This window comes from Populus nigra, chromosome 1, assembly GCF_951802175.1.
Source record: "Populus nigra chromosome 1, ddPopNigr1.1, whole genome shotgun sequence".
Classification (NCBI taxonomy): Eukaryota; Viridiplantae; Streptophyta; class Magnoliopsida; order Malpighiales; family Salicaceae; genus Populus; species Populus nigra.
Window position 1 is genome coordinate 47,668,958 of NC_084852.1, and position 116,243 is coordinate 47,785,200.

Below are 116,243 nucleotides of genomic sequence, written 5' to 3' on the forward strand. Positions count from 1 at the left end.
CATCATTCTGATGTTTTTTTTCCAACCCAAACACGCTTGTGTATAAATAAATACCTGTGCTGTGCTCCCAGGCACCTAGATAAAAATCCAAGTGAACCTATCCTTTCTATCCTATTGAAATGACATTGTCCAATAGAATTTTGGCCTACTGACCAGTGGCTATCATTATGATTGCACAGCCAAGGCTTTCAACCCAGCCAGGCAATGACCCTATAAAACTCCACCAGGTAAATTCTAAAAACTAGTATTGCTCTTCTAATTTTTAATACAGATGTTCTTGTGCTCCCGAAACAGTGTCTGTAACTAAAATTCTGTAAAATAAGGCAGGATCTTAAAATAAGCACGTGATAAATTTCTCTAAACATGAAGCAGATTCAACTAAAAATCAATACACAAAAATAATTTCCATCTAATGGCTCTCTGAAAATGCTAAATGAAACCTGTGCGGCATGATGGGCAAAAGCCAGACGGTCAAAACCAGGGAAAAAAATTGCTCTCGTCACATGCAGCTTCACTGCTTCTTATCTAGGGAGAGAAAGAATGGGATCTTAAAGGGATAAGATTAAGACATCCTCAAGCACATCTGCAATTGTTTTTCAACCTCAAAGCCACACCCAACAACAAACTAAGCCGTACTTTTCTTGTTTCTAAAGTTCTCCTTCAGCAAAGCCAATTTTTTCCTGCACTGGTTTGCAGTTTTCCCAGGAACAGCAGCAGCAACCCGCTCCCAACGTTGAGAGATTTCTTTTGGGAAGGTTTTTAGAGCCTGAACCAAGGCTCTTTCTTGCACCGCAGACCACACATCTTGGTCTGCACTCGAAGACACCCCATTTGCAGTAACCATGTCATCAGTTTTCTGCTTGTCTGTGTCTCTTGAAGACTCTTCTTCAGCAATCTTTGCAACACTACTTTCAGGTGCCTGCATCGCTGATGCCCCTTGTATTTCGTCTCTAGTTGTAAGCGGAGATGCAATGGATTGTGCAGGTTTCCTCTTTTCGAGAAAAGAATCAAAAGCTTTAGCTGTATCAGGCTTCTGAAGGAGGACAGTTTTAGTTGCTTTCAGAATTTCTTCAACAGATCTTCCTGTACCAATGTACTCTGAAATAACCTCCCACCTCCGAGATGTTCCTTTAGGATATTTCTGAATTCCTTTCCTTAGAAGCTCAATTTCTTCTCGGCTCCAAGGTTTCTCCTTCTTTCCAGAGCTGCTTGATGGGGCTCTTCCATTGGACTTCAAAGAGCCATTCTGCTGTGAAATCTTTTTCTCACCCAGTTTACTGCTACTGGAATCAAGATCACATCCACATGCATCTCTCAGCACTTTTGCTTGCTCTACCACTTCTTTACCTTCCATTCTGTCACATAAACTCCTAAGCTGCTCAATATCCAGTGACATACAAAGATTTTCCACATCATCCTCACCAAGATTGAGCAAACACTGAGGCAGAACAGGTGCTGAAAGAGTGCGAAGGCGACTCCGCTCTTTACGCAGAAGCTTCTTCTCTTTCTCCTTTAACTTCTTCTGCTGTAAAGCAGCTTCAGCAGCACGTTTTCCCTCCTCTTCTTTCTGGCGTCTCTCCTCTTCAGCAGCCCTTGCAGCTTCTTCTTCTTGCAACCTTTTTGCCAAAAACTTAGCTTCCTTCCTTCTTTGCTTCTCAGCTTTCCCCTCCTCCTTTCTCCTCAATATTCTTGGGTCTCTTTTATAAGCACTGTCAACAAGAGTGCGTATCCGTGCATAGTCTTCCTTTCTAGCCTTTTCTGAAAGCTTTGCATTTTGCCTTTCCATCCATCTCTTATGGTCACGAGACTCAGCTTGCTCAAGATCAAATTCATCCGCATGAGGGAACTCTCTCCAGCTTTTAAAGCTGTACCAAAAATTATAAAAGCTATCTACTTCTTTTAAAGAAGTGTTCTCATCACCTAAAGATGGGATTGGTTGGTTAACTGACCACCGCCCATTCCTCATAAAAGCAGGACCAAAAACCTTGAAGAAGTCTTGAGGGGCACAGTCAGTTGGAATTTCATCATCAAACTCATCTGTGGAGTCGTATATTCTTCTCTTCACAGGATCAATCAAAGCTTCATATGCTTCTTGGATAGCTTTAAAGTGGCTCTCTATTTCATTCTTTTTTGCTTGTTTTGCTGCCTCAGTTTCCTCAGCAAGAAGAATAGCAGCCTGTTTGTCTGGGTGATACTTCAAAGCAACCTCACGATAACTTTTCCGTATCTGTTCTTCTGTGGCAAGGTATCTCAAATGGCCTAAACCCAGCATGGCATAGTGATCCTGTTGCTTATCTCCAGATCCAGTTTTCTTTTTACCTTTGGTGCTATAGGATTCAGATGAAGGCATATACGATTGTTCTTTGTCTTTGGACACTTTCTGATCTTCACTCTTTGTGCCTTCCTCCTCCCAACCAAGGAGTTTTAAAGCAGCAGAGTGATAAGCATGCCCAGCTGGTTCATATTTTAAAGCTTTGATTGGAAGGCAGTTTGAAGAAACATGTACTGGCTGTCCGTCTACGAGCTCTTGTGAGTAAGAAATAAGCTGCAAACTAGTTTGGATGGCCATGGCTTTATAAAGGCTGCAGAAATAAAAACACGTACACTAATACTGATCTCCAAGATTCACCTCAGTTCAGTACCCTGTTCAGCAATTGTAACTATCTTCAAGCTGCACTGGAAAAAAGCTTCAGTTAGTAAAATTCATGCAGAAGAAAGTACATGTGCATTGGTCAGCAAGTAGTAGATTACAGGGACATTTAACACACAACATGCCAGTTGACAGGTATATGGAGTAGCATAAGTCCATATAAAACAATAAAAAATACACTGTTGAAAGCCACTTTGCACACCCGAAAATGCTTTTTATCTGATGGAACAAAATTTGATAGCTCCAACACACATAAGATGCCCATAGAAAAATCGCAATTTCTGATGCCCAGCCACAAACGTTAAGATAATTTGGGCACAGAGAGAGGTAGAATGAATCACGTTAGCAGTAAATAATCTAGCAATCACATCTCCAATAAACCAGAGGCCCAAGAACTAGCTCAGTCTATCCTTAATTTTAGATTTTACAGAACAATCTATGCACCCATACACTTTCCTATTGCACAACCATGTCACAGAGCAAACAGGCAAACTTTAATTTTCTATTGAAAATTGAAAATTTTGTAGAAATTAATAAGAATCATTGAAACACTAAAAAAAAATAAGGGCAAGAATCAACAACATGCAAAGATACCAAACTTGTGCAATGCAAGTTGGTACAACTTCTGAAGAACAATTACAGCCCTCATCAAACTCCTCCTCAAAAAAAATCATCACCCAACGACACTCATGGATTCTTGGATTTATTCCAGGAAGCTCTCATAAGCTTTATATCCTTGTAAATAGCCTTCAATGAGTTCATCTTAAGATCAAAACACACAGCCCTACCGTTTACAAATCATTTCAGCCTACATTGAATTAAATAAAATTGATGACTAAATCAACCCCTTCTCAGAATCACTACCAACCTTAAACACAAAATCTAAGTTAATTAGTTAATCAAAATTAAGTTAACATCAGGGTAATCTGTAACTTCTCTAACGTTATTCAACACAAACAATCTTTTCTTTTAAGTCTCAATATTAACTAGGTTTACGAATACAAATCATCAGGAAAAAAAAACCCAAATTTTGTAATCAGTTCCCCTTTCAAAACCAAAAGAAAAAAACAGCTAAAATCAAACAAATATATATATATATATAAAGAATGAGACTTTACATGAAATCAGACCAAATAAAAACGATCAATCAGATATAACCACAAAAATACTTCAATAACAAACAAGAAACATGAAAAGTGAGCAATTATAGTCAAAATATTAACCAAAAAATATATATTAACCAAAATATTAACCTGAGATTGAGGTGTTCGTTTATTTATTATAGAGAGAGCTCGAAAAAGAAGCCTCTTTTTTCGAGAGGGAGATGTTGTCGAGGAGACCGGTTTTCTTGTGATATTGTGAAAATGGAGAGGAATTAGGGTTTTCGAGAGAGCCCCGAAGCAGTGGCGATGGCGAAGACAGAGATGAAAGAAGGGACCAAATAGAGGAGCCCCTGTTGTTGGCTGCCGCTTTCTCTTATAAAAACTTCCATCCCATACTTATAGATTTATTGATACTCACTTCTATCCTTAATAGTTCTCATTTTACAATATTGCTCTCCTAACTTTAAAAAAGTTTCAATTTAACCCTTGATTGTTAAATCACATGCTTTTTAAATTTGGTTATTGAGTTTTTTTTTTAGGTTTATAATTTTTTTAATAACATATATGTGGACTTGAGAGGAAAAATGTTGAAAAAGGTAAGAAATGAATAGAATAAGATGTGAATTGTTAGTTAGTCAATAGCAGAGGGTAAGGTTGGATTTTTTAAAAAAAATATAGAATTAATTTATAATTTTTTCAAATTATAATAATAAAAGTGAAACATTGAAATTACACCCTTAATTAAATCTTGGTGTATTTATTTATTTGTAATAATTACTTTCCTTGGGAGCCATATTTATAACTAGTCTTTGATATTTATGAAATTAGTTGACTCACATGTGGGAACTTTTTTTTTTTTTAAGTTTTGAATAACTTTGACAAGGACACAAGTTTAATTTAATTTTTTAATATATAATTTACTTTTTATAAAAATTTCAATCATATAAATTCAACTAAAAGGTGTGTAAAAGCGCGCCTGGCATTGCTGCTAACCATAATTTTATGAAAACTTAATTTATTTTATTTTATTTTAAATTTATTTTTTATATTTTAATATCATTTTAATATACTAATATAAATTTTCAAATTAAAAGCATTTTGAATCGCACGACAACTACTTCTTCCGAGAAAGCCATAAATTTGTTTTTAGTATGATGTTACCATCACTGGCTCATGCTGGACAATTCAATGTCGTTTTACGAGGGAGTGCTTTCAAGGAAGCCTCCTCGGTCAGCATTCTTCTTCTAGGTATAATCAGAGGCTTGAAAGTTGGGAAATCCATGATGTAGCAAATTTTGCCACATCCTTTGGGAGTTAGAAATCCTCTGAAAGAATGAAATCTGTTGATAAATCATTGAGAAATGGTGAAGAACATAACTAAAACTTGTTTTTCTTGAGAAGACACGCAGATATGCTTTGATGTATTCAATTATCATTTTTCTTAATTAATTGACGTTTGTAATGGTCTTGAATACACTCCTTTTAGAAGTTGCTACATGCAATCATCCTTTTATTGAAGAACTTGCAGCAAATACAATTTACAACAGGTTAAATGCAGAATGTAGACACGGTCTATGCAAAGCTAAATCCCCACAAGGAATAGATATCTGACGAAGAAAAAAAAGGATTGCACCGTCAAGTCAGCTCTCGAACTGTTCCAAACCCGTGAAGTTGTAGCTTTGAAACCCTTCCTTGGGACAACAGAAAGTCGTTTGCTTGGTAGGTAGCAACTTATTTCCCATATCATCTGCACAGGTCTCCAGGCCACAAGCATTGCACAATACCTCCAAATCTGATTCCTAAAAGGACGATGCAGCATTTGTGTTTCAAAAAACGTTAATCATCCAAATAATAATGCAGTTTATTCCATGCAGTGGAAATTGTACCTTCATCTTCAAGAGCTTAGATAGGTGTACCAGAGGATATGGATGAAGCTTGTAGCCGGCATTATTTATACATGACAGGGACAATGCTCGAACCTTCACGGTATGGGGAAAAAAGATTGTGATAAGAACCAGAGATGATAAAAGGCAACTTTTTAATTCTACCAGAAATATAATGAATTTGCGAAGGAAGCAGAGAAATTGAAAACTTCAACAAAGGGAATGAACAGAAGGGAAAAAAAGGAAAGGAAAGCTACACGAAGAATGCAAGAAAACGAGAGCAGTAGATTTTCAGAAATTTGGGGAGTGGGGGGCAGGGGGTGGGGTGGCAAATTAGGCCAACACTAATGTAGTTGTCGAATCCATTTAAGATCCAAAATACCAGAATGCTTTTTTTTTTGTGATAAAATAAGAAAAACCAGAAGGCAATGCTAATAAAAAACTGATAGATATCATTACCTTGTTGATGTAAGGTTCAAGAATACAGTACTGCAGATAAGATGCCTCGGCAGATATGGTAGAAAAGAAACGCATATAGTTGCCCATCTGATAAAACCTGTTAGAAACATAAGAATGAAATTGTCCAAAACAACTTGAAGGAAAAAAGGAAGAAGAGAAAGACAGCATTCCACATGCTGAACAGTAACCAAATGGTGCAAAAATTTGATTATACCTTAGAACATTCCGGGCAAAACACATTTCTTTTGACCGGATAATTGGATGAAGCACAAAACGAAACCACAAAGAAAGTGACTCCCCCTTTTGATGAAAAATAGTTACAATTCACATATTTAGTACCCAGTTGAAGCTGCCTTTAAGAATGCAGAAAAAAATTAACCACACTGATGAAGTAGAGATCAACCATGGGTTGGGTGTTAGAATCAAGATGAAGCAGCACGTAAAGCGAACGAAACTCAGCCTCATTTCCGTAAACAGTACCAGAATCTCGATTTGCATCATACAGATTATATAGAGATGTCAGAGCCTTTGTAAGCTGCTCCATGTTGAGGTAATGCACTGAAGAAATATTTGAACTGCTACGACATCGTTGAAGCTTGAGGTGAGATATAACATGAAATTTAACCTGTATAACAAAATTGTGTCCAAATATCACCTGCATGCCTTAAATTCCAAAGTTTCAAATATTTAGAGTTAATGAAATATATTACTATCCAGTCTCTTCAAAGATAATCCCAGCAGTATCCAGTAGACACAGTCCATTTGCTTATTTTGGTTGGCCATCTAGATGAACTCAGTGACACATCCACACAATTATCATCTAGGAACACGAAAAAAATTGCTACCTTTCTTCTCCTATAATGTCCCAAAATGATTATACAAGAGCAAATAATAGAAAAAGAAATAGCCTTTATCATTTACAGCTGCTATCGCTTTATCAACAAACAGCATAACAAGCTATACTATTTTCTCACAAATGCCAAATGCTAGTAACAATTTCTCGATTCTTATGAGAAAAGTGATTCTAGTAACCCAATTCATTATACATATATTGAACTTCATGAAAGAACAAGTCAATCACCCTATTGCACTGGCAGAAAAACTTACTGAGGAGATGGAGATTTAGAAGGGGGAGGTAATTGAAGGTTTTTGCCAAGGAACCATACCATTTTCTCATACATGTAGATTGATTTATCATCAACAATATTCTGCATGCTAAGATCTTGTCTTATAGACCTTGTCCTATCAAAAATGAAGTCATGAACCACTTCAAAAGGATGGTCTGTTGAATCCAGCAAATTTAAGAGATAGGCCAAAGTGTCTTCTAATACTGGAAGCGGCCGCACATCGGATGCTTGCATGTGCTTGGCGGATATAGTTCTGCAAAACTAGTGAGGGAATTCCAAAGTGATGAATTTTGAATCTTATAAATGTTTAATGCACTATGAAACACCTAATAACAACATGCAGGGGACTCAAAAACACCTAATAACAAAAATGAAGCATCCTAACATTACAGAGAAAATAAATGCATCTAACATTGCCCAAAGATGAAAAGAAAAGTGAGGTGTAACACATAAATTAGAAAGTTAAATGATTATGAAAGAAAAGAAAAGGAAAAGTGGATAACATACCAAAGAACCGTTAACAGTACAAAAAACATTCTATGAGTATCACGTGAAAGCTTCCAGTTACATAAATGAATCGAAAAGATACATAACAAAAAAATTGGATGGAGATCATTACTAAGGCACTTATGATAATGATGATAACTGATCCAGTGACTTCATAATAGCAAACAATTGCAATGTAGAAGATGTCACGCAAAGTAGAAAATTCCTCTGTTTTTTTATATGTCAAATTTGTTACAAAAGTTAATGCATAATAATTTAGAATAACTTCATCTGTGCATAAAAAAATAATAATAAATCAAGGCCGCCTAAGAAATTAAAGTCTTTGTAAAATGTCCTAAAATATGATAGAGCTCACTCCCAATACATCACCCAATTTCAATTAGCAGGATTTCTGAAACCTATATAATTGATACCCTTATCAGACGAGCAATTCCGAAGTGGATTTAGATAACAGTTGCAAATGGAATTGCTAGTCTGGCAGAAGACTAATCTCTACAACTAATACACAATCGAGAGAGTGAGATTTCTGGCACAACTGATATGTGCCGAGTGTAATTGCTACTATTGTGTATAGCTTATGGTGTATTTAGAAAATGTAACACCTTCTTAAAGAAATGCCAAAAAGAAAGTACAGGAAAAAACTTGCACTGCCAGAGGAGGTTGTGATTCAGTTGGTTTCAGTTAAAAGAAAAGTGGATGGAGACAATGGTAGAAAGGCATTCTGGAAGCACATAATGGTGCACGCAGGGATGGGATGAAAATGTTCCCGACAAGCTTGAACCTAATGCTCTTTGAAACAGCCAAAATGCAGGAACTTGGAGCAGTGCACTATGATCAATATATATTAGAGGAAAAAATGATAATGAGGTCAGCAGACATAATAGGTAACTTACCTTTTTGACTGCCAGGGCTGGAGATGTTTTCCTGGGATTTCCATGGAGCCTCTCAAACACAGCTAAATCCTGCAGTCGCTCTCGTTGGGACCTTTCACTCTCTATCATCACAGAGATGAATATACAAGTTAACAGATACATCAAGCAACAAATATGTTGTCTTTGGAAAATAAAAATAAAACCCATAAACACTTCTGACACTAAAAACTGTCCCACCAAATAAATCAAAATAGCACGTCTGCCGCTGCTTCATTAAAAAATCTCGTTTCTTTTTTGAAACTAAAGAGAAACTTCCAAAGCACTTGATCAAATGTATAGCTGAGTGGAGCAAACATTGAGTAAGGAAAATCCAAGACAGAAGGAATCATAACTAGATGCTTCCAAAAAACTCAACCTCAACGTGACTCAATTCATTCGTTCCAACACTAAACCAGATATCTAACTAAATAAAGCAAATCTGACAGGAGATATCTACTCAAGAAGATAAAATTAGATGTCCTCGGACAACAGAAAAGAATAGCACACTGATCACTCCCCATCAAGCATGATTTCTCGGTCTCCCACGTAGCTAGCTTCCTCTCGTGTCTTTATAATAGCTTCTCGTCAAGATATAAAGGTTAAAAGGGAGAGCAAAAATGGATCAATTTGGCAACTCACTTGCCACAAAGACCTAATGTCACAAGTTCACCTGCAATGCAAGACTATCTCAATCTAACAAATAGTCCTTTATACATTGCTGCCATTAATCAAAACAAAGAATAGAAACAAGTGCAAGACATACAAAGAGACCCGACTCCTCCATTTATGACTAATAAAAGAGAAATCCAGCACATGAGAAATTTCCCTGTTAAATTCTAACATACACCCATTTCGACACCGAATCTGTACGGATTCCCTCCTCTCAAACATTCACCAATACACATAACAGCAGCTAGGACTGAATCAAAATTTTGCCTCCACGATATAAAGAGTGAACACTAAGCATCCAAAACCAGTCTGGAAAAATAACAAACACTAAAATTTGACTCAAAGACTTAACCATGTAAAGTTGTGTTTTTTTTTCTTTTACCTGGGCACATAAAAGGGCAAGTTCCAATTAGTCTTGGAAAATCTGAAGAATCCGCTTCCTTATCTTCTTCTGTTTTGATTTTTTCTTTCTGGTTATTGCTGCTACTCGTGTTTCCTCTTCTGGGTTTCCACTGGGGATCATCATGGGCATTACTTCTATTGTTAGTAGCATAATTAGTGGCGCTGCTGGATTCATTAAAGTTTGAAACTTTGGTGTTTCTGATCCTTGTTGATTGAGAAGAGGAAGAGAAAGAGGAATGGTTGCCACGTCCCTTACGATTTTGATGGCTTCTCTCCATGGTTCGTTCCCTAACTTCCCTTGATCTTCTTTCTGACTCCATAGACAGAGACAGCCAATAATGCTGCTAATTTGGTTACTTGTGGTATGGTAGATTGTATGAAAGAAAGAGGACTTAATTAGAACTAAGTGAAACTCTCAAGGGCTACAACTGCTTTTTTTTTAAGAAGATTGAAAGGTGCCCGGTGCTAAACTATCGAATCCAGCCCATTTGCTTCATCTTGTGACCGACTCCACAGACAGAGACAGCCAAACCCACTTGGACAGAACAATACCCTTGTTGGTCAGCTCTTCTCCTCGTCCTTCCAGGTGTCTCTCTCTCCATTTCTCACTAGCTTTTGTCCAATCTCAAACGCCAATTGCTTTTTCAAGAAGCTTCTTTTTTGCTTCCATAATGGCCACTATTATACCAATGAGAAACTTGCTTTCTGTGCTTGAAAAACGTTTCTTGGTAGCATCTTCTGTTACTCTTTCTCCTCCTACCTCTCCACTACCCACCAGTATATCTTCGCCATCATTTACAGTTCAATTTCTCGTCAATTCATGTGGGCTTCCCTTAAAATCATCTCTTTCGGTTTCTAAGAAGTTCCAAATGGATGAAAAGAAACTCCAAATTTGTACTTGAGTTCTTGAAAGCTCACAACTTCAGCGACACCCTGATCACCCAACTGATCCAGAATCATCCCCCAATCCTCCAAAGCAGAGTAGAAAGCAATATCAAGCCGAAGTTCGACTTCTTCGTTAAACATGGGTTAACGGGCCAACTTCTGCCTGAGCTTATTGTGTCAAAACCATTTATTTTGATAAAACCTTTAGATTCTCAAATTAAGCCATGTTTTGGGTTCTTGAAGTCATTTCTTGGTTGTACTGGGAAAATTGTCGTGGCTCTTAGCGTTCTCCATGGCTGTTGACGTATAATGTGAAAGGTATTATGCAACCAAATATTGATTTGTTGATAAAAGAGGGGGTAACTTTTGATAGGGTAGCAAAGCTGATTATCTCACAACCAGGAGCCATACAGCAAAAGCATTCTAGGATGGTCTATACTGTGAATGCTCTTAAAAACTTGGGCATTGAACCAAATACTCCCATGTTTATACATGCTCTTAGAGCGATGTTACAAACGAGAGACCCCACTCGGAAGAAGAAAGTTGGAGTGTTGAAGAGTTTGGGTTGGACTGAGGAGGAAATTTTAAAGGATTTTAAGCATGATCCCCTTATTTTGGGATGTTCAGAGGAGAAGATCAGGGATGTTATGGATTATTTTGCGGGTACCTTGAGATTGAAACCTCAAACTATTATTACGAACTCCTGGTTCCTTCATTACTCAATTGATAGAAGGCTCCGTCCAAGGTACAATGTTTTGAAGACTTTGAAGTCAAGGAACCCGATTGATGGGGACATCAGGATTGCGTGGCTGTTAACATCATTGAGTGAGAAGAAATTCTTGGAAAACTTTGTTACTAAGTATGCAGACAATGTCCCAGGTTTATTAGATTTTCTGCAATGTGGTTAGATGATTGTTTTGCAAACTGAGAGAGAGTATTTTTGTAGGCCATGAAGAACTTATATCAGAGGATAAATTCTGCTGGAGTATGTCTATAGCTTGGAAGAAAATGCAATACTGAGGAGCATTTTACGATTCAGTTATCTTTGGGAAGAATTTGAATGATCATTTATGCCTTTGATTTTGAAACAGGGTATCATCTGTCTATATAAAGTTTTTGGCCAAGTAGTACTGTTACTTGATATATACAAAGTACTGCTAGCTGAGTTGCTGACAAAATCATGAAGGTAGCCCGAGTGAGGAAGAGGGTTGAGAAGTGAATTTCAAACTCAGTGCTTACCATGAATGAATGCATGTGCTTTGAATGGCTGTGCTGGAAACAAATTGTCAGCTACATGCTGAGAAGCTTATGATCATGCCTTTAGGTTAACTGAGGGATTTCATGTTAATATCCACATATGGATTTCGTGAGTGATGGAGAATATGATCATCTTTTTGTGTCCAGGCTGTGGGCCAGACTTGCATGCATTTTCTGTGCTTTTCCTTGTATCTCTGCTGTTTTTGGTTGGCTTATTTGCTGCTCGATGGGCAGATACTGCTCAAGTAACAGGCCCTTGATTGATTGAGTTGCATGCTGGAATTAACAAAATTAAAGGGAGTAAAAGAACCTAATGCAGGCATCTTGATTTATGAGTTTGGTTTAAAAAAAAAAGATTTAGGAGTGTGGAGCTCAGGGTCTATTTTGATGCCACAACTACTTCCTTCACTCATTTTTTTTTTTTGTTTTTTTTTTTTTATTATTGTAAGTGTTCGGACCAGCTTGCACGCACCTCAACTAATCTAACAGGCTATGAAGTTAATGATCATGTAAACCTCCAGTAGTTATCATATAAGCAATCACAGAGTTCGAACCTGAGATCTAAAAGAAAACAAACTTTTTAGTTTTAAGTTTTTATTACTGGACCACCATCTAAATGATTTTTATTCTCTTTTTATTCCAGCTTGGGTTTGGATAGTATAAAATTTAAGATTAAATGAAGAGTTATTAAAATTAATGACTCAATAAAAAATAAAAAAAGAAGAAGCTTAAGCTCTGGTGGGATGAAATTTGCAACTCTATTGAATAGTTATTAGCACGTGTGATACAAACGCCGGAATGGGGCAAGCGACTTTATCTGACCTCAAAAGACAATCATTCTTTGTATCTCTAGAATAGTTTCGACATGACCTTTCATACTAGGCGTTTAGGTGTGGCCCCTTCCTTTTCTTCCTTCTTTTTTTGTTTTCCCCTCACCTTCCCTCCGGATTCTGCCCATGAATTGTTTGTTCTTCCTTGCAGTTCAGGCTTACTGTCAATTGCAATCCCTTTATAGTAATTTTTTGCAAAGTTGAGTCCTAACCCGTGACTCTCTAGTAACTTTCATTCTATGCCCCCTCTGGTTTGGCAACATTTCCATGCCCCTTGTACTCTGTAAAAATAAAGAAGAAGAAGAAGAAGAAGAAGAAGAAACACTCCCCTCTTCCTCCCCCTCCCCCTCCCGCAAAAATATCCCTAAAGACTCAAAACCAACACCACCATTGAAGACGTTGATGATGCTCTTTCCAGAGATAACAACCGATATTCTAAGCAGACTACCGGTCAAATCTCTCAAACGTTTCAGGTGCGTGTCTAAATCATGGTGCAAAGAAATCGACAGTCCATACTTTATCAACACTCATCTCAAAAGATCATCACAAGCACACACCCATCTCAACCTCATTCTTAGAGATGCCACCAACTTATGCACTGTAGACTTGGACTCACCCGACTTCACCTCCATAGAACTGAAAAACAATCCTTTAAAAAGTGACGACTGCGCTACTGAAGTAATGGGTTCTTGTAATGGACTGCTTGCCCTGTTAAATTCTGACTTTAGTATTGCTCTATATAATCCATCAACTAGAGAAAAGAAAATGATACCCGTTTCACCTTTAGAGTTGCCAAATGACTTGGACGATTCTAAAGTGTCTAGCCTGTTCAATTTTTATGGATTTGGACATGACCCCATTAATGAAGACTATAAAGTTGTGAGATTTATACACTTTTATGGTGATAGTCCTGATGGGTTTTTTCACTGTGAGGTCAAAGTTTATAGCTTGAAGTCAAATTCTTGGCAAAGAATTGATGACTATCCTTATGACTTGAGATTTATTCTGCCACCTGATTATCACCCTCACTGTAGAAGAGGGTATGGTGTTTTTGCTAATAGTTCTGTTCATTGGAAGGCTACTGTAGTGGGAAAGGGAAAAGAAAATGGGAGTGATATGATTGTCGCTTTTGATCTTGGAGCTGAAGAGTTTAAGATAATACCACAACCCGATTATTCCAGCAATGAACATGAAATGAATGTGGGAGTTTTAGGAGGGTGTTTATGTGTGTTTTGTAATAAGAACTGTAAACATGTTGAAATATGGGTGATGAAGGAATATGGTGTGAAGGAATCTTGGACTCATTTATGTACCGTTATTGCACCGCTACAAGTGAAGGAATTTTGGTTGTATGCTAGACCTTTAGCTTATTCAAAGGGTGGAGACAAAATTCTGTTGGAATTGGATAATAGGTTTTTTGTTTGGTATGATCTGAAAAGGAGAAAGTCCAAGATTATCAGGATTCGTGGTGCTCCTCCTATTTTTATAGCTGAGATTTGTGTAGGAAGCCTTGTCACACTAAATGGAGGTGGTGAGGGTCAGACTAGTGGGAAGGACACACAAGAGAAAAGGAAGACTAGAAAGAAAAGGTTTGTTTTATTCTCTTTGGTCAAGCCTGTTCCCGTTTTATGGCTGTACTAATTTGTTCCCTTTTATACTTTCAATGATATAGTTTGACAATTGGTTAAGTTGCCATGCTTAAATACTTAAGCATACTCATCTTTGGTGCTCATCAAAATCCATGTTTTGGTATGGTTACTTATGATCCGACATGTATTAATTCCTGTGTCTGCCAGGGATCAGTTCTTATCAAAGGGGTTCAAGCTGGTTTTATGATTTAGTAGAGAAGGATGTTAAATTGGAGTGTATCAACATAGGTAAATCAATAAATTCAACCACAATATTCTAGCTAATTAGTGCTTGCTATGCTTGACCTAATTTGTTCCTTTTTCAGTGCTTTCATGTTAAATTTAACTTGTTTTCTTTTGAACTGACTATGCCATCTCTGATCTTCTTAAATTCTTACTCTCTCCCGCTTTTTTGGCTTCAAGATGAGGTAATAACTAATAAGAGATTCACTTATGCACAAGATCATTTTCTCCTCTCAAGGGTTTAAGCTCATTTTTTATTATGAATTTGTCTAATCTCATTTTGTGTCGAACTGCTGTTACAGCTTATCAGAAAGTTTTCCTGGTCATTGTAAGTGTTGCAATTAGATCTTTAAGAGTCATTGTAGTTGACTTGCCATTTCTTGATGCTGTTACAGATTTGACATGGACTTCGAACCAAATATGGCAGTGGATGTTATTTAGAGATTCATGTAATCATGTAGATTGGAGCATTTATGGAACTTATAGAAATGATCTCTTTTGCCATGTAATATATATAAAAAAAATTGGTCAATGCTGTTAATGTTGTAATGCAGACAGTATTTCATCATCAAGTTTTTTGGATGTCATATGACTGATTTTTTCTTGGCAAAAATCCCAGACTGTTATCTAATCATATTTGTTTTTCTCAGGGCTGGTAATAGATGGTTTAGGATGCAAACTTGGAAAAGTATGGACATGGAGCGCATGGTTGGGGATCTTTATTAGCTTCTCTCTGAATCTGGACTACAAGAAGTTAATGTTAGTTTCATAGGGAATATAGTTTTTCGGGCTTTATAATAGAGTAGCGTTTGGGGAACTCGGATTCTTCTACTTGTGGACAGTTTTGTGGGTTGTACCTTGTTAGAACGTATTTTAAAGCAGTTAATATGCTCTTTGAAGGATGCTAGCTGTTCATACATCAATCTAACTCCTCATCCTTCAGTTAAATTCATCCTAATTTGGAACAAGTCAGAGTTCTAGTAGAATAAATGGGTTTCCTACAAGTGTATTAACATGTAGAGATACTGATACCAGGACATGTTAATGAGGGATAGCTCAGTGAAACTTGAATTTCTTAAAAAAACTATAGAGCACAAAATTCATGCGTCAAATTTTCTGATTGACAAAGGAGCTGTCAGTTCTAATATTGATTTACTAGTTTGTGTTTGGATAATGTTTTAAAACAATAGAGACCGATATAGAAAAGATAGAAATGTTTTGAAGTGAATTTATGTATTTTTAAAATATAAATATAGGGAGATATTTCCATGTCTATACTGTATTTGTTTCTTCTATCGTGAGATAATAACCAACTTCAACACATGATTCTTCAAAAAGACAATTAAACAAAAGGTGTTCTTGCAAACACCTCATAATGATAGTATCTTCTAGCTTATGTTTTCATTCAGACTGCAACTTTCCTTGTGTAGACTCTGCCATGATGAAATCGTTGAGTTGGTCAGACAAACATGTCAGCAGACTGGAGTCCTTGCACTCCAGCCTTCAAAGGAAGTAACCTTGGCTGTTCCGCAAATTGCCTGCGTGAACCAATTGTCATGTTTGCCAATATGCCAGCTGTATCTGGAACTCAACGCACAGCAGTTCTGCCCATGTTAATAGATCGTGGCTCAAATCTGAATTGCTTGTCAGGACTTGAAACATCCCGGTTGTTAGCCCTATTGAAGTTGTTGGTGGGTATACAATCAAAGTCCTATATTGGCTAGAAGTGGGGAGGATCATGGGTATATAAGGATGGATAAATATCTCTATTGGTATAAGGCCTTTTGAGTATAGCCTAAGAGCAAATCCATGAGGGCTTAGGCTCAAAGTAGACAATATCATACCAATGTGGAGATAGATAGTGTCCATAGTCCAAAAAAAGTGGTATCAGAGCATTTGGTTGTGTAGATTGAATTCTTGTGCAGTTAAAATGGAAAAGGAAGATTCGGGTATGATAAAGCTCACTTCCTCAAATTATTTTCTGTGGAAAACAATGATGGAGGATCACTTATATTGCAATGATTTGGCTTTGTTGATTGAATGTAAAGGAATAAAGCCTGATGACATGGATGATGCAAAATGAAATGGACTAAATAGAAAGGCTACCGCTAATGTTAGAAAATGGGTATCTTCTAAGTCCATTAATCATATTTCTCAAGAACATGATTGCTATAAAGTTTGGAAGATGTTGGAAGAAACATTTGCCAAGGAGAGTGCACAAAACAAGGTTTTTGTAATTAGAGACCTTGTGAATTTGAAGTATAGAGATGGTGAAGATGCTTCAGTGCATATAAATGTATTCCAAGGGTTCTTGAATCAGCTGTCATTGATGAACCTTGAGTTAGCCGATGAAATGCAAACATTAATCCTATTGAGTTCATTGCTGGATAGTTGAGAGACTTTGGTAGTGTCACTTAGCAATTCTACTCCGAATGGAAAGCTCACTTTGAAAACAGTAAAGGATTGTATCCTCAATGAAGAGAAGAGGAGGAAAGGGACAAGCACTTCCGAGTCTCATGCACTTGTTACAGAAAGTCGAGGGAGAAGTCAAAGCAGGTTCTCTCACGGCAAGCAAGATGGAGAATCCAGCAATAGAAAAGGCAAATGGAAGCCAAGAGGAAGATCTCAGTCAAGGAAGGGTTTTAAGTGTTATTACTGTGACAAGCCTGGGCATATGCAAAAAAATTACAGAAAGTATAAAAGAGATAAAAAGGGTAGAGATGAAGACAAGAATGAAGAGAATGGTATGGCTGCAGTTGTATCTGATGGTGATGTTGCTATTGTATGTGATGATAGCTGTGTTAATCTTGTATGTCAAGATACCACCTGGGTTGCAGATTCAGCAGCTTCTTACCATGTTACACCCCGACGTGATTTTTACACATCCTACACTGCTGGTGACTTTGGTCAAGTTAGGATGAGAAATCAAGGGATGACCAGTGTTGTGGGCATTGGAGACATTTGGTTGGAAACCAATACTGGGTGCAAGTTGCTACTCAAAGATGTTAGGCATATGCCTGATATGCGCCTACATTTGATCTCTACTGGTACTTTTGATGAAGAAGGCTATCACAGTTACTTTGAAGATGGTAAATGGAAGCTCTCCAGAAATTCCCTAATTGTTGCTAAAAGGAAGAAGATGGGTTTTTACATGTCACAAGCCAAGGTGATCAAAGGGGAAGTGAATGCAATTGAAGATTGCTCTACTGATCTATGGCATAAGCGGCTTGGGCATTTGAGTGAGAAAGGCCTTGACATCCTTGCCAAGAAGAACTACTTTTCTTTAAAAGGTATGAACTTGAACACATGTACTCATTGTTTAGTTGGTAAACAACATAGAGTTGCATTTCAAAGATCACCTTCACATAGGTCACATGTTTTTGATTTAGTTTATACTGATGTTTGCTCTATGATTGATAAGTCTCTTGGAGGTGCATTGTACTTTGTTAGTTTTATTGATGATTACTCAAGGAAGATTTGGGCCATTTGTTTGAAATCCAAAGATCAGGTGCTTGATGTCTTTAAGGATTTTCATGCCAGAGTTGAAAGAGAAACTGGTAGAAAGCTGAAATGTGTTCGAGCAGACAATGGTGGTGAATACAGGGGTCCTTTTGAGAAGTACTGCAGGGAACATGGCATTAAGTTGGAGAAGACAGTTCTTAAGACTCCACAGTAGAATGGAGTGGCTGAGAGAATGAACAGAACCATTGTTGAAAGAATTCGATGTATGCTCTCTCATGCAAAGCTGCCTAAGTCCTTTTGGGGTGAGGCAATGAAGACTGCAGTTGCCATGACTATCCTTATGACTATAAACAAGTGATGCTCCCATTAATGAAGACTATAAAGTTGTGAGATTTATACACTTTTATGGTGATAGTCCTGATGGGTTTTTTCACTGTGAGGTCAAAGTTTATAGCTTGAAGTCAAATTCTTGGAAAAGAATTGATGACTATCCTTATGACTTGAGATTTATTCTGCCACCTGATTATCACCCTCACTGTAGAAGAGGGTATGATGTGTTTGCTAATAGTTCTGTTCATTGGAAGGCTACTGTAGTGGGAAAGGGAAAAGAAAATGGGAGTGATATGATTGTCGCTTTTGATCTTGGAGCTGAAGAGTTTAAGATAATACCACAACCCGATTATTCCAGCAATGAACATGAAATGAATGTGGGAGTTTTAGGAGGGTGTTTATGTGTGTTTTGTAATAAGAACTGTAAACAGGTTGAAATATGGGTGATGAAGGAATATGGTGTGAAGGAATCTTGGACTCATTTATGTACCGTTATTGCACCGCTACAAGTGAAGGAATTTTGGTTGTATGCTAGACCTTTAGCTTATTCAAAGGGTGGAGACAAAATTCTGTTGGAATTGGATAATAGGTTTTTTGTTTGGTATGATCTGAAAAGGAGAAAGTCCAAGATTATCAGGATTCGTGGTGCTCCTCCTATTTTTATAGCTGAGATTTGTGTAGGAAGCCTTGTCACACTAAATGGAGGTGGTGAGGGTCAGACTAGTGGGAAGGACACACAAGAGAAAAGGAAGACTAGAAAGAAAAGGTTTGTTTTATTCTCTTTGGTCAAGCCTGTTCCCGTTTTATGGCTGTACTAATTTGTTCCCTTTTATACTTTCAATGATATAGTTTGACAATTGGTTAAGTTGCCATGCTTAAATACTTAAGCATACTCATCTTTGGTGCTCATCAAAATCCATGTTTTGGTATGGTTACTTATGATCCGACATGTATTAATTCCTGTGTCTGCCAGGGATCAGTTCTTATCAAAGGGGTTCAAGCTGGTTTTATGATTTAGTAGAGAAGGATGTTAAATTGGAGTGTATCAACATAGGTAAATCAATAAATTCAACCACAATATTCTAGCTAATTAGTGCTTGCTATGCTTGACCTAATTTGTTCCTTTTTCAGTGCTTTCATGTTAAATTTAACTTGTTTTCTTTTGAACTGACTATGCCATCTCTGATCTTCTTAAATTCTTACTCTCTCCCGCTTTTTTGGCTTCAAGATGAGGTAATAACTAATAAGAGATTCACTTATGCACAAGATCATTTTCTCCTCTCAAGGGTTTAAGCTCATTTTTTATTATGAATTTGTCTAATCTCATTTTGTGTCGAACTGCTGTTACAGCTTATCAGAAAGTTTTCCTGGTCATTGTAAGTGTTGCAATTAGATCTTTAAGAGTCATTGTAGTTGACTTGCCATTTCTTGATGCTGTTACAGATTTGACATGGACTTCGAACCAAATATGGCAGTGGATGTTATTTAGAGATTCATGTAATCATGTAGATTGGAGCATTTATGGAACTTATAGAAATGATCTCTTTTGCCATGTAATATATATAAAAAAAATTGGTCAATGCTGTTAATGTTGTAATGCAGACAGTATTTCATCATCAAGTTTTTTGGATGTCATATGACTGATTTTTTCTTGGCAAAAATCCCAGACTGTTATCTAATCATATTTGTTTTTCTCAGGGCTGGTAATAGATGGTTTAGGATGCAAACTTGGAAAAGTATGGACATGGAGCGCATGGTTGGGGATCTTTATTAGCTTCTCTCTGAATCTGGACTACAAGAAGTTAATGTTAGTTTCATAGGGAATATAGTTTTTCGGGCTTTATAATAGAGTAGCGTTTGGGGAACTCGGATTCTTCTACTTGTGGACAGTTTTGTGGGTTGTACCTTGTTAGAACGTATTTTAAAGCAGTTAATATGCTCTTTGAAGGATGCTAGCTGTTCATACATCAATCTAACTCCTCATCCTTCAGTTAAATTCATCCTAATTTGGAACAAGTCAGAGTTCTAGTAGAATAAATGGGTTTCCTACAAGTGTATTAGCATGTAGAGATACTGATACCAGGACATGTTAATGAGGGATAGCTCAGTGAAACTTGAATTTCTTAAAAAAACTATAGAGCACAAAATTCATGCGTCAAATTTTCTGATTGACAAAGGAGCTGTCAGTTCTAATATTGATTTACTAGTTTGTGTTTGGATAATGTTTTAAAACAATAGAGACCGATATAGAAAAGATAGAAATGTTTTGAAGTGAATTTATGTATTTTTAAAATATAAATATAGGGAGATATTTCCATGTCTATACTGTATTTGTTTCTTCTATCGTGAGATAATAACCAACTTCAACACATGATTCTTCAAAAAGACAATTAAACAAAAGGTGTTCTTGCAAACACCTCATAATGATAGTATCTTCTAGCTTATGTTTTCATTCAGACTGCAACTTTCCTTGTGTAGACTCTGCCATGATGAAATCGTTGAGTTGGTCAGACAAACATGTCAGCAGACTGGAGTCCTTGCACTCCAGCCTTCAAAGGAAGTAACCTTGGCTGTTCCGCAAATTGCCTGCGTGAACCAATTGTCATGTTTGCCAATATGCCAGCTGTATCTGGAACTCAACGCACAGCAGTTCTGCCCATGTTAATAGATCGTGGCTCAAATCTGAATTGCTTGTCAGGACTTGAAACATCCCGGTTGTTAGCCCTATTGAAGTTGTTGGTGGGTATACAATCAAAGTCCTATATTGGCTAGAAGTGGGGAGGATCATGGGTATATAAGGATGGATAAATATCTCTATTGGTATAAGGCCTTTTGAGTATAGCCTAAGAGCAAATCCATGAGGGCTTAGGCTCAAAGTAGACAATATCATACCAATGTGGAGATAGATAGTGTCCATAGTCCAAAAAAAGTGGTATCAGAGCATTTGGTTGTGTAGATTGAATTCTTGTGCAGTTAAAATGGAAAAGGAAGATTCGGGTATGATAAAGCTCACTTCCTCAAATTATTTTCTGTGGAAAACAATGATGGAGGATCACTTATATTGCAATGATTTGGCTTTGTTGATTGAATGTAAAGGAATAAAGCCTGATGACATGGATGATGCAAAATGAAATGGACTAAATAGAAAGGCTACCGCTAATGTTAGAAAATGGGTATCTTCTAAGTCCATTAATCATATTTCTCAAGAACATGATTGCTATAAAGTTTGGAAGATGTTGGAAGAAACATTTGCCAAGGAGAGTGCACAAAACAAGGTTTTTGTAATTAGAGACCTTGTGAATTTGAAGTATAGAGATGGTGAAGATGCTTCAGTGCATATAAATGTATTCCAAGGGTTCTTGAATCAGCTGTCATTGATGAACCTTGAGTTAGCCGATGAAATGCAAACATTAATCCTATTGAGTTCATTGCTGGATAGTTGAGAGACTTTGGTAGTGTCACTTAGCAATTCTACTCCGAATGGAAAGCTCACTTTGAAAACAGTAAAGGATTGTATCCTCAATGAAGAGAAGAGGAGGAAAGGGACAAGCACTTCCGAGTCTCATGCACTTGTTACAGAAAGTCGAGGGAGAAGTCAAAGCAGGTTCTCTCACGGCAAGCAAGATGGAGAATCCAGCAATAGAAAAGGCAAATGGAAGCCAAGAGGAAGATCTCAGTCAAGGAAGGGTTTTAAGTGTTATTACTGTGACAAGCCTGGGCATATGCAAAAAAATTACAGAAAGTATAAAAGAGATAAAAAGGGTAGAGATGAAGACAAGAATGAAGAGAATGGTATGGCTGCAGTTGTATCTGATGGTGATGTTGCTATTGTATGTGATGATAGCTGTGTTAATCTTGTATGTCAAGATACCACCTGGGTTGCAGATTCAGCAGCTTCTTACCATGTTACACCCCGACGTGATTTTTACACATCCTACACTGCTGGTGACTTTGGTCAAGTTAGGATGAGAAATCAAGGGATGACCAGTGTTGTGGGCATTGGAGACATTTGGTTGGAAACCAATACTGGGTGCAAGTTGCTACTCAAAGATGTTAGGCATATGCCTGATATGCGCCTACATTTGATCTCTACTGGTACTTTTGATGAAGAAGGCTATCACAGTTACTTTGAAGATGGTAAATGGAAGCTCTCCAGAAATTCCCTAATTGTTGCTAAAAGGAAGAAGATGGGTTTTTACATGTCACAAGCCAAGGTGATCAAAGGGGAAGTGAATGCAATTGAAGATTGCTCTACTGATCTATGGCATAAGCGGCTTGGGCATTTGAGTGAGAAAGGCCTTGACATCCTTGCCAAGAAGAACTACTTTTCTTTAAAAGGTATGAACTTGAACACATGTACTCATTGTTTAGTTGGTAAACAACATAGAGTTGCATTTCAAAGATCACCTTCACATAGGTCACATGTTTTTGATTTAGTTTATACTGATGTTTGCTCTATGATTGATAAGTCTCTTGGAGGTGCATTGTACTTTGTTAGTTTTATTGATGATTACTCAAGGAAGATTTGGGCCATTTGTTTGAAATCCAAAGATCAGGTGCTTGATGTCTTTAAGGATTTTCATGCCAGAGTTGAAAGAGAAACTGGTAGAAAGCTGAAATGTGTTCGAGCAGACAATGGTGGTGAATACAGGGGTCCTTTTGAGAAGTACTGCAGGGAACATGGCATTAAGTTGGAGAAGACAGTTCTTAAGACTCCACAGTAGAATGGAGTGGCTGAGAGAATGAACAGAACCATTGTTGAAAGAATTCGATGTATGCTCTCTCATGCAAAGCTGCCTAAGTCCTTTTGGGGTGAGGCAATGAAGACTGCAGTTGCCATGATCAACCTTTCTCCATCAGTTCCTCTTGAGTTTGATGTTCCAGATAGAGTTTGGAAAGGAAAGGATGTTTCCTATGCACACTTAAGAGTGTTTGGATGCAGAGCATTTGTACATGTTCCAAGGGATAAAAGGTCTAAGCTTGACAGCAAGACAAAGCAGTGCATTTTCTTGGGCTCTGAAGATGATGAGTTTGGCTATAGGTTGTGGGATCAAAAGGAGAAGAAAATTGTGAGAAGCAAAGATGTTATCTTCTTTGAAGATCAAACCATTGAAGACTTTGAACTAAAGGAGAAAACAGAGTCTACCACTTTTATTCCATCTAATTCAAATCCAAGACCTACTCTACAGTTACCTTTGATGCCTGCTAATCATGGGGGAGACTTGCAAAATGATGAAAATGATGGTTTTCTTAATGAGCCATTAGTTGGTGATTCTGAATCAGCTAATGATGATATTGATGTTATTCATGAACAGGTTATGCAAGAAGCTCCAGATGAGCCACAATTGAGGAGGTTAACTAGACCTCGCCAACCTTCCACCAGATATTCTCCTCATGAGTATGTACTGGTTACTGATGGGGGAGAGCCAGAATGCTTTGATGAAGCTATGTCACATGAGAAGAAAAGTGAGTGGTTGAAAGCAATGCAAAAAGAGATGAAATCCTTGCATGAAAACCATACCTTTGAGTTAGTAAAGCTTCCTAAAGGTAAGAGAGCACTCAAGAACAAATGGGTGTTCAGGTTGAAAATTGATGAACATTGCTCATAGCCAAGGTACAAGGCAAGATTGGTTGTGAAAGGTTTCGGTAAGAAGAAGGGTATTGATTTTGAAGAAATCTTTTCACCAGTGGTTAAGATGTCTTCTATCCGAGTTGTGCTTGGCTTAGCTGCTAGTTTGAATCTTGAAGTTGAGCAACTTGATGTGAAAACTGCCTTTCTCCATGGTGATTTAGATGAAGAGATCTACATGGAACAACCTGAAGGGTTTGAAGCAAAAGGTAAAGAGCAGCTAGTTTGCAAGTTGAAAAAGAGCTTATATGGGTTAAAGCAAGCTCCAAGACAATGGTATAAAAAGTTTGATTCTTTCATGGTGGATCATGGTTATGACAGGACCACTTCTGATCATTGTGTATTTATGAAAAGGTTTCCAGATGGAAACTTTATTATTCTCTTATTGTATGTGGATGATATTGTTGGCCATGATGCTAAGAAGATTCAGATGTTGAAGGAAGAGTTAAGCAAGTCTTTTGCAATGAAAGACTTAGGAACCGGCAAAACAGATTATTGGCATGAAGATCACACGTGACAGGAAGAAGGAGAAACTTTAGCTATCACAGGAGAGATATGTCCAAAAGGTACTTGAGAGATTCAACATGAGCAACTCCAAACCGGTTTGTTCTCCACTTGCAAGCCACTTTAAATTAAGTTCTAAGCAGTGTCCTTCAAGTGATGAAGAAAGAGATGAGATGAAAAAGGTTCCTTATGCATCCGCAGTTGGTAGCTTGATGTATGCCATGGTTTGCAAAAGGCTGGATATAGCTCATGCATTTGGTGTGGCTAGTCGGTTCCTCTCCAATCCTGGTAAAGAACACTGGTCAGCAGTGAAATGGATACTCAGGTATCTTAAAGGTACTTCTAGTTTCAACTTATGTTTTGGTAATGATAAACCTGTGTTGGATGGATACACAGATGCAGATATGGCTGGTGATGTTGATTCTAGAAAGTCCACATCAGGATACTTGATGAAGTTTGCAGGGGGAGCTGTCTCATGGCAATCAAGGCTGCAAAAATGTGTTGCATTATCCACTACAGAGGCTGAATATATTGCTCTTACTGAAGGGGGCAAAGAGTTGTTATGGATGAAGAAGTTCTTACATGAACTTGGCCTAGCTCAAGAGAACTTTGTGTTGCACTGTGATAGTCAAAGTGCAATCCATCTCAGTAAGCATCCTATTTTTCACTCTCGATCAAAGCACATTGAGGTTAGATATCAATGGATTCGAGATGCTATGGAGATGAAGTCATTTGTTGTTGAGAAGATCCATACCGATGACAACGTGTCAGACATGATGACCAAACCTCTACCGAGAGAGAAGTTTGAGTTTTGCAGAAGGGAAGCAGGCTTGTCAGAGCCTCCTAAATTGAAGCTTACATGTTGATCGCCAGTATGGCGAATTCCTCATATGGTGCGTGAGGGGGAGATTTGTTGTGTGTGGTCCAGCACCATGTGATGGTGGGACCACCACATTAATTGTTAAGAGACAGCTGCTGTCTCTTGGAATTAAAATCAAATGGTCGGCTACTGTAGACAGTAGAGAGAACAGAATTAAAAAAGTAGCAAAAACAGGAGAAAAGAGAGCAGAGAAAAACGAGAGAAAAGAGAAGAAGAGGCAGCAGAGCAGCCTGTGTTCTTCCTTTGATTTCCAGCTCGTTCACCGTTGGATCGGGCTGAGATTTTGACAGAAGCTTCTAGATACGTTCCTCTTCATTCTGGACGGTTGGATCGAAGATTGGTGGTGTGGAAGCTGGTCGTTTTGACAGAAAATGGGGCTGTCAGTATTGTGAGTTTTTCTCAAATAATTCTCCTTTAATCTTGTTGTAATCCGAGAATAAGTAGTTCTTGATGATATATATATTGTAGCCCTTAGTTGAATCTGAGGAAGAACAATTGTGAACCCATTATTTGTGATAGTGGAAGTTTTTAGGTGGACTACGATCTCGTGGTTTTTCCCGCATCGGGTTTTCCACGTAAAAATCGAAGGTGGTGGGCCCCCAATCACGATGTAATCCATGGATCAGCTCTATTGGATAGGCGGTGTGCTCCCTTCATGGACGTGTCCTGGTCCCAACACGGTGAAGAGGAGTTGACCTAGAAAGAGCAAACTCTCAAGTCAGGTAGTGCTCTCCGGATGCTTCATGGACGTGTCCTGACCCCAACACGGTGAAGTAGAGAATGAAGAATCCTGGTTGGTAGAGAGTGGACGGATGAATAATCGGTTTGAGGGGAGGCTCGGTGGTCCTTTGTTCGAGGGGAGGATTGTTGGGTATAAGACCAAAGTCCCACATTGGCTAGAAGTGGGGAAGATCATGGTTATATAAGGATGGATAAATATCTCCATTGGTATGAGGCCTTTTGGGTATAGCCCAAGAGTAAATCATGAGGGCTTAGGCCCAAAGTGGATAATATTATACCAATATGGAGATAGATGGTGTTCATAGTCCTAACAGTTGCAATGTACAATAGTCCTCGAACAAGCATGTGACATGTTGGGAAAGGAAAACTGTAATCAAGACTTGAATTAGACAAAGCCCCATGATATCTCCCGTCACATTTCTGCTCTGATTCTCCACTTGTTCTAGCTGATAAAATAGCTTTATTAGCAGTGGTCCTGAAGCGAAGGAAAGGAATATAAAAGCAACTCCTGAAGAAAGGATGTTTCAAGGCCTCCTCAGCAGGGGGCCTATGCAGGGATTCCAAGGACAAAGCATTGAAAAAAGGTTGATGGCGTCCTCGTTAGCAGATGGTATCAATGCAGCTAGCTGGACGCTATCAAACTTTGGAAACTGGTTAGTCCTTGCAAGATGAATTCCATCAGCCCATGAATCCACAGTTCGAGTGCCTAGCACTCTGCATATTCTGTACATCTGCTTTGAGCGGACGAAGAACAGCCCTAGCAGCGGACTGCCACTGTGGTAAGATCAGTGGACTTGTCGAAGCCAATGTTTTAGCTATCTCCAAACAAATATTACAGAATCCAATTCCTCAAAGTCCAATCTTTAAGATTTGATACTTCTTGTTCGCGTTGATTGATTGAGCCCCAGATAGCACTGCTCCAACTTAAGTTCATTGCTAGCTTAGCTAACAACTAACAACATTCTCCACTGATGACATCCTAATTATCACTGAATTTGTTTAAAGTCTTATCCTTATTTTCTACTTTAAATTTAAATCTAAGTATACACATATGACTACAATGAAATTTCTAGTTACTATGTTCTTAAGCTTCATAATGTTAGGATGATTCAACTTCTTTAAGCACTTGTCTTCTCTCGAATTCAGACATTTTTCCCATGAGTCGTACTTTCTCTTGATCTGTTTAATGGCAACTACTTCACCGGACTCTCGATTAATCGCTTGCCGGACACTGCCAGAGGTACCCTTCCCGAGCTCTTTAATTACCTTGTACTTGCCGATTTTGCACCCAACGATCCGAGTTTTATAAGAAAATACTGATTGCCATAAATCTGACCAGCAATGAAGAAACCTAGAGGAACTGTTAATGATACAGAAACCCCAAGTTGCTGACTTCCTGGATTGATAAAACACCATTGTGGATTGTGATAGCAGTTTAAACCGAACCCAAATGCACAAAACCCTAAAAGCAAATCCCTTTTGTCTGTCTGTGCGCAAATACTAGCCCAGTGTGTTTTTCTTTAGCTTGGATCTGATAACTATAGACAGGCACTGGCTCGAGGAAATTCCAGGAGCTTACAGCTAACTTACCAAGTAAACGAACTCTTTGGCTTAGAATTGGAGATTTGCAGAATGATTAAGCTCAAACTCTTGCCCCGAATTTGTAATTTGGATACGTTTCTCGTACTGCTGTTGGATAATGTTTCAAGAACAAGTATTTTTTTTCTCCATGTGTTAACTGAATTTGTTTAAAGTCTTATCCTTATTTTCTACTTTAAATTTAAATCTAAGTATACACATATGACTACAACGAAATTTCTAGTTACTATGTTCTTAAAAGAACATTACCACTTTCTTCATTCATAGTTGTTTCCTAGGTTAGTTTTTTGGTTATTGTTACTGTACAAAGACAAGATAACAAGGATAAAAATATATTTAATTAAAAAGATAAAAATAAAAATCTAAAAATGAATATGTTTCTATAATAATTTTTAAGTGAAATATAAAAAGGATATATTTTTAGAGACAATATTTTTTATTTTTAAAATATCATTGTAAAAAACTTACAAATCCAAGATTATGCAATTAAAATATGTTAGAATAAAAATAGTTATTATCATAGTTTTAAAACTCAACTCAAGAGTCTATCCAAGACAAAACCTGAGTCATTGGTTGAGGTTTGGGGTACAGGTTAGGTTGACTTGAGTGAGCGCGAGAATAAAAGTAATTACTATCATAGTTTTATAACTCAATTCAATGGGTAACCCACGGCAAAGATTAAGTCACGAGTGAAGTTGACTACTAACCCGAGTTAATGTAAGGATAAAAATTATTATTATTATTATTATTATTATTATTATTATAGTTTTAAAATTCAACTCAATGATCGACTCAAGATAAGACTTGGGTCGCATGTCAGGAGAGTCAAGTCGGTTTTACTTGGATCAACATAAAATAAAAGTGATTATTATTATGGTTTTAAAACTTGATTTGAGAGTTAACTCGGGGCAATACTCAAGTCATGGGTTAAAAGGGTCAATTTAGGTTGATCTGGGTTGGTGTAAAGATAAAAATTGTTATTATCTTATTTTTAAAATCTGACTCGGGGGTCGATCAAGACAAAACCTAGTTCATGGATTAGAAAAGTCCATACAAGTTGACTTGAGTCAATGTTTGAATAAAAAAAATGTTATTATTATAATTTTAAAACCTGATTAAGGACAACGTTCATGTTACGGATCAAAAGTGTTACCTTGGATGACCTAAAATTTTGTTTAAAAATAATCAAAGTAACCTTGTATTGATCATAAAAATTTCTTGAAAAAGTCAATAGGTTTTTAATCCATGTTTTTATCTCGAGTTGACTTGGTTTTATGACCAGATCTGGTTGAGTTAATTCTTCCTTTATTTTTTTTTAAATTCGAACCAGTCTAGACCTTAGATCAACCTGTCAAGTCATTCTTAATTTTATAACTAGATTATTATAATATTGATAATTTCAACATTAAATATGCACTAAAGTAAAAGAATATTTAACTATTTTTAAAAAATATACAAGATTAACAATAATACATATTAAAGATAAAATATTATATATATATATATATATATATTATATTTTACTCACATTAATCAAATAAGATACAAAGAAAGTTATTTTATCTTGTATATCACTATTAAACATAATTTTATTTATGTTTTTTTTCTATTTTTCTATTTTTTCATTGTCTTATCTTTTTTTTTTCAGGTGATAATAACCAAACATTACTACAAGATACATGCAATTACTTCTCTTCCATCTTATTAATGATTTGGATGGGAAATCCTTTTGTTTTGAATGACTTAACATTTGGATAGTAAAGAAAGATGCTAAAATGGCTTTGTCAAGATGAAAAGTCAAGATTGTATATTTAAAATAAATAAATAAATAAAACTATAAAATAAAGGGAAAATTGAAATTGTTTTTTATTTTTAAACTTCTTCTCTTTCTTGACTCATTTTATGTAAAATATATCAGAACATCATTTTCCATTGGAGTATTAACGGGAAACAATTCGAATCCAACCCACCCGCCCAACCAGACCCGATCGGTTATGATTTATGAAAGAAACCCAAAACCCCCTGCAAGAAACTTTCTGCTTGCATCCAGAATGAGAAGCCTGCTTTCTCTCATGCATAAACGTTTTCTATCAAGTAGCCCGCCATCATCATCATCATTTACAGTTGAGTGCCTCGTGAACTCATGTGAGCTTCCCTCAAAATCAGCTCTCGAATTTTCCCGAGACTTCCACCTCCATGAAAGCAACCTCCAAAGCTTCCAATCTGTATTCCGCTGCTTCCAGTCCCACAACATTCCCAGCATCCGCATAACCAAATTGATTAAAAGGCGGCCTCAAATCCTCAATTACAATGTAGAAGACAACCTCAAGCCTAAACTCCAGCTCCTCGTGCAAAATGGCATCGTGGGTCATCACATGTGCAAGGTTTTCGTATCAAATCCGGTAATTTTGAACGCTGACTTAGATTCTCAAATTAAACCATGTTTTCAGTTTTTAAAGTCTGTTCTTGGTAGTAATAGGAATGTCGTAGAAGCTATCAATCGTTCTTCCAATTTGCTGACTTGTGATTTGAAGGGTTGTTTGCAACCAAATATTGATTTTTTGATTACAGAGGGAGTGCCTTTTGATGGGGTTGCTGAATTTCTTATTAGGGACGCAATAACTGTACAGCACAAGCATAATAGTATGGTCAATGCAGTGAATGATCTTAAGAATCTGGGATTTGATCCAAAGGCTCCTGTTTTTCTTGAGGCTGTTAGAGTGAGGATTCACATGAGTGAGTCAATTTGGAAGGAGAAAATTGAAGTGATGAAGAGTTTGGGGTGGAGTGAAGAGGAAATTTTTTCGGCTTTTAAGCGAGATCCGATTTTTTTAAAATCCCCAGTAGAGAAAATCAGGGTGGCGACGGATTTCTTTGTGAATACATTGAAATTGGGACGGCAAATTTTAAGTGAAGATCCTGAATTTTTTACCCTTAAAATTGATAAAAGTTGTCGAAGGAGGTATGATGTTTTCAAACTTTTGGAGTCGGAGAAGCTGATCGAAGGTGGTGTGAAGATTGAGGAAGTGCTCAAAATGAGGGATAAGGAGTTCTTGGTGAAATACGTTAAGAAGTATGTGGACAAAGTCCCAGGTTTATGGGAGACTTTCAATGGTAGGAAGCAACAACAATCTTTACCCGGTCTAACAGAGGTAATATTGGTTAATTTGTTTCCTGAACTTTCAATTTGGATGTTGGTTTTTAATGCCATCTGCCATTTCTTTCCTGGTCATTTTTGTTCTATCTCTTTCCTTTACATTTTTTCACTTTTACTTGCATACTTTAACTTGCTATGTATATTTGAGAGCATACAAAGCATCCATTTGATTGTTAAAGTGTGAAGCACACATTAATTTCATATTTAGGTCCGTCCAATCAGCTCTGCAGTTCATATCTTTTAGATAATTGTAAGGTCACATAATCGTCTCATGTTATCTGCTGAGATGATTATGTGACCTTACAATTGTCTGCTGCTGATTTTTGGATGTTGTTTTTGATGTTATCTGCTGCTGGTTTCATGGTCCTTTTTGTTCATTTGATTTCCTTTACCTTTCTCACTTTAACTCGCATATTTGAACTGACTACTTATATGTGGGAGCTTATGAATCATTGATTATATTGTTAAATTGCCAATTAAATTGCCAAGCATATCATTAATTTCATTTTCAGGTCTGGCCAGCTCTATATTTCGTGTCTAAGAGTTTTCTGATAATTGCTAGGCTGTATAATCATCCCACGGTAAAACGATTGCATTAGAAATTTACAAATACAGGATTTTCAAAGCAAATAAATCTGAACCACATGATTAGCTGAGCGGCCTCTTCTTGCTGTAAAGCGGGTGTCTTAGGTTTGAATCTGGAATTGCAATGTGGAAATAAAGGAGTTGAGTTAACATCAGGTTAAAGGTTTTCAAAGAATAAATGAATTCAACTAGAACTATACAAATACAATTTGCATATTCAGAGGCAATTCTAGACAATATACAAATACAATTTGCATATTCAGAGGCAGTTCTAACCAAGGGGTGTCTTGAGTTAACGGATGAAGCATTAGAATTTAGATGAGCCAAAAAGAAAAAAGAAAACTGTATGGCCTTTCTTTTATATGATAGTAAGCTTTAAGGGCCTAGATCAACTGACATCAGTGTTGTTAAATGTTTCTTTTATATGACTTCGATACCAGTGTTGCTATTTTGATCTTTAATGTATCAGACAAATCTTAACAAAGACACAACTTCTGTTACAAATTGTGCTAAACTAGTTGAATTTTTGGCAATGCTATAGCAATGGGGAAAAGCAGCTCGTTGTGAGTAGGGAAATTATAATTGATGGGTTAGTGAAGAAACACCCACCAGTTCACGCCCTGCCGAAGCAGCTAAAATTGTTTCTGATGACGAAGCTCTATGCAATGCAGAATTTTGGAACTGATTGTGGTGTACATAATGAACCGGTGGATGCAACTTCTCAAAAGTGATATTATTAGGAATGTCATCATAGTGTACACTGAATTCAAAGAATTCACTGCTTACACTGAATTCAAAGAATTCACTGCGATAACGTGGGAAAGAAGTGCAAGTTTTGGGGTAGCTTGTTGCTAGTTTAGAGGGAGACACCCCTTACGAAATAAATAGCATCCCTTGTAATCTTGCCATAGTCTTTTTACTTGGGCATACGAATGCTAATGCAATTGTAGCTGCTGCATATGGGTGGGGATCAGGATTGTCGTCAAATCCTCGGATGGTTGAATTTTATTCTTTGTTTCTGAAAACAGCAAGTAACTTTAGCTCACATGTTTTGTTTTAGGGGAATGTCTATGATGCTTAAAAGAGGGTAGCTCTCTGCTCCATATTTTGGTGTCCATAAATTCATTATATTGGTCTGTTTTAGAAGAGGAAGGGTGGCCAATGGCATAGTGTTCAAGGTTGATACTTAGATTCTTAAAAGTGTTATTTCATAATCAGCATCCCTTATTGGTTAATTCATGTACTTACCAATTGTCATGGTATTCTTGTTTGGAAAGGAGCTGAGTTCTTGAAGTTACTTGAAGTGAGCTCCTAGACTGATTACAAAAGAAGTAGAACAAAGCAAAGCCAGGTTTAACAACTATTCATATGCACAAGTAAATTGAAACAGAGCCAGGATCTTCCTTCATATCCAATTAGGGGTTTCGGGTTCGGCTTTCTCAGGCCAATCCACTGGACATATGGGATAGACACAAACCAGAAAGAAAACCTAGGACAGCATAAGAAACCATTTTTGGTCTTTAACATTTTGAAATCATGTTTATCATGTCTGAGATGTGCTATAAAGATCACAAATCTAAACATGAGCATGCATCAAACTGCCTGCAGATTGCATGGCTGCCACTTGCCACACAAAAAAGTTGGGTTTTGTATTCTATTTTTGTAATCAAGTTGTATTGCTGGATCATCTTTTACCTATCAAAACTAATTTCCAACTTTCGCTGTCAACTAACTAGAAATCGACCACAATGATCTATGAATGACTTGCATGATCACATAAAGGAGATAGGTTGATAGCAATGGACAAATTAGCCTGCTCAGATTCCAGGCTGGTACAAACTAGACAATTCAATTTATATGAGCATGCCAGGTTTTGATGGATTGTTGGCGGGACACTGAACTTGAAATATTATTTATGCACGCGTGTGATTATAGACAATAAAGGATAGCTCAAATAATTAAGAAATTGAGTTTTAACTTATGTTTTTGAGTTTAATTTATATGAACTTTTAGTTGATATTTATTAATTTGACTTTATTTGTTGGATTTGATTTAATTATTGTTAGATATTTTATTTAGTAGGTTATAAGTCCAATCACTTGTTTTAGTTAAGATTTTAGTATTTATACCCTACTTTTTTAAATGTTAAGGAATTTTTTATGATTAATGAAAATATTGTAGACTTTGAATATCTTTAATTCCTTTTTTTCCTTTAAATTTTAAAATTTTTTTTTGTTTTATTATTTATTGTCCCGCATGAATTGTATTAGTGATTTTTCTTGTTTGCTCGCATATTTTTAAATCAAAGGGAATGAGTTAATAATGTAGTTGTTAAGCCAGGCTCACGAGTTGATTTAAAAAACTGAGATTCAAATCCCAACTTTGATCAGATTTTTTTGTTGAATTGACAAACACGGTTACTGCAAATAAGTTTTTAATATTTTTATAAAAAAATGAATTTTAATAAAAATGATTAATATGAATTCCACAGGTAATTGAATAACACCCTTTTCCAAACCTGTTCAAGAGAAAAAAAAAATATATATATATATATATATATATATATATATATATATATATATATATATATATATATTCCACGGTGTGAGCACCTTTAAGGCTGAAAGGGCTTATGGAAATCTTATCTTATCTGTCCCGAACCCAACAGCTGCTAGCATTAAACGGTCTCAAAAACTCTACTCGTTTGATCTTTTGTGTTGTCCACAGAACACATTTTGCTTCCAAGGAATGGCAAGTAATGTACCACTGAAAAACCTGCTTTCTCTGGTACAAAATCGTTCCATGAAAACATCCACTGTACCGCCCAATACTTCATCCCCATCGTCATTTACTGTACAATACCTCCTTAGCTCATCTGGGCTTCACTTAGAATCTGTTCATTCAGTTTCCCAGAGGCTCCAAATCGATGAAAGTGATCTTCAAAACCCCCATTATGTCATCGGGTTCTTGAAAGCTCACGATTTTAAGGATGCCCACATAGCCAAATTGATCCACAAGTGGCCTGCTGTCCTCCATTGCAAAGTAGAACACAATTTGAAGCCTAAATTTGAGTTCTTCATAGAAAATGGTTTTGTCGGTGAGATTCTGCCCGAGCTTATTGTATCAAATCCGGATGTTTTGAGAAGGGCTTTAGATTCTCGAATTATTCCATGCTTTGAGCTTTTGAAGTCGGTTCTTGGTTGCAGTGAGAAAGCTGCATCGGCTTTTAAGCGTTGTTCGGTATCAATGATGTCTGCCATGGAACCGAACATTGAGTTATTGATAAAAGAGGGAGTGCCTGTCGATAGGATTGCAAAACTGATTATGTTGCAACCAAGAACTATACAGCAAAAGCATCAGAGGATGGTTTATGCTGTGAAAGCTCTTAAAGATTTGGAAATCGATTCAAAGACTACCGTTTTCATACATGCTCTTAGAGTGATGTTACAAATGAGCGAGTCCACTTGGAACAAGAAAGTTGAAGTGTTGAAGAGTTTGGGGTGGACCGAGGAGGAGATTTTACAGGCTTTTAAGCGATGCCCCTTTTGTTTTACATGTTCGGAGGAGAAAATCAGGAGTGTCGTGGATTTCCTGGTGAACACATTGAAGATGGAACTGCGAACTGTAATTGGACGTCCCGAGTTTCTTATGCTGTCTGTTGATAAAAGGATTCGTCCAAGGTACAATGTGTTAAAGATTTTGGAGTCGAAGAAGCTGGTTATTGGGAAGAAGAATATGAAGCAGTTGCTAACAATGAGGGAGAACAATTTCTTCCAGAACTATGTCATTAAGTATGCAGACAAGGTCCCAGGTTTATTGGAGGCATATGAGGTTCCAAAGCAATAAAGATAGATTCTTGATGGCAAAAGATGTAAGTTGACTTATTCAATGAAAAGCATAATAATATTATAAATTGCTTTTAGTCTTCTGTGAATTAGAGGCACGTTGTGTGCTTTCTGTTTCAAGTTATATTGCTCGATTAAGTCTTCAAATACTAATAGTTCAATTTCTTATCATTTTGCATATTGGTTATTCATATTTTTCTTGTGATATTTTGTTCCTGTGACCATGAATGTTTCCAGATCATCTCTCTGGCCTTTTAATGTGATTGGAAGGAATCTGAAACTGTCATTTATGGCTTTGGTTCCCAAATGTGGCCAGTGTTTAGTTATGAAAAGTTTTAGTCAATTAGTTTTGTTACTCAGAAGAGGTAAAATCTGTGATTAACATTGCTTTTGCTTGGGAGAGGACTGAGAGGTGGATTTTAGGTTCAATGCTTACCTGAATAAAATGCATGATTTTCAAAAGCTTGCGGTCATATACTTGTTGATTTAGGTCTTACATATTGGATTTTGGAGGTGATGGAATATGTGATTCTTTTCTTGTGTGCATCCTCTGAGGCAGAGGGGCACATATTCCTGTTACAGGCTGGTGTTTTCCCAATCCACACTGAATAGGCAGATGATACTCAAGTAACAAGTCCTTGATTCATTGATTTGTGTATGGAGAAAATAAAGGTAAAGGAAAAACAAAAACAAATGTGGATGTGATGGTTAGTTGTTTGGCCTTGGTTCATGAGCAGAATTTGGTTCTGAGACGACAGAATGTGCTATGTCATTTAGGGGATCATCTGCTTGCCATGCGTATGTGCTACAGTATCATATATGGAACAGATGCACATACAGGTTTCCAGTCAAGCACTTGTTGATTAAGTACATTATTTTGTTCTGGAATTCTTTTGGACACGCAAACAACTATTCCCTGTTTATAAAGTAGGGCTCTTTTCTCGGATTAAGAGCAGGTTTAGCATCATGAATACAGGTTATTGGATCATTATAAGCTATATTTAACAGTTTGGAAAAATATGATAGCACAAGGCTTGTCAAAGTTATTCGAGGATTATTAACTCGGGCTTCCGGACTTGGCTATGCAAATTTAACAACTGCAGCTCTAGCTGGCTGTTTTAGTAGCAGGTGATTTTGCTGGAGATGTTGATTTTGAGTGTGTATCATCAAAGGGCAAATCAGCTTCCTCGCTCTCAAGGTAATCATCTTGCCAACAATGAGGATATTGGGCCATGGAAGTGAAGAGGGTGGCTCTAGGCACCCGCCATGCTGGTATCTTACATTTGATATCTTCATAGACCCCATTATTGTAGATCCATAAACAAAGGCAAATCATTTTACCTCTTCTTCCTCTCATAAACAAAGGCAAATCATTTTACCTCTGTCTGTGTCCAATTTGACATCCAATTTCTGTCTCAGAAAATCCAAACTCATCCTGTTGTTTGTATATATATTAAAAAAAATAAAACCTTAGCTCCAAAAATTGCCACATTATCCATGAGAAATCAGCTTTCTTTGATGCACGCTCGTTTTCTTGATAAATAACAATAACTTGCTGCCGTGTAATCATAAATAATTTATCGATTTATAGGAGTATAGTTATCGATTTACTTATGATTTTTTTTATTTAAAACCTGGCTTGAGCTGCGCGAGTTTGAACATTGATTTGATAATTTAGTGGGTTAATTCATAATTTAATTGATTTAATCGAATTCAGGTGAGATCCAGTAGGGTAAACAAGTTAAACCTGGCCTGAAAAGTCAACTCGATAACCGGTAAACTTGGAGCTTGCCATAGTTTATTTATTTATTGGAAAAAACCAGAAACGGCATAGATTCACTAATAAGAGTATCATGGATCTCGAAAATGTAATCCAAGAGGAAGAATGTTGGACCACTAAAATAACAGCTCACAATGACTTTAAAAATAACAGCCCACGTTAACCCTATCGAAACCAGCCCATTTGGATCCTTGACAGCACAACTCACAATCGTTCTTCGTGTACCCTCAGAGTCAAAGCCCTAACAAGAGTCAAAAACCCTTTCCAGCCTCTGTGTCAAATCTGAAACAAGCATTTTGCTGCCTGAAATGGCCGCCATTAAACCTAGCAGAAGCTTGCTTTCTCTGCTTCAAAAACGTTTTCTATTAACATTTTCTGCTGCACTTTCTCCTCCTGCAGCTCAATTACCCACCAGAAGCTCTTCTTCTTCATCGTCGTCCTTTACAGTTCATTTCCTTGTGAATTCTTGCGGGCTCACTTCAAAATCTGCTCTTTCAGTTTCCAAGAAGTTCCAAATCCGTGAAAACAACCTCCAAAACCCTCAATCCGTACTCCAGTTCTTGAAAGCTCATGACTTTAGCGAAACCCATATTTCCAAATTGATTGAAAAGCGACCCAAGATTCTCCTGCGCAGAATAGAAGACAATCTGAAAGCCAAGTTTGACTTCTTTATCGAGAATGGTTTTGCGGGTCAGCTTCTGCCCCAACTTATTTTATCAAATCCGGTGATTTTGGAAAGGGCCTTAGATTCCCATATTAAACCATCTCTTCTGTACTTTAAATCTATTCTCGGTACCAGCGAGAAAGTTATTGCAGCTTCCAAACGTTCTGTGTTTTTGTTGACTTGTGATTGGAACAGTATCGTGCAACCAAATGTTGATTTTTTGATTAAAGAGGGAGTGCCTGTTGATAGGGTTGCAAAGTTGTTTCTGTTTCACCCACAGGTTGTGCAACGGAAGCATGATAGGATGGTTTATGCAGTGAATACTGTCAAGGATTTGGGACTTGAACCAGAGGTTTCTATTTTTATATATGCTCTTACTACCATGATGCAATCGAGCGAGTCCACTTTGAAGAAGAAAGTTGAAGTGTTGAAGAGTTTGGGGTGGACGGAGGAGGAGATTTTCCGGGCTTTTAAGCAAGACCCTGCTATTTTGCGATTTTCAGAGGAAAAGATCAGGGGTGTGATGGATTTCTTGGTGAATACTGTGGGATTGAGGCCACAAACTATTATTGCAAACCCTTTGTTTCTTCATTACTCAATTAACAAAAGGCTTCGACCAAGGTATAATGTTTTGAAGGCTTTGGAGTCAAAGAAGCTCTTTGATGAGGGCATAAGCATTGGGTCGGCGCTAAAAATGAGCGAGAAGAAATTCATGAAGAATTATGTTTCCAAGTATGTACACAGTGTCCCCGGTATATTGGACACATATAAGGGTATCATCAAGCCTGTAAAGATGGATACTTGATGGAAAAAAATGCACGCTTACCTTGCACTGCAAATTAAGTAAGATAATATTCATGAATCAGAGAGGTTTTGTGCTTGGCTGTTTAAATTTGCATTGCCGCATTAATTCTTTGAACACTGTGTAAAATTTATCATAATTTTATGTATTATAGTTATCTTGCAGTGGTTGTTTTCACCATCACGTCTATTTCTAGACTATTTCGAATCAAGAAACAGAATAATCTCTTGAGTTTTGTCAGTTTCGAATTTTTAATTTGAATTTACTTCGTTGATTGTCAAGCTTCAAATGTTTGAAACTGGAACTAACATAATCATAGGCTTTCTGACATTAAACTTAAAAATAATGCGTGGTTGAGTGTCAGAGACTACAAATCTAAGCTTGCCTTTCCGGTTGAAATAAACAAGCCCTTCGCCAAATCCACACTTCATCTGCTGAAAGATTTTGTGAGCTGTAGACTATGTATTGGTTGGATAGCTGTGCTTGGCTGGCCAGGAGAGAATGTTGAAGAAGAGCAATTTTAATGAAGAGTTTAAAGGGGGATAAAGTTGTGTAGCTTGCTCAGTGGTGACAGGACCTTGATGAAATGATGAGCATCTCATGGTTCAGGTTTCTTTTATTCATTGAAAGTGTTTCGGATAAGAAAGAAAAGGCAGAGGGGATAAAAATAATTGGAGGAGATACTTTAATTTAGGGTTTGGACCTCTGGGTCTGGCTTTGTAGGTTGGGTTCACTAACAGCACTTGGTTCTGAGGGGAAGAAATTATATAGCCTCAGTCCCTTTCCATTCTATATTTTGCTGAACAGGCAGGCCTATGGAAAAGATGTATGTTTCATATCAGTTAGTTGTGGTGGGTCGAGTACATCAATTTTCTTCAGGAATTTGTGTTCATGTGAACAATTGTTTCAAGTTTACTAGTGATAATATCGATTTGTAGAACAATGATGTTGCATTATTATCGTTTTTATACTTCAATTATATATGTCCATGCTGCATGAGGGGGGCAATTTGTATATTAGCAGCTAAACATCTTGGTAAATAAGCACTTGCTCACCATCATGGCAAATCACTCTAGTCACCCTGCAAATTAGGTTTATGCTCTTTTTTTCTTCTTTCCAGTCTCTTCAACCTTAAAACTCATTTCTCCACATGGTTGGTTTTCCACTCTTTTAAATTTTCAGTTAGTTCTGTGCTTGAAATGTTTCTTGCATTTTACCAGGTACTCAACCTCCTCTTGGACCCAGAATCGTTACAGACAGTTCTCTTGCCCTAACATATGTTCTCGTTACTTGAAAAATTTGGTGATGCAAGGATCAAGGAAGTAATTCTTATGGAGGGTCTGTCTCGACTTCCTTGTATCAGACTATGATTTTAAGAAAGAAAAATGCTCTCCTGCGTTGTTAGCAAAGCTCTTCACTACTTTGCAGCTTGAAGGTGATCATTCTTGCACCCCGAGGGGCAGGTCTATGCAGCATGCTCTTTAGGTTTTTTCCCAGTCTTTTCAACCTTAAAACTCACCTTGTCAGATAGTTAGATTGAATGACTAATGGTAATGTAGTGTTTGCTGAGTCTTAGCTTTAGGACTAGTTTTCTCTTGAGGTAGATAATTCGGATAATGTTTTTACTCAGGCTCTATTTCGTTTGCCAATCTCTGATTGCACCTGCCTGTCAACTTTGTCACCCCCTCTTTCCTTTGCAGGAACGTGTTGACTTTGCAATCAACTTGGAAACTTTTAATTTGGATTTCGTTTCTCTCAGGCTCTGTTTCTTTTGGGCTAGAATGCATCGAGAAGCTCCAGAGAGACAAATTACTGCTTTTTCTGGCATAATTTTCATCTAACTGTCATCTTCAACATAGCATTCATTGACCTTCAGCTTGGCTCTGAATCTTTATGAGCAATATTTAACAGTTTGGGAAAATATGATAGCACAAGGCTTGTCAAACATAACAAGTGCAGCAGGTAATTTTGCTGGAGATGTTGATTTCGAGTGTGTTTATCATCAAGGGGCTATTCAGCTTCATCTCTCTCTCCAGGTAATCATCTAGCCACCCTAAAGGCTAGGTACATGCTCCTTCTGCAAGGCCTATCCTCTAACTTTTCTTGACATTTTTTTGTTTTCCTTTGGTAATTCTGCCACGCAGAACAGGAGGTTATTCTTTGAAAGAACCGGTGAAGCTTCTGTGTCCAATTTGACACCCAATTTCTCTCTAAGAAAATTCAAACTCATCCTGTTGTCTGTATATCCATTAAAAATATAAAATCTTTGCTCCAAAAATGGCCACATTATCCATGAGAGATCTGCTTTCTTTGATGCAGACTCGTTTTCTTGCTAAATAACAATGATTTGCTGCTGTGTAATCATAATATAATTCATTCAAAATCTTTTTACAAAAAAAATGTTAAAAAAAAGGGGAGTATTTTGATGTTAACCATCCATAAGGAATAATCTCAGAAAGAAAAAAATGTTAAGAGGTATTTAATATTTACCTTAAAAAAATCGTGTTATTCACACTCCAGTATAGATGCTAAAATAGCTTTATTTTATATATTTTTTCTATTTTATTAAAATTTTAAAATGGACTTTCTTTATTCTTAAAAAAAAAAGAGAATGTATAAGAAAAATAGTAGATTATTCATTAATAACTACGGATTTATTTTTCTAAATACAAGCCTTTTTTTCTTCCTACAAAAGTAATGCCAAGCTGGTAGAAAATAATACCAGTCTTGTAAATTTTTTCCCCTAGAAACTTCACGTTAATTTGGTAGATATTGCAAATTATATAAATAAGTTACAAATCGAAAAGAGATTTCTCTAAGTCAGTTTTAAGGATTTTCTTTAATTTTTATTCAAAATGTTTGTGTTTTTTAAATTTTTTCCTGGAAAGAACTAAAATATATCATTTGAGTTCATCTAACAATCCGGTAGCTTAGATCCCTGACAAAACACACAATCGTCCTTCGTATACCCTCAGAGTCGAAGCCCTAACAAAAGTCAAAAACCCTTTCCAGCCTCTGTGTCAAATCTGAAACACAAGCATTTTGCTGTCTGAAATGGCCGCCAGTAAACCTAGCAGAAGCTTGCTTTCTCTGCTTCAAAAACGATCTCTATTATCATCTGCTGCTGAATGTAGACATATAACTTTCATGTCATATTACAAATGTTGCTTAGCCAGAAACCTGATTTTAAATTCACAATGTATTTGCAAAGCAACAAAGAACAAGACAAACTCATAAATCCTTGAGATAATTAGCCTATAAATCACTGTAAATGTACCTTTAAAACGGAGAATTGATCATCAAGTTATTGGCTATGTTTTCATAATCAACCACGCACCATTAACATAAAATCATCTTACATTTCCTAATTACACACTTAAAACTCTTATGTCTCCTTAAAAATTACAGATCTTTAACATTTATCCAGTTCTTTTCAATCTCATTCAAAATTATATGTTTAGTTAGCAAGAAAAAGAGAGGAAGTACATGAAATTTAGCACTGAAAATCATGAAGGAGAGCCAACCAATACTATAGAAAGCTTCTTCTTCTTCTTCTTTAATAAAATGAAAACGAATGCTCTCTCTCCCCTTTTCAAACCCATAATTTTAATACAGTAGATCGATAGAATTGAAATTAGAGTTGATTTTATGTTCAATTTCGTGATTTAAGCTAAGAAAAAGAATATTGTGTTAAAGAGAAACAAAATATCACATAAAGAGAGAGAAGATATGTTGTCTGGTCAAGATTTTAATATAATATATAAGAGCAGTTTATTCATTTTTTCTAGTTTGAAAATTTGTATTGACTTGGAATGTAAATTATAATTTGAACTAAACTACAGGATGTTAAATGAAATTGTTCTTAAAAAAAATAGTCAAAAGACATATTGCCGACTTACTTGCATAAAAAGATCCATCCATCCTTAATCCATGATAATTACCTGTAAGTTCCTGTAATACTATTATATATAAGGACCAAGTTTACATATAATTTTATTTTAAAATAAGCAGACAAAAAAAGGCCCATTTAATCCTATATCCATATAAAAATAAATTTTATGATACTTTAGAGAAAATAAATTTTGAGAGTTATTTGTTCCTTGATGGGTGTAGAGAAGATGAGTAAAGTGGATTGACATTGAAGGATTGGTGTTTCATTCTATTTTTTTTTTGTTTCAAGGTAAGAAATATGAATCTCTTTTATTTAGACAAGTTTTGGATTGATTAAAGTTTTTTTATATGAAAGATACATAAGTTAAAGAGATTTAAATGGTATTTGTATAAAAAAAACCAAATATATATAGTGAATATGGCATACTTTATGATATTGTAAGATGGATTAATAGTGTATAATATTTGTTTAATGGTATGAAGGTATTAGGTTAACATTTAGGTATAAAAACGAGAAGTTCTTAGTTTTAGGTATTTGATAAAGGTTTATGTTCAATTAAAAAAATGTTTCGAATAGATATACTTTTTTTACCTAAATCTTATATGTATAAAAAGCTTGTCTTATGTGGTTTTTAACACTATAAACAATGTATTAATCTGATTTTATAGAGAAAGTTATGGTAAAAATAGTAAAGAATGCGCAAGTTGTCTAATAGCAACGCTCAATAATAATTTTGAGGTTTATTATAAATTATATAAAATGAATCACATGTAGATGAAAAGATAATCAAGTCTAGTTTACAACTCAAAAAACAAGATGAAATTATGATTTTTCTAGAATGAGTTATAATCAATTTAATAAATAATGTACAATTGACAAATTATCATAACTAAGTGTTCAAGGGACTTTAATAGGCTATATTTTTCATATGAATATGTTGTTTGAGATGAGATTTTATATTTTAATTGTCTAAACAGGATACATAAGTAAATCTTCACATATTCCTGTTATTTTTAAATAGAATAAATATTTTTTTAATTGTATATATGTATTACATTCTTTAAAATAATATAAAACATTTGATATGTTAAAATTGACTTGCTTGTACCTTACAGATTGTGTTTAGTTAAATAGAATCTTGCTATTAGCCTAAAAGGGTATTTGGCTTGGAGGTATGATGGTTTTTTTTAAGGTACAATACATTTTAAACACAAACTATACCTAACCACATATTCAAAAGCTATAAAAACATGCTTTTTTACTCAAAAAATGCACAAGTTATCTCTCATCCACACACTCTCTAAATGAGGGGAATAAAAAGGGAAGCAAAGCACTTAACTAAGAAGATGAAGTGGAGGAAGGAAGAGAATTTCATCGACATATGGCCTATTATATTATGTTATAGCACAAGCTCTTCATCTTCTTCGCCTATTATTTCTTATGATGTTTCCACAGTTCGTTAGTTATTGAATTTGCATAAACAGTCTTCTCCTATTCAAGAAAGGCATGTCAAAGCCACGACAATGATGTTTGTTAATGCATGATATATATGATTTTGTAAGAATGTTATATAAAATGATTCGTATTTTTGAATGGAATATTTATAAAGACTCTTAAAGGACTATGTACGAATAAAGTTATAATATTTAGCGAATAGAATTGTTGACACTAGAACTAGTCCTAATAACCCATTAATAAACTATAGTAATTAGCAATGGATCTTGCCAACAAGCTATAATAGCCGGTCAAGAACAGTTAAGTAATGGCTTAGTCACTGCTATAATGTGGTCATAGTAATTTGATATAAGAGTAGTGTTTGTATGTGGAGCTTTACTTGTTAAGTTGAGGTTAATGTACCATTTTCTCTACTCTCTTTAGATAGGTAGAGAATTAAAGTAGAGGAAGTAGTTAGACTCAAGTTATGGAGGGAGTTTATATAACCAGTTTAAGATATTAACCGAGCTAAATGATTTTTATTTGATAAATGATATCTTTAGACTTGTTATTTGATATTTATTATAAATAATTTTGAGAACTTGTAATAAGATGTTTAATTTTTTTGTAAGATTTTTTTATTATGTTGTTGTGATTATTTATGAAATAGATATTTTTATGAATTTTTAATTTAGCATTTGTGTTTTTTATGAATTTTATAAAGTTTACCTTTTTATTATTTAAAATTAAATGTTAGATGTAAAGGTATGTCTATGCGCGGTTTTAGAGAAGTGACAATTGTATTATGGTGTAATTGAAGGAGTAACGGACCGGAAATGTGTTTGGGAAAGCAGTTTGCACCGTATTTGTAAAAATTTTGAAAATTTTTTTATTTAAAATGAAATTTTTTTTATATTTTCAGTTTATTTTGATGTGTTGATGTAAAAAATAATTTTTAAAAAATAAAAAATTTTATTTTAATATATTTATAAATAAAAAATACTTTAAACCAACATTATTATTATAATCTTAAATAGCCCTTAATCTTCGATGGTCCGGTCTCACTCATGGGTGTAATAATATATACAGAAATGGATCAATATTTTAGGGGTAAAATGGAGACTCCAAGTCCGGCCCATTTTCATTCAGTTGATGAACCACAAAACAAACCCTAGTGGTCATTCCTCGTCAGCTTCTTCTCCTACCAAATTTTTACCGGTAGTGAGAAAATGGCCATGAAGCTTTTTCTTATTCGAAAACGTTTTCTAGCAACGCAATCTACTAGTAGCTCACTATCCCCATCGTCTTCGTCTTCATTTACGGTGGATTTTCTCGTCAACTCATGCGGGCTTCCTTTAAAATCTGCTCTTTTAGCTTCCCGGAAGCTGAAGCTGGACAAAAAAAATCTTCGAAATCCTCCTTTCGTGCTACAATTCTTGCAATCTCACAACTTTGACGAAACCCACATCTCCAAGTTGATCGAGAAGCGGCCTGAAGTCCTCCAGTCCAGAGTAGAAGGCAATCTCACTCCCAAATTCGATTTTCTCGTCGCAAATGGCTTCGTGGGTAAGCTCCTTCACGACCTTATCATACACCATACTGAGATATTCAAAAGGGCCTTAGATTCTCGTATTAAACCAGCGTTTTCCCTTTTGAAGTCGATTCTACATAGTAATGAGAACGTTGTTGTGGCTCTTAAGCGTTCTTCGAGGTTGTTGTCGGCTGATTTGAACGTTAATGCGCAACCTAACATTGATTTTTTGAGAAATGAGGGAGTTCCTGCTGATATGGTAGCAAAATTGATTATCTTGAATCCAGGAACTATACTGAGTAAGCGTGACAGGATGGTTTATGCGATGAATGCTATTAAGAATTTGGGTCTTGAGCCAAATAATACAATGTTTGTTCGTGCTCTTATCGTGAGGTTACAAATGACTGAAACAACTTGGAATAAGAAAATTGAAGTGATGAAGAGTTTCCAGTGGAGTGAAGAGGAGATTCTGGGGGCTTTTAAGAGGTACCCACAAATATTAGCAATGTCGGAGGAGAAAATCAGGAGTGCAATGGATTTCTATATCAATACTATGGAGTTGCAAAGACAAATTATAATTGCTTGTCCTATTTTTCTTGGATATTCAATTGATAAAAGGATTCGTCCAAGGTATAATGTTATAAAGGTTTTGGAGTCGAAGGAACTGATTAAAGGAGACATGAAAATTTCTACTCTGCTAAATACGAGCGAGAAGACATTCTTGATAAATTATGTCAGCAGGTATGTGGAGGAAGTCCCTGGTTTATTGGAGCTGTACAAGGGTACTGCCAAGAGAGCAGAGAAAGATGCTTGATGACAGAAATGTAAGGTAGTCTGTGTTATACAAGGAGCTACACATACTTGCAATTGCTTCCCTTCTTCTGTATTAGACCTGGTTTGTTCCTGCCATTTTTATATTTTTCAATCAATTCTTCGAATGCTGAGTTCAATTTCCTATCATTTTGCATATTAGTTTCTTATCACTGCAGCTTTTGTTCCCGGTTCATTTCTTTGATATTTTTTTAAAAAACTTTCTTTTTTTGAGATAATTGGCTTGTTTGTAGTTTTTGGTAACTGAAAAACGTTGACGTTTTCTGGATGGAAAAAAAAATCATGCAAGGCTCATTTAATGTAACTTCACTTGGTTTGGTGGATCGAAAAAGAACTTTGATGATTAAAAAAAAATAGTTTAATTAAAAAAAAAATGGTTTGATAAAAAGATTTAAGATGATATATTTTTTTAAAAAAATAACATTATATTAAATTATTTGAGTTAATTTTATTAAATTTATGATTTATGTTATGAGATCATAATAATTCTATAAAAATAAATTGAAACAAATTTGAATTCAAGTTTTTAATTAAATTATTTATGAATGATGAAATTGAAAAAAATATAAAAAAGACATGAGTTAACCTAAGTTAATATGCTAAATTTGTAATTCAAGTTATGAGGACCGAGATAATTCTATAGAAAGTAAACTGAAACAAATGATAAAATTGAATTTATAATAAAACTAATATTGAATGATGAAATTTAAAAAAAAATCAATGAAAAAAATATAGAAAAACAACATGAATTAACTTAGATTAACCTATCAAGCCTATAACTCAAGTAATGAGATAAAAATAATCATAAAACTCCAACTCGGGTCATGAGATCGATAGAAAGTATATTAAGATAAATCATAAAACTTAATTCCTAGATAAACTAATTTTGAAAGATGAAACTGAAAGATAAAAAAAACCGAGTCAACTTAATTAATCTATCAAGCTTAGGATCAAAGTCACGAGACTGAAATAACCATATAAAAAATAAATTGAAAAAATACAAACTTTAATTTCTAATTAACAAAATGCTAAAAAAACACAAAATAAAAGAAAAATCTAAAATATAAATATAAAAAACCACCCATTTTATTCTCTTTTTAAATTTAAAATGGAGAATGAAGCTGGCATATTTCTATGAAGTTTTATGAAATTAGTTTGTGTTAAGTAATTACAATGTTGCTCACACATGTATTTGTAGTTGTGTTTGAATTACGAAGATTGATTCCCTCTAATAAAAACATCATATATTATTCAATGAAAATAAAATATTTATTTTTTATTATGGATATTTTTATATTTTTTTAACTCAGATTCATTATTGTTTTAGTTTTTTTATATAGTTTAGTTTTATGAAATTAGTTTGTGTTAAGTAACTGCAATATTACTCACACATGTATATTTTTATTTATTAAGATTTATTTTTAAAATCATGATAAATTTCTATTTAAGAAATTGTATTTATAATAAAAAAAATATGTTTTTATTCGAAACAAAAAAGAGGAATATACTTTTTATACTTCTAATTCTTAAGAATATTCATTTTAAATTCCTTAATTTTTTATTGAAAAGTTATACGACTAATAAAAAAATATATGAATAATAAATAGAAATTTTTTATTTAAAAAAAAACTTAAATAATTGTTTATATGAATATCTGCCTTAATTAGTATAGAATTTATTTAAAAACAATTAAAAAGGACTCTGGGATAGTTTACTTTAAAATAAATAAACAAATGAAAGAGCAATTCTTTGCAGGCCCATGGAACCTAATCAAATGTGGCCCAATGATTGGAAACCTGGATTAATCAATAGCCAGATAGCCATTAACAAACCCTAACCCCAACAAAAACCTCTCCGCTTCTCTGTCTTCACCTTCTTGTCCAAAATTTGTGCTTCCAAATATGGCCAACGCCTGTATGGCCATGAGAAACCTACTTTCTCTAGCACAAAAACGTTTCTTCAACACATCTGTTATACTTCCCACTGCCTCATCATCATTTACTGCTGAATATCTCATCAAGACATGCGGGCTTCCTTTACAACCAGGCCTTTCAGTTTCCAAGAAGCTCCTAAACGATGAAAATAACCTCCAAAACTCGCAAGCTGTAGTAGAATTCCTTAAATCTCACCATTTTAAGGATGCCCACATCGCCAAAATGGTCCAAAAGTGTCCTGCTGTCCTCCGTTGCAAAGTTGAGGACAATCTGGAGCCCAAATTTGACTTCTTCATTAAAAATGGATTTGAGGGTCAACTTCTGCCCCAAATTCTGATGTCGGATCCGAGAATTTTGGTATGCAGATTAGATACTCGCATTAAGCCATGTTTAGAACTTTTGAAGCCATTTCTTGGCAGTAATGAGAATATCATAGCTGTTCTTAAGCGTGCTTCGTGGTTATTGACATATAGTTTCAAGTCATGTGTGCAACCAAATATTGATTTCCTGATTAAAGAGGGGTTGCCTCTTGATAAGATGGCAAAACTGTTAATGTCGTACCCAAGAACCATACTAATTAAGCATGATAGGATGGTTTCTGCAGCAAATTATCTTAAGAATTTGGGGCTTGAACCAAAGGCTCCTATGTTTATCCACGCTTTTAGGGTGATGGTGCAATTGAGCGAACCAACTTGGAAGAAGAAAATTGAGGCTTGGAAGAGCGTTGGCTGGAGCGAAGGGGAGATTTTGGGGACTTTTAAGCGATTCCCGTTTCTTTTATCATGTTCAGAGGAGAAAATCAACTGCATGATGGATTTCTTTGTGAATACAGTGAAGCTGGGACACCAAACTATTACTGCAAATCCCTCAATTTTCAAGTATTCGTTTGATAAGAGGATTTATCCGAGGTATAATGTTTTGAAGGTTTTGGAGTCAAAGAAGCTAATTAGAGTCAGGAAGACTGCAACTTTCTTAAAAATAAGCGAGGAGAAGTTCTTGGAGAATTACATTACCAAGTACGAGGGCAAAGTTCCTGGTTTATTGGAGATATATGGGAGCATTAGAAAAACGAAGGGGCTATAACTTAATGGCAAAATAGTAAGTTTGCTTTTTTAATGCATTATACAATAGTAGCTTAAATTCCTCTTATCCCGGTGGCTTTGTAATGATGTCGTGTAAACCATTTAACTGTCTCTAATTTATATTGTTCAATTTATTGTTTGATTGTCCAAGTTTCATTTTGTTGTTGTTTTTGGACATTGGTTTCTGGAAGTTTTTTATTGGTGGTAGCTTTTTGGAGTGTTTGTAAGTGTTGTTAGATCATTAGCTGTATATTTAAATTCAAACAGATATTGTGGCTTGAAGGATTTGCATAATAGTATTGGAATTTCAATCCTAGGGGATTTTACTCTTTGAATTTTAACTTGAAATAGTTATCTTGATTTGAGCTGCGAAGCATAAGAGGAGCCATAAAAACATACTGGTTATTTTTTTCCCATGAATGCTGGTAAGCTAAAAAGGTCTCGGTTGCTTACAGTTCATATATGCTATCAAGTAACAGAATTAATATGATCGAAATGGGAAATTGCAAAAACTACCTTGAACTTCTTTCTGTGGCTATCCCGCCCTCATTGTTTATAAACCTACATGCCCGAATCCTGTAAAGTGTTCGGGATTTGATTGGTTATTTATAGCTTTGGCTTCAAAATAGCAGGGGTGTTGGATATGAAGAAGTTCAGGGCCAATTAGCTCTCTTGCTGGTGCATATGAAATACTGGCGGGTCACTGTCATACTCAGGAAGTCAGGAAGCTGGTCTCAAATACTCAACAATAAGGTTGCTTGGGAGAGGCAAAATCTAGACTTCCGGCAGGGTTTCAAACTGCAGCAATGCAGTTAGATACAAACTATGTTACAAGCGTGATTCCAGAACTGTATAATTATCTAAACAGTTGTATTTCCTTTCCACGTTGGATTATGTGGATTTGGGAGGTGATGTTTTCTTGTAATCATATTGCGTATCAGATTTGCATCCTTTTTGGGATTTTTTGGATGGTTTATTTGCCATCAGTGGCAGATAAAGTGAGAGAATGCAAGATGTTTTATTCTAGTGGAAATAATTGAGAGTTAGAAGAGAAACATAGTTTTCTTCTTCAATTTACATTCAAGATTACATTTTCTCAAGGTAAATTTTTTCTTTTAATAATTATTAAAATGTAAAAATCAGGGCATTATAATCTATATTTAATTGTTCATATTTACAATTAAAGAATTGCATACATATTGCCCTTGATCTCTCATCGAATGAACGACTACCTTTCCTTGACGCAATCATTCTGCCATTATGAGTTCTATTTGTGTGCCCCTTCTTCAATTCCTTTCAATCTCTTAAACTTTAAAGCTCAGTTGGCAATGGTAAATTGCATGACATGAGCACTTCATCTTCTGGGATTCCCGAGCTTCAGAAGCAGTTTTCTTGAAGTGATAAACTTCAGTCCTATGCTATAGTAAAGACTATGGTAAAGATCGAGATGCGTCTCTAGGTTTTTAATTGAATGTCAGCAGATGGCCACTTTGGTCACGCTTGCTGCTGCTGCTGCCGCTGCTTAAACATGCATTCGGTAACGAACAGCTGCATACATGCAAACTAATGTATTTATTGATGCCTGATATTTCAGCAGTTGATTGTTCCATGTTTTCCAAGGAGCTAGATGGAGGTTCTTCAACAAGTAATAGTGGGGGCAGAAAGCAAGTATGTTGGTTTTGTTATGGTGAGAAACTGCATGGTCACTGGCATTGTAGCTTTTAGGGAGCTGTTATTCATTGCAGATGTGTGCTTTAGAATCGTGTCGGAGAAGTCCTCTTTTTATTAACACATACACACATATATATACATTTGTAATGTATAGGAAATACATTGAATCTCATACAAAAACTCGGCATAATATTTATGTGCTGAATTCCCATTTTCTTCTTCTTTTTATTCCTTTGATTTTATGTTCCATCACACAAGTAATTCTTTGTAGAAGCAAAATCAATAGTTGTTCAGGATAACAATCTCTTACAAAGATATTTCTATGTGTTCATGTTGTCCTAAAGCCATCTCTGGTAACCAACAAGGGTGAGTCCTTGGTTAAGAAAAATGATAACAAAATTTGAGATCATTTCATGGTTATAGTTCTACATCTCACAAATATATAAGAATCATTTTCTTTATATTTTGGCGGGTCACCTTTCAGGTCTGTGTGTATTATTTTAACTAACAGTGATGTTGAGTTTGTCATCCATTTATCTGAAATTTATTTAAATTTAGATTACTTTCTCTACTAGATAAAAAAAAAAAACGTTATAGTGCTTTGTTTATATAAACAGAGAAGCAACTTAATTTTTTTCTCATTTTTTATTTTATTTTTTAAAAAATCTACCTTCTAATTTTTCTTTTCAATTTTATCATTTAAATGTTTTATTAATTTTAAATCAGTTATTATAATTTCTTTTATTTTTCATTCTGAATAATTTAAAAATAATTTTCTTAAGTCTAGTGGAGTCCATGATTCTTGCAAGTTAAATCTCGCAAAGCTTGAGTCGATCTAGTATATATTCGTTTTAATGTTTTTTAAAAATATTATTTTTAGATTTTTTTTAAAGTCAAACAACACTTTTATCAGTCATCTTCGTTGTATTTGGATCCGCCAAGCTGTTTGGGCATGTAGAATCAACTATCATGCATGTTAATTTTAAACTCGGGCTAAGTAAGGAGTTGGATCGAAAGGTTTCAAAATTGACTCATTGAGTTTGATTGAGGGTGTTTGAAAGTGTGGTTATGGTTGCTTTTTGAAGTGTTTTTCATTCAAAAAAGTGTGCCAATAATATTTTTTTATTTTTTAAAAATTATTTTTGAAATTAGCGCATCAAAATGATTTGAAAACATAAAAAACATATTACTTCAAGTAAAAAAAAATTTCAAATTTTTTCAGAAGCGCTTTGGAAAAGCACTCCCAAACAGGGTCAAATATCAAATAGTTTTTTTTAAAAAAAATTTATTTTCTGATTTTATTTTTCTTTTGATTGAATTTTTTTTATTTTTTTAATTAATTTTATCTTTTAACATTTTATTAATTTTAAATTGGTTTTTATAATTTATTTTAATTTTTTAAATAAAATTATTGCAGTTTCAAAACAATTGTATAATATTTGATTGATGTTCAATTCAACAAGCATTTAATTTTTAATCATGTCATCAAGTAAAAAATAATTTCAGAAAATAAAATTATTAAATTCAATGGAGTTCATAATCATAGATCACAGATTTGATGAGTTCAGCCATGAAACATGTGTCGATCTTATATATTATCATCTTAATATTAAAAAAATAATATCTCATTGAAATATTTTTTTAAATCAAAATATTTTTTTTATTAATTATCCAAGTTTTCTTCGTATTCTTTAAACCAATTAAGTCATGTTAAAGTAATTGTTCAAACCAACTAAATTATGTTAAAGTAATTGTCATGTCATTAATTTTAAGTCAAGGTTAGGCAACGACTCAAGTCTAGAGCATTTAAAGTTGATACTAGATGAGGTTTAATAACAATATTAAATGGTTTTTTGAGGTCTAAACAATTTTTTTAGATTTTTTTTTATTTTTTTATCTAGCCCAACAATATAAGCCAAAAACTAGTTGTATCAAAAATATATAAAACAAAATTTCTTGGCATAAAATATAAAATCATATCGTAAATTACTAACTTAGAGATTGTTTATTATTGTGGTAATTTCTGTTTTTGTCTGATCAAGATAAAAATAAATAAATTGGTTAGTCAAATAATTTTTTCTTATTAATAAATAGGTTAGTCGAATTTTTTCTGATTGCTTTGGACTACATGCATAATTACATTTCAAACTTTAATTTTATAAAAATTAAAATAACATGTTTTTTATTTAGGGAAATCATATTTTTATTTATTTTACCTGTAAAAAATTCATTTTACATTAGTTTTAAGAATATATTTATTTTTTAATATGTTTTTTTTTAAAAAACCTCAAATATATTTTTTAAAAAACTATTTTTTAAAACTGCAATCATTAAAGCTGCCTTAACAGCCCATAAAGATCCACCTACGACGAATCCACTATAGTTACATGCATTTTCCATTCTAATGTCCGTGAAAGAGTACCAGACCGAGCCAATGATTTGGTCTCACTGGTGTTTTGATGTGTAATAGTTTTTATTTTAAATATAATTTATTTGAAAAAATATTAAATTTTGACGTTTTAATATTAAAAATATACATAAAAATTATTTTAATATATCAAAAAAACAATTTTAAAAATCATTTAATAACACAAGTATATGTGTATAGTAGTATATAAGCAATGGACCAATATTTCAGAGGTAAACGAAAGGGGGGACTGAGAGTCCGGCCGGTTTTCATGAATCACAGAACAAACCCTACGCCTAGTCGATGAAATTAGGGATCAGTCCTCGTTAGCTTTTTCTATGTCAAAGAACCATCTCACCTAAAAGCTTAAAAGCTTAAGCTTTTAGGTGAGATGGTTCTTTGACATGGTATCAGAGCCTTGATGACCAAGTGGTCACGAGTTCGAATCTCACCATCCCTATTTATTTGATAAAAATTAAGCACAAGGTAAAATGGGCCTGTGCAAGTTTCAAGCCCAAAGGGCTTTCACTTGAGGGAGTGTGTTAGAAAATAATATAAATCATATCCTCACCTAACAGCTTAAGCTTTTAGATTGAGATGGTTCTTCTCTAATTAAATTTTTACCCGTTAGTGAGAAAATGGCCACGAAGCTTTTTCTTATTCAAAAACGTTTTCTAGCAACGCAATCTACTAGTAGCTCACTATCCTCATCATCTTCTTCTTCTTCATTTACGGTGGATTTTCTCGTCAACTCATGTGGGCTTCCTTTAAAATCTGCTCTTTTAGCTTCCCGGAAGCTGAAGCTGGACAAAAAAAATCTTCGAAATCCTCCTTTTGTGCTACAATTCTTGAAATCTCACAACTTCGAAGAAACCCACATCTCCAAATTGATTGAGAGGCGGCCTCAAGTCCTCCAGTCCAGAGTAGAAGGCAATCTCGCTCCCAGATTCAAGTTTCTGATCGCAAATGGCTTTGTGGGTAAGCTCCTTCACGACCTTATCATACACCATACTGAAATACTTACAAGTGCCTTAGATTCTCGTATTAAACCAGCTTTTTACCTTTTGAAGTCGTTTCTATACTGCAATGAGAATATTGTTGCGGCTCTTAAGCGTTCTTCCAGGTTGTTGACGGCTGATTTGAATGTTAACGCGCAACCTAACATTGATTTTTTGAGAAAAGAGGGAGTTCCTGTTAACATGGTAGCAAAATTGATTATCTTAAATCCAGGAACTATACTGAGTAAGCGTGGCAGGATGGTTTACGCGATGAATGCTATTAAGAATTTGGGTCTGGAGCCAGATAAGACGATGTTTGTACGTGCTCTTAGCGTGAGGTTACAAATGACTGAAACAACCTGGAATAAGAAAATTGAGGTGATGAAGAGTTTGCAGTGGAGTGAAGAGGAGATTCTGAGGGCTTTTAAGAGGTACCCACAAATATTAGCATTCTCGGAGGAGAAAATCAGGAGTGCAATAGATTTCTATATCAATACTATGGAGTTGGAAAGACAAATTATAATTGCTAATCCTAATTTTATTGGCTTCTCAATTGATAAAAGGATTCGCCCAAGGTATAATGTTATAAATGTCTTGGAGTCGAAGGAACTGATTAAAGGAGACATGAAAATTTCTACTCTGCTAGCTACGAGCGAGAAGAAGTTCTTTATAAATTATGTCAGCAGGTTTGCGGATGAAGTCCCTGGTCTGTTAGAGCTGTACAAGGGTACAGGTACAGCCATGAGAACAGAGAAAGACGCTTGATGGCTAAGTTAGTTTGTGTTATACAAAGTATAACACAATGGTTGTAAATTGCTTCCCTTCTTCTGAATTAGACCTAGTTTGTACTGTCATTTTATATCGTTCAATTAATTCTTCGAATACTGAGCTCAACATCCTACCATTTTTCATATTAGTTTCTTATCACGGCAGCTCTTGTTTCTGGTTCATTTCTTTGACCCTTTTTTTTTAATCTTTCTTTTTTTTAGGCCCTGCCCTTCAAAAAGAAATGGCATGCATGCTTTAACACGAGAATCTAAGGGCCTTTTGAAAATTTCAAACAGGTCCTGTCCTTGAACATGTATTCTGTCCATGGTTATAGCTTAATGTAAAAAACTAATAACTTAAACTTTGGAGAAGCCCTTGGTTTCTCAAATTGATCCATCATTTGAGTTTGTTTGAAGAGTATTCTTGGTTGAAATGACACAATGGTGGCTTTTTTTTTTAAGGCTTTCTTGGTGACTGTTATGATTTGAAAGGTTTTATGCAACGTTCCGAATTTCAATAATAATAAAAAAAAGTAATTAAATTGATTTAAAAAAAAAAAACCGAATCGAACCGAAACCGGGTTAAACCGATCGGTTTCGGTTCGATTAGGTTTTTTATGGCAAAAACCGGTTCAAACCGGTTGGCTCGGTTTTTCCGGTTTTGGCTCGGTTTTCTCGGTTTTGGCTCGGTTTTTTCCTGTTTTGGCTTGGTTTTTTTTTATTTGACTCTGTTTTTTTTGTTTGACTTGGTTTTTTCGGTTTGGCTCAGTTTTTTTCCAGTTTTTTTCGGTTTCGGTTCGGTTTGGTTTTTTTGATTTTTTTCTTATAAAACCAAAACCGAACCGAACTGGCTGGTTTTTTTAAAATTTTAATTGGTTTTTTTTTCGGTTCAGTTTTTTTAATTATTTTTTTTCTGGTTTTTTTAGTTTAATTGATTTTTCAGTTTTTTTACTCACCCCTAAATGAATTAACTCGGAAGAAGCAAATTGAGTTGTTGAACAAGCGTGGGTTGGAGCAGAGGGGAGATTAAGGGGGCTTTTTGTTGATTTTTCAGGCACGCTCCTTTTATTTTGATCCCAGGAAGTCCTGGGCTAACCACTAGCATAGATGACTGCGTGTCGGTGCTGATAAGTTTTTGAAATTTATTTTTTATTTAATTATATAATAATAAAAATAGATATAGGTAGAAAAGACAAATAAAATTATAAAAGAAAAATATATGTTTCCATCAAAATTATCTTTTTTTATTTATATAATTTTTTTGTTTTTTTAACTAAAAAAATAGTTTTTTTTAATGTATTTCTTTATCTTAATAAAAAATATCTTTTATTTATTTGCAGTATTTTTTTAAAATAAAAACTGAGTCTTAATTAAAAAAAATAAATAAATCATGAAAAATCTAAAAACAATGAATTTAAAAAATTATATAAAAATAAAAAAATATTTATTCTTATTCAATATTAATAAATATTAAAAAAAAATAAAAAAAATATTTACATGATAAACCACTAATTAAATTCTTTTAAAAAATATTTTATCTAACAAATCATTATATTCTCAGTTTAGTTTAATTAACCATTTTGAGCCCAGCCCATTTGAACCCTTATCAGTTTGATTAAACATTGAGGAATTTGGCCCAATGAAAACAGACCCATTCAGTTCATCAACCCACTGAAAAAGAAAATGTCTTGACGGTCTTTGTTCTAATTCTAGGTTTGGCAAAGTATCTGCTTCCAGGAAATGGGCACCAAGGTAGCCATGAGAAACCTGCTTCCTCTCTTACAGAAACGTTTTCTATCAACATCATCGTCATCTACTCCAACACTTTCTCCTCTTTCCAATGCTCCATCGTCATCGTTCACAGTCGACTTCCTCATCAACTCATGCGGGCTTCCCTCAAAATCTGCTCTTTCTGTCTCCCAGAAGTTACAACTCGACGAGAAGAGCATCCAGAAGCCCCAATCAGTACTCGAGTTTCTGAAAGCTCACGGCTTTAAAGAAACCCACGTCGTCAAATTAATTGAGAAGCGGCCTGATGTCCTCAGACGTGGAGTAGACACCAATCTCAAACCAAAATTTGAGTTCCTCATCGCAAATGGCTTTGTGGGTAAGCTTCTTCCTGAGCTCATTACATCAAATCCGAATGTTTTGGAAAGGGCTTTAGAATCTAATATGAAGCCATGTTTTGAGTATTTTAAGTCCATTCTTGGTAGTAATGACATGATTGTAGCGGCTTCTAAGCGATGTGCAGTGTTCTTGACCTATGATTGGAAGAGTATTATACAGCCAAATGTTGAGTTGTTGATAAAAGAGGGAGTGCCTGAAGAGAGAGTAGTAAAAATGATTGTTGCACAACCAAGAATTATATATCAAAGGCGCGATAGGATGGTTTATGCAGTCAATGCTGTCAAGAATTTGGGTCTTGAGCCAAAGGCTCCCATGTTTATATATGCTCTTAGATCGATCTTATCCATGAATGAGTTCACTTGGAAGAAGAAGATTGAGGTGATGAAAAGTTTTGGGTGGACTGAAGAAGAGATTTTGCGGGCATTTAAGCAATACCCGTTTCAATTATCATCCTCGGAGGAAAAAATGAGGAAATCGATGGATTTCTTGTTGAATACTATTAAGATGGAAAGGCAGGCCATCATTGCCTGTCCTAAGTTTCTTATGTATTCAACTGAGAAAAGGCTCCGTCCTAGGTATGATGTTTTGAAGATTTTGAAGTCTAAGAAGCTAATTGAAATCGGCAAGAAGACGAACTATCTGCTAACAGTTAGTGAGAAAAATTTCTTGGAGAATTATGTTACTAAGTATGCTGATAAAGTGCCAGGTTTATTGGAGGTATACAGGGGCACAACAAAGACCGAAAGATAGATACTTGATTACCTCCCATCCATCACCTCCATTCCATTATCACAGGCCAATGTTTTTCTCAGGTGAATACATACATATCTATACCTATATGTGTGTGTGCTTACATGTGCACGCGCGCACGCCGAGAAGCTATTTGAAGTTCGTAGTTGTAATGCCTGTTTTACCGATTACTTTTGAATATCATTGTTTGCTGAAATAAATTGCATATCCTTGCTCTTGAAGGCCTGGCCAATGATCTCTAGTTTTTGCCATTCTCTTCATATGCTAAACCAAAGCCAGCTAATTTTCTTGGACCAAACAACAAATATTGTAAGTGTCATTCTTTGGTTGATCCTTAGTCAAGTTCTAGGCTCATAATCTAGTAGATTACTTCTCTGCTCTAAATTCAGAACTATACAAGTCAAGTTGTTAGTTTGCAGCAAGCAACCATGACTTGGAACCCTTGAGTTTTCTTGTTGACAGTTCATCTTCTCATCTGCAATTCTTTGAAAAGATGCCGTAGGTCCGTTGAATTTCATTGTTTGCTGAAATAAATTGCGTATTCTTGCTCTTGAAGGCCTGGCCAATGCTCTCTAGTTCTTGCCATTCTCTTCAAATGTTAAACCAAAGCCAGCTAATTTTCTTGGTGACTGTTTTATTGGATTGTTAGCAGGCAGGCGGTACAAACTGATTGAATGCTGTATATTGCAGCATTGCTTCCCCTATTTCCAAAGTCCCTTCTCTTTTCAAACCATGAAGCAATTGACTTGATGAACTTCATATTTTGCAGCTAGAAGCTCTTAACTAGAATGAATATGGAAGTTGGTCATTTATGAGAAAATTGTTGGTTATCACCATGCCATCATTTTGATCACAAGGAACTTTTTTCTCATGACTTTTTTTTTTTTTTTGAAAATGTATCTTAAATAACAAGCCCTCTCTATCTTGTTCTTGTTTTTTGAGTTTGGAACATCACAGATTCACATGGGTCAGCTATGACAATCTTATAAATGGGCCTATTTTGAGCCCTAATCAGAATATATCCAAATTGAAAATGTTCTGAGTTTGCCCAATTAAAGTGAACCGACAGCGAATTAGCTCAGAAGGGAGGTCAATATCTTCTCGGCAACCCCTCTGATAACCCTCTTCTCCACTAAGCTGTTTCGTTGTGATTTTTAACCCTCTTATTTTAATGTATTTACAAGAAAAAATATATTTGAGAAATATTTTTACCATTATTCCAAGCATCCCCTTCATCTTCATCATGAATTCATTTACATTTCATTTCAAATATTTTTACCCATGCGGGGGCCTTCCTTAAAGTCTTATCTTTCCGTTTCCAAGAAGCTCCGAAACTGAGAGAGCAGATTTAAAGGGTAGTCCTCGTGGATTTCACGCCCAAACTTAAATTTCTCGTTGCAGTATCAAATCCTCTAATTTTAAAAGTAGCTCTGGATTCTCATATTAATATCAATGGTAATGATTCCTACCTACTAACTTGCTCTGTATTTTTTTCCCCTTCGCAGGATAACCTCCTCCAATTCTTATCTTTTCCATCCTGCTTTGCAGACCAGGAATTTCCATGTTGGATATAAGACTTTTGCGTCCTTCTTCAAGAGCTTCTTCCTCTCTTTCTGCTGCATCTTCTCCACCTACAGGATATTGGACGAGTTAAATTAGTGTTTTTGACAAAAATGAACATAATTTTTAATAAAATGGTTGTATGGTGCTGACATTTTTTAGCGTGTTTGTCAAGTTCCCTATGGGTCAGCTTGCTAGCATTTGCCGAGGTCAGTTCATGTCTAAATTAGACCCAAAAAATGATGCTTAAAATTGTTCTTTATTTTTCTAGTTATTTTCGAATTTCTTTAAATTTGTTTTAGAATTCATTTATTAAGTTATAATTTCTATTTAGACAATTTTATTTTTTATTTTTCAGAAATTAAATAAATTATTGGTTAAAGAATTATTTTAGAAATGTAATTCTAAAGCTTTGATAAACCCTAGTTTCTTTCTCTATTTTTAGAGTTATAGTATTTAAGGCTTAAAAAACCCTAACCTCTCCTCATCTCTATACACTGTTTCAATCCTTGCTTGGCTAGATACTATTCTTTGAACAGGAGGAATTTCTGAGTCGTGGTTGCGTGGAAAGGAGATAGAGTCCTGTCGTTCCTCTGAAGGTGGTGCCATGATATGATGAAAATGATGATGGCTTTTATGAAATTCTGGTTTCCTTCTGGTTTTACTGTACTTTCCAGTCTATTTAACTATGAAGGGTAATTCCAGCAGAAGCGGTTTCATTTGGATGCCCCTTAACTCTTAACCTTTCCACCATTTCCAATCTCTCTCTGTATCAAAGCAGTTGATGTTATCCACAGGCAGTTGACAAACTATGGAGTTCATCCTTTTGAGTTGGTAATGAAGAGATGTTGAGGATGAAAGTTGGCCCAGAATTCAATTGTTTCTTAGCATAATTTTGAGCATATATTCTAATCAATATGCTAAGCTATGTAATCTGCGATCGCGTCCACTCTGTCAACTGACACAATACAATAGTAACAGTGACCAGTTTAGTTCATGTCTTTCACTCTTCCTCTGCAGGAACTAACCACATAGCAGCCCTTTTGTCTTGAAAAACCATTTTTCCTGTTCAATTTCTTTATAAAATCTGGTTTTCTAAGATTGTGTTTTTTTCCTTAAGAAAAGAATTTGCTTTGGAAATCTAAATGAAAAACATGTTTTCTTTCGTACAGAAATGTTTTCTGCATATTAACAGCAGACCCGATGAGTCCAGCATACAGCGCAGTAAACATGACAACATTATTTGTGGCAAGATGTTGGGTTTTGATGAAATCCCAGGAGCAACAAATCCTGCTCAGCTCAGCAAACGACAACAGCAAGTAATCTATGGAGAGATGTTGGAGCCTACAAAATCCCAGACCCAAAAAAGGAACTTCAGCAGCAACAAACTCTCCTCAGATTAGCAACCAACAGGACAACGTCTTCTGTGGAGAGATGTTGGAGGATTATGAAATTTCAGGAACAAATAATTCTGTCCAAGATTGTGATTCAACATGAAGAAAAAGTGAAAGTGTTGGGACATATGAGCAGATCATGGATGCAATTTACTGCAGATTCCAATAAGCCAGGAACAAAATTATTTCTTACTTTAATATCAAACACCGTAAATCAGCAATCACAGAGCCAAAAGTAGTCGCCCCCTTCCCATTGGTCTCTTTGTCTAGTCTATCTCTCTGTCCCGAAGCTCACCATCCTCCAAGGCTGGTATACGCTCTCTATCCTCTCTGTCCGTCCTGGTTTAAGCTGCTTGGGCTAAAAAAGAAAACAACAAATCTCTTAGTCATATGAGGAGATCATTTACTGTGAGTTGCATGATCATTTCTATCTTGTTTAGTAAAAATTATCATCTGAGTATATATAATAAAAAATATATATAAAATGTGTGGTAGTTATATTTAGAAGTATGGTTGTGATTGTTTTTTAAAATGTTTTTTATTTGAAAATATATCAAAATAATATTTTTTTTATTTTTTAAAAATTATTTTTACTATTAGAGTATCAAAATATCTGAAAATACTAAAAAAATATTAATTTAAAGTAAAGAAAAAAAATATAAAAAATTTAAATTTTTTAAAAGATATTTTTAAAACATAAAAATAAACAGGATTTTAATTTTTTTTTTATGAAACTCAATTAAAAACTATATTTCAAACTTATTTTTTAATAAATCCTGCAATATAACCATAATTGTTTTTATTATCAAACATATTATTGTGTTTATTTCTTGCTAACACAAATAATAATAATAAAAAAAACAGTTTTAAAAGTATTTATTTATGCGATAGCTTCTGCTTTTAAGATAAAATTTTAAAAAAGTTTTTTATTAAAATTTAATATGTTTTATATATTTTGGATCGTTTTAATGTATTGATATCAAAAATAATTTTAAAAAATTAAAAAAATTATTAATATATATTTTAATATAAAAAATTAAATAAAAAATAATTCTAACTACACTACTAAATAAGCTGGAAAGCACGCGTAAAAAGCACTTGTTCAACTATTGTTTTTTTTTTCCTCCAATTTTTTGTTCATCATGATTGTTGTCAACCTGATAAATTTCAAATTAAACTAAATTGAAGTTGAGTGGATATGATTTTGAAAAATTAATATACAATCAAACCAAATCAAAACTTGATGTAATTTTAAAAAAACAATAAATTATATTATTTTAATTATTTTTTAAATAACAAAATATTATTATAAACTACTTCAATTAACCCGTTTAATATAGGCTTAGTAAGTGTTTGAGAGTGTAGTAACGATTACTTTTTAAATAAATTTTCGTACCGAAATACATGTTAATGATTTTTTTATTGTTAAAAATTATTTTTAATATCAACATATCAAAACGATTCAAAACATACAAACTATATTAAATTTTAATAAAAATAAAATTTAAATTTTTTTAAAAACATGATTTTAACATCTAACCATACACATTCTTATTACACATTCTTATTAACTTGGGTTCTGACTGACGCGATCAAATTTGAATTAAAACAAAAAAAAAAGGGTGATGAAGAGCGTTGGATGGAGTGGGACACCTATAAACCCTACTAGACCCGGCCCATGATAATCCAGCTAAGCACTACACATGCGCAGAGCTAAGCTAATCGCTCCTCTTCTTTTCTGCCAGTCCCATTGAAAGATCGAAGATGGCCGCCGCGAGGAACTTTATATCTTTGTTGCAAAGACGATGTATACAGACATCTGCTGCTTCACTTTGTTCTAATTCTTCTCCACTATACACTAACTCGTCGTCTTCTTTATCTTCATCATCATCATTTACAGTTCAGTTCCTCGTCAATTCATGCGGGCTTCCATTAAAATCCGCTCTTTCAGTTTCTAAAAAGTTCCAAATCCATGAAAAGGAACTCCAAAATTCCCTTTCTGTACTTGAGTTCTTGAAAGCTCACGACTTTAACGAGACCCAGATAGGCAGATTGATCGAAAAGTGGCCCCGTGTCCTCCTCTGCAGAGTAGAAAGCACCCTCAAGCTCAAGTTCGATTTCCTCACTCAGAACGGTTTTGCGGGTCAGATTCTGCCTCAGCTTATCGTCTTAGTTCCGGCGATTTTGAATAGGAAGGTAGATTCTTGTATTAAGCCATGCTTTGAGTTTTTGAAGTCCTTTCTTGACAACAATGAGAAACTTTTAGCAGCTATTAAGCGTTATCCGTGGTATTTTACCTTTAATTTCAATTCTGCTCTGAAACCAAATACTGTTTTCTTGATAAAAGAGGGAGTGCCTCATGATAGGGTTGCGAAACTGATTTTGATGTATCCGAGAGCTTTACAGATGAAACCTGATAGGATGGTCCGTGTAGTGAATTCTGTTAAGAATCTGGGCCTTGAACCAAAGGCTCCTGTGTTTGTACATGCTCTTAGAGTGATGATAGGAATGAGTGAATCCACTTGGAAGAGGAAAATTGAGTATATGAAGAGTTTGGGGTGGACTGAAGATGAGGTTTTGCTGACCTTTAAACGAAATCCAGATATACTGGCATGCTCGGAGGACAAAATCGGGAGGGCCATGGATTTCTTTGTGAATACTGTGAGATTAGGATCACAAACTGTAGTTGCAAATCCAGTTTTACTTCAGTACTCAATTGATAAAAGGGTTCGCCCGAGGTATAATGTTTTGAAGGTTTTGGAGTCAAAGAATCTGATTGAAGTGAACCAGAGGGTTTTTTGGTTGCTAACAACAAGAAGTGAGATGAAATTCCGGGAAAATTATGTTGCAAAGTATGCAGATAAAGTACCAGGCTTATTGGAGATATATCGCGGTACTGTGGAAGCAAAAAAGATAGATACTTGATGCCAATCGAGTGAGTTTTTACTTCGCTTCTGCAATGCACCAAATGGTGGTGGTCTAATTTCCTTTAGAAATAGTTTTGATCTGCTAACCAATTTACATTCCTAAATTTATTGTTCTAACATGTTGATTTTGCATGTATATCATTTTGGATAGTGGTTTCTTTAAGTTAATCTCGTGGTGGTTTCTTTTTGTTTTTTTCTTTCTTCTGCTGCTTCTTTGGGTTTTTTTTTTTTCTCTCATTCTGTTACCGGTCAAGTAAAGATTTGAGGAGAAGTAAAGAAGATAAGAAAGAAGAAACATAAGTTGGGAAGAAGCAGGAGCTGAAAAAGAGAGGAGAAAATTAGAGGAATGGAACAAAAGTTTGTATAAAATAACGAAAACTAAACCTAATAATAAACCCAAATAAAATCCAATAACGCTTGGATGTGTTAAATCTCTCAACTAAAGAGTGACGTGTTGGGTTATTCTCCATCATCCCTGTCCATATATTGAGAGGGTCTAGTGTCCCCACCACATTCTCTCTTTGCCCTTGGATCTTCTTTAGGCCTTTTTTGTCACTTGTTGCTTAATGTTTGAACTTCGAACTTTGATGATGAACTGAACTCTGTTTTCCAGTCTTGAAAAGCTCTGCAGGTTATACCTTAATTATTTCATTCTGAATTGGTGATGTGATTTTGTATAATACATGGCCATCGCTATTGCTAAGATTGTTTTCTCAGCAGAGTCAGCTTTCCACCATGAGATGTGTCCTTCAAGATTATGAATTTTTTTACTTCTTTTTTTTTTTATTTAAACCGAGCTAAAAATGCATTGATGCATTGATAACCTCGATTGCATTTGGAAATTTCCAATTTTAGATTTATTTTTCTTTAGAATGGAATGTGATTAAGATGATGAGATTTCAATGTTGGCCCATTCAAGCACCACTCACTGTTTTTCAAGTGTAGAAAAGAGAATCCAGAGTGAAATGGATTTCTTATGCATGTGATTAACACCAGAAACTGTAATTCGAAATCCACTGCGGGTCTTCGATATTCATTTAATAAAAGAATTGGTGCAAGTTACAATGTTTTAATGGTTTTGGATTCAAGGGGGCAAGAAGGTTGTGTGGTTTCTAAGAACTAGGACTAGGATTTCCTTGTGAATTATGCCACTAAATACGCTGATGAAGTCCCGGAGTTTTTGCAGATTTGTGGCAGTTACATTTGATGGCAAAGAAGTAAGTTTTACTTCTGCAATGCTCATAATATAATAGTTTAATTTGATGTAGAATTTTTTTGTATTTTTTTATTTTTTTGCGTGCTCCTAAACAATAAATTGTAGTGAGTTCGTCTTTATATCCTTTCATAGATTTTTTCTAAAAAAAAAGTCAACTCTTGGTGGATTTTTTTCTTCATTGTCGTTTACTTAGATATTTTGTTGCCCTTTTCATCACTCGCTACTTACTGTTTGAACTTCATTTATGTAGGAACTTAATAAAGTGTAAAATGAACTTGATTCCAGGTTTGCAAAGCTCCGCAGGTCAGGTATGCAATCTTTTAGTCCATGTAGTTATAGTTATGTATCTTTCACAAGCAACCGAGTGATATGAACTGAAGCAAAGAAAACAAGGGGATGAACTCCACTTGGTGTTCTTCGTATCCATGAAAATATGCTTATAATGAGTTGATTGTGAACTCTAATATTCAGGTATGAAACTGGATCGAAGAAAACCAGAGGATGTGCTTCCCCTAGTGTTCTTGATATCAATGAAAACAGGCTATTTTCATAAGAAACTATTGGGTTGATTAATCTCTCCCCAAATCTTATACAACTCAACATTGAAGGAGTAAATCCCAGCTAATATTTTCATGTCTTCTCAACACAAAACTCACCAAAAATACATGTTCTACTGGACCACCATTCTGACTCTGCATTTGATTGAAGAAAAGTTAGGATTTTTTGTTGCTGAGTTTGAAAACGGATGAAGGATATTTCTCTAAAGATGGTGATAGAAGAGCGATGAAAATGACGAGAGCATTTCATTATTCATGGCCCTGACTTTCTTCTGAAGATGTGTCCAAATAAGATTTCAAGCAAATGGTAATGGAATGGAAGTGCCTAAGTTCTTGCTTTGGATTTCCCTGGAACGCATTCTTTAACACGCCTGTGTGCACGCAGGCATTTGTTCCATGGTTGCAGCAGAGCTGTCGGTTCTTCAGCAAAAATTGATGGAAATCAAATGGTGGATCAGTCATCTGCACAGAACATTGTATTGCTCTAGCAAAGTTCAATACTGTTCTGCATAGGTCAAATTATCAAGTGCTTGCTAGTTCTTCCTAGATTTGAAGTTAATTAAACAAACACATAATGCTTAAGGTTATTTGTAGGCATCATATTTATAAACAGTGGTTTTGAGACGGCAAAAACCTGATTTAAAAACAGAATTTTGTTTTAACTTCAATTTTATTTGAAACTATAACGTTTTAGATTAATTTGGTTAATCTTTCTAATTTGTTTGTGACCTGTAGGTCGGATTTAATTTAGATGTTCTCCATGATGTTGTCATGCAAGTCAATGCTGAACAAGGCTTGTACACGAATAGAACAACACTAGTCAATTGGCCAGTGCTGTCATGGGTCGGATAAAAAAAAAAGCGAAAAAAAAAAAAGGAGTTACGAGAAATGAGGCGTTGCTTGCAACCCCAAATTATGGCCAACCATTTGCTAGAAAATCGAGACAAGGGTGTTTTATGCCTCTTTGATTTTAACTTTTTTTTTTTTATCAAAAATATTTATAAAACAACTTAAAATCTTGATAAACTTATTTGTAATCTTAAATAATTTAAAATTTCAAAATCAACCTAAATTTATATAAAATTTTGACCTTAATTAAGTAGAATTTATTAATACCAAAATCGATTATGTGAATGGTTGAAATTAATGTTAACCAAGATTTTTTCTATACCAACGATAATTAACATTTTTTTTTTTAATCTCTCAAATCATGAATTATAAAGTACAGAAAATAGAAAAATAAAAGTTAATTTTCCAAGATAATTTTTAAAAAAACACCAAGTTTCTCTATTTTTTTTTCTCGAGCCCCCTACTTTTAATCCTACCCTTCATCAACTAATTGAAAGCATATGGTAATTTATTTAGCCAAAAAAGGATAAAAAATAAGAAAAAGTTAAAGCACTTAAAAAAAAAAGCACATTAACGGTGATTTGTGAGAGGATGCAAGTATAATGTTTTGATCACTGAACCGGGCTCACAAACGGCCCGGTTCATGGTGGGTGTTGAATTGGCCCAATGGAATAGAAATAATAAAAAAAAGAGCACCTGTCATTTCCTCTGCTACATCAACCACTTTGCTTCCAACAAAAACCCTCCTCTCGCCTGTCTGTCTGCCTTTGCTGTCTGTCTGTTTTTGCCCAGCTCCTCTCTAAAGTCTAAACTGTGAATCTCTCACGATTACTATCTTCTAGGAAAGAGAAGAATTTGCCTTCAAAATGGCTAACCACGTACCCCTCAGAAGCCTACTCCTGCTCTCTCTGATTCAAAAACGTTTCTTGAAAACATCTGCTTCACCGTCATCATTTAAGGTTCAATACCTCATCGATTCATGCGGGCTTCCTTCACAGTTGGCCCTTTCAACTTACCAGAAGCTCCAACACGACAAGAAGAACCTCCCAAATGCTTATTCTGTGCTTCAGTACTTGAAAGCTCATGACTTTAGCAACACCCACATTTCCAAACTAATCGACAAGTATCCCCGAGTCCTTCAAGTCAGAGTGGAAAGCAATCTAAAACCCAAATTCGACTTCTTCACTGAAAATGGGTTTGTGGGTCAGCTTCTGCCTCAGCTTATTCTATCAAATCCGTCTGTTTTGAGAAGAGCTTTAGATTCTCAAATAAAACCATGCTTTGAGTTATTGAACTCACTTCTTGGTTGTAAGGAGAACCTTGTAGTGGCTCTTAAGCGTGCTTCTTGGCTGTTGACGGTGAATCTTAAGGTTGTTATTCAACCAAATGTTGATTTGTTGATTAAAGAGGGATTGCCTCTTGATAGGGTTGCAAAGCTAATTCTCTGGCAACCAAGAGCTGTACTACAAAAGATGGACAGGATGGTTTATGCATTACATGCTCTTAAGAGTATGGGCCTTGATGTAGAGGATAATATCTTTATACATGCTCTTCGCGTGAGGATACAGTTGCCTGAAACGACTTGGAAGAAGAAAATTGAAGGGATGAAGAGTTTGCAGTGGAGTGAAGAGGAGATTTTGGGGGCTTTTAAGCGCTACCCCCCAATACTAGCATTGTCAGAGAAGAAAATCAGGAGTTCAATGGATTTCTTTATCAATACAATGGAGCTGGAGAGACAAAACATAATTGCCTGTCCCCTTTTTCTTGGCTATTCAATTGATAAAAGGGTTCGTCCAAGGTATAATGTTATAAAGGTTTTGAAGTCGAAGAAGCTGATAAGTAGAGACAAGAAGATGACTACTTTGCTAACAATAAACGAGAAGAATTTCTTGACAAATTATGTCCACAGGTATGTAGATGTAGTCCCTGGTTTATTGGATCTGTACATGGGTAATGGTAAGACAAAAAAGAAAGATAGTTGATGGCATACATGTAAGTTCACTTGTGCAATACAAAGTGTACATAAATGCCTAAATTGCTTCTGACCTATAGCTAGTTTTTGCTTGTCCACTTTATACCACTCAATATTTGTTTGAATTCTTTGATCAATTTCTTATCATTTTGCAGATTTGATTCTTATCATGCAATGAGAAGTCAGATTGCATCTACAATGCACAACATAATAGCAATCTAATTTAATTTATGTTTCTAAACTTATTTTTCTAACACAATGAGTTTGGTGGTTCATCATTTCTCTCAGTACATTCTTATGTTGATGGTGCTTCTTTTTCTTCGTTCTCTCTTTTTATCATGTCTTCTATTAGCCTTTTTATCCGTTATAAAGTTTGAACTCCCTTCTTTGATGCGAGAACTTAAAAGGTGTTAATATTTAACTCTATTAAGTCATTCTTAAATTATGATGTATTCAATGATGTAATTCATGTGCAAACCAAATGGCATGAAACGGGATGAAGTAAACCTGAAGATGTACCTCCAATTGATGCTCTTGGTAATAGTGAAAATAGATCATTGGTGTAATAAATATTGAGTTCATTCATCTCTCCTCGAAACGAATACAAATCAACATTCAAGGAGTAAATCCCAGCTAATATTTTCACTTGTCTTCACAACGTGGAACTTGCAAATAACTGGTGATTTACTGGGCTGCTGTTCTGATATCGTGTGGTTGTGTGTTTAGATGCATACATATGTATCTATGTTCATGTATGTTCATGCAAAGTATTATGCTTGTCAAAGTTGTTTGTTGTTCCATGTTTGCTAAGGAGCTATATGTGGGTTCGGAAAACAATTCTTGAAGTGAAGAGCTCCTACATTAATTTTGTTGTGTATCCACAAACATCACAAACTAGATGATTCGAAGATGGGAGATAACATGCATAAAATTATATCTAGTTCGGTAGTCCCCAATCAAGTGCATTTGATTGTGCAATTAATAGATGAGAAGTGATCCTTATTCCTTATTGTGACTTAGGTTTTTAAGCCACATAGAAGCTTGTAAAAGCTGCATGATAACTGCAGAAGAGGAACCGCAGTAGTAGTTCAAAATATGTCCATGGCTACATTAAGATCTAGTTCAGTATTCCCCGATCATTTGCGTTTTGATGTGCAATTAACAGACGATAAATGATCTTAGCCGTTGCATAGAGTTATAAACCTGGTATATATAAATCATAGTAAAAGCTAGATGGTGAACGCAGAAGAGGAAACACCATGGTAGTTTAATGAGTGGTACAGATTGCTTATTCCATGTTATTAGTTCCTGAATCGATACCTTTTTCTCAAATTAGATGCTATATCTAGCATAATGACTAAAACTCATTAGTTAGTCGTGCCTCTATTATACATTTATAAGTTCATATTGCCTATAGAAGAAATTACATACTTCTAGTCCTTATTCACTCTTGAGGTCTGGGTGAGTGTTCTGTAGTTTCTCTCATTCTCTTCGACTGTAGAACTGACACTGTAGCTTTGATTGACTGCTAGCTTTTGGATTTTCTTTTTCCTTGAAGTGGCTTGCTGAGAAAATGGCTTGCTGAGGACTTCTATAAAAGAAAGTTTCTCTTTTCACAGTTACCTGCTATTTTAGGTTTGATTATTTTTGCAGGCTGTCTGATTTGATGGGCAGCAAGTAGGCATTCTGGAAAGTTAGCATTTTATCAGAAAAAGAAATGGAGAAATTTGATGGTTAAGGTGGATTAAAGCTAAAAAGCCCAAGGAAAAATAAAATAAAATAAAAGCTCAAGGAAGCTAACTGACCTAATGAACTGTAGTGTGTTCTGAAAAATATAGTAAATAAGCTAAATTTTTGAAGATTGGCTGGTAGGTAAAAACTAGCCTGTACAGATTACTCAGTTATCACTGGTAACTTAGAAATATTGAACCAAAGATTCTTATTCCTAAGTTCAACCACCATGTAGCCGATATCTAATATTCTGCAACCTTTTGAAAACACAAGGAACAATTGCGAGAAAAGGTTCTGTTTCTATAAAGCTGGACATGAAAAATGAAAGCTCTTCACTAAAAGTTGCGTTCCAGACTTGTTTACTGATAAAATACAACTGAAAACACCATGGAAATCACAAGATAACAAAATTTGAAAAAGATACTTGACTTGAAAACCCACAGCCGGGAAAGCCACGATAACTGTCTCTATCACATGACGTTTTAGATTGTCTCTATGACGACATTTTAGATGAGGCACCTATCAAGTGGTCAGATCCATGATGGCAGAAACTATGTCTCCATCTGCAGTCTTCAGAGCTTTGACAGCCTTTGATCTGGAGACTCCCGCCTGGGTCATCACTAATTCAATATCCTTTGGCTCCACGCCAGTTTCATCTACCTCTTCGTCATCCTGAGCCACGGCTGAAGTCTCAGGTTTTGAAATCACATGACTGAGATCAGGTGCCTTGAACTGCTCTGCTGCCTGAGTTTGTAGTTGGGAGCTCAAGTCCTCGATCTTAGCCTCCCCAAAGATCACATATGTGTCAGATGTTGGGCTCTTGAAAACATCAGGTTTGGAGATAACAAACAAGATCTGGTTTAAGTGGGTACCCAAGTTAGGTGTTGGCAGACGAAGAAAAATATATCAAAGCTGAGTTTTTCAGAAAAGCAAGCAATATGAATCAATCAAAATAAAATGAAAAGCTTACATTCTTGCTCTTTTTTACTGTAACCCGACTAACACCAGGGATAGTTTTCATTCCAAGCTTCAACATAGCTTTACGACTCTTCTTTTCACTTCTGCTTTGTTTTGATCTACCACTTGCATCTCCATCTTGTTGTCCTGTGGGGGGAAAAGGAGGAAAATCGTTAGTGCAAATATCCAAAGAACAAACTAAGAAATAACTTGTAGGAGTGTTCTCACACTTCCTTAAATACTCTTTGCAAGATTAAATTATTGATACGAAAATAAACTTGAAATAAGAGAAAGCTATCTACAAGCCATTTCATCCCAAAGCAGGATAATTTAGATTATAATGTCATTCTGTGAAAGACACTATCATAATCACACAGAACAGGTTCACTGAGAAAATGAATGCCATAATGCCAGATGCCCAATAAATTACAATCAACAAAGAGAGGCAAACCATTTTAGGGGTTCATGTGTAATACAAATCCATAAAAAATGTGTCACTGATTTTGAATATCACAGGTTTAAATTTACAATCCAAGGCCATTCGTTATATGTACCGGTCAGATCATTTTTCAAAACCAAACCCGAGGACAGTAATCTATCTTTATTTTTCTTTCAGATACTTGAATTCAGAATTTAGTGTGTCCATATCGAATATGTGAGCCACATATAAAAAAGGCCTTGTGGATGCACGTGCAACTGCCTTGAATGTTGAAAAATCTCCTCTTCCTTTTTTGTTTTTAGGTGAATAACAAAGACAAACAAAAGGTACCACCCATGAAAATCAACTAAACATATATTAATACCAGCTAACAAAGTTGAATGGAAATCAATATTGAGAACTTATATAACCTCTTATTCACTCTTAACAGCAATAGAAGCTAAGGAAAGTCTCATTATTTCCTTTTCCTTACCAAGAGCAATGTGTTACATCAGATTTCAAACATTACCAGTTATAAAAATACGTGCATAAAAAATGTGTTAGTTGTGCAAATCCAACAAATGCAGTACAACTCACACCATAGAAATTGATTAAAAAAAAGAATCTGGGTATATAAAGCAAAGAAATAAGGTCACTAATATTTCAAACGTTGAGAGTCTACCTTCAGCTTCATCTTCATCCTTGTCATCATCTTCGTCGTCGTCATCCTCGTCATCCTCTTCATCCTCAACCTCGGGCTTATCAGCCTTCACAACAAAAGGGGCAGTTTTCAGATAGTTTCCACATTCATAATAAGCATAGCATAAATCAAACAAAAAATGTTATCAATTCTCAATCAATCACAAAATTTTCAACAAGTTACATTCCATATGAATGGATCTATTCACATAAAACTTCCACAAGATGAGATCACTAAAGAAACCTAATCAAATACTCATTTATCATCCACAAATTCATACCCAAATTACCATATCCAACAAAAGTTCTTAAAAAATACCATCAATACTTTAACCCGAAATCAGAACCACCATGAAATAAAACATAAAAACTGCACATACCCTAGAAAACCCATCATCTACATAAAGTAATAAAGAGCAATACTTGATTAAATCAGATATAGCACAAACATAATGACCCAAATCAACAAATAAAAAGATAAAAAGAACAAAAACCTATTAAAGACTTACTAATAAATCATCAGTAGAACCTCAGAAATGATAGAAATACCTCCAAAGTAAAGAACTTTAGATCTCTCTATCTCTATATAACACATCTAAAAAAAAAAATATAACGAGAGAGAGTTACTTCGAGAATCTTCTGAATTTCGAGCTGGGCAGCAAGGAGCTCTTCTTGAGTCTGGGCAGTCATGGTTTCTTACTTACTTTTTTGCGAGAGAAAGAGGAAGAATCAGAGTGTGTGTTAAGTTTGCACAGAAAAAACCCTAAAACCCCATTGTTATGGTGAAGAGAGATTTTATAGCGAGGGAGAGAATTTGGGCTCATTTGGGCTATGTTAGCCCTACTATGATTGTGGGCTTTGTGTGCCATATTTTTTTTCTTTCAAACTTCTTAATAATTGGAAGACCCTAGAAAAGGGTTAGCAAAAATCAGTAAATTTGTTAGAACGATTTGTATCATCCTCTGGGTTAGGGTATTATATGATTATAAAACCCAAGTTTCGGGTTACTAGATCAATTTTTTTTATTAAAATAATATTATTTTATCCTTAATCAATTTTGAACTCTCAATTAAGGCCTTCTATTGGAATTCTTGAATTTTGTGTTTGTTAAATTCCCTGCAGAACAATGTCATCATTTGGGGGCAAAACACAATCAAATATAGATGAAAAGACTTGATTGGAATTCTTTTTCTAAAACTCGATGGGCCTTTTTATAAGTTTGTCCCCCCTTTCTTTTTGATCGGTGGTAAGATTAATTGTTGTTCATGAGTGGTCTATTAGGCAATCAATTATCGTTTTCGATTTTTGTCAAATTTGGATTATAATCATGAAAGCAGACCTCCGGTCCATGATCCTGCAGTTTTTGGCACCTCAGACATCATCATATATCATATGACCAAAGCTACGATTCTGGCTTTTGGAATGCATTGCTTAACAAAGATACACATCCAATGCACACACTAAGCAAAGGATTGCATGCCTTTCAGTCTGCATCGTGACTAACAGCATATGCTTCCAGTAAATCACAACGAGAAAGATAATCAGGAAAAGGACTTCAAATATTTCACTATCACTTGAAACTTTGGCAGCTGCTACCTCAGGCAATGGGATTCCTGAAGAAATGGAACAATACATATTAACACGATGCTCATACCCCCAAAAGGCAGCCCTGTACTGGGATAGACATGTTAATTAGATTCCTGCAACTGTTGTGCTAAGAGTAGGCCTTTGTTAACTACTAGCTGTCATAGTTAAGCTATGCAAGTCTCTGACGAACAAGAAAATCAAAAGGCAGGATCGACTTTTACTATATGCCAGTACATTGATGTTAGAAAGTCTACTTGGATGACGAAATTTCACCAACCACTACCTCCTGACCATCCATCCTCACCAGCAGGGTGTAAGGAACTCTTTCTAGAACCAGCGCCCCATCCAGTATTCCCAGACTCAGAATTAGTATTAAACCCTCCAAGATTTCCACCACTGCTGCCCTCAGTACCCCAAAAATTATTCCCTCCCTCTTTGTTACTACCCATCCAATCACTACCATTTGGAGGACCACTTCCAGGGATCCCTTGACAATCATCACCTCTTCCACCCGAATTGCGACCACCAGCATTCACAGGATGCCCACTGCCACCCCAACTGGAACTGCTACCATTTCCACCAGCATTGTTTCCCCAACTGCTAGCATTTCCACCGGTATTGTTGCCCCAACTGTAGCTAGAGCCAGCACCTGAATTTCCACCACTATCATGCCAGTAAGAGGTATTGTTTCCAGAGTCACTTCCATTGCGGTTGTTACCACCCCTTCCATTACCAAAGCCACCTCTGTTCCCATGTCCATGAACACAATTAGGCCGAGGTAACCCACTAGGATGTCCACGTCCCTGACCACTACCATGACCACCTATGCCACCGTCATCTCTAGTACAATCTTTCTTGCCTGTTAGCCATGGGGTAAAAAAGCCACAACTAAAAAATCAGTGAACGCTTCCAACAAGAAGAAAATTGCTCAGAAATGTGCATGCATTCCTATGCATAGGTAGGTCCTGGTTGCCCATATCCTTAAGAAAGTAATAAACAATGCCCAAAATATCTGCACTTGATCCTATACTTCAACTAGAAGTTATATATATCCTAGAAATGGAACTTCATAAGAAAATTGATCTGTATCCTGTTATACACACATGATACATTTTCCAGGAAAGTTCACTTGCAACTGAGATGAACTGCTGGTGTTTACATATATTCATTTCAAAGAATAAAAATACTTGTAACCTGGCTTTGTGAGGTAAAACCATTATTTCTAACTTCAGGAAAAAAATTACTTCAATAACAGAAGAGAAGTCACGAAAGAAAACCGGCAGAGAGCTTTCTATTCAATTGTTCTAGAATACAAAATTATAGTAACAGATCCATCCTGAAATTTCCTAAACACAGAAAATAAAACGAAATATAAACCTTTCATGCAATTCTTCAAAACTGCAAAATGATTCCTCGCATTAGTGAGGATATTGCAGCTTAATTTATCTACATGCACCCACATCCATAAAGAATAGATAAAATAAGCTAGAATTCTACTTCTATGATTGCTTATCACATGACCAATTGAAAAAAAAATTTCGTATATACATACACTCAAATCTTCTTAATAACAGAATTCATGTAGGATCGTGTATTTCACATAGTTGAACTGGGTTTATTTTTTGATAGATCCTCAATGAACAGAGAGTTTGTTCAGCAATCTTATTTTGAAAAAATTCATCTGATTCAAACCTTTTCTACTGAAATCTTTGAACAATAATGTCCCTAAAGCTTTCAAGTGTAAGACAGGCATTTACAAACCTGAAATATATACCACCAATAATTATCAATCCCTATAAAAGTTTCAGAAAGCATGTACATAGATATTCCTATGATGAGAAAAGATGTGAATTCCTCGGTGCCTTGACTTGACTTAGAGTCAACATTCAAAACTTAGAATTGTACCACATCTACATCTACACAAAGGAGATACCAGGTTACTATTTGTACTTTATGCCGAGGATTAAATCCTGTCAGTGAAAGTCAGAAAAACCATTTTGAAAATTAAATTCCATAAGCATATTTAAGCATCTTGTCTACAGAAAATCTTGTAAGCAGCATATTTAAGCATCTTTCCTGTCTCTTAGTGGGAAAAGATTGATATAAGAGGAATACTAATTCTAAGGTATGATGTCACAATCTCATGGCAACATGATATGGAAAAATTATTTCAGTTGAAAACGAGATTGTTTTACCTGCAGAGACAAGTGTTGACAGTTCATCTTTGCTTGAGTTTAGCTGGCCTTTCCAACCACCTTCATTACCGCACTCTGTGGATGCTCTAGCAGAAGAACCGGTAATGGGTCTTGTCATCTGTGCTGGCTGATGCTTTAGATCATCAATATGTTTCTGGAAATATGCGACGAGCTGCTCAACCTTCCTGAATGTCTGCTTCCTAAATTTGAATCCCTTAGGATGCAGACCTATATACTCATGATGTAGATTTGTTCTTATGTAAAACAAGATGAAAGTTCCAGGATGCTCATACGAAACGCCAAAGCAGTAAGGTATCCTCATTGGATAATCTGATTTCTCAGATTTTAAGAGCTCATCAACCTCTGCTTTTGAGCCCTTCTTAAATTTTCGGAAACTTAGAATTGCTTTCAGGTGGGTCACCAATGGGTCAACATATTGACTAATAACCTAGATTCAAAAACAAGGGAATCAGCAGTATCATCATCAACGATTTACTGGCTTGAAAAATCAGCCAAAACAATCGCTCTCCAGGACTGTCTTGTTAGTAACCAATGTTAAAAAATACAAGACATTCAAATATTGTTAATCGTGCTAATAAAAATACTGCTCCAATTATCTTAATTTATTGCATGCCTTTATTTATCTACTGTATCGTGCATGGTTTCAACATATTGATGATTCACCATACACCAAGAAACCATTTTCAGTGTTCTACAAGCATTGAAACTGATAAGGTCACAACTATGTTTTGCAAGGGAACTAACCCACATGTCTCAGTAGCTTACTGCTGATACAAATGATTAAACATCACTGGCAGAAACTTAAATGCATTTTACAATTACTAATCAGTCCTATAATACTCAGCGTATTTGATACAGCCTGTTTGATGCATAAAGAATGCTCTAAACCTCACAACAGTTTTCTAACTATACCACTAATTTTCTAGCATGAGAACAGATCACAGATGCACATAACTGTACAAGAAACAGTGCATGCAAAGCATGCAAACCTTTCAAGATAGATAGGTAGAAATACCAACCTCATCTAAATCCTTATAAATGTCATCTCCAATCTTTAATGTTTTCCCAAGATCAAGCATGCTTGAGATGTCTTTGAGGTTCTTCCCATCTTCGATTATGTCTTTATGAACATAAAGTCCATTAAAGACTTTCACGGTTAGAGTCAAATAATGCAGTCCCCTTGAACTTGGACGAAAAACATGCTCACCAACATCCTTGTCTGCCAGGAACTGCTCAACAAAGTGTTGATGAAATCCCTTATCAGTATATGAAAATTCCAGAACCAAAAGTTTAAAATTCTAATCATAATGTCACTAAATTAATAGGACATGACACATCAAAATAACACACCTCCACTGCCTGATTCTGCGTCATATTTTCATAATGAGGATGAATAATCATCCTTGAAATGAAATGTTTATTTTTGAGGTCTTCCTTGCAGGCTATCTCCTGATGACTTACTAAACTGCTCTGACCTCCACAATAATAAGGTTCAAGCTCATGCAAGTTCTGGTCTCTTGAACTCTTCAGTTCACTTTCTTTACAAGTTAAAAGCACCTGGTGTCTGCTCTTGTCAATTTGTTTTATCTTACAGGTAAGAATATCACCTTCTCGAAGCCTCTTTGTCAAGGAATAATCAGCAGCCTCATCTGAATAATCATCCTTCGTGATCATGCCAATCAAGCCGGAGTCAACTGCACAAAATGCTCGGTGTGACAGAACTCTGCAAACAATAGCCTGTACAATTCTTCCTTCAGCAAATGCATCCTCATTTTTGCCAGATATCAAACAGAATTCCTCATCCTGAGTAGGTTCTTCGTATGGACGACGAGGGTCAAGAAATCCATGCAAAAGTTCAGTTTTAATGTCATAAAGAGTCAGTTTCTTATTTTCTCCTTGCTCTATTTCAAAATTATCTGCATAAGCATCAATATCAAAATCTTTCAGCAGCTGTGGATTGTTTCTAACATGTTTTAAGGGATGTGCCTCAGCAACATCATCATAGACATCCTTAACCAATTTCTCTGCAAGACCATATGATTCAGGATGAATTCTTGTTCCATCCAACATATCATATTCACATCCAAAAGAGAGAATTTCCCCACAACAGACACGCAAAAAGCCAACTGCATTAAAGAAAATTTTCTTTTCTGTCAATCCACAAATTGCCAACTCTTTTCGATTATTAACTATTTTACCAGCAGCCAACTCCCTCTGTAGAAAGGCTGCCTTCTGAGACCCAAGCCCAGATACAAACTGAAGAGGAGCAGAGAGCCAGTCTTGGCTTACAGCAGCATTTATGTCCACACCAACCTGATTGGTAATATCCACCATCAGCATTTCAATCACCCCATACTTCTCTTCAGGTGTTAGAAAGTGGTCTAAGGAGGTAAGCTTCCAAGAAACAATCTCTTTCTGGACACCACACAGTGTAGCAATCATAGCCAATGGATTTTGCAGGTACCGCCCCAGAGCCACAGCTCGTTTGACAATGCCTCAAAACATCAGACGAGATAAAAGAGTAGGTAAAAACATTACAATAATAGTAAAATAGAAGAAAAAATTAACAGTAACACACAATACCTTCTTGTCCAGGCAAATGGCGCAATGAAACTTCTGATTTTTCATAAAGCTGGGGCAAGGTTTCATCTCCATAAATAACACCAATCCCGTTTAGCACTCGGTCAGCATCTATAGAACTTTCCTCTATCTTCAAAACAATCTGGTTTAACAAACAAGATTTATTAAAGCAAATCATCATTGCCCCAGCTAAATGGACAGAGTGAAAAAGAACACCTGCAAACAAACTTGGAAGAAATATTTAAAGCAATCCCAAGAAAAATTATGCAGATTTTAAATAGGAACCAAGAAGTGCATGAAAAATATGGATTGCTACTGGAAAGAGCTAAGAAATTTAAGACAAAAAAGAGCACGGCCATCAGGTATGGTATGTGCCTTTAACCACAGGATTTTTTTCCCTGCTGCATCATAAGGTAGAATAGATAAATTTCTATATGAGGCTGCAGTTACTACATGTTAGCATGATATTAAGGTGGAGTAGATAAATATTTATACGAAACTACAGTTACTTTCAACATGTTAGCATGATTTCTTTCAAGGAAGTAAAAGTTGTGGACTGGGAAAAAGTAAGTGGAAACAATAATTGAAAACAGATTTTCATAAAAGCATCTTTAAACATAAAAAATTACAAAATTAACCTCTCCCCTCTCTAAATTGCTCCATTTGCTTCAGTGCTTCCACACCTTTTTAATTTTTTGACACAATGATACTTCTTACAATGAGAGAGTGAGGGACCGTTTAAACCAACAGAACCAGAAACTGGAAAACAGTTACTTCTAGAATTTGAAGCAGCTACATTCTATTGTCATCGTCAAATAAGAAGAGTATATGGATGAAATCTTTGAAGTCTCTCACCAACCTTATCACAGTATGAGTCTCATCAAAAACTGACATCCAGATCATAATCTTTTACATGATATAACTGGTTATTAACCTATAATACACTCTTGCTAATCACCACAAGCAATAGGAAACACTTCAATATGAAGTATCCTGAACTCAACTCTCAATAAATTCACTCTTGAAATAGTACAAGACTTTGTGATGCCCAGGCTTGATTCTACTCCCCAGCACAACTATCGATATAAAGATATGACAATTTCAAACACTTAAAAGACAAGAGGCTTCAAAAATAAAGATATAAAAACCCTAGTCTCAACATGAATTGTGTTACCGTGCTAGCAAAAATCCAGAGAGTAAGTGAAGTTTAACTTTTTTAACAAAACATTCTGCATTCAAAGTCTCAAAATTTTTATCACGCCTGCTCCAAGCAAAGGTGGTCCATCATTTCGGTTCAGGAAAAGATACATTTAAAGGCCATGATGTAAAACATAGTATATGACCAGGAATAGGTAAGCAGGACAGACTCAAATGTAAAATGAAGCATCTGAGGCAGGAGCATATACCTCTTTGATATCATCCTTCAACCGTGAACAGGACGCATTTGCTGCACCGAGGACAATAACATCGGGCTGATGACTTAGAATAAACTTATGGACACGTAGCTGATCATATTTCTTCCGTTGTAGGCCAGTAACATTCTGAGACCGCAGACTAATGGATCCAGATTGCAACACATCAAGCAATTGCCCACATGAATCTAACATTACAAACGTAGTTGGTGGCTTTCCAGGACCCCAGCAGCAAGCCATGACCCTTGGTCCAGTACCTTCCTCCAGGCCAGCAACATTCTGCTTGTGTGGATATGGGGCAACAGATGCCCTGTTCCATAACTGCTCTCCATATTCCATAAGCACCAAACATTTTGCTCTTGTGGTCAACAAGACACGAGTTTCCTTCTCCAATGAAGGAAGGAGACAATTTGAAAACACATCCTGAAGTATTAACTTTCGTTGTTCATCCCAGAGTTGGGTATACCCATCATCACCTCCCACAAGATATATTTTGTGAGAGTAACTAAACAACTTATTCAGAGAATCTTCAGGCAATTTTATGGTTACTTCAAGGAGCTTCTCTTCTTCAGCTTTCTGAATAAGGAGCCACTGTGCATCCTGAAATTTACCAAGGGGCTTATCACGTAGCCACTTAACAGATGAAAACTGATGGCAGAAATCAATCTCCTTGGCTCCTTTGGGAGTTGGTCTGGTTGAGACTAGAGCTTCATCAGTAAAAAAACCCCGGGCATGTTTCCTGACAGAAGGCTCACAGCTAATCTCCAGAGCAGCCTAAAGCAACACAAAAATTTTAGCAAATGATCAAACACTCCACCAAGCAGGCTTTAAGCAGAATCATATACAACATAATAAAAGCATACGATGTGCCTGGCTCCTTTAAGCACTGCTTCTGGAGTTTCTAAACTTGCACATGTAAACTTTGAAGCTATCACCTCGGGAGATTCATTAAGATCCTCCCAAAAATCCATTCCCTACAAACAGAATAAAAGCACCCATAACTCTAACATAAAGTGAAAGAAAAAGTGTAAGATAATGCACAATGAGTCTTTTAGCGGCCATTTAACTTACAACTTTATCATTCTCTCAAGTCCAAAGGAAGCTTACCATTTTCTCTTGACGGAGATGCTGGCAGAATTGCTTGGAGCTGTAGACAAACTTTACTGCAAGCTCCCACAAACCAGCCTTAATGTAGTCACTGTATGCCGACCTCCTCTCTCGTCTCTTAAATTTTCCTTCCATGACCTCTTCAGTTGGAGGAAAATGCAAGCTAAACTTCATACTGACATCATCAATATCCTTCTCTGTTTCAGCCAGCATCAGAGACTTCATGATTGTGTCAAATTGCAGATTGATCAAAGAAAGTCTTGCCATGTCATCAATATTATTGCATTCCTCTTCATAACGCTTCTTAAAGGATTCTTCAAGCATGCTCTTTCTTTTCTGGAGAAGCAACCACTTTCTGTCCAGTTCATTGATGGCCCAGAGAATCTGCAAATCATGATACAATTTCACTACATGCAATAATTTCAGTCTATGTTCGTTCAGCTCCCATATTCAGAAGGCTTAATTCTTTTCCCCCCTTGGTCAGGTCAATTCTATTCTACTTAGGTCTAGCAACCAATAATGCATTTAGCAACTCCATCAAAACAACTATTTATACAGGAGGTGTGTGTGTCTGTGTTGGGGAACGAAGGGTTACGTGGAAATAGAAAATACCTTATGCCACTTCAGTCTAGGTTTTCCCTCTGTGTCATTGCTACATTCGTTTTGTATACCATCTTCCCCCAGATCTTCCAACATACTAAGGCATTTCTCTTTTCGATACATAGCAATAAATGGAATCTAGAAACCAAAACAGCAATAAATTGTAGAAATGCAGTTCAAAACATGTAAAGATATGTTACATACATTTATGTCTTACTTACATCATACTTATCCAAATCATGCATTTCCAAGAACCTCACTATATCTTCCTTGTTAATCTTCTTAAGCAGACCTACTCCATTTCCTTCCTGACCTTTTTTCTTACACAATAATGGATACATGTCTGTGATAAGCTGATCAAGTATCCAAGAACTCTCCTCTTGTCTTCTTGTTTCGCCAACTAAAGCAGTGCAAGTGATTTCCTCTGACATCTATAGAAAACAAAATAGATGCCAAGTTTAGTCTCGTCACCTCGAATGACCAAGTTAGAATGTTAACCATCAATTTTATTAACAACACAAAACCACCTGCATCCTCTCGGGCAAATCAGTCTTCTTCACATGATCATCCCTCTCAGCCATAAAATGATCCAGCTCAAAGTTGTCATAATCATCTGGCTTGACAATCTTAATCAGAACTTGACGCTTAAGGAGTTCATCAGCATCACCAAATACGTAGCCAGCTTCCTCTAGGGAAGAAGAAGAAGCCATTGTTACTGGCCTTGACTTCTTTTCTTTCAGCTCCCACAACCTAAAATAAAAGTCAACAATAGTTCGCAGAATTTAAAACAAAAATTTATTAATTAATCAAATAAACATAGAGCAAACTTCAAGCATCTCATGAAAGAAAACATGTAATTCAAGAAACTGGTGGTGGGCATAATATACCTCATGGGGGCTCTTTTCTCGTATCTTTCATCATCATCTACAATAAAATCTGTCATGTCATTTATGTCATCATCATACATAGCTTCCTTTTCTTCAGCACTTTCATCGTATAATGATACTAAAAACAGGAAAACGCATTTGGCAAGAAATCAACTAAAACCAACAGTCATTATAGAGGCATAAAAAAAAACTGAAATTACCAATAGAAAAAAAAATTTTAAAAAGCAGGATTTTAATAAATCAAACACAATAAATATTTGACCAAGGTAAGTGCATTAGTTCAATAAAAAATTCAATACATGATAGATTTTCTCAAGCTATTGAACTTAACAAATAAATACCAGCATCTAAAGTGAGGTTGATTACCATCATCATCAGACAATCCATAGTCTTTTCCCAGAGCACAGCCCTTGGCCTTTCTGAGCCGTTTAAATTTTTTATTTCCCTGGGGAATATTTGCATCAAACCATATGAAAAACATAAAAACATTCAAACATTATAAGTGAAATGCAAAATCAAACCATTTGACAAGAGAAAAATTCTTTAAAGAGGAAAATTAAAATTCACATTTCTCTAGGACACGGTGAAATGGGAAAAAATAAAGGAGACTAGGCACTCACAACTCTCTTTGTTTGGAACAGGCCTGGCTTTTGATTTTCTCGGAGCAACTCAAGATCATCATCATCAAGGACAAGATTCTTTGAAGATTTCCTAGGGAACACAAAAGTTCAAAATGAGTAAAAAATAAAACATTTACTTTAAAACGCTGCTACAAAATAAGAGGAGGGGGAATAAATTCACTTCTTCCTCATTTTCTTCTTCATTTGCTCATCTTTCCCATCACAGTCACCTTCCACTTCTTCCTCGTTATAATCCACTATAAACCCATCAGTCTCAAACTTATCCAAACCATCTTCTGCATGTCCACGACAAGTAATTTCCGATTATCAGTACAAAAGGCAAAAACTAAGAACAGCATGATAGTGATTATCCAAAACCACCACAACAGCAGAAAAAAGGCACCGTCTTCAAAGACAGCTCTATTCATTTCCAACAGCACAGTTTCATTTCAGCAATTGCATCAAGAATAAAAAATACAAACACCATTTTTATTATCACAACAACTCAATGTGCTTCCATAGCAGATGTGATGATAAAGCTACTAAAAAAAATATACCAATAACCAACATTACTTGATATTGATGGTCAAATGGTAAAAGGCGCTGGGTCTACAACTACAAGGATGAAATATGTTCAACAAACCCCGACATGCAGCAACCACAATACAGCAACGAACATAAATAGGGTAATGATATTGCCATCATCTCACAGCAGCATTTTATTTTAGAAAAAATTCTTTTTTAAAAAAAAAAATTTAATATGATTTGTATGTTTTAAATCGTTTTGATGTGTTGATATAAAAATAATTTTTAAAAAATAAAAAAAAATCATTGACATACATGTATTTTAACACGAAATATTATTTAAAAAACAATCATTTCATACTCTTAAACAAAAAGCAGAAACCACTGTCATTATGCTACTGTAGAAAGCAGGAAGTTGCAGAATAACATGAAAACGAAAGCCTTCTGTAAATCAGACCAAAAGAAACATTATAAGATAAAACAAATTATAGGCAATCATCTCCTGGGACAACGAGATAAAGCTTTGGCTAAAAGCAAGGTTGTCAATTATGTTCTGTTTTATTTGGAATGACCGAAACATTCTATATCAATTCAAAAAACAGAAGAAATTTCATCTCATTTTAAATCTCGGTCCGTTCCGGATTTTTTGGCTAAATTCTGCCCGAAACGTTCCGGTTTCATTCCATATATTCCGTTCCGTTCTTGAAAAGCCATTGAATCAAATTGAATTTTGTTCAATTTAATTAATTAAATCACTCAATTATAAAAAAACTCTTTTTCATTACTATTTCTAATAACAATGATATTAATAATAATATTAAACATTATTATTACTATTTTCATTAACAATTATATTAATTTTTTAAAATTAGATTTATCACTAATATATATGGTTTATATTCATGTTGGTTTTTTCATGTTTATACTTTGTAGGAATTTAAGCAAACAAGGAATGTTTTAGATTCCATTAGCCTTGATAACATTGACCTAACTTTATATTTAAAATATTTGTGTTAAAACATTTTACTTTCATAATATTTTAATATTTTATTTAAGTTGAATTACTTTAAGTTAAAGATCTATTTAATCTTGACTATTTAGAAATATTTTAAATTTTAAAATTATCTTTATTTTACATTGTGTTTGTATTGCATAATTTATAATTAATTTATCTTAAATTTAAATTATATTTATTGAATATATATATATATATATATAAACAGTACAACTCCGAAACAACACACTAAAATACTCCAAAAACTAAACATTCTATTCTAATTAAAAAAACAAAATACCTAAGAAACGAAATTGTCACCCTTACCCTTAGCTAAAAGAGAATAAAATATACTTTTGGCTCTAAACAAATATCTTTAAACTATTAAATAAACAAAAGGAAATACAATACACAAGTTCTCGAAAACCTAACCACATAAAAAAAACCTATCAATGAAAAGCCATTTTGAAATAAAACGTCACAAAAAGAGATTTTGAAGAAGAAGAAGAGGCACTTTAAAAACAGAGAATTCTATCATCAAAAATCATTTAGGGTTACAAAACACGGTGAAAGTTGAAGAAAAAGGCGTCATCTTTTTCACATGTAAGAACCCAGAAAAGAAAAATAAGAAGAAAAACAAAACTCAAAGGAAAGCCACTCCCTTTTCAAAGAGAAAACACAAAGCTGAAACCTTTTAGAAAGTTAACAACAGACAAAACCTACCATCATCGTCTACACTAACATTTTGGGCCCTTTTCTCCTTAACTGCCACTTCTTCCTCTGCAAACCAAAACCAAAAAAAAACTCAAACAAGCCATTAACCATTTTCAAAAAGAAGCGAGAAATGAGAGAAAAAAACGTGAACCTTCATCATCTTCATCGACTAAAGTGAAGGGTAATTTTCTCCTTGCCTTCTTCATTGAGTTATCTAACGCTAAAACCACCCAAACGGGTTTTCTTTCTTTCAATAGCCTTTACAACGGCAGCAGAGGACAGCATGGAAGGGAGAGCGCCACAATGCATCCCGGCATAGGAAGTAAAGGGGACGGTACAGTTTTTGAAAAGAGACTGCGTGTTTGTGATTATTTACGAGAATGCCACGATGGTTTCTGATTGGGACACGTGAGATCAGATTTGGGTCGCGTGGTTAGATGATGATGTGGCAAGATCAGGGAGGGTGGGAGGGGGGGATTTGAGGGTGAAGATAGGTGGTGATTTTGGTTAAATGAGGAGGGTAGAATAGACATTTAGGGATTGTAAGTATAAAAAGCTTAAAAACCAAGGCAAATGGGTGGGTGTTCGATTTCTGTAAAGTATTGAACATGCAAATTTGGTCCTTTTGATTGTAACAGACATTCTCTTCCACCATTGTTTTTGAGGTGAGGTGGCATTGATTTTTTTAAAAAAAAATTATTTTTTTTAAAAAATTATTTTAATATTAAAATAAAAAAGTAATTATTACCATAATATAAATATTATCTACTTGCAGGGTGTTTTTTTAAATGTTTTTTATTTTAAAAATAATATTAAAATAAATGTTTTATAGTTTTAAATTTTTTTAATATATTTTTAATTAAAAATTATGTATAAAAAAAACTTTATACCACATTACCAATATACTTAATTTGCATTCCACACACACACACTTGTCAAGTTGCTAGCGGCTAGAGAATTGCATCCAAAAAGGTCTGAATAATTTATATGTTATTGAATCAGGTTGGTGTTAATATTTTTATTAAAGTAACCTTTTTTATATTTTTTATTCAAATAAAATTCTTTGAAATTGATACAAGGTTGAGTTTACTTAGATTATATAAAGCTAATATATTTCAAAGCCAAGTCAAAATTTAAATCATAAATTTTTTAAGTCAAATTGTCAATTACATTTAACAACTACATATTTGTTTTGAGTTTTTCCTGGTAACGTTTGTTTACTAATAGAAAAAAATAGAGAAAATAAAAATAAAAATAAAAATGTATTCAATTAAAGATATATATATATATATATATATGATAATTTTTCTCTAAAATTGCATTAAAATACATTTTTATACTTGTAAAATAACAGGAAGACATCGTTTATATTCTCACTACCTTGAGCATACATGCTCAGACCATGCTTTTAAAAATTTTAATTTTTTTTAAAAAAATTAATTTTTATGCTATTTAATTATTTTAATATGCTGATATTAAAAATAAATTTTAAAACAAAAACATTTTAATATATTTCTAAACAGTCAAACTCTGCCACATTTCAAATGACTTGCATGCTCACAGCAGGGAAATGAAGCAGGAAGGAAGAAATGTTGGTTGGTGGATTGCAACGGACAAATTGAAGCCCTTGCTATTCAGGCTAGAAAAAGGAAACAAAATTAGATAAATTCTTTCATGAGGATGCATTCATTCCTGCCCATCCCTCAGATGGGAATACCAGGATTGTCTACGGGGGAACGGAACCGGTACACTTGTATCGGAGAATACAGACCTTGAAGCCTGATCTTCTGAGTAGAGTCCATAACAGATGACTACACCAATGAATTGAAACTTTCTTACACCTCTCAAGAAGAAAAATAGTAAGCTTTTCAAGGACAGCGCAGCAGAATAGACTCTTCTACGAATACCATGTAATGTTCAGAGTAATATGCTAAATGATTTCTTCGAAGTATCTAAATGGGGTTGATTGTCACATCTTCACTTTAAGTAAATCAAATTCCTAGTTTCTTCTATCAGATGTGAATGGATATTCATGTAGAATGCCCGGCCTGCAAAACGCAAATGTGACATTCCCATTATCGAAAACAATGAAACAACAAATCTGAGTCAATGAGCCTTGTGGCTCAGCACCCATGTTTCCCTTTCATCAACAGGTCTTGGATCTGAGCCTCTTCCATGTAGGAGAAAAAATAAATCTCATGACCACTTTGTTGCCTTCAATCAGGCCTTTCACAGTTTTACAGGGAGCTAGGCATGACAGAGGAAGCGTGTTTTGCACTTGTGAACAGAACACCGACAAGAATAAGTGTCTCGCACATCAACAAATATCATTATTGAAATATGCATTAACAGAAACTGACTATTGTCTCTTTATAAACTAAACACTTGCCATGAATTTCCCCTTTTCAATCAACTATACACCTAAAATTCATGAATTTCTACATCTCCCATCTTGACATGGATCACATGAATGTGCACACACGTGTGACCAAAACCAAGAATCTGGCAATCTACAATACGACTTTCATCCCTCAAATAGACATGGCAACATTTTTTATGGAAGAACCAAAGTACAAAACCATCCAGACTTCAACTGGAGGATGCAGACTTTGAAGCCCCATGTTTTGGCTAAAGTCTACTTCAGCGAACCTGGCACTGGAAGCTGAGACCATGTCATCAAAACAGAAATTATAAATATTTCAAGGGCAAATCAGCAGAGTGATTCTTCTAAAATACTAACTTCACTAAATTTCTACGTATCTTTAACAGTTACTTTTGGGGGGCGGGGGGGCTGCTTCACATCATATATGTCCTGAAGTAAACCTATTTCTGAGATTCCTTTCTCCGTCAATCTGAATATTCCAGCACCTTTGTGGATTTCAGCCCAAGACAACAGTAAATACAAATCTAAACAGGCCCAATTCCAAAACAATGGATCAACAAATCTGATCTGCACCATGATGCCTTCTATCAGGCCTTCTACAGTTTCACAAGCATTTGCCTAGTTAGCAAATTGTCACACTACACTCTTTTTCCACACCAAGATGGAAATGAATCGAGTACATGATACAAAAGGCAGTAAAAGCATATGCATTGAAGCATATCTAACCAAGCATTGTCTCTAACAAAAGCACTAAAGGTATTTCCACTATAAAATGTGAGATCCATTGCATATCAATCCCTGAATAACCTAAGCAGCGAATTAATCTACCAGGTAGCAAGTCCATTACTGCCTTATACTTCCTATTCTTTTCCCAAATGCAGAAGTTTCACTAAGAGAAAACAAGGTGGCAACACATATAAAGTGAAAAAAGCTCATTAAAAAATACGGAATATTGAAAACCCATAACAGAAAGAACACTTTATCAAAACAAAAATTGTCATTCCCTAACAAGGTATAAACAATCTAAATAACATAGAAACTTGACTACTTTCCCTCAAAAGCACTTCTATGTTGAAAAAGATAAAAAGTTTGAGATATTAAAGCGAGAGTTTCCTCTTATCTGTCAAAGAGGGTATATCCTTCCAAGTACCAAGTTTTCTTCAAATAATTTTCTATTATGAAAAAATCCCTATCAAAAAAAAAATTCAAACTCCCACACCTTTCTAGTTCAAGTTTGATACAAGAGCAAGTGGAAAGCCAAAGCAATATACATAGATACACCCTCTCCCTCTCCCTTCCTCTCTCTTTTTCATCATTGTTTCGCTTAACAGGAACTCCTGTTAGGAATTGGGTAGAATAAATTCATTTGTCCTCATATGTGCCTGCTTGACACCATTACATAAACGCACAAACATGAAAGTGTGTGTGTACGTGTTAAGAATGAAAAGGGAATTTAGCAATCAACAATATGGCTTCATTACGAGCAAAACACGTATATAAATATTCACAAACATGGAATACTGACAGGAAGAGCTAAAACATGAAAATGCACTGGATTCTTTAATAATAAGCAAAATGATGCCACACATTCTTTAATATATTTGCACATGTAGCCGTTGTCAACTTGCATGAAGGTAATTATTAGTTGTTACTGCAATATATATCTAGTGATACAGGCATACATTGTTTAACAGCCAGAAGTAAACATCATAGAAGAAGAAAAACATCTGTTTCTACGACCAGAATTTGTATGGAAAATGTTATAGCTTGAAAAGCGAGTGCCAAGGATACCACACATCAATTAATAAAAGAAAACATATAATAATTAACAAGAAGATAATTATTTCCCTATCAGCACAAGAAAAAAAAAACACAGACACAGAGAGAGAGAATAAAATGCTATAGTTCTTCACAAGAATCTAACCTCAAAATATATTGACCCTTACAACATCTCCATAAATGCCACAACCCCGTATCAAAATCACCATCAAAACAATCATTCAGCTAGCATAACGTGGTGCCCTAGCAGCCATACTAGCAACCTGAGCCTGCATTTGTGCAGCCCTAACTTTCGCTGCGGTAGCTCTGTTAAAAAACTGCTCTCTAGACAGCAACCTCACGTTCCTCAAATATTGAACAAACGGCATTGCCCCTTCTTGCACCGCTTTATCTAACGAATAAACCACATCCTCAATCGCCATATCCGCTGCCGTACACTCCAACATTTGCTTCGACAAAACATCCACACACTCAAAAGCCTTATCCACATCAATGTCCTCCATACCCCCTTTCACCTTCCCCTCGTTTTGCCTAACCCACGCCTCCAAAACATCCGTATTCATCAAAACAACTTGCAATTGCGACTCCAACCCTTCCATTTCATCTCTCATTTCTTTCAACCCTTTATTAATCTCCTCCTCTCTCCTCCTCAACACAGCTTGAGCGCTAAACAAGCTTTCCATCTCCGACTCCCTCGTTTTCCTCAGCAGCAACATGTCCCCATGAACATTCTCCACAAGCTTATTAATCACATTCCTTTTAAAAACCTCCGCCGCGTCCTCCGTTCCCGCCTTCCCCTCCCCACCACCGTACGGAGGCGACGGTGGTGGATATTGTGGTGGCCTGACCATCTGCCTCGGATACCCACTTCCCACTGATCCAAAAGTCGACGGGTTCGTCAAACTCGATTGATTCGGATGATAACTGGGATTGGGGCTAGGGCGAGGACGCTGAGAAAAAAGAGGAGGATCCCTCCCAAAAATCATGCTCAATTCGCGAGCCAAATCAACCAAATTAGAACTGGGGTAGATCCAATTCTGCAAATAAGGGACCGCAACGAGGCCCGATGGATTAACAAAAGAATGGGATCTTTTGATGACCATGTCGCGCGTGGGATTGACGTAAACACAAGGAGGGTGACGAGGGTAAGATTCGATGAGCCAGATTATAACAGGGATGTTATATGTGACAGATTCGAAAGTCATAGGAACGGTGCCGTCTGCTTGGAGAAGATTGACGGTGCGGCCGTCGTTGTGAGTGAAGGTAGCAGTTTTGGGTTCGAGGGAAGGGAAAGTGGAGGTCAGGGAGACGAGGTGCTGACGGATGAGCCATTTGGTGTCTTCCGTGTAAGGGAGGGCGGAAGGGCCGCGTTGGGAGAGGACGGAGGAGAGGAATTGTTGGATTGCTTGGTGGTTTGGTGGTGGAGGAACCATTGAATAGAATAGAATTGATTTTAGGGTTTTTGGAGAGAAAGAGGAAAGGTAATAGTGGAAGATGACAGAGGAGGAGGAGGAGGATGAGGAGGAGGAGAGCTTTCTTGAAAGGAAAGGCTGTTTTGGTGCTTACAGGGGGGAGAAGTTGTGGTGTGGAAGTTTCGTGGGCAATTCTTGGGAGCGCGTTGGCATTGCGGGCATAGTTTTCGAATCCGGTGCTATGGTTCATCCGGGTCAGGACCCGGACTCTAAATTAAAATGATTAATCTGGGTTGATTTTTTTTTATAAAATATATAAAAAAATAATAATAAGCATCTTTCAATAAAATAAAATAAAAAATTCACTCACCATTTACCTCTCAAATCTCCATTATTCATTCCTCTTTTTCTTTCCTTTAAATACATGTATTTGACATTCACTAAAGTAAATCACTGCAAATCCTTCTTTGCCTCTCTCTTATGGAAGAAAAAGAAGAAGCTAACTCACAAGATTGGTGAAATAAACTGGCTCGTTAATCTGCCGCCTCCCCTTGAAAACTTGCTCCCTCCCTCCCTGTCTTGGAGATTGGCTTGGAGAGTTTGCTTGCCCGCCGACTCAATCAACCGGAGGAAACTCTATATCTTGCCATCTCTCTTGTGGTTCTCTTTAACCTCATAATCTAACCATCTGTATGTTAATTTTTATGAGAAAGGTCTGAATCTTTACAGTCCTTTTAGTTTCCTGATCTTGATTTTGCTCAGGGGTACTTCCTATTTTTCTAGGAGATTCAATCTTTATAGTACTTTTAAATTTCTGATCTAGATTCAATCTTCATAGTGTTCTTAGTCTTTTTATCTTGATTTTGTATCCGGGTACAAATTCAATTTTAGATTATTGATTTTGATGGATTTGACCGTGACAATTACAACTTTAATTTTTTGCTTTGTAAAACTCGGTTAAGATCTCGGTTTCCGAATTAAATTTTAAAAGTTATGATTGTGAGCTTAAATTGTTATTTAAATTATTTTTTATTTAAAAAATATATTTTTAATATGATAATATATTTTTAATTAAAAAAATAAAAATAAAAACATTTTATAACCAGAACCAAACTTGCAATAAAAATATTCTTATTATATTTCATAGACCATGAATTTAATTTTATCTCACTTCTTTATGTATGTTATTTTTTAATATAAATCATAGAATAACTAATAAAATATTATTAATTATTCTTTAAGCACAGTAAAAATTTTAATGTTTATCACTTTTTTTCCTTTTTTATTTATTTAGAGAAAATAGTATTTATTTTTTTTATAAATCATAGAATTCATTTTTTTTTCTTTTTTTATTCAATAAATGAGTTTAGAATACTTGAGTGTGTGTGTACTTGCTATATATCTTTTTTTTATGAGTTTGAATCCTAACAAAGGGCTTAAAAAATTAAATCAAAATATAGAAATTCAAATATATGAACGACCTAAATTTTTACAAGGAATTATACAAATTAAAATGATAAACAATAGTGCTAATTAAGCCTTACAACTTAATTTTCTTTTCCCTTTAATTAAATCTCAGATTTACAAAGCCGAAAAGAAAAACAAGAGGATCAATTTCTTTAACAAGTCTTTTCTTATTAAAATACGTATTTTAATATAATTAGGGGTAAGAAAAAAAATTAAAAAATTAATTAAACCAGAAAAAAATCGATTAAAATTTTAAATAAGAGGATCCGTTCAGTTTGGTTTTGGTTTTATAAGCCTGAAACCCAAAAAACAAGCGAAATTAGAAAAAAAAAAAACCGAGTCAAACTGATTTGTGTCCAAACAAACCAAATTAAAACCGATCAGTTTGAACCGGTTTTGGTTTTTTCAAAAAAAATTGGTTTGGTTATTTTTTTATATAAAAATTGAACCGAACTGAAAATAATCACTACTAAATATAATACTAGTTTAATAGAATTTGATTTTTTTTCTCTCCTTGAAGCCTATTTAGTATTGCATTTATATTTGTTTTTTAATTTATTTGTTACTTTAAAAAGAATTAAATTAATAATTTTTAAATAATTTTTAATGATCTTAATGTTGATATAAAAAATTAAAAATTATTTTAATATATTTTTAATTAAAAATTACTTCAAATGGAATAGTTATATGACATTAAGAGAAACAGAGGGTCGAATTTGTATCCAATTATTGGTAAGAGTCAAATGTTGACTGCCCAAATTAAACAAGATCATTCAAATCAAAATCAAAATCCAAATCTCACGTGACCACAGCTTGGCCTCTTGACTTTTTTGTATAAAATAAATTCAAGACGGTTAAAGAGTAAATTCTTGGTTTCGTTTAGTATTAATTTAGATATTACGCTACCTTGTCCTAAACGTAAAAGATGGATTTGTTCCTAATTAATACACTAATAGTAAATAAATCTTATTGAAAAGATTATTTTGTCCTCATTTTACTGTTTTAATTTATTATAAAATGTGCTTTAAAACTTCAAAACAAAATCAGTTTAACAAGATAACAGAATAATGTACGAGTAATCGTACTATCTTCTATAGTAAAAAAGTTTATTATAGATTACAACACCAGATTGCAACTTCTTTTACAATAGTTATGTATCCTATGCTTATGCTTGGTCATGGGTTAGATAAAAAAATAATAATAAATAATTTTCAATTCACAAAAACATGTTTTTTTTTTTAAAAAAAATGTTGTATAATAAAAACAAAAAAAATAAGTAAAAAAAATTAATGTCAACCTATGTTATCCCATTAATCATGTGACCCGAGATATTTGATCAGAAGCAATAAATTTAAAAAAAATCTTAAAACTTAATTTTTAACTAACCAAATATGAAAGATTAAATTTAAAGAAAAAAAACCATACAAAAAAAATAAGTTATTTTCAACTAACCTACTGGTCAGGTTATTAGACTAGGATAATGCGACAAAAAGTAAAACAAAAAAAATAACAAAACCTATTTTTTTTATTTAAAAAAAAACAATGTTGAATCATGAGATGTAAAGGATTAAAAAAATAACAATAATAAGCTAGGAAAAGGCTTGAACCCACCCAAGTCAACACGTCAACCCAATAGGTTAGGTTGTGAAATCGAGATAACCCCACGATAAAAGGAAAATAAAGAAAATCATGAAACCTGATTTTTAAAAAGGATAAAATGACGAGAGATTAAATTACAAAACAAGAATCAACTGGGAAAATAATATAAAAAATAACAATTAAAAGAATAAGAATTAGATCTAATATAAAAATCAAACTAAATAAATTATCAGGGGATGAAATTGAAAAAAAATACTAATTAAAAGAACGAGAACAACATTTAATATAAAAACCAAATCAAATTATATTTCAAGGGCTAGAATTGAAAAGGAAAAAATAGCAACTAAAATAACGAGGGCCAAATTTAATGTAAAAATCAAACAAAACTTAATCTAAATGGATGAAATTAAAAATAAAAATTAATCAAAAAAATATTTCAAACAATCGAAGATTGATCAAAAGAACATGGACTGTAACTAAAATGAAAATAAAATGGAAGGATGCATTTTTTTTCATGTGCTTGGCCAGCGTGCATCTTGAGGTCGCCAAAGAGAGAAAAAAAGGGAAAGAAAAACAACTCAATCGTAGCTAAATTGCCGAGAATCGCCATACACGCGCCGCTCCAATTGAAGTGTCTCTACTCGCTAAAGTTGGTGACACAATGGTATGTCATTTTTGGCCACCATATCATGTGTCACGTGTTGTTTAAATGCATCATGGCGCGTTCGTCAATACGTCTGATATTATTTTTTTAAAAAAAATGTTTTATATCTCCAAAAAGATCAAGCTAACCCTCATTTACATTGTTTTTAACGCAAAAACTATAATAAAAGGTAAAAAAAAACACTTAGATGACAACATATAAAATTTAAGATATAAGAACACGAAAGTAATTATATTATATATTAAAAATGAATTTATAAAAAAAGCCACTCCTTCATAGCCTAAACAATTTTGGCCATAAGGGTTTGGCAATAATTACAATTATACTGTGCAACCAAATACAAAATAACTAAAAAATAACTAAAAAACCCTCTAGAGCAAGCTATATTTTTCCTTTCTTTTAAGGATATTATAATATTTGCATCGTTTATTTTTTTGTTTGAAAAACGTAATATAACCAACAAAAACAAACAATGACAATTGAATCTCAATAAATAAACAACTTCACCATCGTGTAGAGGGTGTTGAGATCTTCTAATCACTACCATAAAAGGCTGTTTTTAGTGGCCAAATAACCCTGCACGCGTCACTTAAATGGAGCGAGGGTCATCCACGCGCTAGAGAATTTTTTTTAAAAATAATATTAAATACATGATAATTACAATAACACCCTTGAACAACCTCAAAATCTACAACAAAACCAATAAAAAATAACCAAAACAACCCCACAAGAGAGTTTTTTTTTATTTTTAAAAGCGTGAAAGTAATTGCATTATACCCAATAAAAAAAAGTACCTAAACACCCCTTAATCTAAACTAAAGCATACAAAATATTCTAATCCAAGGCTACAGTAGCTATTTTACTGTGCATAGAAAAGGTAAAAAGACAAATTTAACCCCACACAATATATTAAAAACAATTATATCACCGTAAGAATACATTCTTTCCTCCCATGCCCAAGCCAATGGGTTTTTTCTTGCAAGGTCAGTTTCGTACCTTCACCATTACAATGAATAGTTACTTGTCTCTACGAGCAACGTAAAACCTCAAGGAGAATTAGTGTTTTGGATAATAAAGCTAGAAAACCCTAATTCTTTGAATATAATCTAGGTGGTGGAGTTTTTTACGCTACAATGACTTTATGTGTTTTGGCCTCGTCTACCATGATCGACGGCGACAAGTAGTCTGCCTCTCACATAATTGGGAACTGCATGCCCCTTGTATTAAGCTACAATTTGATGCATCGCCAAGCAATCGATTTGAATTGCAGAAATTCCACAAATCTTCTAATAAATTTATCGAGGTGCGTATGAATACGGTATTTCGTATGTAATCATTTTATTTATACGTCTTGAGATGTGTGTCGAAATTCATTCAACAGTATGAATGAAATCATATACGACGACCCGCCGTACAAACACCCTAAATTCCAGGGGGCTGCTGACCCGTTGGTACCAAGCAACATCTAGTTTGACTTTGTCAAACGACTATAATCGATTTATTTATTTAAGTCGTTAAATAAAGTCTTAAAAATAATTTATATTATTTTATAATATGTACCTCTCAAGTAGAATTTTTTTTATATTGTTTTATAATATGTACCTCTCATGATTATTTAATTAATAAATTTATATCAAAAAATAAATTCAATCTAAAATTTAAAGTTGTTAAATATAATTTTATATTATTTGTCTAACATACATATTAGCATGTCATGTAATCATAATTAAAATATAATCTTCAGCCAGCTATGTAATAATTTCTGCATAATCTGAGATTATGAAGAGACTACGTGCCTCCTTCTTGCAATAAAAAATGGTTATTTAACTTGTTTATATCATAACTGTTATAGCATAATGGGTTTAATATTAAATATTATTTTTTTTTAAAATAAAACAATTCTATTTTAATAAAAAATTAATCTGAGTTGACTTTTAATTACCTGTGAATTGGTCAAATGATCCAATAACTTTATTTTTTTTCCGAATTTATTTCCGAACTGGACCACACTATTACGGTGGCGACCACAACCTAGCAAAGTGAAAGGTCCCTCAAGTATATATAGGTGACGCCACCTTGATGAACAAATACACAAATAGACTTGAGGCAGGCTAGTTGGTTGATCTTTGAATTGTCCAAGGGAGACTTGCGTGCGTTTTTTTTTTCAAAATAGAAAATGGGTAGCCTAACCAGGACAGTTTACTGCTAGTCTTCTTGTTTGATCACAGGTACATCTCTGTCTGCTCATCTTTTTTCCCAAGATAAATTTTCTTCTTCTTTAATCTCTTCTAGGTGCCAATCAAGTAGAGAAATGTTGTTAACATTCTTGAAATGACGAGTTGTCAGCCTAATGTAGCATATACGTGATTGTGCAGTTGACTGTGTTTACAGGGGAAGATTGCTAGCACCGAAGATTAGGCAGGTAGAAATCATGGGAGTTTCTCGAATGGAAATATTAGGATTTGGTTCAAATAGGTTTCCAAAAATGGTGGTTTCATTTTTGATAGCTTTCTTTCTGCTGTACATGCTCTCCGTGGCTTACAGAAGCTCAACTTTTGATCTAATTGGGGAATTTGCCAAAGCTCATGTCACTGGAGAAATGGCTGGAAATGTTAGTAGAGCCTCAGGTACAGATAAATCCATTGCTCACAGCTTACTTTTCAACACCTTTATATTCTATAGTTCTCAGACAAAAAACCAGAGAATTTGAATCTTCCTAGTTTGTAATCTCTTTTCGTCTTCTGGGTTTCAGAGTCGGAAGACAAACATTCATCTCACCCTGAAAGGGTGGTTGTTGATAAATTGCTTGGTGGACTTCTGGCTCCAGGATTTGATGAAGAATCCTGCATAAGCAGGTACCAATCGAGCTTGTGTCGCAGAGTTTCACCTCATAAGCCCTCTTCCTATCTTGCATCGAAGCTGCGTAAATACGAAGAGCTTCATAAGCGCTGCGGACCTCACACTGAATCCTACAATAGAACCCTGAAAGAATTGAGTTCTAGCCATATCAATGGTACTACAGACTGCAATTACGTTGTTTGGACGCCCGCTAATGGCTTGGGGAATAGGATTATTAGCATGGCTTCATCATTTCTGTATGCTGTCCTCACTAACAGAGTCCTACTTGTCGATCATGGAACTGACATGGCTAATATCTTCTGTGAGCCGTTTCCAAATACATCATGGTTACTGCCCATGGATTTCCCTCTCAGTAATCAATTCTACGGCTTGCAATCAGGAAATGTTCACAGTTATGGGCAGCTGCTAAAGAATAACAACATGAACATCTCAACTGTGTCGCAGCCACCGCCATTTCTTTATCTATATCTATCTTTCAACTATGATGAATATGAGAAGCTTTTTTACCAGGATCAAAACCAGGGTTTTCTCCAAAACGTCCCTTGGTTGATTCTGAAGTCAGACCAATACTTTGCGCCTTACCTCTTCTTGATCCCATCTTTCCAGCAAGAACTAGACAAATTATTTCCTGATAAGGAGACTGTTTTTCACCACTTGGTTCGCTATCTTTTCCACCCTTCAAATCAAGCCTGGGGACTAATCACCAGATTCTATCAGTCTTACCTGGCCAGTGCAGAGCAGAGAATTGGTCTTCAAGTAAGAGTATTCAATAGAAAAGCGAGTCCAATTAAAGTTGTTCTGGAGCAGATACTAGGCTGCGTTCAAAAAGAAAAGCTGCTGCCTCAAGTAGACGAGGAAAAACATATAGCTCCTCCATCAAAAAACAAGACCTCAAGAGCTATTACAATAGCATCATTATATCCAGAATACTACGAAAGCATAAAGAACGTGTATTGGATGAGACCAACTGTAAATGGTGATGTTATTGGGGTTTACCAGCCAAGTCATGAAGAGGCTCAACAATTTGGGAACAACATCCACAACATCAAGGCATGGGCTGAAATAAACATCCTAAGTTTGAGTGATGTTTTGGTGACTAGTTCTTGGTCTACTTTTGGCTATGTAGCTCAAGGTCTAGGAGGATTGAAACCATGGATTCTATATGTTCCTACCGGTGGCCAAACGAATGACCAGCCGTGTCCACGAGCCGTTTCTATGGAGCCATGTTTTCATTTTCCTCCTAATTATTACCAAAATGCAGGTACCAGACGGAGACTTGACACTGTTTCCCCAGTTCCTCATATCAGGCAGTGTGAGGATGCAAGCACGGGAATAAAGCTTGTTAATGATTAAGCATTTTTAGTAGCTGAAATAATTAGTGATTCATCTTGTAATAATCTGATCATCTTCAATATTTTGCTATCAAAAATCCATTTTTCAAATGTGCTTTTCTGCCCCTTTACCTTACTCTCCATGTGGCTGTGATCCCTCCATTACATTTTTCTTTTTGATAGAAATTACTAATTTCTGCATCATTTTATGCTCTCATCAATACTAGATGTAAACGTACAATCTGAAAATAAAAATATTGGTCTGCTGCTGCATTTTTCAAGGACTTGAATGAAAGATTCTTAGACAAAGTAGGATGATCAGGCTGACACCCAAAACTCAAGGGAAATTTAGTAGCTTTTGCGAAAGCAGGTGTAAGAAAAAAAATATAAACTCTAGCTTTCTCGTAACTAAAATTTAAATACAGAGTTTTCAATGAGACCATGCAAACTTTTCTAAGCACTGATTTCTTTATCCATGTGTACTATCAACTATGTCCATTGTTCTTTCTGGCTCATGAATGAAGTTACAAAATTATTTATGCATATTTTTGTAACCATTGCTTGCAAGTTGCATCAAAGAATCATACAGATACAGGGTAGGAATGAAAGAAAAAGATTACTTTGTTTCTGATGTAAACTTTCTCACACATTTGTGACTGGATTTTGAGAAACTTAAGTGTCTGTATGCTCAAGACACAGACCCTCTGCTACATCTAACAAGCTGTAACTTATGTTAGAGAATCACTTTCAAGTCGTATAGCAAGACGTCGCCCCATAAGCCCTCTCCCTATCTTCTTTCTGCGGACCTTACACCAAATCCTACGATAGAACCATAAAAAGACTCAAGTCTATGCACAGTGGAAGCACCAACTGTAAATACGTTGTCTGGATACCTGCTAATGGCTTAGGAAACAGGATGCTAAGCATGGCTGCGACATTTCTTTATGCTCTCCTCACAAACCGAGTCCTACTTGTTAAACATGAAGCTAACATGACTGATCTCTTTTGCGAGGCATTTCCCAATACATCATGGTTGTTGCCTACGGATTTTCCCCGCAGGAATTTTAGTCCTGAGGTAAGATATGCCAGCAGTTTTGGAAGCATGCTAACGAACATTACCAACACTTCAAAGGAGTCACCAGAATCATTTCTCTATCCTAATCTAGCACACAGTGACTATGATCTTGACCATTTAGCATTCTGTGATCAAAACCAAGCTCTTCTCCAAAACATTCCGTGGTTGATACTTCTATCAGATCAATATTTTGTCCCTTCTTTATTCATGATAACATCTTTCAACCAAGAAATAAGCAAATTGTTCCCAGAAAAGGAAAGTGTGGTCTACCATTTGGGTCACTATCTTTGCCACCCCTTCAAATCAGGTCGGGGGACTGATCACAAGGTTCTACCAGGCTTATCTAGCCAAGGCAGATGACAGGATTGGGCTCCAAATAAGAGTATTTCACGATAAGACCACTCCAATATTCCAAACTGTTATGGATCAGATTTTAGCTTGTGTCCTGAAGGAAAAGCTCCTGCCAGAAGCAGTAGATACACAAGAACCTATCCCTTCTCCCTCAAGAAACCAGACATCAAAAGCTATTCTATTAACATCCCTATATTCCCGATAATACTATCAGAAGATGCATAACATGTATTGGACAAAACCAACCGTGACAGGTGAAGTCATTGGTGTTTACCAACCAAGCCACGAGGAGTAGCAACATGTTGGAGATAAAATGCACAACATGAAGGCATGGGCTGAAAAATATCTTCTTAGTTTGTGTGATGCACTGGTGACTAGCTTGGTCTACCTTTGGCTATGTTGCTCATGGTTTAGCAGGTTGGAAGCCATGGATTTTGCGCAAACCAGGGAAGGTAAATCCAGCTTGTCAGCGAGCCATATCAATGGAGCCATGTTGTCATTTTCCTTTGAGTTATGATTGTAAGACAAGGATTGAAGTCAATGCTGCTACTGTTGTTCCTAATACAATGCATTGCGAGGATCGTAAGAACGGATTGAAGCTGGTTTGATGAACATGGACAACTGTAGCTGTGATTACCAGAGACAATTTTTGATTGATTTTTTTCATTTCTTGCATCAACAAAGAGTTTCTACCACACCTTCAATTTTCTATTAATTCAGACCCTTGCTGTAAATACATCTCTTTCTCCTCCTCTTGTTTTCCCCCTGTTTTTGAAATGGGTAAATTAATTGGAAGGTCCCTTAGTTTTGGAAATTGATTGAATCAACCCTTGTACTTCAACTTTGAAAATACCACCCTTCACATTGAATTTATTCTGAAATGTCATCTTTTCATTTAAGAACCCCAAAATAACTCTATTTTTGTAATCCACTGATTTAAGAGCTGACCTGACCAACTCTTCGAGTCTTATAAATATAATTCATGGTTCAGAATTTGGGATTTTTTAGTTCGGGGGGATGTTTGATTTTTCGCTAAGTTCGAGGTGTGTTTTATAATTTAGCCTGAAACAACTATTGAAATTGGGAAAAGATTGAAATGGCCCCATATAAATCAAAGCACCAGAGACTTCTCTTCCCCTTCAACCACAGTTTCCTTCTCGCTCCCTCTCTCCACCGCCTCTCGCAGTTCAAGCCGGAGGAAAGCACAGACACCTTCGCCACCAGCCTCAGCTGCCATCTCCTCCTCCCACAGCCTCCTTCACGCCGCCACCTTGAGTTTGAGGTGAATTTATCTCTCTCCTAAAATATAAGAGTGTAAAATCACCTTGAGTGACTGTGTTGCCAAATTAATCATAATAACCACAATAAGATTTAGCAAATAAAGATTGGGCTTCGAGATTTCAGGGTTTATACTTCTATTCTGAATTTCTTTGTGGGTTTCTCTTTTTTTTTGGGATCTCATAGTTATATTTCTGATCAATTTGTTTATGGATATGTGCTTGCTAATTTTCACAATTTGTTTATGTTTTTTTTGGGTTGATTTTTTTAGATGGTTGTGATGGTGTCAAACACACAAGCTTGCTTAAAATTGCTTCTGATGGTTTCAGAACAACAAACTCGCTCAAACACATTCAGATTTCCTTTTCTTTGTTTATCAAATTTTTGCAGCAATGGAGACGGATCAAAGGAAAAGGACAATGGATGCATTGGAGAGAAGGTTTGCTGTTGCAAAAGCTGAGTTGGTTCAACAACAGCAAAAGAAACACAAAGTAACACATCATGAGGGACATAGGAAAGAAAATAACAATGCAGCCTCTACTTCATTGCATCGAGCGGATGCACCGAAGACTCCTTCCAGTAACTTGTCGAAGAAAGGTTATTGTCTCTTTTTTGCTTGTGCTTCCGGATGTTGTGTTAATGATTTTGATTTTTGATAATTAGTGGGTGCTTCATTTATTTTTGTTTGCTTGCTTGTAGGGAGTTCTTTTTTCTTCGGATACACTCCATCTCAAGGTAAATTGTGCCTTATCAGTTTTGATTTTATTGTTTAGTGACTACTAAATCGTGCCTTGGTTATGTGATTTCTATTTGGTTTGATAGAAAATGTGTAGTTCTTGCAATTTGGTCAGATTGTAATTACTGTGCGTAATCTTCATGAATAGATCCAGAAGAAAATGGCTTAGCATATTCACAGCTCCCCCAAGATGTACACGAAAACCTGTTGACGACTGGCGTCAAGGTGCTTGCTTTATTGTTGTCTGAACTATGACTGTTAAAGTTTCCTTAGGTAAGTTCTTTATTATGAGCTTATTGGGTTTCATATTTGCATGGTATTGTGCAGTTCGAGAGTAAAAAGGGGAGTGTGGTCGACAAGATTTTGCACGAGCTTTTTCAGCACGGTGATGCATCTCAGAAGTACATGCAGGGATCCAGAAACATAAAGATTGATAACTGGATCCTTCTTGATAATTATGTACCAAGCAAATCTACTGGTTCTCAGACTAGAGCTTCACAATCCAACCCAAAGCATTCGAGAAGGCACATGTCTATGAAGCAACATAAAAAACTTGGGATGTTTAATTTGCCTCAAGATCTCCAAAAGTGAGTTGGATACTCCTTGTGGATTTGGTTTCTGTTTGCGTTTGCTTTTTTTAAATCCGCACTTGCATTATGGTTAAATGTTATATCCATACATTTGCTTGTGGCACATTGCTCCTCTATTTGAAGAACTTAATGCCTTTTTTCTGGTTGAAATAATTTCCCACCCGATTCTGTGAAGAAAGAATATTCTTGATCATGCTCTCTTCTATCCTCTGTTTAAATCGGAGAAAAAGATGCTGATTTTGACAATTTCAATTTCAAACATGGACTGCGCGGCCAAACACTTCATAAAAAAAAATAAAAATACAAAGGTTGATTCATTATATCTTAGTGCAAGCATTTTTTACTGTGTCACATTCAAACCTGTTTTTGGTAGTCAATTTCAGTTTCACATCTGCTAATTGCCACTCCCATATTTTTAGCTTCTCTGGCTTCTTTCTGGACCCATCGTGTTGCCATTGTCCAATTTTTGTTAACCTTTTTGCTATACTCTATTAGTTGTTACAAATTAAGAGACGCATGCCATAATTAATTGGTTCAATTTTTTTTTTTTTTTTACAATTACTCTAGTTTGAACCGTCCTTTCCACTCTTAAAAACTTTATTATAGTTTGATCTGCATTGCAGATTTGATGTTTATAAGCCAATGCATGAGATATGGAAAGACTATATGATGCAGCTTCTCAAGAAAACTGGGTAAGATCACCATTCTTTTTAGTTTCATGAATGAGCAATCACACAATTCTTTCACTTGTTATTAGGTTTGGGGATCCTTTGACCATGCTTTGATTCCATCTTGCAGGAGGAACGAGTTGCCCAAATGTCTTCTGAGTGCAGATCTACATGGCGCTGCTATTCTAGGTCATACTCTCTTCTAAAGTGTCTTTTCAGATTTAGTGTTTCCATGGAACTTTAGAGGCCATCATTTATGAGGTTTGCAAGAGCAGTTCTTTTGCATATTAAAATGTTCAGCTGCTTTGAAGCGGTTCACTATTCTAGTTTTTCTGCTCTCCGTACCATAGTATCGAGAGTTGTGCTCTGTGCTCAGGTTGTCATATTTGCTCCAATAGTAACCTCTAAAACTGTTTGCTTGCAGTTGCTGACTGTAAGATAAAATCATTCACTGGAATTAGTGGTATTATGATTCGTGAAACTGCAGAAACATTTGGGATAATCACACAAGACAACAAATTGAAAGGTGATCTATTCATTACTCCACACCTAAACCTGGTTTACTTGACATTGGTAGGTGAATAATGCATATACATGAGATGATACCTTGCATTGTATTTACTTGTAGTATGATGGCCCATAGTATAATTTTTGGTATAGATGATTACTGCTACAGAGTATTATTCTTGGTGTGAAATAGTTTCCTGTTTGGTTTCTACCTTCCATCTCATTACAGAGCAATACATTTTATCTGATTGAGATGGCCAGCTACTTGAACTGGCTTTAATAACAGAATGTTGAAATTTTAAGTTAAAAAGAGGGGCAGTGTCTCCTGCCAAATGGAACCACGAAGTTTTCTTGTGACATTTTTAAGCACATCTGTTAATCACAGGAAGTATGAAACATAAGCAATCGAAGGCTGACAGTATTTATCTGTGATTTTAAGTCTCTATCTGATTGTAGTGTTTACACTACAACACTAAAATCTCCTTTTCTTATTGTATTTGCAGTTGTGCCCAAAAAGTTGTCCGTTTTTGTATTTCAAATTGATTGCTGGAAGATCACAATGCTTGGGGACAAACTCTCTTCAAGAAACTCAGGCTTGTGATTTACACATTGCTCATTTCATCTCAGGTATCTTTTCATATATCTAGTTCTAGGAGATGAAAGTATACCAAAATATTTTTATTTTGTATCTTAGCAAGTTATGCATGCCTGAGGAATAGGTTGTCGAGGCGTGCGTATCGTAGTCATGCTCATAGAATGTAGTTTGTTAGTGGCACATATAAAGCTTCCTGTTTGTTTGCATGCCAATTTTTCTTTTAAATAGTGTCAATCAAATTTACCAGTTCCATCACTCATAGCGGTTTGAAATTCTTGTGTGATGCGTATAGTGAATGGGGATGATGTGCACAATGTGAAGGTCTAGGCTGAAATAAAACTCCCTAGTCTGAATGACATGTTGATGGCTAGCACTTGGCCTACCTTTGTCTATGTGGCTCAAGGTCGGAGGATTGAAGCCATGGATTTTGTGTGAGCTCAGAGCGTGGAAAAAAAGATTCTGGATCCAAGTCAACAAAGCCATGACTGGAGCTTTTTCATCTTGCTCATGACTGTCAGGTATAGAAGAAAGACTGTGCCGGTGCCCTTATTCCTGTAAAGCACTGTGAGGATCACAAGTAGTTGAAAATGAAGCTGGTTAAAAAGGGGGTGTTTGTTACATCATAAAATTGTTTTTTTAAGTATTTTTTATTTATAAATGTATTAATATTTTTTTTAAATTTGTTTTTAATATTAGCATATGAAACGATATAAAAATATTAATTTACAATAAATTTTTATTTTATATAAAAAAAGGAGAAACGGTGGTGACACGCTGCTCCAGCACTAAATGTAGCCTTAGTAATAGGCAACCATGTTGTAGCACCATTAATTATTCATAAACAATTGATGATGGTTACATGTTTCTCCTATACGTACAAGTCATGCATGAACATAAATTAATTAAAGAAGCTTGAGATCATAACTAAGCTACGAAGAAGACAAAGGCAAAAATAATGCTACTTGCATTATGATAAGAAATAACAAAATTACAAGAAATTCAAAGTATTATTATATATGGTTCGTTTCTATTAATAAATAATTGTACTATTAAGACAAATTGTGAAGACATTAAAACAACGATCTTGATTGAAAGGGGGTGTTTGGTATAACGATGAAAATTGTTTTTTAAAATATTTTTTATTTGTAAATGTATTAATAATATATATTTTTTAAATTTTGTTTTTAATTTAAAATCAATTTTTATTTTATATAAAAAAATGAATGGACATGAAAATGTAGCCTCGGTAACAGGCAACCATGTTGCAGCATCATTAATTATTCATAAACAATTGATGGTAGTTACATTATTTTTCTTTGGTTCTCTCAAATTGAAAACCAAGATCTTCTCTCGAACACATGGTCGTCATAAAACTGACCAAGATCTTCGTTGCCAAGCAGGCACTCCATTGGTGTTGATCAAGGTCAGAGTTTTTGGGATTTTATGGCAGAATGTAGCCATGTATATCTCATACAAAACCATGCATGCAACCCCAAATGAAAGGCCAGAGGCCAATAGAAGAGACGACATGGGCTGGTCGAAATTATCGTTGTTTTTAAAGTATTTTTTATTTAAAAATATATTAAAATTATTTTTTTTTATTTTTTTAAAATTATTTTTTATATTAACATATTAAAATAATCTACAAATATAAAAAAAATATTATTTTAAAGTTAAAAAAAAATAAAAAGAATAAAAAGAAGGTTACAGGCCCACAACCGACATTTTTCTTCTAACGCTCCTAGGAATGGAGTGGACGCCCTTCAATTAATTTTTGTGGGTCCCCTTCTCTTAAAGAGTAGAATAAGCCAATGCATGCACTGACCAAAAGCATCAGACGCGACTTGATACACGCGCTTCCATCCATGATATTAAAAAAATATTAAATTTAATATTTTTAAAATAAAGAATGTTCTTAAAAAACAGAAGAAGTAGGTGTCAAACAAACACCCTGCAACTCGTATCGTATGAGATAATAAATATGTGGGGTCCCGTCCCATGAGTTGATATCGACGGAAGAGAACTGAACAAACAGGACAGCCACTGACGTTCTCGTTTGTTCTCTTGCAATGATCATCCCATCACGAGCTTCTGCCCATAGCAAAAAAAACATGTGCATGGCTTGAGAGTTCTTCTCGAATAAATTTTGTAAGCTCTTCCTGGGTGTAATAATTTTTGTTTTTACAGACATTTTAAAAACATGTTTTATATTTTATCAAATAACCATTTCAGCCTTCTTCTATTACATAAATTTTTAAAAATAATTTAATATTAAAATATAAACAATAAAATTTCAGCATCAAAAACTTTTCTTGACTCAATAATTTAAACTATTAGATGATATTTTAAAAGTATTTTTATATTATTTTATAATATATTTTACTTGAAAAAAATGTTTAATTGGTGTTTTTGAATGATTTTCATGTATTAATGTAAATAAAATAAAATAAAATTATTAAAATATATTTTTATTAAGAAAAAACACTTAAAAAAATCAGACATCACCCGTTAATTAATGACGACTTTTTTTAATAACCCAGGAAATATCTTAAAACACCCAGCAGGTCCTAGGAAGCTAAAGGGAGGAAGGAAGCAAGGGGCCGGAGAGAAAAACAGAACAAAGTTCAAGTCCACGAGTAGAGGATATAGAAAGCAACATCACCAGCAAAGAGATATAATATGACAGCAAATCCTAAGGCACCGCTAGGCAGAGTTCATATCCTCGGTTTTCTTGCCAATCTTCAACTTGGAGCTAGGTATGCTATTTGACTTCCCTTAACACAACGTACATCTCTTGTCTTAACGTTTCTTCTTCGATCTCTTTTCATGCCTTGTTTCTTAAACTCCTGCTGTTAAGTTGGTAGAATCTTGTTGATCATAATATTTATCATGTTATAGTTGACTTGCACTCATCCTTTTGTTATGGAGATATGAATACTAGATAACAAGTGGATCGGTCCTTGTATGATCCATGGTATGGCTTTTGAGCATGTAAGCCATAACTTGATTTCACCAGATTTCTGTTGTTTAATGTGGGGTTTAATTTACTTATCATACATGTATGCGTTGTCCAAGTGTAGCTGCTGGACCACCTAAAACTAAAAGTATATGAATCGGCACATGAGAAGGATATTGTTGGAAATTCTTTATGTTCCTAGTCCAGAACTTGACAAATTAATTTTTATGTCAATCATTGCACGTATAGTCACCATCATAATTAACCTGCTGTTTTCATACGTTTTGTTTGCCAAGGATGATTGAGTCAAGAGATTCATGTTCTTGTTTCCGCACTAATTTAATATCAATGATCACTCCAGCAAAAACTCTTTGGAAGTTTGATGTTTCAGAGACATCTTGATTTGAATCGCCGCCTTTCTTTTATCTACGGTACTTGCCAAGGACAAATAATTTTCCAACGTTACGTTTTACAAGCACCTTCTGTTTGAGGGTTGAGATTTCTGGTGAAGCTCAGACAGGAAATCATGGAAATTTTTGAAGTAGCGAAGGATAAATTAGGGCTTGGTTCCAAGAGATACACAACATTGTTATTTGCGTGTTCCGTTGCTTTGCCTGTGTCTCTCATGATCTTGATTGTGTATCAGAATCAGTTGTTTCATCTAACTGGAGGGTTAGCTAAAGCTGAAAAATCTCGAAATGTTACAGCATTGAATGTTGGTAAGACATCAAGACCATTCCTTCAGCTTGAGTTCCAAGTTTTTTGTACTGATACCGCGCGTCAGCTTTTTTCTTGATCGTGGTCCTTATTTCTGATTCATTTATCCTTTCCTTTTCCTTTCACCGTTTACAGATTCGAAAAATGATTCTTCACCTCCTGCCATCATTCCTGATGGAAGACTGCATAATGGGAATTTGCCTCCTGGATTTGGCAATGGAACTAGTTCAGAAAATAATTCCTTGAGGCATACTAGCTGGACTGATAAGCAGCTTAATGGAACCATGGCTCCAGGATTTTGGATAGAATCAGGTTCAAGGAATGCTTCCTTCGGAAATGTAACTAGTTCAAAAAACAATTCCTTGCCGCAAACCAGCGGGCCTGATGAGAAGCAGCTTAATGGAACTTCGGCTCCAGGATTTCAGAAAGAATCAGGTTCAAGAAATTATTCACAAAATGATTCCTTGCTGAATACCAGCAGGCCTGATGTCAAGCAACTTAATGAAACTTTGGATCCAGGATTTCAGAAAGAATCAGGTTCAAGAAATGATTCCTCTCAGGGTAACAGAATGCCTGATGAAAATAAATTGCTCGATGGACTTCTGGCTCCTGGATTTGATGAAAGATCTTGCGCAAGTAGGTACCAGTCTTTCCTATTTCGCAAAACTTCACTCCATAAGCCCTCTTCCTATCTCCTTTCAAAACTACGTAGGTACGAAGATATCCATAAACGTTGTGGACCTCATTCCAAATCATACCACAAAGCCCTTAAAAGACTCAAATCTAGCCATGGTAGCAGTGGAGGGTGTAAATACATTGTCTGGATTCCTGCTAATGGCTTAGGAAACAGGATGCTAAGCATGGCTGCGACATTTCTTTATGCTCTCCTTACAAACCGAGTCCTACTTGTTAATCATAAAACTGATATGGCCAATCTCTTTTGCGAGCCATTTCTAAATACATCATGGCTGTTACCCGAGGACTTTCCCCTCAGGAATCATTTTGGCAGGTCTAAACATGGATATGCCCACAGCTTTGGCAGCGTGCTAAACAAAAGTATTACCAACACTTCAATGGAGCCACCAGAACCATATCTTGATCTTAATCTAGCTCTCGGTGGTTATGATCAATTAGCTTTCTGTGATGAAAACCAGGCTCTTCTCCAAAAAATTCCTTGGTTGATACTTCTATCAGATCAATATTTTGTCCCTTCTTTATTCATGATCCCATCTTTCAATCGAGAGATAAGCAAATTGTTCCCAGAAAAGGAAACTGTGTTCTACCATTTAGGCCACTATCTTTTCCACCCCTCAAATCAGGTATGGGGACTGATCACTAGGTTCTACCAGGCTTATCTAGCCAAGGCAGATGAGAGGATTGGGCTCCAAATAAGAGTATATCATGATAAGACCACTCCTTTTCAAACTGTTATGGATCAAATTTTAGACTGTGTCTTGAAGGAAAAACTCCTGCCAGAAGTAGCAGATACACAAGAACCTGCCCCTCCTCCATCAAGAAATCAGACTTCAAAAGCTATTCTAATAACATCCTTGCATTCCGAGTACTATGAGAATATGAAAAACATGTATTGGACTAGACCAACTGTGACAGGTGAAGTCATTAGTGTTTACCAACCAAGCCACGAAGAGTACCAACATTTTGGAGATAATACGCACAACATGAAGGCATGGGCGGATATATATCTACTTAGTTTGTGTGATGTACTGGTGACAAGCACTTGGTCTACTTTTGGCTATGTTGCTCATGGTTTAGCAGGTTTGAAGCCATGGATTTGGCGGATGGGGAATAAAAATCCAGCTTGTCAGCGAGCCATATCAATGGAGCCATGTTGTCATTTTCCTTTGAGTTATGATTGCAAGACAAGGATTGAAGTCAATGCTGCTACTCTTGTTCCTAATACAATGCATTGCGAGGATCGAAAGAACGGATTAAAGCTGGTTTGATGTGTTACCATATATGTTTCTTGGTACTCTAGTTTTGGCTTGAATATATTAACATGATGAACATGGAGAATTGCTGCTGCAATTATCAGTAAAAACTTGATTGGTTTTTTCATTTCCTACATCAACAAATATTTTCCATCATACCCTCAATTCTCTATCAATTTCTTCTTTTTTTTTGTCAGAATTGTAAACACATTTCTTCCTCTGCCAAAATAGTACGGTCTCGTATACCAGCAAAGGAAATCCCCAGGCACAGCTAGCTAGGCAGGGGTCATATTCTTCATTTTCCTGATAATCTTCAATTTGGAGGTATGCAATATGACTTGTGTGTAACAGTCTTACGATAATGGTTTGACGGTCAAGGAGCTTTGCTCAATTTCCTTAATTTTCTAAATCAAAACCTTGAGACTAGCACTTAGAAGAATTCATTGAATTCATCTAAATGCACTCTGCCGATATGAGGAGTGTACTTTTAAGATTGCCGGGAAAAGATTTGGTTTCAGTTTACACTCAAACTGGTTCAAGAATACCCTTATCCTCGAATAAAAAAAAAGTTGAAAAAATTAGAACAACTTGAACACTTTTTTTTTTTTTATATGAAACAATGTTATTTTAGATAAAAATTAAAAATAAAATATGGATAAGATTTTATTTAAGTTTTAAATAGTTCACGAGGTTATTTAAGTTTATCTTGGATTAACTTCTAAAACAATTTAAAATTAAACAAGATACAAGTTAAACCAAGTTTAATAACTACATCGATTTTTCACAGCACACAGTCACATCTCCAACTTGACATCGCTAAAGGTAAGCTCAGGATTCAGATTTGAAACTTGAGTAGAAGAAGCAATACATTCCAAGTGCTTGATAATTTCTTTAAAAAATTTCCCTTCAAGTCTTAGATATAGACCCTGAGACTGGCGGGCAGGGATTTAAGAATTGGAAGAGAAAACATGCTATTCCCATTTTATAATTCAAGAACATAAAAGATCTAAAGCCTCCAATCTATGGTGTAGTGCTCTTCAGTTACAGCACAAAATTCAATTGCATTATTATGACTTGTCTTCATTTATGCAGAGCATAATGCACTTCAAATTAATTTTTGAGGCAATTAAAATGCAGTAAGTTCTGATTAAAATCTCTACCCTTTTAATTAATCTAGACCTATATATGTAAGAGGGAACTGAATATATAAATTCCTTTTTCTGGGAAAATATTGTCTCCATCTTAATCTTTAAGTTTCATGTGGGGGCAGGTATTTATTCCTGTTTAAAGAAGGGATTTCTTGAAATAAATACACTGATATGTTGGCAAGCCAAAGAAAGAGTCTCAAGGAAAGAAATTTCAAGTAGGAAGTTGTTTTTAGTTCTTTATATAGCTAAATTTGCCAGATTCTAATTTCTGGAGAACCCAACACCCTACGCTAGTTTTAATCTTATTTGGCTCTATAACTTTTGAAAGCAAACTGTTCTGCAGGATTATTCAAAAAGTAAAAAAAAAAAAGTTAAGACTGAGAGGTTTCTTTCAGTTTATGCAGAAAGATTGAGTGGAAGAATTATTACACAAATCCAAGTTTCAAACAGTTGTTACAAAATAGATTTTGATTCCTTGAATGTGTTCTTTAATATTAACTTGTTTTCTTGTACAATGGTGCTCAGGAAAAACTCTATTGACTTATCTTTTAGATATGTTTCCTCCAAACTCTGAAGGATTACTGCTCTGTATGTTCTTTTTTATGATTTTGCAGTACTTATTTTTTTAATAAATTATAGTGATTATTTTATTAGTAAATATAAATGATTTCATGTCTCAAAATTGCCCATTAAAAAATAATAATTTCCCTTCTGTTTGCAGGTGGGAATTTGTGTGTTCCACGGCTTTGCATGTGTCTCTCATAATCTTGATCATGTATCAGAATCAGTCATTTGATTTTACTGGAGGATTAACTACAACATTGAACGTTGGTAAGATACTGATGAGGATATAAATATCATAGGAAATATTCTGTAATGATTATTTCTAGAAATTCTTATACATCATTTATAATGTGTTCTATGACCTTCACTTCAAAATTGCATTGATTTCATATTTAATGAATCTCCTCAGGCGGTGCGAATCTCTTCTTGAATAAATAGTTGCACAAAGTCTCTTAGAGACTCCTAGAGGTGTTGATGAGGAATCCTCCAAATATCAAGTCAGTATGAGGTATTTTTATATGACAAAAAGACATTAATGAAGATATTAATGAGTTTTTATGAAAATAGAAAAGAGAAAGGGAAAGAAGATATAGAATTCAGGTAGAAGAAGAAGTAATGTGTTTATGTCTCAAAGTATAAGATTTCGAACCCCTTTCTGTATATTCTCGTCCTCTTTTATATTAACTGACTTGACGTGCTTCGTACAATATAGAAGGGGTAGAAATGTAATTTTGTATTAGTAAGACAATATTATTTTACTGCTTGTTCGTATTTAATAAGATGTGATGGGTAGTATAATTACTAACCCAGACCTAGAGTATGGGAGGTTCAGTGTGGAGTTACCTTTTAGCTATGCACTGAACCTGAGAAGCGTTGGGTTCAACTCACACACTGAGCCCAAGAGGAGTTGGGTTCAGCTTGTGACTGTACCCAAGAATAGTTAGGGACGAACACGTTATAGGCCAACATGGAGTTGGGTACGGTCTCATCCCTGACCCAACAGAGGGTTGGGCGCGGACGTCCTATAACCCAATGTAGAGTTGGGCGTGGACGCGTCCTGGCCCGACATAAAATTAAATATAAAAAAAATATTTTCATTTTAGATTATAACTTTCGTACAATGACCTTTAAACGATGAATGTTTAAGGAAACCATGATCCCTAGACCATTCCTTCCAACTTGAGTTCGAGTACTTGAGTTTTTTTTCCCGATACAGTCAGGTTTTTTCTTGATCATTGTCCTTGTTCCTGATTCATTTATCCTTTCCTTTTGCCTTTCACCGTTTACAGATTTGAAAAATGATTCTTCACCACCTGCCATCATTCCTAATGAAAGACTGCATAATAGGAATTTGCCTCCTGGATTTGGCAATGGAACTAGCTCGGAAAATAATTCCTTGCCACATACTAGAGGGACCAACAAACAGCTTAATGGAACTTTGGCTCCAGGATTTTGGATAGAATCAGGTTCAAGGAATGATTCCTTTGGCGATGGAACTAGTTCAAAAAATAATTCCTTGCCGCATACTAGCGGGCCTGATGAGAAGCAGCTTAATGGAACTTTGGCTCCAGGATTTCAGAAAGAATCAGGTTCAAGAAATGATTCCTCCCAGAGTAGCAGAATGTCTGATGATAAATTGCTTGATGGACTTATGGCTCCTGGATTTGATGAAAGATCTTGAGTAAGAAGGTATCAGTTATTATAATATGTAAATAAATCTTTCATTTATAGCATTTGTATTTTAGGAGATACTCGGCTAATTGGGTTAACAAAATTGTAGCCGAAAGGCTCTCCACATTCTTGTATATATATCAGCTGTCAAATGAATGAAGGCACGACAAAACATTTCTATTTCTATCATGGTATCAGAGCGCATCTAGGCTATCTCCTCCTTCTAACCCTAGTTGTCGTTCCAGCAGCTCTATCTTTCTACCATCTCCCATTTCCCATCTCAAAACTACCTCACCAAAAACACCATGACTGAGCACACATCCGACCCAACAAACTCTCCCTCTTCTCCTCCTCCTCCCAGACAACCTCCCAGATCTCATCCCTCTCATCCTGCTCTTGCAGTATCCAACATCAACACCTTCATCAAAGTCACCTTAGACATTGAAAAGGGTCAATACATTACGTGGTCGAAGCTATTTAAAATCCACGCTAGGGCTTATCAAGTTCTTGATCATATCATTCCTCCCTCAGCAGCAGCGATGAAGCAGGACACATCTCTTCAAGACACGGACCCTGACCTCTGGTCCCGTGTTGATGCCATTGTTCCAGATTTACGGCACTATCTCTGAAGATCTTCTCAACACCATCCTTGAACGTGACTCCACCGCTGCATTTGCATGGAACAGATTGAGGGATATTTTCTCGGATAATAAAAACTCTGGGGCTCTCTATCTCGAACAAGAATTTTCAAAGGTTCAAATGGAGCATTTTGCAGATGCCTCATCCTACTGTCAACATCTTAAGTCCCTTTCGGATCAGTTGTCAAATGTTGGATCTCCTGTAACAAATGAAAGGTTGGTTCTTCAACTTGTTTCGGGTTTAACTGATGCCTATGCTAGTGTTGGTTCCCAGATTCATCATGGTGATTCTCTTCCCCCCTTTTACAAAGCACGGTCTATGCTGGTTTTGGAGGAGACGGCAAGGACGAAAAAGGATGCCTAGACCTCCTCCAACTCTGCCTTCTTTGTCTCTCCAGTCGCCCATTTCAATGGCCACATAGCTGGAAATCCATTCCACCACCGTCCCAATCACACTTCCAACCGAAGCTCCACCACCCGTAATAGCAGAGGAGGTGGCAGTGGTGCCCGTAGTAGCAAAGGCAGAGGAAAGGGTGGTGGCCGTGGAGGTCAGTTGCACCAGCAACAGTACACTATACCCTGGCAGCCAATGTCCTCACAACAGCAACAATGGTCTTTTCCTCCTTGGGTTGGGCCGTGGCAACCTTGGGCTACGCCCCCATGCCCATACCCAACGGCAAACCACTTGTCTCACCAGCCCAACTCTCAACGTCAGACAGGCCTTCTTGGGCCCAGGCCACAACAGGCCCACATGACAGCCTCTACACCGCAGCAGGCCCAGTCATTTTATGCTCCAACCGACATTCAAGCAGCTATGCATACACTCTCAATTACTCCTCCTGACGATCAATGGTATATGGACACCGGAGCCACATCTCACATGACTGCAAACGGAGGTAATCTTACATCTTATTTCAATATGAGCAACAATCATAATATTACTGTTGGTAGTGGTCATACTATTCCAATTATTGGTTGTGGAAACGCATTACAACCTAACCCCAACCCTTCTTTCTCTTTGAATAATGTCTTGCATGCCCCAAAATTGATTAAAAATCTTGTCTCTGTGAGGAAATTTACCATTGATAATGATGTTTCTGTTGAATTTGAACCTTTCGGTTTTTCTGTGAAGGATTTTCAAACGGGGATGCCTTTACTGAGATGTAACAACTTAGGTGACCTATATCCAGTTACCACAAGACCACCCATTGGAATCTCACCACCATCAACTTTTACCGTTTTGTCTTCTGAATTATGGCATAGTCGTTTAGGACACCCAGGAGCTCCTGTTTTAAGCTCTCTTCGTAAAAACAATTTAATTGTTTGCAATGAATTTCAAGATAATTTTGTTTATCATTCATGTCCTCTTGGGAAGTAAGTTAAATTACCTTTTTATAACTCTCTCTTATATACCTCTTTGCCTTTTGATATTGTGCATAGTGATATTTGGTCATCACCTACTCTTAGCTCGGGTGGTCATCGCTATTATGTTTTGTTTCTTGATGATTTCATGAATTTTCTATGGACCTCTCCAATTGCCACTAAATCTTAAGTGCATTCCATTTTTCTATCATTTCGTACTCATGTTAAGGCACAATTTGAAAGGGAAATCAAATGTTTCTAATGTGACAATGATGGGGAGTATGATAATGGACCATTTCACAAATTTTATCAATGAAATGGAATGACTTTTCGATTCTCTTACCCTCATACATCTCCTCAAAATGGAAAAGCCGAGAGAAAAATTCATACCATCAATAATATCATCCGCACTCTCCTCGCTCATGCCTCTCTACCATCCTCCTTTTGGCATCATACACTTCAAATG

The 116,243-nt window shown here is 35.4% G+C and overlaps 19 protein-coding genes and 3 pseudogenes across 46 annotated transcripts; 16 read left to right on the plus strand and 6 right to left on the minus strand.

Annotated features, from left to right (window-relative positions):
* Positions 1 to 331: 331 nt before the first annotated feature.
* On the minus strand, positions 332 to 4,133 carry LOC133681066 (uncharacterized). Of its 2 annotated transcripts, none has more exons than XM_062104154.1 (2): positions 3,904 to 4,133; positions 332 to 2,671 (listed from the first exon to the last, which is right to left on the minus strand). In XM_062104154.1, the coding sequence occupies exon 2, from the start codon at positions 2,567 to 2,569 to the stop codon at positions 626 to 628; it is 1,944 nt and encodes a 647-aa protein (XP_061960138.1). In that variant the 5' UTR covers positions 2,570 to 2,671; positions 3,904 to 4,133; the 3' UTR covers positions 332 to 625. The 2 variants fall into 2 exon arrangements, with proteins under 2 accessions (XP_061960138.1, XP_061960139.1); XM_062104155.1 differs by having other exon boundaries at positions 332 to 2,676.
* Positions 4,134 to 5,165: 1,032 nt separating this feature from the next.
* On the minus strand, positions 5,166 to 10,104 carry LOC133681067 (SAC3 family protein C). The gene is made up of 8 exons (XM_062104156.1): positions 9,692 to 10,104; positions 8,623 to 8,723; positions 7,262 to 7,483; positions 6,499 to 6,720; positions 6,310 to 6,395; positions 6,096 to 6,192; positions 5,640 to 5,732; positions 5,166 to 5,552 (listed from the first exon to the last, which is right to left on the minus strand). Exons 1-8 carry the CDS (start codon positions 10,029 to 10,031, stop codon positions 5,394 to 5,396), a joined length of 1,320 nt encoding a protein of 439 aa, XP_061960140.1. The 5' UTR covers positions 10,032 to 10,104; the 3' UTR covers positions 5,166 to 5,393.
* Positions 10,105 to 10,211: 107 nt separating this feature from the next.
* LOC133681068 (transcription termination factor MTERF2, chloroplastic-like) lies at positions 10,212 to 12,121 on the plus strand (annotated as a pseudogene).
* Positions 12,122 to 12,716: 595 nt separating this feature from the next.
* On the plus strand, positions 12,717 to 15,456 carry LOC133703072 (F-box protein CPR1-like). 3 transcript variants are annotated; one of them, XM_062127498.1, is made up of 3 exons: positions 12,717 to 14,272; positions 14,480 to 14,560; positions 15,205 to 15,456. In XM_062127498.1, the coding sequence occupies exons 1-2, from the start codon at positions 12,951 to 12,953 to the stop codon at positions 14,517 to 14,519; spliced, it is 1,362 nt and encodes a 453-aa protein (XP_061983482.1). In that variant the 5' UTR covers positions 12,717 to 12,950; the 3' UTR covers positions 14,520 to 14,560; positions 15,205 to 15,456. The 3 variants fall into 3 exon arrangements, with proteins under 3 accessions (XP_061983482.1, XP_061983468.1, XP_061983475.1); XM_062127484.1 differs by lacking the exon at positions 14,480 to 14,560; XM_062127491.1 differs by lacking the exons at positions 14,480 to 14,560; positions 15,205 to 15,456 and adding an exon at positions 14,950 to 15,185.
* A 567-nt stretch (positions 15,457 to 16,023) lies between these two features.
* Positions 16,024 to 20,296, plus strand: LOC133682538 (F-box protein CPR1-like). The gene is made up of 3 exons (XM_062105915.1): positions 16,024 to 16,220; positions 18,372 to 19,112; positions 20,045 to 20,296. Exons 1-3 carry the CDS (start codon positions 16,024 to 16,026, stop codon positions 20,118 to 20,120), a joined length of 1,014 nt encoding a protein of 337 aa, XP_061961899.1. The 3' UTR covers positions 20,121 to 20,296.
* A 503-nt stretch (positions 20,297 to 20,799) lies between these two features.
* Positions 20,800 to 26,831, minus strand: LOC133684334 (cyclin-dependent kinase F-4-like; annotated as a pseudogene).
* A 2,774-nt stretch (positions 26,832 to 29,605) lies between these two features.
* LOC133697467 (transcription termination factor MTERF9, chloroplastic-like) lies at positions 29,606 to 32,680 on the plus strand. Of its 5 annotated transcripts, none has more exons than XM_062120056.1 (3): positions 29,916 to 30,101; positions 30,311 to 30,851; positions 32,113 to 32,680. In XM_062120056.1, exons 1-3 carry the CDS (start codon positions 30,055 to 30,057, stop codon positions 32,170 to 32,172), a joined length of 648 nt encoding a protein of 215 aa, XP_061976040.1. In that variant the 5' UTR covers positions 29,916 to 30,054; the 3' UTR covers positions 32,173 to 32,680. The 5 variants fall into 5 exon arrangements, with proteins under 5 accessions (XP_061976018.1, XP_061976031.1, XP_061976027.1 ...); XM_062120066.1 differs by having other exon boundaries at positions 29,962 to 30,101; positions 30,271 to 30,851; XM_062120034.1 differs by having other exon boundaries at positions 29,606 to 30,851.
* A 1,391-nt stretch (positions 32,681 to 34,071) lies between these two features.
* Positions 34,072 to 36,668, plus strand: LOC133681074 (uncharacterized). Of its 3 annotated transcripts, none has more exons than XM_062104162.1 (2): positions 34,072 to 35,312; positions 35,869 to 36,668. In XM_062104162.1, the coding sequence occupies exon 1, from the start codon at positions 34,190 to 34,192 to the stop codon at positions 35,285 to 35,287; it is 1,098 nt and encodes a 365-aa protein (XP_061960146.1). In that variant the 5' UTR covers positions 34,072 to 34,189; the 3' UTR covers positions 35,288 to 35,312; positions 35,869 to 36,668. The 3 variants fall into 3 exon arrangements, with proteins under 3 accessions (XP_061960146.1, XP_061960147.1, XP_061960145.1); XM_062104163.1 differs by lacking the exon at positions 35,869 to 36,668 and adding an exon at positions 35,524 to 35,641; XM_062104161.1 differs by having other exon boundaries at positions 34,073 to 35,312; positions 35,846 to 36,668.
* Positions 36,669 to 37,003: 335 nt separating this feature from the next.
* Positions 37,004 to 40,904, plus strand: LOC133681073 (uncharacterized). Of its 4 annotated transcripts, none has more exons than XR_009836418.1 (4): positions 37,004 to 38,573; positions 39,753 to 39,967; positions 40,233 to 40,568; positions 40,677 to 40,904. XR_009836418.1 is itself a non-coding variant. In XM_062104160.1 (2 exons), exon 1 carries the CDS (start codon positions 37,375 to 37,377, stop codon positions 38,533 to 38,535), a length of 1,161 nt encoding a protein of 386 aa, XP_061960144.1. In that variant the 5' UTR covers positions 37,004 to 37,374; the 3' UTR covers positions 38,536 to 38,573; positions 39,753 to 40,904. The 4 variants fall into 4 exon arrangements, 1 of the variants encoding a protein (XP_061960144.1); XR_009836419.1 differs by having other exon boundaries at positions 40,292 to 40,568; XR_009836417.1 differs by having other exon boundaries at positions 39,753 to 40,568.
* Positions 40,905 to 45,020: 4,116 nt separating this feature from the next.
* On the plus strand, positions 45,021 to 46,344 carry LOC133680769 (transcription termination factor MTERF8, chloroplastic-like). Its single transcript, XM_062103753.1, has one exon. It carries the CDS (start codon positions 45,088 to 45,090, stop codon positions 46,201 to 46,203), a length of 1,116 nt encoding a protein of 371 aa, XP_061959737.1. The 5' UTR covers positions 45,021 to 45,087; the 3' UTR covers positions 46,204 to 46,344.
* Positions 46,345 to 48,027: 1,683 nt separating this feature from the next.
* On the plus strand, positions 48,028 to 51,051 carry LOC133696884 (uncharacterized). Of its 4 annotated transcripts, none has more exons than XM_062119194.1 (2): positions 48,028 to 49,252; positions 50,831 to 51,051. In XM_062119194.1, the coding sequence occupies exon 1, from the start codon at positions 48,122 to 48,124 to the stop codon at positions 49,235 to 49,237; it is 1,116 nt and encodes a 371-aa protein (XP_061975178.1). In that variant the 5' UTR covers positions 48,028 to 48,121; the 3' UTR covers positions 49,238 to 49,252; positions 50,831 to 51,051. The 4 variants fall into 4 exon arrangements, with proteins under 4 accessions (XP_061975178.1, XP_061975182.1, XP_061975171.1 ...); XM_062119198.1 differs by lacking the exon at positions 50,831 to 51,051 and adding an exon at positions 49,849 to 50,342; XM_062119187.1 differs by lacking the exon at positions 50,831 to 51,051 and adding an exon at positions 49,866 to 50,342.
* A 2,870-nt stretch (positions 51,052 to 53,921) lies between these two features.
* On the plus strand, positions 53,922 to 55,223 carry LOC133680919 (transcription termination factor MTERF8, chloroplastic-like). Its single transcript, XM_062103965.1, has 2 exons — positions 53,922 to 54,292; positions 54,545 to 55,223. Exons 1-2 carry the CDS (start codon positions 53,953 to 53,955, stop codon positions 55,075 to 55,077), a joined length of 873 nt encoding a protein of 290 aa, XP_061959949.1. The 5' UTR covers positions 53,922 to 53,952; the 3' UTR covers positions 55,078 to 55,223.
* Positions 55,224 to 56,748: 1,525 nt separating this feature from the next.
* On the plus strand, positions 56,749 to 59,808 carry LOC133685015 (uncharacterized). Of its 3 annotated transcripts, XM_062106875.1 has the most exons (3): positions 56,749 to 58,018; positions 58,179 to 58,265; positions 59,462 to 59,808. In XM_062106875.1, exon 1 carries the CDS (start codon positions 56,820 to 56,822, stop codon positions 57,954 to 57,956), a length of 1,137 nt encoding a protein of 378 aa, XP_061962859.1. In that variant the 5' UTR covers positions 56,749 to 56,819; the 3' UTR covers positions 57,957 to 58,018; positions 58,179 to 58,265; positions 59,462 to 59,808. The 3 variants fall into 3 exon arrangements, with proteins under 3 accessions (XP_061962859.1, XP_061962858.1, XP_061962860.1); XM_062106874.1 differs by lacking the exon at positions 58,179 to 58,265; XM_062106876.1 differs by lacking the exons at positions 58,179 to 58,265; positions 59,462 to 59,808 and adding an exon at positions 58,513 to 58,825.
* Positions 59,809 to 62,568: 2,760 nt separating this feature from the next.
* On the plus strand, positions 62,569 to 66,309 carry LOC133684647 (transcription termination factor MTERF2, chloroplastic-like). 3 transcript variants are annotated; one of them, XM_062106849.1, is made up of 3 exons: positions 62,569 to 65,054; positions 65,304 to 65,361; positions 65,525 to 66,309. In XM_062106849.1, exon 1 carries the CDS (start codon positions 62,675 to 62,677, stop codon positions 63,833 to 63,835), a length of 1,161 nt encoding a protein of 386 aa, XP_061962833.1. In that variant the 5' UTR covers positions 62,569 to 62,674; the 3' UTR covers positions 63,836 to 65,054; positions 65,304 to 65,361; positions 65,525 to 66,309. The 3 variants fall into 3 exon arrangements, with proteins under 3 accessions (XP_061962833.1, XP_061962835.1, XP_061962834.1); XM_062106851.1 differs by having other exon boundaries at positions 62,569 to 65,917; positions 65,996 to 66,309; XM_062106850.1 differs by having other exon boundaries at positions 65,304 to 66,309.
* A 1,016-nt stretch (positions 66,310 to 67,325) lies between these two features.
* LOC133682545 (transcription termination factor MTERF5, chloroplastic-like) lies at positions 67,326 to 68,441 on the plus strand. Its single transcript, XM_062105927.1, has one exon. The coding sequence runs from the start codon at positions 67,326 to 67,328 to the stop codon at positions 68,439 to 68,441; it is 1,116 nt and encodes a 371-aa protein (XP_061961911.1).
* Positions 68,442 to 70,441: 2,000 nt separating this feature from the next.
* LOC133681078 (nascent polypeptide-associated complex subunit alpha-like protein 1) lies at positions 70,442 to 73,021 on the minus strand. The gene is made up of 4 exons (XM_062104167.1): positions 72,864 to 73,021; positions 72,220 to 72,304; positions 71,133 to 71,266; positions 70,442 to 71,017 (listed from the first exon to the last, which is right to left on the minus strand). Exons 1-4 carry the CDS (start codon positions 72,924 to 72,926, stop codon positions 70,685 to 70,687), a joined length of 615 nt encoding a protein of 204 aa, XP_061960151.1. The 5' UTR covers positions 72,927 to 73,021; the 3' UTR covers positions 70,442 to 70,684.
* An 825-nt stretch (positions 73,022 to 73,846) lies between these two features.
* On the minus strand, positions 73,847 to 85,804 carry LOC133681082 (transcription elongation factor SPT6 homolog). Of its 3 annotated transcripts, none has more exons than XM_062104173.1 (17): positions 85,630 to 85,801; positions 85,488 to 85,544; positions 83,427 to 83,541; positions 83,246 to 83,336; positions 82,992 to 83,070; positions 82,626 to 82,743; positions 82,266 to 82,488; positions 81,960 to 82,169; positions 81,751 to 81,876; positions 81,139 to 81,522; positions 80,895 to 81,005; positions 80,026 to 80,805; positions 78,623 to 78,761; positions 77,390 to 78,534; positions 77,059 to 77,268; positions 76,019 to 76,466; positions 73,847 to 74,682 (listed from the first exon to the last, which is right to left on the minus strand). In XM_062104173.1, the coding sequence occupies exons 1-17, from the start codon at positions 85,682 to 85,684 to the stop codon at positions 74,093 to 74,095; spliced, it is 4,881 nt and encodes a 1,626-aa protein (XP_061960157.1). In that variant the 5' UTR covers positions 85,685 to 85,801; the 3' UTR covers positions 73,847 to 74,092. The 3 variants fall into 3 exon arrangements, with proteins under 3 accessions (XP_061960157.1, XP_061960156.1, XP_061960158.1); XM_062104172.1 differs by having other exon boundaries at positions 82,263 to 82,488; XM_062104174.1 differs by lacking the exon at positions 73,847 to 74,682 and adding an exon at positions 75,092 to 75,584 and having other exon boundaries at positions 82,263 to 82,488; positions 85,630 to 85,804.
* A 3,787-nt stretch (positions 85,805 to 89,591) lies between these two features.
* Positions 89,592 to 91,832, minus strand: LOC133681083 (protein ELC-like). Its single transcript, XM_062104175.1, has one exon. The coding sequence runs from the start codon at positions 91,071 to 91,073 to the stop codon at positions 89,862 to 89,864; it is 1,212 nt and encodes a 403-aa protein (XP_061960159.1). The 5' UTR covers positions 91,074 to 91,832; the 3' UTR covers positions 89,592 to 89,861.
* A 5,027-nt stretch (positions 91,833 to 96,859) lies between these two features.
* LOC133700664 (galactoside 2-alpha-L-fucosyltransferase-like) lies at positions 96,860 to 99,083 on the plus strand. Of its 2 annotated transcripts, none has more exons than XM_062124270.1 (3): positions 96,860 to 97,010; positions 97,174 to 97,409; positions 97,535 to 99,083. In XM_062124270.1, exons 2-3 carry the CDS (start codon positions 97,214 to 97,216, stop codon positions 98,992 to 98,994), a joined length of 1,656 nt encoding a protein of 551 aa, XP_061980254.1. In that variant the 5' UTR covers positions 96,860 to 97,010; positions 97,174 to 97,213; the 3' UTR covers positions 98,995 to 99,083. The 2 variants fall into 2 exon arrangements, with proteins under 2 accessions (XP_061980254.1, XP_061980246.1); XM_062124262.1 differs by having other exon boundaries at positions 96,864 to 97,010; positions 97,158 to 97,409.
* Positions 99,084 to 99,286: 203 nt separating this feature from the next.
* Positions 99,287 to 101,136, plus strand: LOC133682553 (galactoside 2-alpha-L-fucosyltransferase-like; annotated as a pseudogene).
* Positions 101,137 to 101,504: 368 nt separating this feature from the next.
* Positions 101,505 to 105,451, plus strand: LOC133692460 (ribonuclease MRP protein subunit POP4). 4 transcript variants are annotated; one of them, XM_062113437.1, is made up of 10 exons: positions 101,505 to 101,680; positions 101,948 to 102,273; positions 102,376 to 102,411; positions 102,561 to 102,637; positions 102,740 to 102,999; positions 103,626 to 103,694; positions 103,801 to 103,859; positions 104,095 to 104,196; positions 104,681 to 104,804; positions 105,065 to 105,451. In XM_062113437.1, exons 2-9 carry the CDS (start codon positions 102,069 to 102,071, stop codon positions 104,776 to 104,778), a joined length of 906 nt encoding a protein of 301 aa, XP_061969421.1. In that variant the 5' UTR covers positions 101,505 to 101,680; positions 101,948 to 102,068; the 3' UTR covers positions 104,779 to 104,804; positions 105,065 to 105,451. The 4 variants fall into 4 exon arrangements, with proteins under 4 accessions (XP_061969421.1, XP_061969430.1, XP_061969439.1 ...); XM_062113446.1 differs by having other exon boundaries at positions 102,034 to 102,273; XM_062113429.1 differs by having other exon boundaries at positions 101,506 to 101,680; positions 102,067 to 102,273.
* A 1,848-nt stretch (positions 105,452 to 107,299) lies between these two features.
* LOC133681085 (galactoside 2-alpha-L-fucosyltransferase-like) lies at positions 107,300 to 110,521 on the plus strand. 3 transcript variants are annotated; one of them, XM_062104178.1, is made up of 3 exons: positions 107,300 to 107,528; positions 108,025 to 108,447; positions 108,581 to 110,521. In XM_062104178.1, exons 2-3 carry the CDS (start codon positions 108,255 to 108,257, stop codon positions 110,407 to 110,409), a joined length of 2,022 nt encoding a protein of 673 aa, XP_061960162.1. In that variant the 5' UTR covers positions 107,300 to 107,528; positions 108,025 to 108,254; the 3' UTR covers positions 110,410 to 110,521. The 3 variants fall into 3 exon arrangements, with proteins under 3 accessions (XP_061960162.1, XP_061960161.1, XP_061960163.1); XM_062104177.1 differs by having other exon boundaries at positions 108,090 to 108,447; XM_062104179.1 differs by having other exon boundaries at positions 108,120 to 108,447.
* Positions 110,522 to 116,243: the final 5,722 nt, after the last annotated feature.

Bases quoted from the DNA above. Each gene is read 5' to 3' on its own strand.
- LOC133681066 (XM_062104154.1), bottom strand. From the start codon at position 2,569: ATGGCCATCCAAACTAGTTTGCAGCTTATTTCTTACTCACAAGAGCTC.
- LOC133681067 (XM_062104156.1), bottom strand. From the start codon at position 10,031: ATGGAGTCAGAAAGAAGATCAAGGGAAGTTAGGGAACGAACCATGGAG. The intron at 6,721-7,261 runs GTATGGTTCCTT...TTTGTTATACAG, and splicing joins TCTACATGTATGAGAAAATG to GTTAAATTTCATGTTATATC. The intron at 6,396-6,498 runs GTTGATCTCTAC...TTTCATCAAAAG, and splicing joins ATTCTAACACCCAACCCATG to GGGGAGTCACTTTCTTTGTG.
- LOC133703072 (XM_062127484.1), top strand. From the start codon at position 12,951: ATGCCCCTTGTACTCTGTAAAAATAAAGAAGAAGAAGAAGAAGAAGAA. The intron at 14,273-15,204 runs GTTTGTTTTATT...TGTTTTTCTCAG, and splicing joins AGGAAGACTAGAAAGAAAAG to GGCTGGTAATAGATGGTTTA.
- LOC133682538 (XM_062105915.1), top strand. From the start codon at position 16,024: ATGTCAGCAGACTGGAGTCCTTGCACTCCAGCCTTCAAAGGAAGTAAC. The intron at 16,221-18,371 runs GTTGTTAGCCCT...ACTATAAACAAG, and splicing joins TCAGGACTTGAAACATCCCG to TGATGCTCCCATTAATGAAG. The intron at 19,113-20,044 runs GTTTGTTTTATT...TGTTTTTCTCAG, and splicing joins AGGAAGACTAGAAAGAAAAG to GGCTGGTAATAGATGGTTTA.
- LOC133697467 (XM_062120034.1), top strand. From the start codon at position 29,694: ATGATTTATGAAAGAAACCCAAAACCCCCTGCAAGAAACTTTCTGCTT. The intron at 30,852-32,112 runs GTAATATTGGTT...TATGCAATGCAG, and splicing joins CTTTACCCGGTCTAACAGAG to AATTTTGGAACTGATTGTGG.
- LOC133681074 (XM_062104162.1), top strand. From the start codon at position 34,190: ATGGCAAGTAATGTACCACTGAAAAACCTGCTTTCTCTGGTACAAAAT.
- LOC133681073 (XM_062104160.1), top strand. From the start codon at position 37,375: ATGGCCGCCATTAAACCTAGCAGAAGCTTGCTTTCTCTGCTTCAAAAA.
- LOC133680769 (XM_062103753.1), top strand. From the start codon at position 45,088: ATGGCCATGAAGCTTTTTCTTATTCGAAAACGTTTTCTAGCAACGCAA.
- LOC133696884 (XM_062119194.1), top strand. From the start codon at position 48,122: ATGGCCAACGCCTGTATGGCCATGAGAAACCTACTTTCTCTAGCACAA.
- LOC133680919 (XM_062103965.1), top strand. From the start codon at position 53,953: ATGGCCACGAAGCTTTTTCTTATTCAAAAACGTTTTCTAGCAACGCAA. The intron at 54,293-54,544 runs GTAAGCTCCTTC...TCTTAAATCCAG, and splicing joins GATCGCAAATGGCTTTGTGG to GAACTATACTGAGTAAGCGT.
- LOC133685015 (XM_062106875.1), top strand. From the start codon at position 56,820: ATGGGCACCAAGGTAGCCATGAGAAACCTGCTTCCTCTCTTACAGAAA.
- LOC133684647 (XM_062106851.1), top strand. From the start codon at position 62,675: ATGGCCGCCGCGAGGAACTTTATATCTTTGTTGCAAAGACGATGTATA.
- LOC133682545 (XM_062105927.1), top strand. From the start codon at position 67,326: ATGGCTAACCACGTACCCCTCAGAAGCCTACTCCTGCTCTCTCTGATT.
- LOC133681078 (XM_062104167.1), bottom strand. From the start codon at position 72,926: ATGACTGCCCAGACTCAAGAAGAGCTCCTTGCTGCCCAGCTCGAAATT. The intron at 72,305-72,863 runs GTAACTCTCTCT...TTTGTTGTGAAG, and splicing joins AAATTCAGAAGATTCTCGAA to GCTGATAAGCCCGAGGTTGA. The intron at 71,267-72,219 runs GTAGACTCTCAA...TTCCCCCCACAG, and splicing joins GGATGAAGATGAAGCTGAAG to GACAACAAGATGGAGATGCA.
- LOC133681082 (XM_062104172.1), bottom strand. From the start codon at position 85,684: ATGAAGAAGGCAAGGAGAAAATTACCCTTCACTTTAGTCGATGAAGAT. The intron at 78,535-78,622 runs GTATTGTGTGTT...TGATGTTTTGAG, and splicing joins CCATTTGCCTGGACAAGAAG to GCATTGTCAAACGAGCTGTG. The intron at 77,269-77,389 runs GTGTGTTATTTT...TTTGTTGAGCAG, and splicing joins CGCAGAATCAGGCAGTGGAG to TTCCTGGCAGACAAGGATGT.
- LOC133681083 (XM_062104175.1), bottom strand. From the start codon at position 91,073: ATGGTTCCTCCACCACCAAACCACCAAGCAATCCAACAATTCCTCTCC.
- LOC133700664 (XM_062124270.1), top strand. From the start codon at position 97,214: ATGGGAGTTTCTCGAATGGAAATATTAGGATTTGGTTCAAATAGGTTT. The intron at 97,410-97,534 runs GTACAGATAAAT...TCTGGGTTTCAG, and splicing joins AAATGTTAGTAGAGCCTCAG to AGTCGGAAGACAAACATTCA.
- LOC133692460 (XM_062113437.1), top strand. From the start codon at position 102,069: ATGGAGACGGATCAAAGGAAAAGGACAATGGATGCATTGGAGAGAAGG. The intron at 103,860-104,094 runs GTCATACTCTCT...GTTTGCTTGCAG, and splicing joins ACATGGCGCTGCTATTCTAG to TTGCTGACTGTAAGATAAAA. The intron at 104,197-104,680 runs GTGATCTATTCA...TTGTATTTGCAG, and splicing joins ACAAGACAACAAATTGAAAG to TTGTGCCCAAAAAGTTGTCC.
- LOC133681085 (XM_062104178.1), top strand. From the start codon at position 108,255: ATGGAAATTTTTGAAGTAGCGAAGGATAAATTAGGGCTTGGTTCCAAG. The intron at 108,448-108,580 runs GTAAGACATCAA...CACCGTTTACAG, and splicing joins TGTTACAGCATTGAATGTTG to ATTCGAAAAATGATTCTTCA.